The following is a 144,179-nucleotide window of genomic DNA, read 5'->3' as shown; positions in this document are numbered from 1 at the left end:
AATCTTGCAGAGAACAAGAACAAGTTCCCATGTTTTCAAGCTCTTCTCATTGTTACTTTTTGTTACAAGGCTAAATCTTCTTTCCTTAATGCTGTGTCTGTTCTACAAAGACCAAATCCTTGGCGTGGCAAACATCCTTAGGAATAAAGTCACTGCTAGTAATTTCCTTTGAGTTCTGAAATGCCCACGTCATTTTCGGAGATGAAATGGCTCCTTACAGGCATCTTTTTCTGTGGAATGTCATGGAAGGGACCTGATACCTCTCTGTTGGGAAAGGTCTATTATTCACTTTATTGTCCTGAGTTTTTCTGTCATTTTCCTGTCCTCTGAATCCTTGAACCAAGTAAGTATAGTACAGTGCTGCTTTGCATGGAGATCATCTCCTGGCATTATGGTGAACTTTGCTTGAAGGACAAATGCCTTAGAAACACTGGGATATGTTTTTGCACAATGAAATTGTACAATATGTAATTTTTACGGGGTCAGTGCATCAGAAATGTGTGAAATATAAAGAAGAAGTAGGGTTAAACCCTGGTGACACTGGTGGACAGAGTACTTGAGACTTCCTTTCTAGAGGGCAAAGCTAGTTTCTGTTATGCTGAATCATGACAATAAGAGCTGAATATTATTCTACATTACCAAATGATTAATCTCTGATGTTTCCATTCCAGGGCATTTATTGCCAAACTACAGGAAGTGGTTGTATGAGGAAATGTTTTATAATAAAGGTGACATCAATAATTTTACATACTTCGCTAAGCAAGACCTTTCTTGACCATCCAGAATGTTAGGGAAGGAAAAATTGTATTGTATTTAAGGGAGTCCTGAGAGGTATCAGCACAGAAATCTCTTAAAAAACTACAGTTCTCATGTTTGACAGGGGTCAAGCATTGTGCCCGCTATAGATGAGCCATTTGGAGCCAGATTGTCAATCCAAACGCAAGCTGCACCATTTCCTGTTTATGCCTGAGCACAGTTACACATCCTGACTTGCTCGCCTTCAGCTGCAGGTTTTTCCGCACTCCCTAGGAGATTTCTTCCTTAAAATGGCTTGTTATTTATCATTTAAATAAGCCATTGGAATTTTGTTAATTCCTGTTTTACTTAGCACATGCAAAATGGTATCATTATCTAAAGGAAGGTAATGTTAAGATAGTAAGAGTTACCGATGCTACTAATTAAATGACCTTTGCAAAACAAGATCTGATCAGACTATGCCTGAATGTAGAGAACTGATGCCAAGTTTACTGCTTCACAGAGGCCTGGCCTATTGTATATCTGACCTGAGGTTATCAGCAATTAAAACCTGGTCTAGTAATTTAAAAATAAGCTTTTTGTATATTACACATTTACATTTTTTCGTCTGTCACAAGGTTAATTAAATGTGCTTGCACCATTAGGAACATTCTTAGCAGAGTGGTTTGCTTGCTATATTTATGAAGTTCCTCCTTGGACAGAGATAGTTAGGATGTTTGTGTTATTCAGCAACGCTACTCCTAAGTAGTTATCTTTTTTTTTTTATTTTGAAATCCTCCCCTCTAATAAAGGGAGCTGCAAACCAAACATACCTGACAGTTCCCTGTGCTTTGTCCTTTGCTTTTAAATTGTAGCACAATGAGAAATAATTCTGATTACAGCCAGGTTACCCCTGTCAGATTTTTCTGTGTTGGTTAGGCCACGCCCTTCTTTAAAGCTAAAGTTTTACTGAATTTAATGGGCTTTCTTATAGGTAGCAAAGAGCTTCCATTGATTACCTACATGCCTGGCTTAAAAGCTAAAAGAGAGTACTTACTGAGGAAGGAGATTACTAATTAAGCCTTGCTTCCAAGCAAGCGTGGGTGCTATTTGATGAAATGACTGACAATGGACTACATATTCCTCCCTCCACCTCTTTTGTTTCCTTACTGTAATTACAAATTAGATCTTTAATTCATGTTACACTGATTTATATAAAAACACCAGGCTGAAGTTGGAAGGGATTTGGTTGATCTAGTACTAGACTTTCCTATGAAATAACTGATATATGGTGTGAACAGAGTAAGTATATAATAAAAAGTCAGTGTATATTGAACTAGCATAACTGAAAGGGGAAAAAAAAGACATTTTGCAACTTTTCTGCAAATTAGGAGTTGTATTTTCACTGTACTCCATAGGAATAGGATTGGACATGATCTTCATCTGGGGTCAATTGGTCTAGTTTTAAACATAATGACCCTTTTGCCTTTTACACTATCGAAGAATAAAATCTGTGAGATACTGATAAAGAATGACAAAAGTAGCTAAACATCTATGATGAAAATTAAGAAGTTTCTCCTTTCATCACTTATCCCTAGTTTGCGAATAACTCCATTAAACTTGATAGTGTTATCTTTGCTTATGAATATGGTTGATACTGGTATGGTATCCAAATACTTGCAAAACGATGAATGGGTTTTTACTTAGTGATACCACTATGAGGCAGAAAAATCTCATTGTCCTCGTTTTACAGACTGAAACCGAACAACTTCATGTAGTGATTTGTGTAACAGTGTAAGACTGTTTGAGACATGTCTGAAGCCTTTGTTTTTTCCAGTCCCAACTCTGAGGTGGGCTCAGCTACTCATCACACAAAATGCAGTACCAAAGATTCACACCTGACACCTGTGTTCTGCTTTGTCTTCATTCAAAACTCCCTCCCTCCCCAACAAAAAGAAAACCCAAAGCAAAAAAAAAGCCCAAACAACTGCCCCAAGCCACAAGTCAGCTTTGGAAAAGTCATTACAGAAAATGTAATTCATATACACAAGAGAATAAATTCCTTTTCTCCCAAAGGATGATTATATTTAATGATAGAGTAGAGCTGAGGTTTGGAAATTTGGTTTTAATAGATGTTAAACTAATCATTAAAAGCAATCAAGTTGATTCCCTCTGTTATTTGAAGTCAAAGAGGTGGTCAGACTCTCTTTCCAGACATTCCCTGTTGTCTTGATAAATTTTGATAATAATGGCTGATGAGAATATTTATATCCTTAGTAAAGTGAGTATTGTTTGACTGTAATTTTCTATTTTTATCATAATTTGTTTGCTTCTTATATTATAGATATACTTGATCTAATTTACAGAAAATAACATTTAAAATCTTTTTTCCTCTACTGTACTTTCAGTACCTGCAAGATCATGAAAACACTGCAGTCCCCGAGTTAACTTTAGAATGGTTAAGCAGCAATTCCCTTGATGACCATGTTCACATTGTGAGATGCATCAACACACATGTTTTGGCTATCAGGCCAAAAAAATATCCCATTTAGGGCTTTTCCCCATAGTAATCAAGGCTGAAGACAGCAAAACAGCATTCCCCTCAGAGGATGCAGCAACAAAATGAACTCAACATTTGTTAAGGACTAAGCCCTGGCACTTGTTCCTTTTTTGCAATATATTGCAGTGTGACTTGTTTCCTATAGTGAAGGCAGGCAAAGTAAAAAGTACGAGACTGCAGATTAAATTAGCAAAAGTGTATTGTTGTGCATAAAGCTCCTTAGGTTCAGACTTGTTGCTGGTAGAAGAAGGTGGCCTATTGACCCTTGTGCACTCTAGCTGGGTAAATCTACAAGTCTTTGCTAAGGCGTGCTTGCAGCTTGAAACGTCTCAGGCTCTAATTAAATGCAGAACACATGTAAATAGCCTTTCCAGATGTTTTAGTTAATGTAACTAATATCAATCTGAGCCTAATGCCTTCCTCTATTAAGGAGGTGAAAGAGCTGGTGTAAAATATTTGTGTCTTTGAAACTTTAAAACATGATATTTGTTTTCCTCTTATGATTTTCACTATTTTTTTCTTCTATAGCAAAATCCATTTTTGCCTAGGAGAAGCATATCAACTGCCTTCTCCTGGAAAAAAAAAAGGCTGGCATAAAAGCAAATAGCCTGTGGATTTGGCAAGATGATAAGCAGAAAGATTGTCATTAGTTGCAAAAGATTTCTCTTCCATTTGCAGCAGAATATTGCATTATGTCCCTAGTTGAAAAATGTGAATAGTAAGCTCACTTTTATGCACCTTGGGATGGCGTGCTGGAGACAACTCAAATTTTTCCTTCAGAAAACAAACAAACAAAACCCAAGACAAACAAAACAAGCTACATTCACAGTTTTGCTTTAAAATATCACAGGCATGTTTTTACTACAGACCTAGTTTTACCAGCCTCTTTTTTGTAGAATTCTCATCTGCTGTGATTATTTGATAAAGGCTGATTTTGTCAGGTTGCTTTGCCTTTGTTTATTTTATTTTTTTTTATTTTTTTCCAGAATCCTTAACCTTTCAGTATATTTTTAAATTATTGCAAAAATTCCCCTTCCTTCTCCTGTGGCGAGCAGGAAGCCAGCAGGATACCAATACTGCTTACTCACGGAAATTAAACCCAAAACAATAGGTAAGAAAAATAAAGAAATAGAACAAACAAGAGGCGCTATCTTTTCTGTTAAAGCTTAATGTGTTGCACATTGGTTATTCAATATACTGGAGCTTAAAGTATTGAAACTTCCTTGGGGGAGTTTCTGCAGGATTTGGCTCCTAGTTATTTCAGTATCTGCAAATGAAATACGGTGTTAGAAGACTAACAGTCTTCTAGGTGTGCCCATAAAAAAGGTTAAAAAGCAGTAAGCCAGCAACAGTAGCCTTGCAGCCCAAAGTACACCTTCAAAGTGTGATGGTTTATATGAAGAGGCGGTCTATTTATTATTTCATTTTTTGCATATCCCTGCAGATACCAGCATTTACTGGACTCGCCAGGCAGACATAGGTGATGTAGCATTGCCCGGACGTGTGTGTTCATCGTACCCTTAATATGTGAGGTATCTCTTACTCGGCTAGCAAGTCTTTCCTGAAGTGCTCTAGCTGTCCTGTGGTCTTGCTCCTAAGCCCACGGTGTGTGCCAGGGGAGGACTTTCCTTTGAGCGCACCAGCCCAGGCAAGGGCACCAACAGCTCCTTGTGACCCTGCCAGGGCTGTTAAAAATGACTTAAGTGAAAAAGAAAAGGGTAACGTGTGCTTCAGTATTCTTTCCTCTTTCTCCTAGTGATGCTAGGAGTAAAATTATGTGATCAACTTGCTGTTGTCTATTTCCCCTTGAATCAAAATATAGTTCCTTGGGGTGTTTATTTGAAACATCTTTTGATGCAATTACTTAATTTGCATTTATGTAACTTTTAACCCACCCCTCCTTCAAAAACATTGATTGCAAGTTCCCAGTCTTTTTTTCCCCCCAAAGTTGAATATCTTTTATTTTCTTAGATCTTTGAGTTCATCCTTACTATAGACATGCAGTCGGAAACTTGTATCCAATTCAACATCTTCACTATAGACTTTGGGATGAATAGACTTCTTCATTTGCTGCTGACACGTGTGTGAAGAACAGCTCATAACATGATTGAACTCCATTGATTTTTCATAAAAGTTTAATAAGATGATACAGGTCAAAAGCTTTGCAAAATGTGCAATAAATTCCTGTGGTGAACTGAACAAGTCTTAGTGGAGAGAGCTGACATCAAAGGGATTTAAATACACGTTGAGTTATGTAGAGGTTAACGAGGACTTGGAATATTTTGTTAATAATTTTGAACATTGGACTTCAGATTAGGAGATTTATAACATTGCATGTCTCTCCTTCTTTATGTTTTGTTTTTGTTTACAGGCAACTGGCACGTAACTGCTTTAGCAGGTAACAGATCTCAGAAGAATATTTGAATCACTGTCCCTCAAAGGAAACCCAGGTTTTACATGTGAGTAAATGGTTTTTGGTTTTGACCATTTTCCCCTGAACTAGTTGACTAACTGCAGGAATGCACTCAAATCAAGTGAGGATCCAGCTGTGCTACATTTTTTAGCCAAGTCTAGGGCACAGCTGTCTAATAATTTTCCTGAGATGGTTGCAGTGCGAGTTAGATGGCGTTTAAAAATTAGCTGGGCAAAACATAGAAGCAGTGGTACATCAGTTACAGATGTCCTCTGGGCTTAGAATACAGAAAACTCCTCTGCAGAAAGCCTCAGTAGCTCCTGCAAGAGCTTGAAAGTTGTCCCCAGGCCCTATCTGTCCTCTGTGACTGTCTGGGAGCTCTGAGCACCGGTGAGGGAAGCCTCGTGTGGCACATCGCTGCTGCCATGCTCGTGGCTGCGGGCCAGAGTTGTGGGCTGAAGACTGGCCAGGTCGGTTGAGGAGTCCCTCAGGACATGAATTTTTCATGATCAGCAAAACCTTTTTATGGCTTAACTTTGTTCCCTGAGCTTGCAGGCTGCAGAGGAACAGGATGTTTATTGTATGTGCAGCGATCATTCCCACTGAAGAGGGCTTAAGAGGGGTGGGCATAATTCCTTTCTGGGGACTGTGTAACCCTAAACTGCCACAGCATTGTGCGGGTCCTGGAAACCTCCAGTGGGAAAAGGGCTGGGAAGTCTGTGCCTAACTGTCCTTACTTCACTTTTCAGCAGCAGAAGGCATATTCTGCTTTCATAGAACCATAGAATCACAGAATCACAGAATCACTAGGTTGGAAAGGACCCGCTGGATCATCGAGTCCAACCATTCCTATCAAATACTAAACCATGCCCCTCAGCACCTCATCCATCCATCTTTTAAACACCTCCAGGGAAGGTGACTCAACCACCTCCCTGGGCAGAGTGTTCCAGTGCCCAATGACTCTTTCCGTGAAAAGTCTTTTCCTGATGTCCAGCCTAAACCTCCCCTGGCGGAGCTTGAAGCCATTGCATCTCGTCCTGTCCCTTGTTGCTTGGGAGAAGAGCCCAGCTCCCTCCACTCCACAACCTCCTTTCAGGCAGTCGTAGAGAGCAATGAGGTCTCCCCTCAGCCTCCTCTTCTCCAGGCTAAACAACCCCAGCTCTCTCAGCCGTTCCTCATAAGGCCTGTTCTCCAGCCCCTTCACCAGCTTTGTTGCACTTCTCTGGAGTCGCTCCAGAGCCTCAACATCCTTCTTGTGGTGAGAGGCCTGTTTTTGCTCTCCGCTCTGAACTCCAAAACTTGGCGCGGCTCTTCTCAGATGGAGGGAACAGTACAAGGATGCGAAATCTGAGTGTGGTCCCCAAACCTGCTGCTGAAACACCTCAGGACCAATTAATTCCTTTTGCCTCTCTTTAGCTTGATTATTTCCTTTGCAAAAAAAAAAAAAAAAAAAAATCCACCCCAAACCATCATCACTCCTACCTTTAAAGACTTGAACTGCCTTCGATGGGCTTTGAGCTAGGAGTGCCATGAGTTAAGAAGATTTAGATAAATTCCATTCTTGCCTGCAGTGGGATATTGGTTCCATACAGCTTTTCAGGAAAGTTTGCTGCATTTCTTGTGAATGCACTAAGAATACAATTTAATGCAGGCAAAGCGCCTCCTTAGCTAATCCTCAGGGTACATTTTCAAATAATGTTTCAGATATAGGATATTGTAAAAGTAATCTCATTAGATGTTTTTATGTCACGTGTACTATATAGATGACTTCATGAAAAGGTGTAGAATTTTCTTTTGAATTGGGAATCACAAAATATAGTTTGTGGAGAGCATTAATAAACACTGGCCACAGGTTTTGTAGCATGGGCCAGTATTGTACTTTCATATGGATCTAACACACTGAGAAAGGAGCTTTGTGCTTCCTTGATATTGGGGCAGTATGAAAGGGGAAAATTCAGTACATAAATCTAAAACCCTCTGGAAAACATTCTTTATAGCTCCAATAAAGTTCTCTAGATAGTTCAGTGTTTGCTGTTGACATCAAAGACACCTGAATATTCCTTAATGTACTGAAATGTCCCAGAGGGTCACCAGTAAGAATTGTGCATTTTCTGGTAAGACACACAGTTTTTAAAGGTTCCTCTCTTACTTTTTATTTCCCTTTTACCATGTAGTTTATACCCTCAGTTGTTTGTCAGGGTGTGGGGCACTTGCCTGTGAAGTGACAGGCACCTTCCTCTGTTCATGCCCTGCGTGGAATTTCCTTCTGCCACCAGGCTTTGAGCTTGCAGTTAGGTGCTCCTGGGCTCCTGCTATGCTTCTTCTGTGATGGTCTTGATGCTTCCTGAGGTTGGGTAGGAAAGAAAGATTAAAAGATTTGTTTGTCCCTCAGAACAGAGGCAAGCAAATATCAAAATACCTGAAAGTTTCTAAGACTTTATCTGTGAATTTCAGATGCAACGTTTGCTATTACTGATGCTTTTAAGAGCTCCCTGTTCATGCTCTATTTTCTACTTCTGCTAAAGGAGTGGTAGCAACAGAGAATCACAGATCTGAAATCTTCCATTGTTGATGCTGCTTGGGTTTAATTTTTTCTGAAAGATTTTTTGGAAGGTATTTTCTTCTCATTTTCCTTCAGTTCGCTTTAACTTGTGAGGATTTTTTTTTAATTTATTCTTTATGTTTTCTATTTGTATCCAGATTATATTTTTGTTTTCTCTTCTCTGTCTTTATTTTTCTACAGGTACTTTGTTTTAACTTTTGCACTTTCTCTTCTGTTATGTTCCAGCATACATTCTGGCTTTGACCTTCAAACATTTGCAAAATATCCCTTCCCAGAATACTCATGCATCCATAGCCTGATGTACTTTGTGGACATACGGATTCATTGGTTAGACTGTTTTTTCCATAGTTTTGGCAGTCATGCAAGCAAACATCCAGAGGAGACCTACCTATTCTGTGTGAGCATTGGAATGCAATTCTTTTATATCAGAGAAATTAAAGGGTGATTTATTTGCGCAGACACTGCCTGATTTGTGCAGGGATTGGTGTTACTGCCTACACTGACTAAGGTCTTGTTATAGAAAGGCAGGTGATGCAGATGAGCAGCTGAAGTTTTTCTTAAAGGAAATGAAACAGGGTGGAAGACCTCGCATTATAAGACAGTCCGTCCATCCCCCCTGATATTTCTTCAAATAAACTCTGTTAGTAATTAAGTGTATAGCTCACTAGTCTATATTCTATGTTGCTGTCATGAAATGAGTAACTAAAAGATTAAATTTTAATTTCATAAAGGTTCTCCATAGCCTGCCAGCAGAGGAGAGAAATGAGTGGGTAGCGTGGGGTGTGTGAGTAATACAAGGGGTATTGGTCTGACAGTTTTGGTGCTAGCTGCAAATGTGAGCAGGGTGTCTAAAAGTAGGGAATTTCTTGGAAATTAATTCCATCTCTTCTCCATCAACCCTTTTTGAGGAAGGTTGTCTTTAAGAAACCTTTTCTTTAACAGAGTCTTTGTTGGCCTTTTTAAGGAGGAGCTGGTTGTGTGTGGCACTTCAGTGTGACTGCAGAGTGGATGACCAGTTCCCCTTCCCCCAGCTCTGAGAGTGGGAGCTCAGGACAGAGGCAATCACACACCAGCACTCCCCTCCTCCCCAGCTATTTGCACCCTGGCACAATAGTCCATAGTGTGCAGCAGAGTGTATTAGGTGGTGTACTGTGAAATAGCTTCTTGGGAATATCAGTAGATAACTATAATTTTCTGTCCCTAGTGAACACTGTGATTTCTGAGAAATTAAAAAAATAATAACTCATATAATGTATATAAGTTGAAAAACCCACAAAACTTATATTGAGAGCTTTCTGGCTCTTGCTATGTTTTGGAGTAATACATTGTCTAAGATACGGCACTGCTATGATGTATTAAACTAATATATCATAAGAGTGTCATAGCTCTGATGATGTATTAATGTAATACATCGTTAAGGTGCCATTGCTCTTATGATGCATTACTCAAAACACTACCAACTGGTTGTGTTAGCACACAAGCATCTATGTGTATGAAGTGGTGTTTCTATACCTAAAACTAAAGTAAAACCTGAAAAAATCTTGCAAGTCCAAGAACAAGTTAGGAAGATCTGAAAACCAGAGGTTTCTGAAGAGAAGGCTGAACTGGGTGAGACCAAAACTGAGGTTGGGGCTGTGTGCTTGCAAAATACCTGTCTGAAAGCTGTACAGAAAATAGAGGGTGGGGAGGAGAAACTGCCTTTATTGGGTCCAGTAGCAAGTTTTCATTCCCTTTGAAAGAGTATTGTGGCACGTGCTACAATACACTAACAAGTTCAGCATTTTCCCAAATTGTGTTGACATGGCTTTTTTCCAAGGTACTTCTGTTTTAATTTGCCTTACTCCTTGCAAGTTGCTGTAATGCTTTTCTGGGAAGATTATATTAAACAGGTTTTATGCAGACATAAAAGCTCTTTTACCTTGGCTTTTATTAGTTAATTTTGTGTTGTGTATGTCAACAAATAATGGTTTCAGAAAGGAAAGTAGGGAAGGTTCTGGTAAACAGTGACTGTCTTTCAAAAAGGTTTGTTTTTGCCACATTTCCAGGCACATCCAGTTTTGGACAAGCTTTGGAGAAGCATTATAAAGCAAACTGAAAAAGAGCTGGATATCAAACTTGAACAAAAGGTATTGCAAAAGTTTTTAAATACTAGTCACAGTTTTAAAATACTGATGATGATGATCTTAAATACTCATCTCTTTGTTTTCTAACAAATAGGCATTGGTGTTAAATGTGTGTTTGTCCTTTGAACTTTCTATGTCTTGCCTTCTTTGAGATCACTGTAATGGAGTGGATGTTATGGCTGTTATTGACTGTGTGTTTCTCCTTGAACAGACTGTGTTTATTATGTGGTTTTGTTGAAAATCCAGCTCAGAGGTACTCTGGTCTTGCAATGATATTTATATACTAAATTTAAATATCGGTGTTTAATCTAATTAATGTCTTTTTTTTTTTTGCCAGTCATAGAGCTAGGTGCAAAGCTTGTCCATTATTGATGGTTTCTTTTTCCTATATTATATTTAGAAAACTTTTGCATTTCTCAGGTTTCATCCCAAGGAATATTTGTGTTACTTCACTCACTTTTTCCCATCACAGTATCTTGTCCACTAGGTGGCATTAACATTGTTAGTGTAAGTGGGCAGGAGGTGGATGGTGCTCAGTCCTCCTTCCTTCAATGGTCCCTTCCTTCCTGCCATTCCAAAAACCTGTCCAGTTGACAAAATCCTCAAGCACCCAGAGGTAAGACCAAGTGCTGAATTTTCAGGAGGTCTTCACTGATCTCTGCACAGTTGTTGCAGAAGCGTTGACCCCATCTTCATGGCAGATCCTTGTGACAGGACAGCTTTTGATTGACCGTTCACAGTCTGACAGTTGAGATTCCACCTGCAGCAGCCCCAGACAAAACTCATGGAAGACGCTGGTGCATGGACTTGCCAGCTACTGTGTTATAATGTATTCACAGTGCTTAACAGACTGCTTTTTGTCTTTCTTTTTTTTAGTATTAGTGGGTATTCCGTGTATCTCTCATTATAAGAAGCAATTAAAAATTAAGAGGAAAGTTATACTTAAGATACACTTACGACTTTTTTTCATCCGTCACACTTTTGATATTTTTGACATTGGGATTGCAGCCGTGTGCTCCACCCTCAGGACTAGGATTGTGCTCTGGCCAGTACAAAGGCCTCATTCCCTCCTGCCTTAGGCAGAAATAGAACTTATATTCCATTTTGTTCATAGCAGAAACACATCCTTGTGTGTATTGATGTTGGGAAGATATAGATGTTTTCTGCTAACCTGTGCAATACCAGATTGTTCTTTTGGGTGAAAGTCCTAGGAGAGGTTTTACTGCTAGGTTTGTCCCACTGTTACTGATAAAGAGGAGGGAGAAAAAAACCCTCACAAACAATCAACCCCCCAAATTTTCCCAACGTTTTCTTCAGTCATGATGACTTCTGTGTCTTGTTGGCTTTAACAGCAAGTCACATAATGTAGCAGCAGTAGCTGTGATAGGTCACAGGCAATTCAACAGTCTGCCATATTTGGTGAGAAGCAGCAGTTTGTACACCTAACAGATGTTGCCTTTTTTAGTCTCTGCAGGCTTGGGAGGGTGTGCTGCTGCACGTGTGTTGTTTCTGTTTCAGAGACTGATGTCAACTGTTATCAAGTTGACTGCCTCTTGGACTGAGATGACAGCCTGCATGATGTGGGAACTCGGCATCTCCACAGTAATGCCCTAGGCCTTCTTTAAACATCCCTTCCAAGCCAACCCATTCTATAATAAAAGTTTGCTTCCAGTGACTGATTCTGTTTCTTTTGGGATGGCTGTGTAATAAAGGGCTACGAAAGCCATTTGTGCTTGGTGATACAGAGGGAGATCAGCAGTAGAACCACAATCCCCTTCTCCCAGAAATGTGTTGATTAAAATCTTCTAGATGGGTTCCTCCCTTAAAATTGCATTATTTATGACATCTATATATCATAAGTAGTAAATGAATTGTTTACGAAACAATGATTGTGTTCCTCCAATACAGCAGTGTGTTTAACACAAGTAGCTGTAGTTTTTGACTGGGGAGTCATTTATAACCTGCTCTTAAATGCAATTATTTTAATGACACTTTAGTGACATGACACCAGACTTGCAGCAGATGGATAAACAGATTCTCAAAATACTATTTTTGTTTTGTTATCATTATCTGGTATTTGCTGGTGAAAATTAAGGCAGGAGGTGGCATAAGAATGAAAATAACAGCTTGAAAATCTGAGAGGAAACAAAACAGCTGAACTGTTTCTTATGGGTAGTAGAAGAGAAGTATGAGAGCAGTGCCATCTCTTGTTTGCTATTCCTTTATGAAGCATTAAACTTTTCAAATGCCTTTTATGGCAGTAGCTAGGTACTTGGCCAGGTCAGGGCTTTGTCATGCTAGTGATAAACACTAGCTTCCTGCACAAGTGATGAAATTTGATAGGGTTTTTGTTTTAAAGAAAAACTATCATAGACATCATACCAGTGATATTATCAGAGAGCAGTACCTCTCCATTGTAGACATGCTGTATTTCAACCTCTGAACACGAAAACATTCACTGCTAAGACAAGATGGTAGAAAAACTCGTGGAAATGGTTTGATGTTGCATGTTGCTTCTCAGCTCTTCATGTAATTACGATGTGTGACATCAGCCAGAGCTGTAGTGTGAGTGCACTGTTCTCAATTTTTGAAATTTGTTATTTTGAAGAAAAAAACCCCAAACAATTGAGCTATAAGAGCTATGCTCTGTTGCTTTACCCTTTACTAAATTGTATGCCACCAGCTACAGCTTGATTCAGTCCATATGGGTATATTTGAAGTGTCAAGTCTCCTTCTGAAACTGAGATTCCTTTTGGAGGGAGCTGTGAAGGTTAAGCACGTGGGGACCTTCCCCTGGATTTCTGTAGCTTGCTCAGTTATTAACGGCTTAGTTAATCAGGTAATCCTTAGTAATGTCAAAGAAGAAAGAAGACGCATCTTTACCTTTACCTGAACTAGGAGGTCCAAAGCAGAATTTTTGTAGGGATATATTTCCAGATCTGTCACCTCTTTCCAAGAAAAGTTGGAAATTGCATTACAGGACCTTGTCTCTTCTCCTACAGCTGGATTTAGTTACTACATTTTCAACAAATCTGCTTTCAAAAATTGTAAAAAAATCCATTACCTTTCACTCTGGTTTCACAGGCTTAATGTTTCTCAGGAACCAGATGAAATGTCTGCTTCGCGGTGACTTCCTTCCCACCCATGGCTCCTGGCTGCAGCTGAGGGTAGTCCTGCTCTACTCACTGTCCCCACCAGCACTTGCAAGGGACGGCCAGACAATGTCCTGAGGGGCCATTTCAGAGCAGAGGAGGTGGGGCAGAGGGAAGAGTCTGGTGGCCTCTTTGACTTGGAGATAGGCCTGTAGTAATGAAGTCACTAGTCAGCAGCTGCACTGGGGTTTGCACATTGGCCAGCTAATATCAAATCTTCTAGTGTTGCCTACACTCCATTTAGAGCATGAAAATCAAGCCAAAGTGATGTTGCTGGCCACTAAGTTACGCCTGATCTAGGCTTGAGTGTTTATGGTACAGATAGGAGGAGAATGAACAGGATGAAGGTTAGAGGAGCACAAACAAGAAGCACAAACTTCTGGGAGTTTTATAGGAGATATTGTCTTGCTTTTGGAAAGAAAGTATATAACTGGTGTGTTTCAATGATTTTATCTGACTCCACTGCAAGGTTGCAGTGGATTTGGAGAGCAAATTATTAAAAATCAGTGAAACACTCAGCACTTTCATCATAACACTATGAAGTGGCATCACAGCAAGTTTTGTAACATAACTTTATCGATGTCAGTGCTGGTTATACATGCCAATGACCTAAGTACTAAGTACTGTTGCAGCTTTGACAGCGGCAGTGTATGGTCTTTCTGAGCATGTCTTAAGTTATTATGCATGTTACTAGAAACTGCCATGTATCCCTCTTTAAAAAGAGAGGCTGGTCTTGGAAATCAGAAGAGTTTATTTTTTATCTATTGGCTTCACAAGGGGTTCCTTATAACTATAGCCACTAACCCAATGAGCCAAGTACCTCCATCAAATGTTTCACTTAATGATGTCTTTTATTACAGTTCAGCAACCCAATAGACTGAGTATCTGCATGGTGAGCTAAGTGTCTCCGATAGCTCAGCAGTAAAACTTTCTGTGCATGAAGTGCTGTTAAAATGCTCTCCCATGACTGGAGTAGACTTTTTTTTTTTTTTTTTTGGTAGCTTAGAAGAAATTACACAGTCGCAAAACAGATCAGCAGAATCAATGGCCACAAACCTGTGTGTAATAATCAAAGACCAGTATGCTTAAGAGAGGAGTTTTGCAGTGTGTTGATATCACCAAGCATCTTGACATCAGGAAAAAATTTTTCATGGAAAGGGGCATTGGTCGCTGGCACAGGCTGCCCAGGGAGGTGGTTGAGTCACCTTCCCTGGAGGTGTTTAAGGGACAGGTGGACGAGGTGCTGAGGGGCACGGTTTAGTGATTGATGGGAATGGTTGGACTCGATCATCCGGTGGGTCTTTTCCAGTGTAGTGATTCTGTGATTCTGTGATCTTTGTGTTCCAAACTTCAACAGCAAATATAGAATGAGACCCATTCTTAAACCAACTGCTAAGTTTTACATATGGAGGTGTTTGTTCTCTTAAATGCAATTCTACCTGGGCTGTGCCTCTCTCCCTCTTCTCTTTTCTTGTTTTTTTTTTTTTTTTCAATGACTCCATGCAATATTTCTCCCTTCTGGCTCCTACAGAAAAACATACGTTTGGATTTATTAGCTTGTGGAATTTTGCAGTGCCTTAAAGTGACCAGAAAGCAAATAAAGGATGTTATGTGTATGGCCTGTGGAAATAACCTTTTGTGTAATGAAATGAATTGACTACCATAAGTAATTTTCAGCTACTCTCTCTGCTTTAATTGTAATGAACTACTTTGTTTGTGATTCTGTTGTAGCTTTGTATGGCTTCTCATAAAGCCTTGCCTTTTAATTTTTCCATTCTATCTTATCTCTGGAACAGGTCTGCCAACTACGTTTTAACAGCTCAGCCTGTAAATGGAGGAAGTTTCCCCTCAACACCATCTCGTTGCTTGTACCTGTCCCATACGTGTCACGTAAGTGCTGGGCTGAAGCACAGAGATCCTTCTGTAGTTTCCAGGGTATGTGATGCCTAAATGAATGAGGCAAGGCAAAGGTCTAAACCTTAAGATCTTATTTCTGGGGAAGTTCAAATCCTTAAGAGCAGTTTTGTAATGCAAGCTCAGTTTCTTGGAAAAGGCCCCACTTAGTTTTACGTTAATAAAAGATGTGTATTTGGATTTGTGTCAGAAACAGAAATTCAGAGAATTTGAAAAACCTTTGAAGACTGTTACAGCTGTAATTGGTGTGTTTTGTCTTGGGTGGAGAATTTGAAAGGTTTATTTCGAGAATATACACTCTTAAGGGCAGGAACTGTTACTCATTTGTGTTTGGAAAGCAACACCAACACATTCTGGATAACAATAATACTACAAAAGGCTGAAAGAACAATTAAAGAGTGGAAATAATGACCTAAGGGAGGAACACTTAACTTAGCATGCTGATGACTGACTGCACATTGTGTGTTTGGGGAAATCAGAGATGAGAGAGAAACTGATAGAGTTGTTAGGGAGGCTAATACTCTCAGAAGAAATGTGTTGAAATCTCTGCTTACATTTGTTTGAAATGATATCAAATAACTTGTAGAAAAATCCTTTGAAACGGAAAGAGGGAATTTGTCCTCATTTGTGTTTCCTCCCGGGACAGCTTGCCTCGTTCTTCAGTTCTTTCTCTTTCCTTCCTTAGTACCTTGGGACAGGAGGAGTCTGTCAATAAAACACCATCCCCACTGCCAGGCTTTATTTGTGAAAGCCAGGAGATGTGTGAGAAGCTGCCTTCTGCCTGGTAAATCCACCCTCTGGAGGCTGCATCCCTGGAGCAGCCTAGGTGCCCTCGAGGCAGCCAGTCTCCCTCTGGCATTCATACGCCAGTAACACTTCATGGCATGGTAGCACTTGTCAACTGTCCTGTTTCTTACAGTTTTTAAATTTTATTGGGACAAATAATCGTATTTCTGGAAGAGTGTTGGATGTAGGTCAGCCTTGGCTATCTGTCACAGGTGGGAAGATAAAGGCAGTGCATCCTGGGGATTTTCCAGATTTACAGGGGAGTTTGTGACTGAAGAGAACTAGGGATTCTTGGGTTTGTCTGCTCTGGATCTCCAAGAGGCATCTCTCATACCAGCTGGACTACAGACCTGAGCCTCAAATACCTCATGACTGAAAGACCTATTAAAATAGAACAGACTTTTTTTTCTTTTAAAAAGAAAAACGTGGAGTGAGATGTTTTACTCTTTTATCTGTCCCCTGGAACATATCAAATATGTCTGTATGCACACTTTTTTCTGAAATAATTGTTTAAACTACAAACAAATGATAATTTTCTTCCTGGCTACATTAGTTTGTGTTGTATTACTTCTGGCTTTCATGAGAAGGCATTAAAACAAAGCAGAACAACTACAAAGCAAGTACCAGGAAGAAAACAGGGTTTTTCTAGTGTCCTTGGCCTCAGCTTTATCACCCTAAAGTGATCACTTCCTCTCTGGAGCTTTTTTCCCCTCTTTTGTGTATATTATTTCTGTGTGTGGTTGTTCACATGAATTCAACCTCCAAACAGTGCCAAAATGTAAATTTAACAAATTTGGTAAGAGGTAACTCATGGTGAAGCTTATAGCATCTGTACAGCGATCCTTTAATAAAACTATTACAGTCTAAATATTTGAAAAAATCCGTTATTAAAATTCTGCTGTTTTCTTCATAACACACACACTCAATGCACAATGATTCTGCATAATCAATTACTTTCAAGTACATAAATGTGGGAACATTGTTCTAGGGCTTCAGATATCCTCACTAAACTCAGCCCTATCTATTTGCAGGCTGGCAGCCCCTGACACTGTCACTCAGGGAGTTGCTCCATCCTGAACAAACTGTTGCTGAGACACTGCTGATGCTGCTCAGCCAGATTATCTCAGGGCCCTAGCACACCAGGTGAGGTATCAGCCAGCATTTCTGACAGCAAGGAAAGGTGTCTTACATCTGTCACCCCAGAAACTAAAGTGTCGGTTTGTTTTATTTCCAGTTTTCTTTTTCCCCTGCAGGATGCCCGAAGGGTGAAGTTGTGTCAAAGCTGGGTATATAAAAAAACAAGGAAAAGAAAAAAAGGAGAAATTTTATTTGCTTTACCCTTTTCGGCAAAGACTATTTTCTTGGTCATGTTGAATATTGCGAAGCGTGGTTTTGGAGCAAAAAAAGGTTAGTCTTAAAATAATTTAATCTTAGCACTGATGTAGCTCCTCTGTTTAGATTCCACTGTTAATATTTATGTGCTGTTCTTGAACTAAAATTCTTGGATGTTTCCTATTTTCCCTTTGAAAACAATGTTTGGTAAGAATTGTTGATTATTGAGGTCTGTAGGGCTGGTCATTGCAAGCCAAGACACAGCGGGCTGACTGGTGACCTTGTCTTGCTTTTGGCTGGGGTTTCTTCAGCCTGGTCTGACCCGGTCCAGCAGCTGCTTTCCTGTTTTGACATTTGTGGTCAGGCTGCACCTCGAATGCCGTATTCAGTTTTGGGTCCCTGTCATGCCCTGAATCCATGAGCTACACACTTATGTCCGGGCCTTCTTTCGACCTGCACAGTTGAAGAAGATGGTTCATTTATCTGTGCGGCAATCCGGAGGCCGACAAGGTCACTCTCCAGGTGAAAATCAAAAGCAAAATTTATTCTATCTTTGACCAAAATAAACAGACCAAAAGCTCAGGTGCACAGCCAAGATATGGTGGTGCAACTTCCCAAAGCTGAAGAAAACAGATTTCAATCTGTTCAGATCACATTCTGATCCCTGGACACAGCCAAGGTCACTTGGATTTGATTCGATACACACTGATTCCAGTCAAGAAAACACAGAAAAGTAAATTATATATGTATTTATATCTATCTTTATATGTATCTTTATATATATGGGTACTCAGCAGTTCCTTGGGAACATGTGGTCATTGCAGCAGCAGCTTCTTCCAGGCTGTGTGGTGCAGGCGCGTGGAGTGATAGTCACGCACCGTGTGGCTCTTTGCGAGTTCTTTTATAAAGCCAGTCTGTTCACATCAGCACAGGATGGGTGGTCTTGCCACGTGTGTACAGAAGCTCCTTCAGGAGGGTCCAGCCAGGGCAGTCAGGTGGGTGAGAGGAGGGGCGGACGGGGCAGCACCTGCTGCTGCATCTTCTCCCCCAACAGCAGCCGGCTCAGGACCTTGAGCTTGGCTAGGTGAGGGGTCAGGTGAGGAAGTTACTCCTGCACCTCCCTTCCCATTGAATCCATGGGATAGATGAGGCCCTCAGACAATGCAAATACTTAAGGTAGACAAAACATTAAAGTTGGCCTTTACAGCCCCTCACTACAAGAAAGACACTAAGGTCCTTGAGCACATCCAAAGAAGAGCAACAAAGCTGGTGCAGGGGCTGAAGAGCAAACCTTATGACAAGTGGCTGAGGGAACTAGGATTGTTTAGCCTAGAGAAAAGGAGGCATGAATTGGAATGTTGGAATCTGAGTGGTACATAGGGAGTGGAAAGGCAGCAAGAGGCTCACATGAAGAATGAGAGCTGTGACTGGGAATAAGTGGGGAGGATCAGCTGGGTTTTCCATAATGTTAGATGAGCAGAGGAGGGAGACTAACATAAAGAAAGAAATAAAAATTGAGAGATGTGTGCAGCCTCACCCTCTCAGGGTCAGTGCCTCTCAGCTTCTGTCTCTCAGGTTCTGTATGCAAAGATATGAAGAACCTGAGAGAAGGTTGCAACTGCAAATCCAAGAGTCGTAGGACTCATAAGACAGTCTTCTGTAGGAAAAGTAGGACATTGCTGTAGAATACTTCAACTGAATTTGCTAAGTGAAAAACAGTTTGACATAGTCTGTAAGGAAGCTGTAGTGTTTGATTTTAAATAAAACCATACTCCAATAATCAACTTCCGCTTTAACAGCATGAGCTGAATGAATTGATTAAACATATTCAATCAATTATTCCATGCTGGTTTTTATTTGAAATTTATATTCATTGTAAAATTAACCTATGCTTATTAAATGAAAACTAAACCCAATATCACTTACTGTAGCAGGTCCCTAAAATACATAAATAATAATTTATTCAGGCCTTGTTAATACTTCAAAGCAATGGTAACAATCTGACATTTTTCATTTATTTTTTTCCTTTAGATTAAAAGTGAATCAAGATTAAATATTTATGAAACATAAATATCCTCATGTCTTTTCCATGTCTATGTGCCTCCTTTTTATTATATTTTCTTTTGGAGCTATACCTCCCCTCTAATCTCTCTTGCTTTCTGCTGTAGTTTATAGACTGATCATAATAGATATTTACAATATTCCATATTTCTTAGCTTGGAATTCAAATGCAGGCTGTCCTACAGGCCTTCTCTTAAAGTCCAGCTGCAGTGTGCTGCTTTGCTATAGGAAGCAGAGAGCTTTGAAGATCTTCCTTTCTACGATGCGTGTAGGTTGACATCAAGTTGTAAAGACTAGGAGAGCTATAGCGATACAGTACAAGATATAAACACCACTGTATTGATTAGAAGGTTCTGACTCACTTTTCTCTTATTCTGCATCAATGCTTTTCTACTTTCATGAGTGGAAGGTCACCACTGCGAAACAAGAATCGAGCCATGAGGATGACTGTCCCTCAGGGAGCAGTGCCTCAAGAATATTTTGCACAGGAACAGAAGCACTGGATGTTTGAATGTGCTTTTGGAAATCCCATAGGTGCCATGTGGCGTGTGTGCATGTGCCTGTAGGCATGCCAGCAGCTACTGAATAGCTGCCAGCACTTTCTGTTATACAAACAGTGACTTGTTTGGGGTCCTTCCCACATATACACTTTATTTCCTCCAGTGTGGAGTTCCTCTTTTAGTATATAATTGCACCTGACAGCCTGGATTGGTGGTATCCAGCAAACATTCAGCAGCATCAGTCACAGGATGATTGATGTGAGTGCTGCACAGGGAGGCTCTTGCTCTGTGAAGGTTTTGGTTTGCAGTAGCATGATAAACAATCGGTGTTACTGGAAGCATACTAACATCCTGCATTTCAAACAGAGAGTCATTTCCCCCTTTTACAGGGAATTTACTGATCCTGAAGCACAAGAAGAGCAAGGTGTGAGTGGATGAAATTGTGACTTTAACACTAGGTTTTTCTGCTGTCTATTTCACTCAGTGTTTTACTACTAACTAATGTTAAAAGCTATAACCCTTACCAAGGTCGGGCACCAGTGATCTGAGCAGGACACTACAGATGAGCCAACATTTATCCAGACAGCACCAGAAGTCTGCATTCCACCAGCATCTTGCTTTACCTTGCACCTGAGTTATCCTCTTGGGTGTGTGCAGGACATGCATAGTAGAACCTGCCATGAGCACAGATAAGCTAGGACTAAAGGAAGATACAGTGAATAGGAAAAATGTGTCAGGACTTTCTCAGGGCAATGGTGAGAACTCACCTAGTGTTGCAAGTGCAAGCTTGGTTGCCAAGCTTCAATGTTGTCAATAAATTGGAGATGGTTTTGTTCTGTGGAGGAGCAAAATTAAAGGGTTTAGTAAGTACATCTGCTGAAGAGAAGCTTTGTTTTGTCCCACTGATGTGTGCTGGACCACAGTGCATCTATCAAGTAACTTCTAGTATTCTCTTTCCAGCTTAGGTCAACTGACATCAGGGTAGGCATGTCTGTGGTCCATTTGAGGGCCAGGCCCTCTTCTGCCTTTATTGTTTAGCAAAGGTTTTTCATATTGTTGGCCATGGACCATGGAAAATGAATCTTTCCAGACTTACATGCAACTAAAATTGCCGGACGTGTTTGGACTCATGCCAGTATCACAGGGTTATATAGTTCTAGGATCTGATGCTCCTAAAAATTTATCAATAACTTTCTTGGCTTGTCATTAATTTATTGCTCTTTGTCTGCCATTCCAAATTCTAGTGTGCAGCAGATGCATCTATATAGAATTTCCCTAGAAAACAACATTAACTATACTGGAGAAGGTAAAACTATTTTTAGCACTTTTGTGATGTATCTAAATTATGGGCTTCAAATTAGGGGTTAATAAAACATATTGTTTGGTATTCCAGGAAATAGTCAAGATCACTAAGTATTGTACTGGTTTGACCTATGTTACATTGAACTCACCCTTTCCACGTTTCCAATAAAAACATTCAGCAAATTGTTCCAGAACTAGTGTCAGACTCAAGTTAAAAATAAATCCCCTCATAATCTAAATGTGTAGTGTACATGCTAAATATATCACCCAAAAATATCTCGTAAGGAAAGCTATCTAAAATATATCAACCCTGAAATCTCCTCTTGGTTTTACACAAAATCATTGTTTTCAGTTATGATTCCTAAAAGTCAGAACAATCCTTCCTCGCTTGTAAGCTGTCTAATCTCATTTATTTGACCCTGGTTTTATTGCAACACTGATCTGCTTTGTTTTGTTCAAGTGCAGGATTTGTAAATAACTAATTATAGTCCTGCTTTTTCCCCTTGAAGCATTAACATTTGGCACCTTGGAGAACAGCTCCTTTTCAACTGCCAGACAGTTTGGGGCTGGGGGCTGGTGGACTTGGTCTCAGAACAGTAGGGTACTGCGGACAAGCTCTGGTGGACCAGTTCACCTCCTGCCCTCGAAATGGTGATCAGATGAGCCAGAAGGCAATGTTAGGAAAATATTTTTCTCTAGTAGCAGTAACATCTGCCTTCTTGGCAGCCTTCACTGGCAGTTGTGTTGGAAGCTGTGGGTTTGCCCCTGGCCGTGCGCGTATTTACACTGCTGAGAGGTTAGCCTGAGCTCCACTGGATCCTGTTACCTGATTTTCTTTTGTTCTGTCATTTTCCCTCTCTGATGCTTTGGCTGTTTAACTCTTTATGAGTGACATGTAAAGCAAATTTAAGTGTGCAGAATGAGATGAAAGGTATTACCTTGAAAGTATTAACCAGTAAATTCCTTTTTGATTAGGAATTCAGCTTTTCTGATCTGTTTAGCTCTATTTATTTTGCTCCAACCTAGGCAATTTCACCATCGCCGGCTGAGCTTTTGAAGCTGTGGCTCTCCACATTTGTGTACCTCAAATTCCCTTTGCCACCCCTATTTCTTCTGCATTTTACTCTCATGAGTAACTGATTTTTAACTGGTGCTTCGGTTCAGTGGAATGATGTTGTTAAAAAGACAATTATAAAGTAATCAGCATGGGCATATCAATATTTATTGAAATACTGAAAAAAAATTCCATTGTTGATGAGAAACTCCTGGCAAGAGCTGACATGACAATATGTATTTCACTGATACAGTAAGAGAACTTCAACTTCAACAAGTAACTCACTGCACATTCTAAGAGTTGCATGGATTTAAATCCAAGGCAGCTGCAGAACATCCGTAATACAAATAGTCAGACTTTACAGATTGTCTGTTTACAAACACAGAACAACTATAATAAACCAGCCAAAGCCAAACTCTTTGAATTTTAGTCTGCTTTTACTAATATGTCCTGTAATCAATAAGGCAGTCAGAAGTAAATGTCTAGTTAACAATTAACATGAAGGGTTTTTTTGGTGATTGTTTTGTTTTAATTTGTTCCTGTACTTTGGACAATCTGTTGGGATTCTTGGAACCACATATGTGGGCAAATATATGTTAGTTTATCTGAAACTGTTTGCATTAAACTCTATGAAAAATTGTTATTTTTTTCTATGTCATTACTTTAATTCTTTCATCCTGTATGCAGATAATGGTGCTGTGAAGAGAGTTAGCAACAGTTCGTTAGGCTTTTTTCTCAATATTTAGTGAGATTCATTGTAATATTTCATCAGGGAGAAAGAGAAAATACGGAATGCAAACACATGCAATATGCTTTGTTTTTCTTTCAAAAAAAGAAAGAATGACCATATTTATCTTGTACACATGAGGATACGCATTTCACAGCCACTGTCAACTGCCACCTGCATCCTACTTTCTGTTACTTTAGTTTGAGGGAGCATGTTGTTACTCGAATAAAGCTTTCATGCCTGCTTTGTGGGATGCCTGAGGGAGGTGTGCTTGGTTTGCTTTTGGTCCGTACAATAGTACGTGTTCTGTGATATAAGACAAGCATCTAGGAGTTGCAGACACTAGGCTTTGCTGTTTGTACCCTATGCATGGTCAGAATATTAGAGCTGCTTAATAGAGGTGATTAAAATAGTGTGCTTTGCACTAATGCAGATGTAATAACTGATGTCTTTGGTATACAATGTATGAATGGTTCAAAAAAAAGTAAGAGAAATGCACCTTTTCAAGTTCACATGAAACAGAAAAAGCTATAACTCACATAATTTACAATAGATTTAAATAAACTACATTTAGGATTATGAAGATTTACAGATATTTAATCAAGTGAATGATTTTAATTTGTAAAGACCCTTGTGTGTCCCTGAACTATGTTCCACTAACTTGAAGACATGCTACAGTAAACACATATATTTGGCTTCTTCATTCTGGCTATATCTTATATAAAGATGAAACCAAAGAACAATAAATTAGCATCATAATTGTCTACAGTGGAAACTATCATATACAATATAAATAAACTATTAAAAGCCAGCAATCTTCATGAAAAAAAAAAACTAAAGGATTAGGATTTTATACAGTTTCTACAAATGATTGTGCAGCCAATAATCTCAAAAATTAAAGTAAAAATGAAATACCCCTATTGATTTTAGTGTCTCACGACATACAGTAATTAAGTACTGGTAAAATAATTACCAATTTAAAAGAAATAATAAGGAAATCACTGCTCTGCAATCTTATCACAGTTTTTTCCCCACAGGACCTAAAGAATGTAAACACTATGGTTTTGTTAATGTTAGAGACTAATACTTTATTTTAAATGTATGTTGATCCACATCTGCACAGTTACCTTTAAGGGTAATGAAATAAGGCAAGACTCATAACTGCGGCACTACATGTTAATACTGATATCTTCATTTGGAAAGAGAGAGTATTGTTTGTTCTCTAATATTTGTTCTGCAGCAGACTTTGGCCTACATAGACATAGCAGTATCGCTCTTCTTTCTCTGTGTAAATGATGTGTATTACCTAACTTTAAAAAGAAAAAGTTTCATTAGGTATTGGATTTTTGAACTGAAATTTAGTTTCTTAATTACTGACAATTTTGAAGATAATTTCTTAATAAGATCCATGGCATCACCAGGTCATAAAATTAATTTGCCTATTCTTGCATCACAAAATGCATTTTTTAAATTTTATGTTTATTTTTTTGACATCAGTATTTGGTATCCTAGATTTTTTTTTTTGGTCAAAGAAGCTATTGTTTGTAATGGCTAAAATATCTCTATTTCCTTTATTTCAAAATGGTCATGAATATATATAGCAGAGCCACATTTTAGCCACTGCACTAGTTAAGTATATAGTTGAATTGGCTAATTCATTCTGGCATATATATCTTAGCTATTTAGTAGATCTCCGATAACACTAGTAGAAGAGGGATACTGCCTGATAGAACAACATGAACACGTGACAAAACAAACTTCAGAACACAGTAAAAATGCCAAGCTAACTGGATAACAGACTCTCCATATTAGCGATTTGCAGGCTCGAGAGACTGACAGTCAAACCCAGCCTCTCAGGATTTGGTGGCGATACTACACTGCATGTGGCCTACACCAGCTCTCTCTTACAGGTTGTTGAATGGATGCCACATCATTTATCACTGAAGAAGTAAGCGTTGGGTCCTTGGAAGGATGGGAGAAGATGCAATAGATGCAGTTTTGCACCTATTATAACTGTTTTAGACGTCCTGCTATACAGTGAAGGAATTTAGTGCACAGAAATTCCCCACTATCTTATCTTAATAATACAGATCAGGTTTTTTTTCTTCTAAGTTTCTTCATATTGGTAATCAGCAGAGTTAAATATACAAGTATCATTCTGTCCTTTTTCGTCTTGACATTGGTGATAGTATCCACTTGGTGCGTTCACTTCACTCCAGTATAGGGTCTTACATAGATTCCTTTGGGGATGTGTAGCATATGATTCACAGTTTGCAATACAAATACCCTGATACATCACTTATTTACTATTAGTATTTGATTATTATTCCATTTCACAAAGTCTTAAAACCATGTTTTAATTAGTGTTGCTTGGAGCAGTTCAGAATACATTTTTTTTTTTCCTTGAAAGCACAAGCTCTAACGGGTATAATTTATGCTCTTTTTGCATGCAGCATTTCAATGAGAAGGTTATTACATGGCACATCTCCATTCAGGTGTTTGTAGTAGAGGTATTCTTCAGCCTGCATACTGATGGCCCGGATTTCTGGTAGTCGCAGGAGAAGCTGCCCGTATTTGTCTGTTTGCTGTGGGTAATTACACATTGTGTAGTCCAGCAGAGCAGCGTTCACTTGTTCCTGAACACCTTCCACAAGCTGGAAGTTCTCAAGATTTTTGACATCTGAATGATAATAAAAAAAAAAAAAGAAAGTAACAATGATTCAGTTGCATTTTAATTCCTGTTTATGAAGGCAGTGTTTCACTAAATGGATGTATGTTTTTTCCTCCTGACAAAAGCATACTTTACAAGCTGCTGAATATTCAGTGAACCCTTTTGCCAGCTTTCCTGGGAAAATGATCACAAAAGAGCTTTAGTGGAGTGTCTTGTTGAAATTCTGCATATACCTCAAATCAATTAGACACCAATGGAGTCTGAGCAAGGTCAGCTCTTTTCAAAGCTTACAAAAAGAAAGGTTGAGGATTCCTAAAGTAGAAGACCATAATATATTGCTAGCAAATGAGTCCCAAGAGGAAGGCCTATCTTTAACCTAGTATGTTACACAATTCATATAATTCTGTATTAATTTTTCTGACCCAAGGTGAAATCTGTGTCCAGGGTATGATGTAGTTAATTCTAATAAAAAGTGACAGGGTTCTTGTTTCTGTTTGACATTTTCTAAATGATTCTGAAAGCCTCTGACTTGTCTAGCCTATGTTAATGAACCATCTGGTACACTCCAGTGACTGCCAAAATAATCTTCCCTACTAGAAACTCTCTAAAATATATATTTCACTGACTAATGATCTTTATAAAATGAAATCATTGTCCTTTGGGTGGCATACCAGCCAAGAATGGTGCCCTTTAATCTGAATATGGTTTCTGAGATTTTTTTTGGTATTGGACAACAGGGGCATTTACATCAATAAGGCAGGTACAGTTTGTTCACTCTCCCTCTGTTTGATTATCTTCTGTTCCTATGCAGCAAGTTCAAGCTCTGGAAATGCTGGTCAGAGGTAAATGCCAGTATATTAACTCCTCATTATTTGCCTCTCTGTGTAAAAATTACTCTGATGGCATAATCTCGTGACACGTCTGGAGAATGCAGAAGTTATTCCAAAGTTTGTAAATTAGAGCACTGCTATAATGTAGAATGAGTTAAGTGATCAAAATGATCAAAGATAACTTGTTTTGGTTTTTTTTTATCATTTATATCATCAGTAGAGTACTGTAACAGTTTCTTGTAATGCCAATGCGCAGTGATACCGAGCAGAGCTATGCTGCTGATTCACTTTGAACAAAGACAAATCTGATTTTCTATGGATGTTCTTGGAGCACAGGAGATGGGGAATTTGGCACAACTGGATTCATTGTAAATGCCAGCCTTTGATTGGAGGGGAAATGAGTGTTTTCCTTTGCAAAACAGGAACCCACATTGGTTTCCCAATCCATCAGCAGCCTAGGAAGTTGTGTAAAGGTGCAGTGAGACCCAATTTTCCTAGAATTGCTTTAGAAGGAGCAAATATTGATTCCTGCACATAACTGTGTGCTGGAACACAAGGGAAATTGTTGGAGGAGGCAAATATTTTTTTTCAGGACAAGAGGATAGAGGGGATGCCAAGGATCCCAATGGCAGCCCAGGGTGGCACGCTCAGCCTCTGGGGCTGGAGCTACAGGCTCCGAGCATGAGCCTCTCTGGAGTGAGCCGGCTGCTGACTGCACTTCAGGTTCGCTCTAGCACAAGCTGGGGTGAGTGTTTCCTGCTGTGATCATTACTGCCTGCCTCTTTCCTGTCCCAGTTTCACTGTGGAAATGAAACAAGTGGCTCCTAGATTTGTGCTGCTTGTTTGGGAGCTGGGGACATGACCTCTGTCTGAATTTTGCTGGCTGGCGTAAGAAACTCACTAGCAATATTTAAATTATGACAGCTGTCCAACAAGAACTGTCTGAACTTTGCATTATCCACGCTGAGGAGAACCGGAAACTTCAAAGCTGCTATGCCTAGTCTCTTAGCTATTCAAACTCTTTATTCAAAGTCTTTTTGCCAGTGTCTCTGGAGATCTGTGAATAATCATGTTTTCATGTATTATGATGGATATTTTCTCTACACAAACTATAGATGTTTATTATTTTACATACCTATATAAACCACCAAGGTATTTTGTAGTGAGTGCAACCTGGTTTAAAAAATTGGATGTTCTAGGAACATTTTTATAAAGTTAAGAAAGGAATAGAATCAACTATCACAATTATTTAAAATAGGTTGCTTTCAGATGCAAAATGCATCATGAATGAATTGCTAGAACACAAGACATTCCCAGAGGAAAAGGGGACCATACTGGAGATTAAACAGTTAAACAGCAATATTAAATGTATAATGGCTTCAGAATCAGTACTTTTTTTCCTTGCTTAAAATAACTATATAGTAGGAAGTTTTAAAAACTATTAGCTGATTCAATGCCCCCTTTAAATTCAAAGGGCATCTTTCTGTTGCTGCCTTTTTAAAACCATACTGTGAGATTAAATTGTGCTGATTTCTTGGATCACCAGGTCCATTCTAATTTTTGCTACATAAATGCTACTGCCTGGAATATATATTTATTGGCAACATTACAAAACCATTTTTTATAAAGCTCAAGAAGAAACAACACCTGAGAGTTGCAGCAAATTTTCTGTATTTTCCTGCCAAAGTGGCAAATTCAATGTATGTTTTATAGAGATGCATTCTGTCTTCAGCTGGATTCATATCACACTGTTAGACAAAAGGAGGCATAATATCTTATCTATATTACCCCCATGTACAAGATCGGTGGCTTTTGGCAGTAGGTGTACCTGTGCATTCTATAGGTGTTTCTATATGCTTGTCAAGTACATGGCCTGGCTACATTGGATGCAAGTTGCAGAACTACAGGGGAAAGGTTTGTGTTGTTTTTTTTCTGATCTCAGTGGACAGTTCTTTAAATACTTATATGTGGCAACATAAGCACTGAAGTCAGATGTAAAAACAAGTCCAATTAACATAAACAGTAAACAAAAAGTAGTTCTGGGGCTTCTACACCATATTCAGCCTGAGGAAATACTTTTAATGTATTTCCTCTGCACAAACTCTTGATATTCGTGGTGAGGCTCGGTGCTTGTAAACAAGATGTTATTGGTTAAGGAGTAAAAACATGTAGAATTTTCCTGACTGTTTCTATGTTGAATTAGATACTCAATAGTCCAAATGATTACAGTTTAGGACATCATTAAACAATTCATCTGTGTGTAGATCTTTCCAGGACTGCAATCATAATAGAGAGGATGTAGAAGCAACCTGATGTCCAGCTAAGTACTTCATGAATGAGTCTTCGTGAAGTAACAGAGATTTTTGGACATGAGTTTTGATAAGTGTTCTTATCTCATGCACATTAAAAATAAATGCTTCAATAAAGCAAATGAGACAAGCTGAACAGAGAGTCAAAGGATGTAGGCAGAGACCACTATGTACAACTCCATTGTCATGTCTCAAGCTCTCCTATGTTTCATATTTTGTTAAAGAAGAGGTTTCCCAAATGCATAGTTGCAATAAAAATCACAGATATTTTTGAAAGAGAATTACAAACTCTTGCTCTAATTAAGATTAATAACAACAAAAGAAAATATGTGAATATTAAGTTATTTCCAGTAGCTCCAAATTCTGCAGGTAGAACAAGAAATGCTATTCAGTTTTCACATCTGGTATTTAGCTGACAGTGATACAAATGTTATTAAGTAATTACTTTGGTTTTTAAGTGGAGAGTTTTCCTGTGCTTTGAGTTTGTTTTTGTTCTCAGTATTTATTATACAACTCTGACTAAAGATATGTTATTTAGTTTTCCAAGTATCTCCTTTTTGATAAAGGTTCTTTGAATGCTAATGAGTTAACTTGGTGAAACATCAAGCAGATTAGGTGTAAGTCTGCTGAAGGCAGTGGTGTACGACTAGTGTGAAATCTCCTACTCTTGTGTACAGCACAACAGTCTTTTATGCCTTCTTATAATTCTTCAGTCCTGTTTGCTTTTAAGAACCGGAATGTCTCTTATCAATCTTTACATCGGTTAGTAACAATTTAAAGTACACATGTTTAAGCTTAATGCAAGAAATCATTTTCCGAGGTTTAGACACTTGTAAATTAAATGAGTAGGAATAGGTCTCCCCCCTTCCACCCACACACCCTTTAAATCCTAGCAGCTAGAAAAAGTGTTTTGTATTGCTACAGTAAGTATCAGTCTCTTATCTCTTCCACTTTATTCACTCAGGGACTAATTACCAACTTTTTACATGAAACAGCCTTACTGTGAGCTCACAGTGGGGCACACATCTTTTTCTATCCTTATTGGAAAGTAAACCCTTAGGTCTTCTGGAATATATTATATGTTTTACAAGAAATAGCAATTGCTTTTCTGTCAAACAAAGAATTTTTGTTCTCTATAGCTTATTTTTGACGATTAAGACAAAAACAGTATTATAGTGTGTCAGGATCTGCTCTGCAGTCACAGTAAAGATCTGCCAGTATTCCCAGAAATACCCCCGTTTTGATTATTTTCTACATCTGCTATAAAGCTGTGCATTAAGCTGAAACTGCATATAACATTCAGCCCGAGGAGAACACTTTTGCATATTTTCCCCAAAAATGGGTCTGGTCTTTAGAGGGGCAAGATATTTAGGTTTCAGAGAGATTTTCTCCCTCTCATATTCCAAACATGAAATACTGAGAATTTGGTGGTGTACTAATCTGTAGAGAGCTTCCTTTGGTCTGGGAATTTTGAAATGAAAAATGAAAGAGAATGAGAGATTTAAATTCGAAAAACAACTCCTTAGGAGCAGCGTAAATATTTCCCAAAGAAAGCCAGTTAAATTTTACTGCTCTCATCTTATCAGACACCCTTTCCATGTGAAGCGAAGAAGAGGTGTGTGCATAGGGAGCTCAGCTGCCTATCTGTTTTTTACACCATTACAAGTCCTGGTACTGCAAGAATGAAATAAGGTTGTGTTTAGGCTCCTCTGCGGGGAGAAATGTCTCACTTTCAAAAGGCTGGAAACAGTTTTAAACACAATTCTAGTAACAGGACTCAACACCATCCCAAGGTCCTTACCCTGATGGCCTGACGAGCCTCTTCATTTAAGGACTTTATTAAAACTCAATTGTCACCAAAGCTGAGCAGCAATTTGGAATGACTCTCAAAGGTAAAATGTGATATATTCCAAAGTCTAGTGAAAGTATTTTGGTCAGAACGGCCTTCAGGCTCACTCACTAAGAGATCTGTCTGTTCTTTCCAGCCAGCCTGCTTTGCCTAATAAGCAGCATTGCCTTTGCTGAGAAACATGCTGCAACACGCTGTTTATCAGGGAAAGATACAGCGTGCTTCCTCAGCCTGAAGTCAGGATTCCTGTCAGAGGTTTTGTGTGAGGCCAATTCTCATTTGACCTTGCAGATGGAATACGTTAATTCTGATTAAGGTTTTTCCCTCAGAGAGTTCAAATAGGGGGATTACCCAGAACAGAGGTGACGTTACCAGACCTTCCTCTATTTAAAACAGCTTTTTCCTATTCTTTTCCCCCATTTTCTGCTAGTCCTGTGAATCCTGAAGGTTACAGGACTTAAAACACAGGTAGATTTTTGATACGATAAAAACTTTTTTGAGGGCAAGAATAGTAATGGTTGATAAAGTGCCAATCTCTGAAAATTACCCACAATTCTCCTTCATTGAAACTAATGGTAACAACAGTGCTTCCATATAGCACATCTGTCATGCACACAGATGTATGCCATTCTATAGCTAAGCCTCCTTGACAGACAAAATGCTATAATATAGGAAGATTTATGGTAAGTATAAGCTCCTTACTGCAAAATTCTCCTCAATTTTATTACAGCAGAGTTGTGCTGAATATTATTTACTTAGAAGGCATGGGAAACAATTTTTGATGGATGTGTGTTTGTTAATCAGTGGTAAGGAAGTCTCAAACTTTGAAAAACCTTTACATTATAACAACAGAAATAACTGTTTATTAGGGCCATAAAATAATTTTCATTTTCAATTGAACGTAACATCAGATAGTGGGCACATTTTTTTGAAAACCTTGATTAAATTCTTCAACAGCACTGTATTTCATTCATACCTAAGTATGAGGCAAAATGATATGTATTTTTAAAGTGAGAATAAGATGTTTTTGAGAAAACAAGCTGTGATTCTTAGTCTAAACCTCATTCCCTCAGTATTCAATCTTGATGGACCTTTTGTTTGTTTCAGAACAATTCAGACTCAACTAAAACATATTTTGGTGGTGTTTATAGTGGTAGACTTCTTTCTAGTGTTATATAAAATATTGAAGCACGTCTTTCTATTCCAAAAAGATTGTAAAATGACAGAGTCTTACTGAGAATATAATCTCCTGATGTCTATTGAGAATTGTGCTTATTGACTGTTGTAAAGAACTTTACAATTGCTTTTGCTGCTGTTAGTGCTGCAATGGAAAGGGAAATACGGAAAACACACTGAATTCCTCTCCTTGCACAACTGTGAAATTATTTTGCTACGTTTCAGTTGTTTCTTTTCTTGCAGTCCCAGTAAAGGCAAAGGGCAAAGCCTAACTTGATCTCTTGAACCTTTATGACTGCTGTAATTACTGAGTCATCACTCAGGAAAAATAAAACAGCTTGACTTTTAAGAGCTTGGGCTGGATTTACTGACTTTAAAGTTAAACAAACAAACAAAATCTCCACCTGCTTCTCATCCCGGCACCCCAGGAATCAACATCCTTATTACTGTCAAATGAGTAATATGCAATATGGCGATCATTGAAAAACAATAAAACATCATCCTACCAGGCCCCTTTTGGAGGAAGAGTTTCTCACAAGTCCTGCCCTGAAGTTCGCAGCTAGCTACACCCCTAAATACAAAGACCAGTGTTTGTCTCTGAGACTCATGAGGGAGAGGCGTGGCCAGGTGCAGCCACACAGCCAGGGGTGTACACAGCCCCTTGGGATAGCTGGTTGATGAAACTATGGCCCACCCCAGAAGATGCCAGGACAGACCACAGGCACCGAGTCCCAAGCAGTAGTTGTGCTGTGGGTGCTTCGTCTTAGCCATGCCTAAACTCCAGTACTCTTTCACTTTCTAAAGCTTCCTCCATGCCTGGAGTTATGTCTCTGCTGATGTCCCGAAGTTTCTCTGGCTTTGGAGGAGCAACGCAACATGTTGGTCCTCTCATGCTCATCTGGGACTGAGGACAGCCTGTAGGCATCTTAATCCATGCTTAGCATTCACTGATAAGATTATGTTCCGCATAAGAGAGTAGCTGCTGCTTTCTTTGAAGACCTGACAGAGGAACAGGAATTTTTGAATGACACTCTTGCTCTGTCGTGTCTTCAAGGAAATATCCCAGACAACTGGAGTCTCCCACCACACCAGAGGGTGGTCTTAGCTATTGTTAACTACAGGTTGTTCTTCATGAAGGCGTGCTCCAGTCTTTGAGTTGGAGCTTCACTGCTGCACTGAAAAAAAATAACACTCCATGTTCTAAGGACAAATTTATAGCCTGCTCTGATAGGCTGGTGGTGAAGGAACCTGCCTGACCTGATACGCGTTTCTGGTTCCTGCTTCCAGGTTTGTGCGTATACTTGACCTAGTGACTACTTAAGGTAAATGACAGATCAATGCTAGAAAAAATGTCTCAATGCAAGCCTCCTTTTTCCAGAGAAAAATTGTGTAACGACTATCTCTGTGGAGCTCTGGTCGTATTTGCATGTTGATAAACTGAGGCAGAAATGACTTAGTGAAGGTCTTGCAGCAATCTGAGAAAGAACATGAGTAAAATTTCATTTTTCCTAACTCCTCATCTAATCACAGGTTCATATTATATGTCTGGTCTAGAAATGTTTGTCTTCTGAATATTCAGTTGGAATAAGCATGAATAAGAAAAATAGTATGTTAATTATCATGCTATCAGCAGGCTTCAATACATATATGTTTAAATGCAGACAAATCTACAGCCATAGCACTAGTTTATAACACACTTACAGTTACCATAAAAAGGTATCACTTCTGATAAAAGCTGAAACTATGCTTCTGATAAGAGTTAAAAAAAATAGGATAAACAGTACATTTATTCAAGCAAATGGCTTCCCCAGTTAATTTCTGAAACGTCATTTTAATCTTCAATAGCCATGAACAATACAGGATTGTTGGTGTTTTAGGAACTGGCTGTCAATGTGTACAATTTGTAGGGTGTGAATAGTTTAAGATGTCATAAATATTTATGAAGTTCCTGGGAACGGTGATAGGGACATCATACAAAATCCTTGAAGTTATGAATTGAGGCAGAAAGGATGTTACATGCAACTTGCAATGATAGGCAGTATGGTATAAAGTAGAGAGTAGCAAGAAATAATCTATTATTTAGCTGAGAAGATGAATATTCAGGAAAAAAATGAAAATTTTTGGAAGATTTACTTTTATCTAGAAAATATTTGCTCTGTTTTCCTTAGACATTTGCAACTTTTCTGAATTGTTTTATTGAATTCATGAATAGCTTGCATATTATCTATCCTTTCTCTTTCTATCCCTCTCCTACTACTCAAGTACTGTTCAAAGTAGGAACAATGGACAAGATTAATCTCAGAGGTAATTCTGCCGCCACCTCTGGAACTACACCAAGGGGTGATATGGTTCTAAAAGAAGAAATATAAATGTTTTCTGGAAAAATATCGAATATAAATTTCTACTGAGGTTAAAACAGAGAAGTGCAGCTGCCGCTGAAACCTGTTTGAGAAGCAGGCTGTATCCTTTCATAAAGCCCATCTGTCTCTGCAGAGTACAAAAAATGCATGATCATAAAAAGCAGTACTCCTTAGGGGAAAAAATCTCTCTGTACTAATCTTGTAGTCACTTTACAAAACAGTTTTTAATCTCAAATTTGCATTTGATTTTCAGTCAGGAACTTTTGTGGTTTTTGCAAAGTTTTCTTATTCCATTAGAATAAGATATGAGGTACAGTTTGTTCAGGTGGCAAGTCCAGACTATGAATAAACCAACGTTATCATATGAAAGAGAATTAAACAGGCAGATCCAAGTGGGGATATATTAAGCCAAATTTAAGCTCCAGTAGTTGAATTTAGCCTGTACTAGATGTCTGGTTTGCCTCAGGATATATTCAGCTTTCCAGCTAATCGACTGAGGAAAACCGCCTCAGGTATGATAAAATTTACAAGACAGCTCAGTCGAATAGCTCTTGTTATAAATACTAGCTTAAAGGCATTCTTCTGGTCTTTGGGATCAGGACTGTATTTGCATTTAATTATTATATTTCAAACTTTTTTGAACTTGGTTAAAGATATTAGGCCAGCCAATTATATCATTATAGTGCTTTCCAGAGAAGAGTAGAACTTCATATCGCTTTTTAAATACTTGGTGGACTTTGTTTGGCTTTACCCTTTTGTTTAGATCCAACAATCCCACAGGAGCAATAAGTATTACAATACATTCTCTTTAAAAGAAGGAAATGCAGCATGCAAAGATGTTTTACTCATATGCTGATCTAAGAGGTACAACACTCTACTATCACCTTCTGTTAACATAACTGACAAATGTTTCAGAGTTTTAATTCTTTTGCAGTATTTTGAGACAAGGCTTGGTGTAAGACAGTCAATCAATCATCTTTTTCAGACATATTGATTTAAAAAAACTATTTTTCCTCTTTTCTGACACTTAAAAACACGATGTTACTAGTCATATACGGCAATGTTTGCACTAACAGGTTTTTTTCATTGAACTAAGTTGTATAAGTGAAAGTTTTGTAAGATACAAGAAGCAGAAATTGGTAAAAGAACTATTTTCTTACCTACTTGTTTCAAAATAGTATAAAGCAAAATGCATTCATTTAATTGCTCAGTGCTGAAAGCAATGCAGTAGAACTACAGTGGAAAATAATATGCAGCTCCTAACAGTCAAACATTTGAATTTTACAGTGATTATTTAGAAAAGCTAGACTCTGTTGTGGGTATTTACAGTTATTTACTACGTAAATGTAACTGCAAATACCCCACAATACCACTGATGGTACATTGAAGGTGTTGTTTCTAAGATAGTGTTTCAGTCCCATATCAAATTACTGTTAACAAAAAAATTGCTAGCTTAGATGAAAAGCGCTGATGAGTTTCATCTCATCATATACGTGTGTGTGTGTGTGTGTATCAGCCACCAGATCATTACCACGCCTGACCGCAACAGCCCATGCATTTGCTTAAACGCAACACACCATGTGCTGGTGTTCCTCACTGAATGACAGCTGAGACAGTGGCACTGAGACAGGGTTCTTGCACTGTCCCTCTGATCTTGAGGCCAGCCCAGGCTGCCTTACCCCCTGTTAGGAGGAAAAAACTCCAAACATTTCATTCTCCTGTACTCTCAGTCTAGCTTGCATGGACAGTAAACACAACTGAGGTAAGTAATTTTCTGCTGCAGTATTTCAAAGCATATTGTTTCTGACACTGTCTATTGATCTGAGTGGAGGTAGAAAATTTCATTTTTCACTGTGACATATGTCCGTGCTTAGTTGTGGAAACGGTCTGGCAAATGAGAGTGACAGAAGCCCAAGCAGGGACTTCTGCAACTACACTGGCACTGTGCAAGAGTCAGTGCTGGCACGCAGGAAACACTGGAAAGGGACTCACATGCATATCGGCCTTTGGACTCTCTTCCCAAAGACTTTGATGTGTATACAATTGTTCTTCAGCTGCATCACTTATGATTTTAAACAGACAGATATGAGAGCTAAAGAAAAGTCTACCTGAAAGTCCACCTGGCAACATGGCAGCTCATCGGTTAAACAGGTACAGTAGAGAAGAGTGGAAGAGAGGGAATACTCTTAGATTTCAGATATGAAGTTCTTAGAATGTTTTATTTCTCAGCTATCTCTGATTACTTGACAATAAACCCTGATCAGAAAGGACGGTAGGCTGTCAGATAGTGCCTCACTACCTCATTTTAGTATTTCAACTGCTTAGTAAGAGCAGTACAATAAGTCAGCTAAACTCCAGACTTGTGCCCCCTGCTCAGCTCAGACTCAAATGTTTGGTCAGATACGGATGAGGTGCTTCCATGGACAACATAGTCACAGGTGTAACATGGGGAGCAGAAATTAAGGAGCTCCAGGTTCCCATTTGTCTCTGGCTGGAGCTGCCCCTAACATGCCAATAAACTCATGTTCCCTGCACAAGCACAGAGATTTTTTGTCTCTCTGATGCCATGTGTCAGATGAAGGAAGCAAGTGCTCCTCTGTCAGTGGCTGTGGTGGTGACTGCAGAGGGGCTTGAGGCCATGAGGAGCCTCCTACAAACCAAGGTTTGTACTTTTTCTGCTCCGGCCATGCTTACCCCACCAGTAACATTCTCAGGATCCCATTGACACTCTGCCAAGTCCCTCAATGCTTTATTGAATTAGGCTGTGGGGTTTGCCTTTACTGCTTAGAATCTGGAAGGATTTTTAATTCTAGATCCACCTTCACGTAAATCAACACTCAATGGATTAAAGTTGATTTGAGCTTGATCTCACTGTACTCTTCAAAGCCATGGGTGTTTCCCCACCTATACATGTTTTTTTACAGCCAGGACTGTGAATTAGCATTTGGAATGAAATCACTATTTTGTTTTTCATTTAATAGTATAAGTTATATGAGATAATAGTATGAAACTTGTAAAAGGCATTGGGATTCCTTTAGTTTTCCTGAGTTATGTTCAGGCCAAGAAACAGTGCTTTCCTGTAACCTTGCAGCCACAGCAAACAGTGGGATATGCGTTTGGCAGGATACAGTTCATGTAAGTACACATGTGCATTCTCACGCTTTGGTCTCATGGAAATGCACAGGCTTTCAAATCGAAGGTAGTTAGCAACAAACAGTGCACTTATAGCTGTAAATCCTCAAAATGCCAAAGTAACTGCTAGCTCCTGCAGCAGAACTGCCTGTTCAGCCTACAGGGATTTCTACTCAATTGCTGGAGAAATGGCCTGAAATGCCAAATGCTCTGGTCACGTTCAAGGCAATACACTCACACATTTCCTGTTCTTGCCATTCTTCATTTACATTTCCTAATTGGAAGTTAATGAGTTCCCAGAGGCAAATAAATATATTTAAAACAAAAAATGCACTATATTTTCCAAACTGTGCCTCGAAAAGCAACTCAGTGCTTTTCTTAGTGCACAGTCCTCAGACCACTTTTGACTCTCCAGTAACACTGTAGCACCCTCTTTCACCTCTATTCTATCTGTGTTTAATACAGAGATTATTGGTCTGATCACTTTAGTCAAAGTCAGCTTACTTTGACTAGTAAGATCCAGACCAGTTCAACAAAGACTAACGCAGTTCTTGTGACTTCTGTCCAACCAAATCTAATGAGCTTACAGTTAAGCACAGCCCAGTGATACTTATTTATTTTTCTATTAATTTCCTGTGTCAGCTTCAGGTTTAAAAAAATTCACAGGTCCTGGCACAGGAAAGACAAATCAAGCCTGACACTTGGAAAAATATCGCATACGGAAAAAACTTGACATAGAATCAAGTGGTGTCAAAAATCCTAGGTATTTGGTGTTTCAAATTCAGACATTCTTCATTTAGACCAAAATTATAGACATTTATAGTGCACCTTACTGTTGGTGACTATTTAACAGCTAGGTGCTCTCACAGCATGGTACTCTTTATGTGCACAGTAATGAAAGTTCACTATTGATTTTTCTGTAGCTGCTTGTAACTATTATAGTTGATACATCAATAGAAAAGGAAAGCACAATGTTTCACAGGAGGCAGAAAATCAGAGAATACATGATGCTGTGACAGTAAATCATGGCATAATCTCAAGAATTGATAGATGGTTACTGCTAACTTGAAACCCATGGCTTTCTCTGAAAAGACTAGCCTATAATCGCCCAATATGTTCTAACAGACTGACTGCCTGTAATAGTGGTAAAGGACACAACACAATGCTTCATCTTCAGAATAATGGTTTCCACAAGCCAGGTTGTTGTGTTGTGGGACTTGTTTTGTATGTTACTGCAGAAGGAGGGAGAAAAAGTGGTTTAAATGCCATTTAGATTAATAGTTAAATGTGGTAAAAAGATTTTTTTTTTCTGAAAAGAGTACAGAAGGTTTTGGTTTTTAAAAAAAAAGAAGAGAAGTTGTCATTAATTTTTAACTTGCAAAAGTCTGCAGTAAGTTGAAAAGGAAACACAAAAGAGCTGATTATTCTTGAGATCAAACTATTCGAGCTGTTTTGTCAAGAAAGGCAAATGCAGAGAAAATACATTTACTATGGCTCTTTCCAGTTCCACAGCTTCCTGAAAGGGAGCCAAAGGCATGTATGTAATTGCAAGTTCTTTTAAGTATCTGCTTCTCACTGCTGTGTTTTTGAGGGGCACAATAATCTCAGAATAGTACACTATGCCTACTGAATTTTTAGCAGGGAAGTTGTTAATTGCTCTGTTCCTTCTTTACTCCCCGGCTCATCTCTGGTAGTTTTATCTATGGTTTTAATTAATTGTAAGGGTCTTATTTCCCGGTCTCAAAACAGAAAGGAAGAACCACAGGTAAGAGCTTGCAAGCTGGAGCATGGTGTGCAGTTTAGATGACACCACTCCCACAGCAACCTCTTAGCAATGTTCCTCTCTGAAAGAGTATTTTCAGCCTGCAGTGGTATTCACAAGCACTTCTTTAGAGGATGTGAGTCTGATATCCGTCTTTTTCAACTTAGCTGGTGACTCCGTTCTCCAAAGCCAAATGTTTAGCAGAAGAGAAGGAGCCAGGGAAAGGGAAAGGGCCTTCTCAAGCTACCACCCATCCAGTCTGCCCCAAACTAGGCTTGAGAAAAGACTGCATAATTTGCTCTGCTTTGGCTATGGTTTTTCCCCCAATGAAAGACTGGATAACATCATCTGTCTTGTCCTAAACAGTTCACTGATCTTGATTACAATTTTTGGTGTTGGGAGAGAGGAAAGATGCTGCTGCAGTGTCATTCTGCATTCAGATTTTGAAATCTTTCTCTTTCTTGAGATGACTTGCCTTCACCTGGCAAGAACAGGTGTTGTGCAATATGTTTACAATACACATCAAACTCTCCCAGTAGTGAAGATGATGTTAAATGTAGGACTTTCCAGATTAATCCTTGAATAACTTTGTGAGGAAGAACTCTTAAAATATACTTAGGAGGATGGCCATATGCAAATTAAACTTTTGGAAGCCACATGGACTGTTTTGGGGCTTACTCTTTCAGCTTGTCCCATGCCTGGTAGCTTGGCTCACGACCAGTGCAATACGGGGAACCTCTGCTCTGAGAGGTTCATCCAAAATTGGTAGCGGCTTTTCCAGAGCCTGAGGAGTTGCAATTTTCATCCCACTCCCCTTTCTTGCCAGCAGAAGCCATCAGGACACACTCCAAGTCACAAGCTTAGGAAGGTGTATTTTTGTACATTCCCTTCTGCCTCCTAATTCATGATCACATCTGCCTTCAAGGCTGAACCATAACGTTTGTTTCTGAATTTTCCTTCATTGTTTCTTCCCTGTTTGCTTCTATTTCCTCTTTCTCCACCTCTGGCTTGACTTTGATCACAGTTCCATGTTTTCTCTTTCCTTCCTTACATATTCCTCCCTATTTTCTTGACTCCTTTCCTATCTCAAGCCATCCAGTCTCTCTCTGTTTCCTTGATCCACATCACTGCTATCCCTTGTTTTCATCAACTGCTCCTGGTTCCTGCCCTGCCCTGAAGTCCTCTTCTCTGCCACTCTTCTCCCACCACTCTTGCAAATCCTTTCTTTCCCTCTGGCCTCCTGTTTAATTATCCTGCTACTTTGTTTCATTGTTTCTTTACGGTATTTTTCCTCTCTATTTAACTCCCTCAGAGAGAGCCCTTGCTTTCCTTTCCCTTCCAGCGTCCCATCTTGCACAAGCCGCAAAGGAATAGGAGAAAGAGAAGAATTTGGCATAGTCCACACTGCATCTCCAATAAATGGCTGAGAGTCATCCATATAAAGACTTTCAGGTAAGAGCCTCTACGATGTATGCTTTCAACAAGAAATACATGAGCAACAGTTTTTAGAGTATACATTCTAGTAAAAAAGAGTATTTAACAAGTTGCCTGTTACAACTACAAAGGGAATTTAGCCATTATACCCCTTTAGCATGTTCCTCATTCAGTGAAGCACATGTTCAAATGAAAACTATAGAATGGTCTAACTGGCTCCAAGATTAAGGATATTAATTCATTTATCAATATCTTAGTATATAGTCATTTATTCCCATGTTGTGCTGGGAAACTTGGTTAATAATAGTAGCCACTGATATTGAACACTTCTGCCACTAGCAGCTAAAATAATTCTATATAATCCTATACTTCCTCTGTTATGTATATAATACATTCAAACTTTCACCACAAACATACGAAAAATATATTGAAAATGGGACAGAAATTATAAAAGTATTCCAAAAGTAGAGACGTGTGTAAACGTGGGTTATGTGCAGGTAATTCCTCCCCCTTACAGCAGCTGTTTAAAAGCCATACTTACTAGAATTCTATAAACATACTAGAGACGAAAAAAGTGCAGAGCACACTGATTGGGTTCTTCTGAAATCCCCACTGTCTCCACATAAAGACAGCAGCACAGAATACAATTATTGCTTGGTATCCATGTTTCTAATTACTTGAGAGATTTGTATCTAACAAATATATGACCTAATTTTCCCTCAAACATCTAATCCTATTGTTATTCCAAAACCTTCTAAAATATGCATTTTAGAAAAAGACAACATGAAAATAAAAAGTACTTGCTGAAGACAGTTAATCATTTTTTCCATGGCTTGCAGCCGTCACACAAGCAGACAACATAAGCCAGTAATGATCAAATTGGATCAAATGCGTCCCTCTAAAAATGCCATTGTACTCAATAGTTATCTGTGAGATAAAGTCACCACTTTCATTGCACTTTCTGAAATAAAATCAGGGCAAATTAACAGTGATTTTTAAATTTCCTATACAATTTAGTGTAGTTCATTGAAAAAACTCAATCAGCTATGAAACAGGAGGCTGCCTCTGGAATTTCTGCAAGAAGTTTATAATTTGCAACTCCTACTGCCAGGACAGATGAATGATTAAAGATTTATTTAATAAAAAACCTGGTTTAATTCTTAAGTATATCTTCTAACTCCAGCATCTGTATTTTATTTGTATTGATATTCTGTGGATTTTTTCACAAAAATAATTGCTTGCAGATGTCATTAAGATAGATACCTGTACACTGCCCTAGTTTCTTTCATCTTGCCAGCACAATGTGGGGAACCTGCATGGGAGGCTGGACTAAAATCTGTCACCTCACTAAAAAAAATGTTGTCAGTAGCAAATGGTTGTTTACCTAAGTCATCACTCCATACATCATCATTTAACATCTGTAAGAAATGTAAAGACTGATTTTTAGTTGTTTGGCTTTGTGACGGGATTTCACAAATAAGGGTAAGGAAATATGTCTTTGCTTTTGTTTTTAAAGAAACCAGAAAAAAGCAGAGAAATCAAAGAACAGGGCAAAAGAAAATCCACTTTGTCATGCGTATGCTAAAATTCACTGCTAAAAATAGTCTCTCAAAAAATGAATTTTCAAATTTTTTGCAAAGTTTTAGACCTTAATATGGAAATAGAGCAAGAAACTACTTTTATGTTGAGTAATTTGTAAAGGAAAGGATTAAATTTTCTCAAAATCTATTAAAGATATTTTAAATCAGATTCCTTTTAGCAATGGCATTTGTTATCACATCTGTAGACATTTCAAACAATGCTGTTTCAATTTGGTTGTACCTTATAGTATCTTTAATACTCTGGATTTTACCACTATTTACAAAGATAGGTAACTATTGTTGTAATTTACCAGATAGGGTAGTTAGTTGCACTATCATTTATGAGACTTCAAAGTCACTAATGCAGTCAGAAGCAGAGACAAGAGGGTTGATTTCTCTGTTGGGCAATGCTGGCTCCATGAAAGGAGAATGTCCCTCACGAGATGATTCTGAAATGAGGTTTTGTCCATATTCATTTGCCTTACTTTCCCAGATGATTAAAGTGGAAAAGTGGAATAGCTCTTCTAGTGGCAGAGTGGAGCAGATTGGCTGCTTTGCCTGAGACCCAGAGAAGAGTTAAATGTTCCAGGAGCAGACAGGCTATTTAACTGTTCTCCTGGCCCTCATGATTTCTAATGAGAGTTTTATCCCTGGCTTCCAAGGCAAAGTGGGACATGCAGCAGTGAGGGACTATGTAAGACTGCTGACAACTGCTCGCACTAGAAGTTATCAAATCCGAACTCAGCAAACTAAGAAAAATTTGTAAAACCTGTGAAATTAGGAGACTTGTGATAAATTGATCCATGCCTATGAAAGTTACTTTCATTGATTTGAGGGCAAGAAAGGACCATCACAGTGGTCACTATAACCTCCTTCAGCTTTCTTCTCAGTGCAAGTCATAGTTCTTCATCCAGCAGTTGGTTGTCATGTCTATAACTTTTCAGCTGCATGACGATAATTTACAGAAATGGTCACCTTGGTTTTGGATTTCAAGAAACAGACCCTCCGTTATACCCATAGAAGAGATCTTACAAAAGACGGTGATCTTCGCCTTTAAATTTATCAATTTCTAATATAATTAATCCCAAACTAATATTGCATAGCTAATCCTGCAAATGTGTTTTCACTGACTTCTATGGGATGTGCACAGGAACCATTGTTTACTAGACTAAACTTTTAACAAATACCACGTTGCCTCATCATATTACATCTCAATTACTACAGCATTTCTTCCTTTGGCCTTGGCAAATGTTGCTGCTAAGATACTCTTCCAAGCTTATTCCTTCCCTACCTTTTTGCACCTTCCCTTTTCCCTGCTACATCAGACATAAACAGTGTTCACTTTCAAGGTCTTGTTGCTGTTCCTTCCTTACCTATCAATCAGTCATTCAGCATCACGTGGTCATCTCTGACTTGCATGCAATGCCATCTCCACTTCCTCTCACCACGTTTATCAGATCAAGTACTTTTCTGCTTTCCCCACTCTGTATCTCATGCTTTATATGCCAGATCTCTTTATCCACTTTCTTCATGTTCCCTATCCAAACTTTTTGCTGTGACATTTGAGAAAAGCCTGGGCTACAGGTGTGCTGGAATTGTGCCTGCCATCCTTGCCTTGTCCGTCAGTCAATGCCTGTTCATCATCACGTATGTAGATTGTACTCTTTGAAGGAACATTTTAAAATATCATCTGCCATTAAAATTTCTTAGTCGTAAAACTGAGAAATATTACTATTAATGTTTGTCACAGTGAAAGTATTACCCTAGTTACATGTCTCATTCTATACTCTCTGGTTTCATTCCCAGCCTACCTGCAAGTGAGACATTAATTTCACAAAGTCTGTTTGAAATACCATTAGTGCAGTCAAAAATAATCAGAAGTCAAAGGGGGCAAATATTTTGTCAGAAATTAGAGAGTGGAAAAATATACTTAAATAAATCTTGATTTTATCTATTAGTCAGCTGTCAGCTAATAATAAATTATATTCAGTCCTCCCTTGTTATATATACATATTGATTAGTTTTAAACTCTGAACTTCAGAATGAGTTATATCTGGTCATTGCTAAGCTGCTCTCTATGCTAAGAAAAAAAAATCCCCAACACCTATTATACTACATTTAATTAAGACGAGCATCAGCTTTATGTACCATTATTTGCTTCTGCCAAGTCTCTGTGGTATAAATATTGAGTAGTCATATCTCCTGAATACTAATCAATCCTTCCTGAACTCCAAATGATTACACAAACTTTAGAAAATGTTCTTTGCCAGTGTTATTCTCCACTGTTTCTATAGTTAAACATTCAGGCTGAGATACAAGCCTGGATTTGACAAGTGTGCAGCAAGTATTTTTCTAAATTGAAATGTAACATGGGGAAGACTGAAAGCCCTGGTTGAACACTAATCGTACAGGACCCCTTGGCTTCTCGCTTACTGGCGTAATCTTGTAAACACACTTGGGTAACAGAGTGGGCGAATGTAAGAAAATTGCCAGTGGATTTAATAAAACCACCTCACAATAACAGCCCAGTTATAAACATGCATTACAAATAACATATACATAAAACCCAGGTGTAAGAGTAGTTGTATATTTACAAACTACCAAAAGTAAAAACAGCTAGAGTGACCACTTTGAAGAAGACTGCATTAAATCCCAAGTACTGTTTGTCACTGTGAGTAAGATGTGAACACATTTGTGATGACAAGTCCTTGCCTGGGTAAGTGTTCCATTACTGGCTTGCCAAGCAAGACTGTCAGGCAATGCTTTTTGCTTCAAATTCACAGCACCTACTTCAGATCCTGGGAGTGAAAGTGCTTTGTGAAGACAAAGTAGAGTTATCTGTGTGTTCCTTGGTATCCAAAGAACTACTAGGACCATTTTACAGGATGAACAGAGCCCATGAAAACTACAAATGGATCACACCCACGCAATGAGGGCATAAGAATGGCCATACTGGCACTCTAGATCATCTAGACCAGTTTGTTCCATCTTTGACAGTGACCAGGAACAGATGCCATAAGGAGCAGTGTCAGAAGAAGAAAAGCATAGAGCAATACAGCTCAGGAGCACTTGCTCAGGCTCCAGCAGCTGCAGGTTAGCAACAGCCAGAAGTGGTGGGGTTTGTATTTCACAGCTTTCAATGGATTTTCCTTCTGTTAAGTTCTCCAAGTAACTTTGGTAACCACAAAAACTTTCAGCATCCTCTATATCTTGAGCAAGGAGTGCCAGAGCTGGAAACATGCTGTGTTGAAGAATGAATTCTTGTATTTTGAGCCAGTCACCTGCTATTTGTTTAGTTCTGATACTAAAATTTCAGAATGATGGGAGGAAAAAGCTTTTTGCCTAATTCTTGTTCTTAGGAAGTGCCCATGCTTGGTGTACTGTGCTTTGAAGAACTAGCGCAATCTTAGTAAACAGAGAGTGCAAAAAGCAGATCCATTTTTTCTTGAAAGTAGAGTGTGGTTATTGGGAAGGCTACAATAAAGATCTACATGCCAAAATTTGCTAGGTTATGTCTTTATGCCTGTATTACACATAGGTGACTACTATCCTGTATGAATTAGTTCATGTCTAATTTTCCAGTCTAGTTTCCTGTTTTCCTTTTGGTCTGGTAAAATCTTCTGCCTCACTAATTCCTTCACTGCATTTTCCCATTCTTTTTGTTTGTGTGTCCTTAAGCATCATAAATACTACCAAAATTTAATCAATATTCCTTGTTACCTAGTTGACGCTTATATTCCTATTTGCATACATGGTACCCTTAAATTAAACCCTCAATAAAACCTGTGAGAGTTAAAATATGCACAGGCACGTGTTTCATCATTGTTTGCTGCTGTGTTTTTTTGTCTTTTCTATGTATTTAGATTGCAAGCTCACTGGGGCAGAGATTCTGACTAGCATGTAAATCTAGTAGATAAACTATGTTTCATAAAGTATATTAAAAAACCCAATAGATAATTCAAAATGTTTGTTTGCTTTTTTTTCATCTGGGATGTTGCATACATGCATTGATGTGAGCTGCTGGAACCAGAGGAAACTGAGGCACAGACAGGCTTTGTATTTCTGCTCCTTGGATACATGTTTACAGGAAGATCCTCCTAGTCCTGTAAGTGCTGAGGGCAGAGTCAGCCTCAAAAATGCTTAATTTCTGCCTATTTCATCTGTGTGAAGATCTTAACAGGCAGGTTTCTTTTCCAAAAGTGGAACTGGTGGAGCCCAGTACCTCCAATACCTAGTCCCATCTCAGCCCTGACACTTCAGGGAGACTAAAAGCAAGGAAGGTTTAATTTGCTAATATTCCTCTTATTCAACAGAAACAGGAACGAAGTGCTCCAGATCCAGAAGCATTTCTGCTGATCCCTTAAGCAAGGCTGTGGTTTGTTTGAAAACTGAGTTATTTTTCTTTTGTTCAGGTGTTTTTTTTTGTTGTTTAAGCAAGAGCCCATTGTTTGCCATCCACAGCGATTAAATGTTTACTATTTCTACAGGGCCCTCTTGTCTCATGTTAAGTGAGATGTGAGATCAATAGTGGCTCTGCAATTATTTGTCCATTGATAAAGCCTTCATTCTTAAATGAAGTACATTTATCTGTGTCCTGGCAATGATAAGGGAGCAGTACCAGTCAGCTGCTGCCTAGTCTAGCATTTAGCTCCAGCAGACAAGTGCCTGGACATGGGTCAAATGATGTCTAACTTTCTTCCTATTGGCATTTCACTTTACAAACTGCTCTGATGGGAGGTTTGACAAATCATCCTTGCTGAGTTCAGATAATAAAAATCAGCAGGACAAATGGGAAGTTTTGGTAAAGAGAAAACAGTGGCTGATTTCAGGTTAAGTGACTAGTCTGTAAAGACACCGTATGGTAGAATGAAGAGATCTGCTGCATCAGAAGAAAGTACCCCATGTAAGCTACTCAGTTTGTTCTTCAAACATCATTTAAATGTAGTCTTTTAACAAATTTAATTGTTGCAAAATTGATCTGAAATTTCTGTTCTTTCTGAAGCAAATGAACAGTGAGACAAATTTTGGCCCCTGCAGAACCAATTCAAAAATTCTCTTTCACTTTAGTGAGGCCAAGATTTCACCCCAGTAGAGCATCTCAATCTGTTTCAGCCCCAGAATCAGAGCATTCAATAGCACATGTGGGGTCTTGGGTTTTTTTTTAATTTCTAATTTTGATTTTTGAAAAATAAAGAAGAGTGTTTTCAAACTAATGTCAAATTTGGTAATGAAAATTCAAATAGGCTGATAAATTGCCACATTTGAAGAGACAGACAATATAATACAGCTGTGAAAAACAAACAGCTTTACAAGGCAGCCTCATATCTGCACGGTTATAAAAAACACACAGCTTCTTCTCAATAAATTAATTCTGTGGATTATTGACTTTCTGTTGCCTTTGAGACATTTATTTTTCAACCAAGCACTACACTAAAGAACAATAGCATAAGGTTTTATTGGGTTGGTTAACACTGTGGCAGGAACATCCTTAAAAATGTCAAAAGGCTGGTATGCCTTGAAGTACTTCTTATTCCATTCAAAATTACAGGACCAGATTTTCAACAACAGCCAACTGAGGGTTTTGAATTTTTTTTTTATTAAGTGATATATCTTTGGCATTAAGACCTGTTTTCTGTTGAGAAGCCTAAGAGATGTAGCTGCGTGTCAAATGTACCTAGATATCCAGGTACAATAATTGCTCCCTGTTATTTATGTAGAGTTTGATGCTTAGCTATTTTTGACATCTCTGCTGTCAAACCAGTGTTATTAGGTACTTCAATGTCTTCAAAAACCTGACTCACTTTTAGGATGTGTGGTGTCTTATTAATTTCATCCAGACAATTCATTCATTCTTTTGGGCACAAACTAAAGTAAGTGGAAAGCTGGAAAGGATGTCTGTGTTTTCCATCTCAGTTTTGTCATAATTTTCACAAAATATTTGCCTCGGTCTTGTGTGTCGAGTGGTAACATCTTTACATTTTACTCTATAGGGAACAAAATCTAGCTTTGACTGTTAGCAAATAGAATTATGTAGTATGCTAAGAAAAGCAAGTAATCATTTTCAAAGGTGTTGAACCTTTCTCAGCTAGCTCACTTTTACATGCAAGTGATGTGGCTACAAGGCTCCTATTAGCAGCAGAATTAGGTTCTTTTATAGTAGGAGAAATAAGACAAAAAAATAACCTGGCTCTGTACAAGCTTGCAAAGTGTTCCTGCCCAACTTGTTCAGAAGCTGAGTGTGCTACCTGGCAGAATTAGAAGAGCTAACAGTGTAAGAATGATTCTTAAATGAACACAAAGTAGTAGAAGAGCTGATGAAGGCAATCAAACAAAAAGGCCACCTAAATGTGAGACTATTCCAAATGCACTTCACTTATTCAGCCGATTTAAAATATCTCTGAACTGAATTCTCTAAATATTTTATCAGATGAAAGCTACAGGCTCTTTAGATGTTTCTGTGCCACTGCCTAATGACTGAAAACCCTACTTATTAGGAATAAGGAAATCTGAAATCTTGCTATTCATCAGATTAATTCACAAAACATAATTTCTGCAACAGAGGGCTTGTTTTTCCTTCTTTGACTCTAAGACATTCAAAGCAAAGAAGCCTTGAATAGCTACCAGGGAAATCTATTATCTCTTCCTAGGATTCTTCATATCAGACAATTCTCTTAGTATCATGCTAATTTTTCATATAATTCTTATTTTTTTTACATATTTCTTGTCCTATACTTCTGAAGTACTGATCTTTTGTGCATCCTGTATTTAAAAACAACTTTGTCTAAAATTTTCCTAAGAAGGTTCAAATTCTATAAGCACCACATAGAGGAACATGTTTAAGACAGTAATTGATGATTTACAGTGCAACCAAACCAGTTCCTTTTAGTCTAATTGCAACTGTATTATATTAATTCGCTTGCAGAATTTTATTCCTTTGCAGAAGATTTTTTTTTAAATTGAACATTAAAGAAAAAAATTGGTAAATGTCACCACTGCTGATATTTCTTTCATTGTTGTGCTTGGCTCAACTCTTCACTCTCTTTACAGACAAAATACCTTTTGAGGAAGGTAGGAGTTCTGTCTATGGAGGTATGGCTGGATCTGACTTTATTTATGTTTTTAAGTCTCTCCTTTCAACTGTCTGCCAATAAATAAAAATTCACTTGGCCAAAGTTTATTTAGCCTGGCTTTATTAAGTCAACAAAGTGCAAACTTGAAAAATCTGTTCCTATGAAGTCAATAGGAATCTGTCTCCCTAAGTCTTTTTTTATTCCTGGCACCAGTGATTTTTCTTGACTGATTCATTGGAGGGCACTGGTTTAACTAATTTGTCTTGCACAGGTATCTTTCCCATTCTATGTCTCTTCAATAGTACTAAACTAGTTTTCCTTTAAAGATTACCTCCTAGCCGGACCTTTCGTAAAGCTATTATAAATAATTTGCACTTTAAGAGTTCCTTTCACTTCTTAAAAACTATGAGACACTTTTCTGATTTATGGATTATGATGTGACAACCATCATATGCAAAGAAGTCTGTTTATACTTACCACAGATGCCTTTGAAAAAGAGGGATATTTCAACCATAACCCCACTCCATCTGCTTTACATAACTATAATCAATATCATAGAAAATCATGGCAATCTACACTTTCCACTGTTCTCTAAAGTCTCTAACAGAATTTTACCCTTGTTCTGAAATATTCAGAAGTCACACACAGAAATACAGAAAGCTTGTAACAGTCCATTAAATTCCACAGGTTTTAGGAGTCATTTCCATAGAAATCCACTTTTAATCCTTATATATAATTTTCCTGCAAGTGATAATTAAAAAAACCCTCAGATTACTGTGAATCTTGTTATATATATTTAAAAAATGTCTTTTTCAGGGAAAATTAATAAAAGCAAATTTTTTTCAATGTTTTTATACAAAAAAATATAGGAACAGTGTTAAGCAAAGTATGAAAAGCAGAGAGTACCTACCTAAACTAAACAGCACCAGGAATTTGAGACATACGAATTCTCGTAGATCAAACTGCAGAGAACGAAGCTTTGCTACTAGTTCTTGTGCATGGCTCATAAGATTGTTGAGAGTGGCTCCAGCTTGGGATGCTATTACGGAAAAATCCACCTGTAAAAGAGAATTGTATTCCTGTTTGGTTGTCACAGCTGCAGAACCGCGTTATGATGTTTCAAGCAATCACATAAAACCGAGGTACTCCTGGATAAAAGAATTACTTTCAATTTAATAATGATATCAAGTCAGGATGATTTTATATAAAGCCCTATTTTAGGACAAAGATATGTATTGAAAATATTATTAAACCATATATCTTAATGGTATGTCACATGAGTGTGAAGGCTGGTTTGTCTGTATCAGCTTTCTTGGAAGCTTTATATATGGCAACTATTTATGATGTTGGTAGCTGTTCCCATATCAAATTGTTTTATTAATTTGGTGTATTTGTTCTCATTGCAATTGTATGATCCTGCAAACAAAGACTGATGAAGTGAGCTTTGTGCCTACACTGAGCGTATTGGTCCGGAGGGACATAACAGTATTCATGGGAAATGGTCCAGTGTCCATAACTTGGCCAGAAACATCTATTCAAGCTCAGAAATGTCGGTGTATTCCCACAGGAAACAAAGGTATTGTGTGGATGGTTTCTGTTCTCCTTAGCTACATAAAAACCTGGTATTTGCTGGAGTTGGTTCCAACAGACTCATTCTGGTGAGTCCTTCTTTGCTAGAAAAGGAGGAGCAAGCAGGTGCGTGACTCAGGCCAGCTGCACTTGCATTGTCCCAAGCAGCAACCACAGCGCACGAAATCGCTTTCTCTGGGGCACAGAAAAAAACCAGACTGCTCTGGGAAACTGCTGCCCTTGTTGTGATGCCCATTTTTTCTTAGGGAGGGCTGGCCTGTCTATGAGCTTTCTGAAGTGACGCTTGCGTGTCCCTTGTCCAGCAGAAAGCTGGAATTAATACACCATATTAAAAAGGGCAATATTCACAAGCAAAGTATACTTAAAGCCTTTCATAGCTGACAGAACACTGGGCAATCCTTGAGTCTTAGGTGATGTCCCCACTGCTTGCACACTGAAACTTTTTTATAGCTAATGCCCGTCCTGTTAAGAAGACTCTTCCATGCAATGACTGTAACGGCTTCTGCCATTCAGATGTACATTGTTAACTTTTGCATATCTTGATGGTGAGCTGTGGAAAAGTCCTGGGGTACCGCAGCCAGTGGGGGAACACCACGACGTGAAGGTGAAGTGCAGGGGCTGGGGCTGGTGGGAGCTGACTCTGAGACAGGGTGGGAGGCTGTGAGACTGGGCAGCTCCAGTGCAGTGACAGCAGCATAGAATCATAGAATCATAGAATCACCAGGTTGGAAGAGACCCACGGGATCATCGAGTCCAACCATTCCTATCAAACACTAAACCATGCCCCTCAGCACCTCGTCCACTCGCCCCTCAAACACATCCAGGGAAGGTGACTCAACCCCCTCCCTGGGCAGCCTGTTCAGTGCCCAATGACCCTTTCCGTGAAAATTTTTTTCCCAATGTTCAGCCTAAACTCTGCATGGAGCAGAGTGCAGCTGTTTTGCCTGAAATGCCTTCAGCTCAGCCCCATTTTCATTAGAGTGTGTTATATATCCTCTACCAGTGCCACTGTCCCATGAAAATGGCCAGGTGTGTTGCTTGCTCCTGTGTTGAGCTGCTGCTGGCCGACGGCTGAGACCTAAACAGGTTATTGACTCATTTAAAAAAAGTTCTGTTCTTGCCTGACTACTGTTATATTACCAACTCCTTTCTTTCTTAGGAGCTTCCATAACAACAGGGAAATTGCTAACCATACTTCACGTAAGCACATGAAAGTTAAGTCTGGCTCTAAACTAAGACTAAGTGCAATGGTAAGTGCACACTTTGGGTTAATGATTTGTTTAAAGGTATTGGTGCTCTAATTCCATCTTTAAGGTCTCCCACGGTAAGACAGCTAATGAAGAATGGCCAAGTATCATCAGAGGAAATAGACCAAACTGCAAAATTTTGTTTTTCCAGGAACTGATCCCTCAAAATTTATTTTTTAAAAAAAATCTAAGGAACATCTGCTTTGAATAATTTTTTTTAAATTTTAAAACGACTGAATTGATTTTGCTCGAGTATGAACAGCAGTAAAGCAAGAAAAAAAACAAAAGACTTTAAACCTGACAAAATTTCAGCCAGCAAAGACAGAGATGTCTGAAAGGAACTAAAAATAACTTCTTCTAGTGATGCACTTAATATAATCAATAGGTTGCTAACTTTTAATAAGATATTTTATTTATATGTAATTTTAGTGCTCTCAAGACAATGATTGAAGGCAACTGTGCAAGAAAAATGAAGTTACACTTTTTGTATGGATGTTAAGAAGAATACTGCTCCAGCCCTGCAAAGCATGTGAAGTTGAGCCTATGTTTCAATTAATTCAATGGATTATGCTTAATTGTCCTGTGAGGTAGGTTTTATTGCTGTCTTTTTACACCTGGGAGAACTGAAATAGTAACATTAAATGCTTACTCAAGGCTAAAGAAATCTGTGGCAAAATTGGGATCTGGTCTTTGGAAATCCCAGTCAAATCGTCTTTCATACTGCTTTCTTCTGTTATTTCTGTCTTTTTCTATATACACACTTATACATATTTCTTTATATATATATATATATAAAAATAACAAGAAAAAAAAAGTATCTTAAACACTTTAAATACTTTTCACCCAAGGAACAGTTTAGTATAGTGACATAATTTAACTACTTCATATTGAGAAAGTGGTCGCATATAATATCTACTTTCACAATTTAATTTCCCTTTCGTAATTTTTAAGGCTTGGGAGGGAGGTTGAAATCCCTCACTAAGGTTCCAGTTTGTGGGGGAAATATGCTATTCACTTCATAATAAGAAGTTAAGACGTCTGGATGTCAAGAATATCAGTGGCCCTAGTGCAGCGATTATGCCATAATGGAAAAACCCAGTAGATGCCTGATCTCCCACCATCCCTCTCCTGGAGAGATCTCAGCAACCTGCTACTCTTTCAGGTGCGTTTAATATTTGCAGCACCAGCAAATTTGTCTGGGAGGCAAGTCCTCATCTGCCACTCACCAAGAGCAGGCTGTATTAAATTTTTATATTTATTGACATTTCATTACCATAATTGACTGCAGTTGGTTCTCTAGTAGAAGGCACAGGGCTGCCTCCTAAGCAGGAGAATTGGTCCCTTGAGTAGGATTTGCAATTAAAAACAACGCAGGATGGATTTTTTTTTTTATTGTGTAAATATGATGAGTTGAATTTTCAGCTTTAACTAGAGAATACTGGGTGTGCAGGAGGCTTTTTTCAAGAGTGAGCAAAATTATGAGTCAGTGGAAAGATGACCCCCAAAGGTGTCAATCAGTTTATACAAAATCAACTGTGCATGAAAAAGCCTCAGTTAATGTCTATTCTGAAAATGTAGTCACATTAAAGAGTATGCTGTCCTGCATGCTTGGCCCTGTATACAGAAATTTATAGTAAAAGGTGTATTAATAACTTCCAATTCATGATTAAAAATGTTTTTAAAAGACAAACACTAAAACAATTTGAATCTTGAGCAAAATGCTTAATTGCATACTGAAATCTTATCATTTACTTTATACTATACCTTTAATTTCTTTTGGTAAAATCAAATCCACAACTAAAATAAATCATTCTTGCTTCCCAACTAATAGTATTACATTTCACAATTGGTTTTGATGTTGGAGATGGCAAGCTGACTGGCGTTTTTGGAAACAGAAGCTTTGGTGAAGCTTCCACATAGCCTAATTTGGGTGTAAAGTTACAGTTGCACAGACAAATATAAGTCTGAAATCTTAATGTACTAGTATACAGTGCTGTCTTGCATGATGAATATAGTAATGATGAAGAAGGAATGATTGAGGCTTAATTGGATTAGCTTGGTACCAAAGCAAAGTAGACAGAACAGTGCTGAATAAATTACACCTGTGCCTGTTCTTGACATTCTCGCACATAAACTGTCATGTTCAAAGTTAATATGGACATCAGTATGTATCATACTGCAAGCTGTGCTGTAGTATACCATTTGTGAACTGAAGTGTCTAAATGTAAAATCAGATACTCAGAACCTCTGCTTTGTTACCACCTAACTTTGTGCTTAAAGTTCTTGCAGCTCTACCTTCCACCAGCCCTTTGGGTGCCAAACTACCTCTGGGCATGGCTAAGACTTCCCAAGTCATTGCAGTGGTAAATAACTGTGTGTCCAGCTCATGATACAGCTCTTCTAAGATTTATGGACTGCGTGACTTTCATTTACCTAAGACAGCAAAAATACTAAAGGCAGGATTTCTTAACAGGACAGTGGCTGGAGGCACTGAGGTATGGGAGATCTGGGGATATCTCCAGTCTAAAAAGCGCATGAAATAAATAAGGCTTTAGCCTGGCAACCGGGACATATTTCCAAAAGTTCCTTCAGGCAAATCTGGCACATCTTGTGGGTATTTTCTGATCATGAGTGTTAGGCATAAAGAGGAGGACCTTCAGATTGGTTTGGAGTGGAAGGATTTCTTGGTGCTTAACTCTAGGAGGGAACTTCCAGCTGGGAATCTGAAGTATAAAAATGCACATTACATCCCTTGAACAGGCAGCACTCGTGTCATACCTCTCTCCTCAGCATTTTTCAAGCCAACTTCTTACAGTTACCTAGCTTGCTGATAACCATCCCTGCTCCCTGCATTGTAGAGGTGAGGGCTGAGTGGACAGGACTGCAGGCTCTGAGAGAGGGCAGAGCAGTACAGGTGCACTGGCAGCAAAGGGAAAGAATAATTATGATAGCGTTAGAAAAAGAGTCATAACTTAAATGGGACTGCAGAAAGACATAGCAATACTGCATATGTTTTCTAAGTCCTTTTCTTGGTAAAGTTGAGAGTGACTTCAAAGTCCAAATCCCTTTAATGTCAGTAAAAGCAGGTTGGGCTAGTGCTGAATGTTTATGAAAATTCCACTTCAAAATAATATATCACAGTAAAGTACTTGGAGTTCAGCAGCATTTAGATATTTACCTATCAAATAATTTCTCAACTGATAAACAGGGAGGTAAGAGAGATGGAAGTGACTAATTGTGCAGGTTTTTTTCTCATGTGAAGGTCTCATTTAACACAGTAAGATATTGTTCAACGCAGAACAAAAGACAAACCTTTTTTACAACATGAACCTATACGCTCAGCTAAATAAATGCTGAAGCTGAAGGCCAGAAAAGCAGGGAACACTTGTGGTGTTTTGCTTTGCAAGTGATTTTTCACGATAGTGAACGATTCTTGAAGCTGGTTTCATTGGGCACAGATAGAAACTTTCTCGTGAAGTCAGGTGGTGCCCTCTGGCATCAGCTCCTTTCTATGCCCACAAGATGGAACCTGCCATTTAATAGTGGAATCAGGTTCCTTCTTTCTTCTAAAGTTAAATTGTGTTTTATTTCTAGTATATTACATAGGGGTCATACGGCACATGGAAATGCTGTGTGGAACCATACTACCCCTCTTCAATGCTTCACCAAGCTTGAAACAGTCTCTGGAATATAGGATTAGAGTGATTTTGCTTGATGCTGTTAGCAGATACCAACTATCACTGAATCCCATTCCATTCAGCCACAACAGGAACTGTGCAAGTACAGAATAAAGGCTCTGCTGTCGCTGTATTCAGGACTTGTATAATGAACAAGTGTTTTGGCAAACTAAGGTAGTTTGGATTAGTGAAAGATTGATCTAGCACTTAATTTAGTAAGTTAGATGACTGTGTGTTTGGGACACAAGACAATGGAGACAGTGGGTGCCTAAGTGCAGCAAAGAGACTGTCCTGCTCCCCCCTGCTCTGCTCCATCTAACTGTGGCCACACAGCTGGCTGCTGCGGATGGGGGGGCTGCTCTCTCACCACTCCCTTCTCTGTGGCAAACTACACTGAAAGCCTGGGGAGCAGCCCATGATGTTCTTCCCTGAGTTTCCAAGTCCTGACCCTGCTGAGAGCTTGTGTGTTAGCTCTAGTGTATGGCTATGTGGGTGGATGAACCTTTGTTTCAGAAGGATGCATTCAGAACAATATGTAGTAAGCAAGTTAATTTACTATCACAAGATAATTTCTCTTCCACTGGTTCCTAAAATATGTATTTTAGGCAACTATGATGATTTTTAGACTAATTTTGAGCTTTTCATATAATTAATACTTCCATTAAAAACATTTAAAGCAATATTGGTGTTATGCTTTTAAGGAAACTAACAGGGAAAAACACTTCAAAGAAGCACCCACGTACAAAAATTGAGGAGGACTCAGTATGGACCAAACCAGCAGATATGCTTATATCAGGTTCGGATATATTAATTAAAATTTTGATGACTTATACAGTGTAAGGTACTTGTCATTTTAACATGATACACAGTAATAGAAGATAATGAATTAAGTTGCCAGTGGACCTTTCCCTTAGGATGATGTTATTGCGCTTGCTAATTAGCTATAGTATGCAAATAGTAGCACTCCAAGTACTGCATTTACTTTGTCTAACTTAGTTTCAGAAAAACAAGTACATCAAAGCTGGAACAACTCTATGCCTTGTACTTGGTCATGTATAGCTTCAGTCATAGTGGATCTGTTTATGGTATAAGACACATAATAATAAAATTATTATTAAGTTTCATGCAGATATGTATTTTAATCAGTAACATTAAATTCTCCACTCTAGTAATGTTGACTATTTTGTTTGCCAGATTATTAATATGAGGCTATTAAATTAATGTGCAGCACACAGCTAACCTAGAGGACAATAGAATCCATTTCTTTTCCAAAGTGGTGTAATGCACTTTGTGTTTTTTATATGGAAATGAGAAGATATGGAAACACTGCTGAGTTTCAGTATCCATAAACTTCATCAAAGACAGACCATCACTGGAATTTTTTTGTCAATTTTTAGATAACATCACAGGGGCTGTGCTTACTTGGACCACTTCTTCAGAAGCTTTTAACCCTGTAAGTTCATTTCACCTTATCACTCTCTTATCTTACACACATTTCTGCTCTACTATTTAAAATCCTTTCCCATCAATGGAAGGCTGGATGTGCTCACTTCGAATTCCACCAGCATCACTGCTCCAATAGGCAGTTGGGACAGACTGATATGGTGTTTTCTTCTTTGAGCTGGACCTCTGAACAACTTGTCTCTCGTGTTGGACAAGATTAAAATCAAATACAAGACTTTACATGAATTTATATGGAGAAATTAGCTCACTAGTATGGAAGTCTAGCAGCCGTGAAGAAATTCTGCCAGACTCCAGGCAAATAGCTTTTGTTCTCATTATGGGAACAATGTGTATAGAATACAAAAGGAATACATTTCTTAGAGTTAGAGTTAGAGTTAGAGTTAGAGTGTGAGAAATAAAATAGTTGAGGCATGCAAGGATTCATATTGGGTGTCCTCCTCATGACTTGTCGCTGAAACTGGGATTTTAGACATAAAACCATAGTGTTACGATTGTTGCATGGCAACATAGCAAAGCAAATGTAAATTGGGATCAATTTGTTCACAGGTGTGTCCATAGCTGTTTGGAAGGCTTAAAATGTTTAATGACTATTTGGACAAACCTGAATTGGGCACTTCATGATTAAAACTGAATTTTGATGTGTTTTACATAGTTTAACTGAAAACATCTAGTTCAGCCCCAAACAGCAGCTAGCATAATATCTTCATATGGCATGAGGCATGTTTAACAACTAGCACAGCCTTGTTTTCTTTTCCTTTCAGCAGAAACCGCTAGAGTGAGGAACTGTGCAAGCATGGATACAAGAGAACAAATACTACACTGAACAGCAAAATAATGATTGCTTGACCTCATTTGTACCCACCTTGAATTAAATCCTGTGTTTGTTTGCCTATGTAAGGACTTCTAGATTTGGCCCCCAGATAGCAATATCTCTTTTTTGCCAGCTACAGCTATGATGCCTCACTGACTGCAATCACAAATCTAATAGGGGAAAAAAAGTATATATATGTATTTGTGTGTATATATATTTTTTTGAAAGTTCATCTGCCTCTTCACCTTTTCTGTGGCAAGGTGATCTTTTCTTGAACTTGCAAGTCTGTTCCTTAGACAGATTCTTCAAAGGCCTGAGCAAATGCAGCTACGTTGGTACATCAGAAGCCTTCTTTGCAAGTGGGTAAATCTAACAGAGATTACATTGCCATGGAAAATTCTGCAGGACACACATTGCCACTTTTCAATAAGGTACAGCTGAAACATTGACAAAGTATCCCACCTAGGGATAGGTTCAAGCCACAAAATTCTGAACCCAAATTGAAGGTAAATTTTGGCTTGCTTTAAAATACATCACCACCAAGATCATGATAAACCCTCACACTCTTCTCTATGCTTTAGAATAGAAATCCAAGTGGAAAGATGTACTTGTGTGATGACTTCAACTAAATCAGTAATTTTGACAATCTCAAAAATATCTTAGGGTTAGGCATGTTTTTGGTTGACCTAATTCAGAAAGCTTTTACCAAACTCAGCAGAGGGAAAATTTGGCAACAAGTAGGTACAAACCAAATGAGCTGCTTGCGCCTGGGCAGCCAAGGCTTCAATTCATGTGTTGTGTGTTGACTGCTACATGAAAATGCATGAACAATGATATTCTGTACAGAGATCTAGTATCTGCCCTGTGTGTGCTGGATCTTGGAAGCTGGCAGTGTATTGCTAGTGTAGAAGATACAAAAGGAAAGTGATCAAGTTGGAGGAATTAAAGTTCTATAATTAGAAATGGACTGTTAAAATTACACGCCACATAGCAAACGTACAAAACTTGGCATGTGGGGAACATATTGACAATGATTTACAATTAACCACCGCATTGCAAATCACTCCTTAGCTGTTTTCTATTATGAAATCTGGAGAGTTGTAAAATGCATTTGTGCTACTTTATTTCCTTTTGAAATGGTAATTGCTACTGCTGAGGGGCAGTACTTAGTGCAGAAAATGAAGTGTGCAGCATAGGGAGGAACTTGTTTCTGAGGAACTGCTGAGGAATTGTAATGATCTGAAAAAAGTGCTTTCTTGAAACACATACACACAAAAGAACTTCATTTATGAAATGCCAACCAAATAAATAACAAAATAAAACAAAACACAGTCTTTTTTTTTGCAAGGACCAATGCTTACTACTTTGCTGCTGACTGCACTTTTTCCCCATCAAAGTGGGAACAGTGGATTGACACTGAGTAAAACTCATAAGCCAATGGCTTGATGGAAATGCAGATGTATGGAAATGCGATAGGAATGCCCTAAGGTGACGGGTTTTGAGCCAATGCATTTGAAAACTATTGAGTGTACTTCTAACTACTATCCCATTTTAGATACCTAGTAGAGAACTGACAGTGGTATGGCCCTGGGGAGCTGGATGAAGTTTGACTTTTGCGTCTGAGGAAAAGAGGCCCTGCAGCCTAAGTGGAGAAAGCAGGTATGTTCTAATTAAGTGGTGATAAGTTCCCCCTTACAGCTTCCCCCTTGATTGTGATTGTAAAACAGACTGTGTTTATGAGTGGCTTTTATGGAGGGATATATTAAGGAAAGTGAAGAGTGAGGCTTCTGAGGTCTTAAATTTGCTAAATTGTGACAATAATCATGATCTCTCAGGTAGTAAAGAAGGCTATCTAGCTCAGGTACTCAGTTTAAAGTTAGTATCTTTGAAAGCCAGATGATTGACCATAATTTTGTTAGTAATGCTTTGCTGGTAGCAGTAAATAAAACCATCTACAGCACTTTTCATCAGAAGAGTCACAGTGCTTTCCACACCTTAATCAATTAGTTTTTATGAAATGGTGCCACGGTTATTTCCCTTTCTTCACTGGAGGAATCAAAAAGATCAGGGCAGCAACCAAACAGTATGCCGCATCTAGTGCAATAGCAGCGACTCATAATGCCTGGGTCTAGAAGTGTGGCTTTCCAGAATTATTTTACAGTTAATACAGAGGAGACAGACACAAGTCATAATCATCCTTTCATAAATACACTTGAACTGGCATTGAGTCTTAGAATGACAATAGACTAGGCTGATGCTGCCAAAATGGTCCATCTTGATGCTTAGGAAAAGAAGAAGTTGCATTGGATAAGCTTGGCTAAACAAAGAACTCGCAACTCAGCTATGATGCAAAAAGGCACCTGGAGCCAAGAATGGCTCAGAGTAAGTAACGTAGAAGCACTGTCCAAGAATGCATGGATGATATTAAAAAACGCAGTGCTCAGCTAGGGCTGAGACTTGCAAGGGATGTTAAACTGCTAGTTGGGAGACAAGGAAAACATTGGATGGCTGCTGGATTTAGCTGGTGATTCAGTGGCAGCAAACAAAGACTGGGCTCAGGTGCTCAGTGCCACCTATGCCTCAGTCTTTACTAAAAAGGTCTTTCAGGCTTTGTGCTTTGCAGATGGGCATAAGGAGGAGAGCCCTAAACCCTAATCAGAACTAAGGAAAACCCGTCTCCCCGTGGCACTGGCCAGGCACTGATGCTGCCTGTGCAGGAAGGTTGAGCGGTTTCCATCCTAGAGGTTTTTGAAAGTCCACCTTGACAAAGGCTTGAAAAACCTGGTTTAAGCAGGAAATTGGTCTAGAGACTCCTTAAAATCCCTTCCAGCCTGAATTATTCTGTGATTTAAGATAATTCTAGATATTTAAAACCTTCTGCTTAGCTCACCCAGCTTTGTCCATCTAAACAAAGATTCTTAAATGAATAATATAATTTTAATAGATGATGGTTTTGCTTTTGAATAACATATTGCACACAGTTTGTGTACTGGTATAATAGTGTCATTTCTGCAATAGCTCAACTACCAATAGTCTTTCTGTGAGCACACATCACGCAGCCCAGCAAGAGCAGGCAGAGTCAAGTCAGCTGTGCCCACTCCTGAAAGCACTCTGGCTTTTAATCCGGGATGACAGTGACCAGAGGTGAAGGAAATCAAGACAGTGCAGTGACATTATGTGTAGATTTCAAAACCATTCCAGCTTCAAAGAGACTGGAGACTGCATGCTCAGCTCAGGTCTATCTCTCAACGAGAATGTGCTGCATATGTACAGTATGTTCTCCAGCCATTAGCAAACATGAAATGGGTAGGAGCCCATCCATAAAGGAAGGGACTGACTGTAGTGTTCTTGTTTGCTCTTCTTGTAATATGGCTTCTTTTTCTCCAAGCAGCGTAAGTGTGAAAAGGAATGTACAAAAGATGATGAGAGACTCTAGGGGTGCTTCCACCAACTTCAAAATGACAAACTCTGCCACAGGAAAGTGAAAAGAGGGTTGAAAAGAGGATGTATTAAACCTATTTGCCAAACCTGGGGAAAGAATGAATGTAACCAGTCCAATGTAGTCAGGTTTTAATTCAGTTGGAGATGATAATTCTGCCTAGAAATATACTACTTCCCAACTCAGCTGATGACTTGCAAGGAGTACATTTAACAAGCATCCTGCTACCTGTTGTCCAACAGTGACGAAATGCTCTGCTTTGCCTTGAGATCATGTACAGCTGGGCTGGTTTTTTGGGTATTTTTTCAAGAAAAGATAGAAGTGACTAATGAGGTAAAAGTTATTACTGTAGAAAAATGGAGACAATGGCTAGAATTTAAGGGTATTTAGATGTCTCTAATGATTTCAGTGGGACTTAGGCATGCAGTACCTTTGAAAACTAACTAATCACTTAACAAATGAGACACTAATTTAGCAGTTCTCTTAGGAATGGAAAACTGTCAATATACTTATAGCTTTATAACAAAGGAATAAGCAAGCATCCTGCGTGGTAAATAAAATAATTGCCAGTGCTGTCATCTGTGTATTGCAGATTATGAAATGGAAAGGGGATCAGCCATTTTCTCAATAGCACCAATACAGCTCAAGAGTAGTGCAACTAATTTTTGCTCATATAATTAGGTAGTACAACTTGATCTCACACAGGTCAGTGGTTTTCCACAAAGGTGCAGGAGTGAGTTTCACAGCTAGAATTTGTATTTTCCTACGCATTTTCTTGGACAAGTCAGTCCTTTCTCCCTTCTACCATTTACCATTTAATCATCAATGTAAACATTTATTTCTCCTTCTGATTCTATTAACACTTGTTCCTAGTGTTAAGAAATGACTACACTTTTAAAATTATAACCAAAGCTGTAAGCAGATTTCACAATATGGAGATACAAATGATGTATCTTAGAGAAAGGAGCTCTTTCCCATGTGTATATAAATTGAGGCAGTTCAGTTTGCAGCTACTTAAATACTGATGGGCTCTCGCTTGTTTCCACTCGAATCAGGAACATAATGTACAGGCACAGTTTGCTTCTCTTTGATACTGGCTTTTTTGTGGTTTTTTTTTTGTTTTTATTTTTCTGATAGAACCAGATTAAGAATTTTAGGAATAAGTTTCTGATTTTACTGTCAATTCTTTGGGCTTTGGAAAGTATGAGGGAGACAAAACTTTCCATTTCCTTTGGGTTTTCTCACAGTTTTCCCAGTATTCGTCAGATTATTGCTCTTGCATTTTGGGAGATCTATGCACTCTGAAACCTGAAAGAAAATTAATCCTTATAAAGCAGTGCAGAAAATGCATACCTTGAGACAGCTCTGAGACAATACATGCATTTATAGCCTAAGGACTGAATAATTTTCCTGGGATTAGATGTCTCAGCTGCCCAGTTTCTCACACATGTACATACATCTAAAAGTAAGATATTTCAGAGGTAGTAGCTGCAGGTTCTCTAGGTTTCTGATGCAGCTAGTGATTCTTTTGAGTAAACCACAATTCTGAAAGGAAAATAAGCTATAATTCTTTAGACCTAAAGCATCAGGTTTGGGAGTTTTGTTGTTGTTGCTGTCAGAAACCATTTTAGACCCAAGGAATAAGCTTCTTGAGAAACACTTCTCATCTTCTATTTTTCAATCACTGAAGTATACAAGTATATTTGAAAAGCAAAAGGCTTATGATTATATCTGCTTTTATAAATTTAACTGTAATCAGCAGACTAGGAACAGAGTGCACAAGTCATTTTATCTACATTATTTGCAGAGAATCTCTGAGAACATAGGAGTGCTTCTGACCTAGTTAAACTCCTGCTATTTTGGAAATGATTATTAAAAAGCCATCAATACTTCTCTGAGCCCACATACTCACTTGTTGCCCGGTAACCAGAAGGATGGAGCCTTCTTTCCCATGTACCACTTGCCGGTAAATGTGATCTAGAATTAAGAGTTCACTCCAGCAGTTCTGAAGCAACTTCATTTGGTCATCAACCTGTAAAGCAAACATGAATGTTGGTGGCATCACTCTGCGAGTAAGTCTTACATCACACTACAGAGTCAGTCCTTCTTCAAGCATCGGGTTAGCATCATGAGAAATGAGAACAGAAATGCTACCAAAATTATTCAATCACAAAATTGCTATTCTCAGCTGAATAAATAGGGCACTGCTGAAACTCTTATGCATGCAATGTATAGAATATTTACTACAGATTACATGCTATGAAAGCAAAACTATGGCATTGTTCAGCACAAGCAGTCTAGCTTAAGTTGTTGTGCAATGTAATTAGGGATGTACATATTACAGGACAACAAAGTATATCACTGAACTGACTCCTATTGCAACTGGATTGCATTCAGTTTTATTCATTTTAAAGACTGAAAAATAAGATATCCATGGAAATGGGAAGAAAAACTTCACAAATTACTGGAAGGCAGACTATGAATTTTAGTCATGGTAAGCATCAATATCCTCTGGATCTATTCTTACTTATCTTAATGATTTTTCTTAAAATCAAACAAAGTCTCTGATTTCAGACGTGTCCTGAAAGAGGAAGGAAGTAATGCTTGTTATTAATAGATTTTTGTAGTGTCACCAGTGAAAGTTACCTAGTATTGTCTCCATCTTTCCAGTCACCTGCCATAAAGCTCAGACTAGCATCTTAAACATTGAAGTCTTTGTTTGCCTCCTTCATTCATTTTACCTTCCCTTCTCCCCACTCACAGTTTCTCCCAACTTTTCTTGTCCCAGATCTTACCCCTTAGCTGCCTGTCTCAAATAATTGCCTGTTGCTGGTCTGTGCAAGCAAAAGAAATCTAGAGAGAAAGGGAGCAGATTAGCACAAAGCCAGTGGGGAGAACAGGGCAGAAGGACTGGTGTGCAACAGATCACATTCTCCCACACAGCGTGCACTTGGATCCTTGGTTCTTGCTCCTGCCTGCTCCATGACTGCAGCAGGTATCTGTGCTGGAGAAATGAACAACTCATTCTCTCTGTTATTGCCTTACCTAGAGGGTGATATAGTTTTCACGGAGTTTTGGTTTAGTATTTAAAAAAAAAAAAAAAAAATATCCTTCCCATCTTTGCTCTTTAGAAAAAAAGGAAAAAACCCCAAACCCCACAACCTAAATCTCTCCCAAGGAAAACTATATCCAAATATTTTAAGCTTGCAAAATCAAGCACTTCAGAATTGGTTAATGCTTCTACTAGGATTTTCTGTCCTATTCTTATTTTATCTTCAATCTACATTTGTAATATAACAGATTTTGATGCATAGACACAAAAGGGCTGAATTAGTATCGTGCAAACACTCTCAGTTCTGATATTTTAAATGTTTTGCATGCTTTGGTATTCCAGTACTAAAAATAATCTTTTATCACAGTTGCTATTTGGCTTACAGTCACAGTTAATACCTATATACACAGATAACTCCTTTAATCTATGTATCCATTGGCAATAGAGATGGAGGAAAGAAAGAGGTGTAGACTTTATAGATGGATATATTACTAAGTCAAAGTAAAGCTAGTGCTCTCAGAAACCCAGCCTTGCTCCATTCCTATGCTGTCTGTGACCATGATAATTCATTTCTCTTCAGACCACAGAGCAAGGCTGATTGTGTATGAAAGATCTCTTCCTCTGCCCACAACATGTATTTGACTACAAAAGCATTTCAACAAAGTGACTTGTTAGCTCAAGAGAGGACAGTAAACTACTGAAGTGATACATTCCCTAACAAAACTTGGGCCAGGTTTTAAACAAGGCATTATTTGAAGAAAATGTTTGAAATTTACAGATTCTAGTACTCTTGCTTTTTATGTAAAACTGTTTTGTGATGATTTTCTCTGTATAATGATGTGTTGCACAAATCAAATTATGCTAACATGATAATTTCATCCAAAATTAGCATTTCACACAAAGCTATCACAGCTTACATCAGAATGATAAAAACTGTGAGACAGTTTAAACATTCAGCATCCATGTCAAAACAACTAATACCGGAGTAAGAGGTCAAGCATTATATTGTATTATAAATGACATGTTTCCAGCTAACCCATCTGTCTTAGCCACAGGCTTTTGAAAACAAAGTACACTTTACAGGTCTGCCTTTCTGAAGGCCCCAACAGCAGCTAGTCTGCAATCAAAGCTTACCTCCCAAGCTTTATCATATCATTATCGAGCCAGTACTGTGAGAACAGTATGAGATGGCAAAATCACAAAAAAAATGTTTTGCACATAGTCTGTTCCCGCTGTTCTACAAGACTCATAAAACTTACAACAGTGAACATCTGCTAGCAGTTCACAAATTCTGCCCCTCCGTATTCACTGTAATTTAACCAGTGAAAGCCTATAAAATGGATAGCATAAAAAGCACAATACACATCCGAAACATAGTATTGCCTTCAGAAGACTATTGGATGCAGCTGTTTTCACCATTTTAAGAAAGCTGTCAGGGCAGCAGAATGCTTCCCTGTTTGCCCTAGTAACAAACAGAGATGACTTTAAGAAGGGTCCTTACTTTAAGGAGGGTCATTACTTAGATGTAGGGCAAGCGATCAATTCCAACCTACTTCTAAAAGGCATGTAAGTGAGGGAAAACACATACTTTATTAATGCATATGAAACGAAAAATAGAAAACAACATAGGTCACTGAACAAAAATTGTAACATCACTTCTTACGTCAGAATGAGCTGGGAAATGTTATGATGTGTGTAACATCAGCCAGAACACCAATAAATGAGTTGCACAAACACATGATCTGGCAAACTGAAAAAATCAGACTTTCACCCACAAAAGTATGTGCCTTAAACTGATCCTGAAGGCAAAGAGGTCTAAGGTTTGGTGACCAAAGCGGAGAGCAAGTTCCGAAGAGGAAGGTCCTCTGCAGAAAAAGCCCCTTGTGGACTTCAGTCTTCTGACTCCAAAGCCAAAGCATGCTATTTACAGGGTAAACAGGAGAAAAGATAAGATTCTGTCACCGAGATAACTTACTCCAGTCTGGGACTTCCCTATAATCACCATGATTTTCAATCATGGTATACACTGAATTAGAAAGAAGCTCATAAACTTGTACTACCAGCAACACTCTGGAGTTTGTCAGTTTTTGGAGATAGTTAAGAGTTATCAATATTTTAACAACAAAAAGAAAAAAGTGCCCTTTCCCCCAGTTACTGGAAATGCTTATAAATAAATCCTGAACCTCGTATGGCCAACAACTGACTGCTGCAAGAACACTCCCCAAGGCTGCAGCTGCTCCCTGCCGTAAAAGAACATTGATGCAAGCATAATGCAACCCATGTCTTACCTAAGCAAGTTGTCAATGGGATACCCATTTCATAGAATCATAGAATCATAGAATCATAGAATAACCAGGTTGGAAGAGACCCACTGGATCATCGAGTCCAACCATTCCTATCAAACACTAAACCATGCCCCTTAGCACCTCCTCCACCCATGCCTTAAACACCTCCAGGGAAGGTGAATCAACCACCTCCCTGGGCAGCCTGTGCCAGTGCCCAATGACCCTTTCTGTGAAAAATTTTTTCCTAATGTCCAGCCTAAACCTCCCCTGGTGGAGCTTGAGGCCATTTCCTCTTGTCCTGTCCCCTGTCACTTGGGAGAAGAGCCCAGCACCCTCCTCTCTACAACCTCCTTTCAGGGAGTTGTAGAGAGCAATGAGGTCTCCCCTCAGCCTCCTCTTCTCCAGGCTAAACAACCCCAGCTCTCTCAGCCATTCCTCATAAGGCCAGTTCTCCAGCCCCTTCACCAGGTATTTGACAGGTATGTAAGCCTTGAGCAAAAGCATGAATGAGCACTGTGCCCAGACAGTTGAATTTAGGTCCTCTTTGGCCAGTGGCACTCAGATGAGGACACATCAATGGGGACAGCATAACTGGAAATTGTTGCTAAATAAATGGCTTTTAAGGTAAGGTGTGGAGGAAGCCAAGGGAAGGTGTGTGTCTCAAAAGACATAGGACATAATTTCCAGCATGCAGGGTGGCACAGAAAAGAGAAATAATGGTAGGAGTATGAAAAGAGCAAAACATCACACTTGTAAAACTTGTGATAATTGACAAGGGAAGGGAGTGCTTACAAGGAGGCTTTAGAGGAAGAAAATGGGGAGGCAGTGTGGTGAGAGAAGACTAAGGGACATTGGATGTCAGGTAAAACCTTGAAGGTGAGGGTGATGAGATTGGATGAAATAAAGAGTTACAGGGTTTGTGTGACAGTAAGTGATGCTGCTGGAGCAGAGAAGGAAAAAGTACTTTGTGTTAGAGAAGCAGAGGATGGTGGTTGTTGCCAGCATAGACAGAAGTCCCAGAGGTGAAAGTGGGCATGTGCATTGTCTATTCTCTGAAATGGTAGGGATACAAAGGTGGAACAAAAGACAGCTTTCTGATAGTATTATTACATAGCAATAGGTAAATCCTATTTCCTATACTCAAATCCTACCTCCCTGTATTTACAATGAGGATGTGGAAGCATGTTGGAATTTGAAGTCATCCACATGCTTGTATGTTATGCTGTTTGGCCTACTTGTAGCATGTTCCCCAAGTCACACGCTGGAAGACAAATGGTCATTGCCACAACTACCCAGCTGCCTACTAACTACTAAGCTAGCCAGAATAAACTCATGTAAGTTCGTAATTTATTATGAAAAAACATCTCCCAGCATCTGGAATGCTGATAGTTAAAAGGGTAGACAGGTGACTGAGACAGTGCACAGTTTGCCCATGCAATATCCACTGATGCATATTTTGTGTACAGGCATCTGGCAGGATGCAATGCACTACATTCTGTCAAGGTTTTAAGATTGTGTCCTTCTTGTATTGACCAGGAAACATACTTTCAGTGACCTCCTGGTAGAAACGTGCTCAGTATCAGCTGGCAATATTTCAGTATTGTGACCTCTGTGAAAGAAACCTTTGGCAAACTTTTTTTCTCCCTTGTCCCAGGAGGGAATCACAACTTGCACAGTCTATTTGCTGCAGCTCTCGGGAAGGGCTGGCTGCAGCCTGCATGCTCCCCTTGTTGTCCAAGTCGTTGACTGTCTCACCTCTTTTCAGTAAAGCACCAGAGCAGAACTCCTGCATGGCTGGGTCAAGAGGAGTTCATGCATCTTTGGATAGGAATGGATGAAGGTGGGTCACTACACAATAGGAGTCTATGCCCTAAACATGAGAAGGTCACTGTGCTCCCTATATTGGCTTACGCTTCAATTTCACTACAAAACAGTGTTCCTCACTTAAAACTTAACAAAAAAAAAATCAGATTTGTGAAAAGAGAGATACAAAGAGGCGTGCCCCCTCCATCAAGCCCACTGAACTTTTCCCGGGGGATTAATAGAACCAGGGAGCCTGGTGGAACTGTGACACTTCTTTGTGGAATGATTCACATGGTGTTACTTATCTGCATGGTGAACTTCATACTGTCAAATATCTGCACACGTTTGAGCAAAGAGTTCCCTGGTGGCATGTCTGAGTTCCTCCACTGTGAGCTAGAATTATAAGGTGACTTTAAATCACTTGTCTGAGTTCTCTGCTTACAACATCTAGAAAAAAGGCATGCATGGGAAACATTTAGATGCAATTATTAGTTTTAATTTATCTTCACAACATGATGCAACACACAGAGGATATTTCCAGGAGTGGAGGAAATAGACTCTCAACTTGAAGTGTAAAGGTCTAATCCTGAGCACTGTCGTGACATACTGTCTCTTGGTGTGACAAAAATATAGGCTTGGGCTGGAGGGATAGAAATTCTTCAGTTTTCTACTAAACCCTCCCAGTCAGCTGGGCCCTGAGCTTTTGCTATGGGACTCAGTAGAAGTCTGTCAGGCTCTTTGAGGTCTCTGTTGACACTGCAATACACAATCACACATTATCAATTATAGTTAAAGGAAGGACTTATCTCAGAAATGCTGGTTACTCATCTGAAAAACTATTTGTGCTGATGTTATAGACAAGGAAGGCTAGTGCAACACAAGAGTAGTATTGTTGTAAAGTGCATGCTTCCCACAGCGCAGAACGTTAATCATTATAAACTTCTGTTTTCTCTGAAGAACACTGAAATTGCCAAGCAGTAAAGTGAAGAATAATGTGTATGCTTTGCTGAAATGCACCTTAATCTTATCAAAACCACACAGTGTCTTTCTTTTAGGAAACTGTTTCACTGTTTCACAATATTTAGCATACCGTAACCAACAACTACAGATTTATTACAATTTTTATTCTGAAGAAGTATTTTTACCCTGACACCTGATGAATTACCTGTTAAAAGTTTCAGGGTCGTGCTTTTTTTTTGTGTTGCTCTAAGTTACATATTCTCCTTATAATTATTGCTGCAGATTCAGTAAAACAATGCACTCACCTTTCACCCAGTCTACATCTCCCTTTCTGAGAAGTTGGAGAATCCTTTTTCATCTCTTTTCATTTGCATCAATTTGCACTATAGCTTTGGGCTTTTCTGCTACTAAAAATTTAAAAGGGCATCTAATGATTAAAATAAAAATATGATGATTGAAATTTATGCGATAAAACTGCGTTGGATTCAGCTGAATTGTTTTTACTTATTCTTCTAAAGGGGAATGCCAATATTGAAATAACATGAAGCATTCATCGCATAGTGCCACTTTTAAATTCTACGGCCATTGAATAGCCATTTCCTGGTGAATATGAAGTGATTAAACATCTGTCTGAATTGCTCAGCCTGAAGCATACAGGTTCAAGGGATGATTGAACTTTCTTTCAAATGTAGTTAGGAGATCACTCACAAGTCATTGCAGATATATAGCTTGAGTTGTTACTCCATTTTCTTATGCTATAGTGAAGCAAATCACCCCAAATCAAAGTTTGATAAGACAAGTGCACTCCAGAGGCTAATTTTCACTCCTGAATGTATACATGGTTTCTAGACTGTTAGGCATGTAGAGAAGAATTCATACTCTCCAGATGGGTTGCTGCTAACAGTGGGAAACCTCCTGTGCAAAGTTGCTATCAAAAAGCAGCACGTAACAGCCAATGCAGTTTTCAAAGTAAATGCATATAACTTCCAGAATCAGTGAATGCCCTAATAAAATGTAATTACTACCTATAACCTCAGCAATAAAATGCTACAAAGTTCATGACAAAATGATTTAATATTAACTATGATTGTTCCAGCTCTTTTCTAGAAACCTGTGTGTTGTATGAAATTTCTTGGTAGAGGCAGGAAGTGATCTTCACAAGCCCATGTTGGGTTAGATGACTGTCCTGCTGCCATCTAGCACTAGCATGAAGTGAGTATCTGACTGAGCTTGGAAGCCTTTTACATTTTTTGTTATTTAAAAATGAAAGGAAATACAGAAATAGCTTCAGTGTGTGCCCTATCCTCCTCATTTACAGTGTGTAAAGAGGCTGTTACAAATGTGCAGCTACACTTGGTGTATATGTATATGTATATGTATATAGAGTCATAGAATAACCAGGTTGGAAGAGACCCATTGGATCATCGAGTCCAACCATTCCTATCAAATATGAAGGAATTTCAGCTTCTTTTAGAGAAAAAGAACAGCAGAATAAACACGGTATTCATGGTACTGAAAACCTCTTTAAAAGACCTTGTGAGACAAGAGAAGAACTGTTGTAATAAAAAAAAAAAAAGGATTCAAAGGAAATATCTTGACTTGAGAATTAAAATTAGAGAGATTACTATCCAATTCCAGTATGGAACACGAAAAGAGGAGTTGGGCTATTTAAAATAAAATCCACTATCACTCCCCACTTTAACTGGTCTTTACATTATAGAAAAAAATAAATCACCTAGTTACCATGCTATAATCTTTTGAGCACTGAACTTCTACTATACTCAAGTACCAATTTTCCAACAATTTTCCAACTTTCCAACACAGCCAGTCTGAACCCACTCAGTTGCAGGAAGCAAAATTAGAACAGTTGAGCTAAAGCTAGGAAAAAAGTTCTGGTTTAATCCCCCGGTTTTTTCTACCTACTCAACTGAAAAAAGAAAGATTTGGAAACTGTAGTCAAAAGCAACAATGAAAATGCCAGCAGGTGAATAAACTGAGACATAACAATATGACTTGTGATGAGAGCAAAACAATACATCTCCCCCACCTCGCCAGTTTCCATGAGGAGAATGTCTAGGAAATATGTATATGTATATCTCTTACTTCAATAACTTCTGAATCCACCAGTGTCAGCTTATTTCAACAGGGAGTTTGTCTATCAAAAATTAAGTTCCTAGATGTCTTGTGTGAATCAGTATCAAGATAGAGGAAGGTTACTGCTGGCGCACCATGCTGAAAGAAAGGCTAATATCCTCACCTTTTATTCTACAGCAAAGAAGTAAGAGAGAGGAAGACGGAAGGATTAAAATGCTTCATTAAATCCCTGCTCATGGAACCATTAGTATTTGGAATATCGAGCCACTTTATAGCTTTTTAAAGGACATAGATAGGAACTTACAGCACAAAGCAACATTATTCTTTTGAAAATCCCTATGCTTTTACCCTACTGAAATATGAAGTGGTGAATATGTGTGTGTGGTGTTTTCTGCTTCACAAATGCTCACAGGGAGAGTGATGGCTTTGTATCAGCTTCTCCCAACGCATGCCCCTGAACAGCTATGTGAAAGAGGGGATCAAAGCAGCAGGGACCTGCCATTTTCCAGTTCAGTGCTAATCTCCCACTGAGTCAAAAGACTTTAATAAAAATCAGCCTTGAGCATCAGTTCACACTTATCCTGTTTATTTCCAGGAATATAACACAAGGTAAGTGAGTCCAGGGGCCTCAGGTTGCTGAGGGGAGTATGGGCAAGTAGATGGTGATCCTACTAAAGAATAAGACCTCTCTTCTTTTATGGATTTTTGGACTCCATTTAGAGAACATTTCCCTTTATTAAAGAGAAGGTATATGGCAAATTTCAGTTCTTCGAACATCAGATGAAAGAGCTGTTACAACAAACTTTGTGTGTGTTTATATATATATATACACATTGGCTCACATTTTATAGTGAGCCAATACTACCTATAATGCTCCTCTTTTCCTCCTTTTCCTCACATTTATCTCTGTGCAAACTGCATGAAAATGACTTACTGTTTTGCAGTCAGCATTATTTCTGATGAATTATAAATGTGTTTTTCTTAGGTTCTTTTTTAGTTTTCTTTTTTTAATCTGAAAATAAGAAAAGGATTTCTTTTTAGTCCCAACTGAAAATTTTGCTTACGATGCAGTGTTTCTTTCTGGTCAAAGTGAATGCAAAGATAAGGAAAGAGGAAAATTAATTCTTTTTCTCAGCATCTGTTTCACGGGGTGAAGAAGGAAGTGTCATCTTCAGGAATAGACCCATGGAACTGACCTTCAAAATCCTGCTCCTGTGAGTATCTCTGTTGATGTCAGTACAGCAGAAATTTATGCACAGTTGGGTTTAGAATTTAAAAAAAAATCAGATAATGCTATATAGTTTATGTAGCAATTTTAGTACTAAATCTGTTTTGTTCCCTTGAATTATTCTGAACATAAACCTGTTTTTGTTCTGATGTCAACAAACTAACTGCAAAAATGTGCTGGGCCATTTTTCTTAACTCTTCACTTGCATGAACATAAGTCTTTTGACTTCCACATAAACAAAAGAATTAGGCCCACTTGTTTCATCACTAGCTTTATGTGTCTGATCTGCTTTTTAGGATGCACAATGATGTCCTCTGGGGAATCAGAAGACAAGACTGAGTCTAGTAAATGTTATGGTAGTCTGGGTGAATTTATTCTCAATATATTGAATCAGCAGTTTCACTGCTGTATGCAGCATTAGACTAAGTTTCTGTGGTCTTCTCCATGTCACACATATTCTAGCACTATCAGAAAAGATTTCTACTACGTAATGTTCCTTTCCTATTGGGTAACTTATTGGATAAATTATGATTTGTTTCTTTTACAGCTGCCCCATTTTTCCAGCTGACACTTAGCTTCTAAGAGTCTATAGGAAAAATTTATCTCCTACATTTGTATCTCTCATTTGTAAAATTTCTTAGAAACAGCAACATTAAATTTCAACAGAGTCCAATTGAACACACAGGTGAGTTGTTAATTTTAAAGGCAAAGTCCTAGTATGAACTATATTTATTTTCCACAAAATAAATATTCTATTAAAACTCAATCAACTAAGCATGATATGGAAAATAGTTTTAACTTGTGGCACAAGAGACATACTGATTTCAGAAAGACTCTTTAATATGGTAACAGGCAGGCAGAGCAATCTCTCAACACACTTAGGGTCCTGTTCTTTCAAGTGCTGCATGCCCCAGAACACTTTTTTGCATGCATTGATACAAGTTACAAATTGGCTCTTGTTTAAATTACAGTATGTGGTTACCCTTCTGTTTAATAGGGTTTGTGTTTATTTCCAGTACAGCTATTCAAGGGGGTGTGGAGTATGGGAAAACGGCAAGCCATAAAAGAAGTATAACCTTACTCTTTTAACTGGTGACACCTACAAAGGTTGGTTTGTGTACACAGTGTGGGGCTGTATTCAAAGTTATACTAGTGGGAATATGCAAATAATCTTCTAATGTCATCACTAAAAAGGAGTTACTTTAACATTACAATAGTGTAAATGAGAGAATAATGATTTTTCAGCTAAGTGTTAATGATATCCACAGCTGGAAACTGACAAACCACACAAAGAATCCAATACATTGGATGCTCTGTACCATTTCTAGTTATCATCAAATCAGCTGCTTTGTATTTTAAATATTCTTTATCTTTTGATTTTGCAGAATTACAGTCTTTTTCAGGAATTAAAACACATTCAATTTTATTTTGCTTTTCATAGTCCTCTTAATACTTCTGACAAACACTCAGCTATGTAAGGGCATATATTTCCTTTTGCCCATACTTGAATCACTGAAACATACAGATCTGAACTCTCAAGACTGGGAGCCGCAGCGTGCTAAACAGAACAGAGTGTCACCTATAAAACACTTTTGGCAATATAGGCTGGTGTTATCATAAAACACCGCACTCACCATACAAATGTATTTCACTGTGTTTTCCTCTGTTTTGTAATAGAACACCTAAAATAAGCCACAGCAAAAACAGTAAGAAATCATGAGAAACCGTACCTTCAGGAAGGATGTGAAAGGAGATAGCACACTGATGAAGAAAAAATACAGAAAGGTTGTCGTGCATCCCAAGGGCTGCAGCAGTAGCATTTAGTCACTGAGGCACAGATTAAATGAGAAAGAAGACCCAATGACGGAGGAAGCGAAAGAAAATTCAGCGTTATGAATGGGGCTTGTCATGTGTTAAACCAGAATCCCTCTGACTTGATAGAAAAAGTTGCTTAAAAAAACCACCAAAGGAAGGGGAAGTCATACAAGACAGTTGTGGAGAAGTAGAGAGGACCCAATGAGCTACTGTACATAGGAGTGATACAAAAGTCTTAGTACTTCCCTTTACATCTTAAAAGCATTGCAGGAAGCTCTCAACATGCAGCTACTACCATCTAGCTAAATCCTTTCAATTTATGAGCATAATCTCAAAAAAAAAAGCTCCTTTCCTGACAAAGTCAAGTAAAAGAGCAGACAGAGCCATGCTATCCAAAATCACAGGAAGTGTTGACTGAATGAATGTTTAAGTATTAAGCAAGTGTGTATTAAAATGTTTTTTCCATTTATCCTTTCATTTGGCTTTGTTTCATTTATTCCCCCTTCCTGTTTCCTGTATTCTAATTTGGAAATCTCTGAAGTATCATTAAAATCAGGTTGTCACAACTCTGCCCAGGTCCCACACAGACATTAGCACTGCAGTTAGTATTAATATTAATGTTTTAAAATATCCTTGAAGAAACTGTTTTTATTTAAGCTGCTTGTTACATTGGTGAGAGTAACTTTTGTGGTACAAAACAAAGAATGAGCAGGTAAAAATGACTGTGAAATAGTCCAGCCAGCCTCTTACTTTCTCTGCTGGCACAGCTGGACACAGGTACCAAAATTTTGAGTCTTTAAATTGGATTTCTACATGTCTGTATGCAATAAAATATTAGCTGTGAGCTTAGGAAAAAAAAAAGAGACAGTCTGTGCATCTAATTTATTAGTTTTCTTCTCAGCTTATTTCTGAAAAGACAGACGAACAATAAAATCAGGTTACTCTGATTACTTCCCATTCACTTATTACTTGCCCGTTCACTGGCAGAAATTCAGTTAACTGGCAATAACTTGTAATAAAATGGCAACATTTTCTTCAAAAGATCACTTTTTTCCATAGTTTGTGGTCAAGTGTCTGGCAATCTACTACTAATCTGGGTCTGGGTAACTCTTACTTTGGTTTGTAATTAAGTTTAATATGAGTTTTATTTTTTAAGATTTAACATGACTAAAATATTACTTTGATACCCAAATGTAAGAAGATTTATTGATTAATCCCAACTTTTTATTTTTATTTATTGATTAGTCCCAACTTTATCTAAGGAAAGTGCACCACAACTCTCCCTCTATTTTTTTCTGAGGTACATTATAACTTTTAAAAATATTGCTACATAACTGCATACCAGGGCAATTTTTCTGGTACATAAAACAGCCTGAATGATTTAGAGATATAAAAGAATGCAAGATTATACAAATATTCAGTATCATTTCACTGACAGGTAATGGATTGAATCCTCTCTTTGCCTGTCGGTTTTTTTTTTTAACTAATCTGCCTGAGGGTCTGTTTCTTTCAGAACAGAAGGTCTTTAGGGAAGGGATTGCCCATTACTATGTTTTTGTGCAGTACCTGTTTATGTTACTGTAAATCTAATAGCAGAAAAGGGTTGCCTGACTGCATGGAACATACATGGATACTTCTCTGTAAATAAAATTATCTGTCTTTCAGTTTAACCTGCCAGCCCCCAATATAAACCTAGAATGTCCAGGTAAGTAATGCAACAAGACATTATTAGTGAAGCACACTATTTCCTTGCATCAATATAAGTGTCAGCTTAGCAACACCATGAGAATATTTTGCTCAATAAGTTCTGTAGTGTGGCATAACCATATAAGCTGATATCCTATGTAGCACCATCCTAGGTATGATACTATAGAGTTTCCCAAGCTTGAATGGTATATAAGAAATCATTTAATTATAAATATCATTGAGATTGATTCTATGATTCACGTGCAGTCAGAAATACAAAAACGCCTGGGCTTCAACAGAGGACTTCAGGGAGCCAGTCCATAGTTTCACCGCCTTGTATCTGTCAAGGCTCTGATATTGCACACATTTTTTAAGTACAGTCTAACATAACCCAACTTCTAAATTCAGCTTCTGGTGACAGCTCCTTTTGTATTTCCTCTTGCATGAACACACACAGCACCAAAATCCAATCTACTGTGTCAAATATATGCATTTTGCAAATATATGGCTATTTGATAAATGGAGTTGAATATGGGTTTTTTTAGGTTACTTTTAACAAATGAGACGTGCATAGTTTATCTTTTAGTTCACATGTTGCCTGAAAATTGCCTTTTTCTACAGTACAATGTGCATGTGAAGTTCCCTGAGATGTCTGAACTAGGTTCCCTGTACTTACCCAGAATATGCAATTAAAATGTAATTAATTTCTAGATATCATCAATATTCTGTCATTGCATAAGGGGAATGGACTAGATGACCCATGAAGTCTATTCCTATCCTCATATATATTATGATTACCTTATATTAGTAAAATTGCTTTTTAAGGTCACTTATATGGGGTGGTTCCCTTTACACAAATATTTGTTACATTTGGCCGTTCAAATGTCTGTCTTCATGCTCTCTTTAGAACGGGTTCAGTACAGGTAGAGCATCAAATGAAGCAAGGACCTGATATTTTGTTGTAAATAATTCATAAAACAATGTTATAATCCTTATTCCCCGTGAGGCATCGACATAACAAGACACCCAAATGAAGCAGCAAAAACATCCACTTCCCCTGCCATGGGTGTGCTCCTGACAGACTGCTCTGGGTGAGAAACCCATCAATCTCTTTTCACACATGAGCTAATCAATTCAAAGAGGGAAGTGCCAATGAGCTATTAGATCAATATGGTGAAGTATGGAGATTGATCTTATCCCAGAGTGACTACATTAACAGACTCGTCAGTGTGACCTCTGCCCTGCTGTGCACATTATACAGGACTGCAAGTCTGATATCTGAATGAGGACCTCAGGTCATTGCTTTTAATAATCTGCTTTGCTGAAAGAATTAAAAAGTAAATCTGCAAAGGGATGACTCATGAAAATAGTGTTTTCTTCTCTGGTCTTGGAAGGGTAGCAGAAATCATGCTAGCTTTTCACAACAACCAGCAACATCGACCGCCTCATGCAGAAATCTGCTCAGCTGTGCTTGGCTTAGACATCTGAGATAACATATACAAGAAAACCAACGATGTTTTGCTCTCCTGCCACAGAAATTAACAGAAGAAAGAGAACACAAAATTATAGCTGTGTCAAAATTGAATGAAGCACATGAATTAGTCTGATTGGTTTACGTGGACTGCCAAGACCAAAAGCTACGCTGGAGTCCTGGTCGTCTGGATTATTTAGCTGGTATAAGTGGGACTGCAGGAGCCGCCACTGCTGTGACTGTTACTCACAATGCATGTGGTTGTATACTGAGCACAGCATCAGCCAAGAAAAATGTGACCAATACTTGCACCAACTCAGGGCACAGCCAGAGGAGTCTCAAGTCTGTTCTCATTGAGGCCAAAGCCCAGTGAACAGAGGAGTTTGGCTTCAAAAGTATTCAGGAGCAATACACACACACATCCTATAAGACTACCCTGTCCTTTAATCAACCTGTGCTACTAAATGTCCAACTTTATGGGAAATCTGTAGAGGAAGTGACTGCAAGTAATACTAAAAGCAGCAATTTCAAGCCTCTCATTTTAGACTCGTGTTTTTGATACACAGTTTCAGAGATACTGGAAAACACATACATTTTGTTGTTTCAGAGCATGATATTCATATTGTTAATATTTTTGGACCCCTGAATAATCTCACTGCAATGAAATATTTATGTATAGAACACATTTTAATACTGTATTTTTATTATGCCAAACATTTTTATTGTTCATGGTATAATTAAATCAATGAATTAGAAGGTTACTAAAAAAGTATTAATGCATTTTTAATGGAACTGAATGATATAACTTTTTTTAGTCACTAAGAATAATGGCAGACCTATCAGCTTTATACAGATAAGAGCTTTGTGAGTTTATCTGAAAGCCCACATAATGGTTCTCATTTAGTTGTAACCTAGAAAAGCAGGCTTAGCAATCCTATTCAAGGTTTTAATTCATTGTTTATGTACATGATCTCTATTCCACCTTGCAATCAGATCACCTGTCTGATCATCAAAATATGAATCTGTTTAACAGATACATCTATTTCCAGTTGTAAACCACTTTTTGAAAACAACGCTATTTTAAAGTCTAAATGGAAGAACCAAGCTAGCCATACAATACCATCGGGAAATGTTTCTGAACTCTTAGGTAAATAGACAGGGGAACTGGTGAGAACTTTCTATGTTAATAGTAAGAATGTGGATGTTTCAATGCTCACACAGCTCGAATCCTTAATTAGCCCCCTAGCCTAAATTATAAATACTTTCCAGGTAGAAACTGCCATACTTAAAAATATCCCAATAGCAAATCCTTACATTAGTATAACACTGATTAGAATTTTAACACTGGGCAAAATATTATATATATTTTAAAGAAGAGTATTATAATATTTCTTCTCTCTTTAAGTAGAAACTTAGACAGAATATGCACAATACATACATGTATAGGTTACACAAGGTGCTGCATTAATGCTCAAGGACTTATGTGAATTTTATGAGACCACATAATTTGTTGTGGTGAACCACAATTAAATAAATCAAGGCCAAGTGTGGACAAATATTTTTTTCTACCACTAAGATGTGGGTTTAACATCTTGTTCTTTCCAAACAAATTAAAAAAACCCATTCTATAACAGAAGTGGTTTAGATTTAAAAGGTTTTTAGAATTCTGACATTATATTTGAATCTTTCAGCTTATAAAACAAGGAACTTAATACACATCCAGTAGTACATGCCTGAGAAGGACTTTGATTTGGGAAAGCACTTTACACATTTATTGAAGCATTTGTTCAGATCTTACTGATAGGAAGCAGATGCTTATATATTTTCACTAAAATGAAGGTGATTCTTCTGAACGGGGGTAAGGGAGAGTAAACTTATAGTATATACAGAACTAAAACACCTTTTCCATAAACAGTAATACTAATACCTTTTTTAAATTCAGTGTCTCACACTCAACAAGTGCTAGAAGTAAATGCTGCCTCCCAATGGAAATGTGAAGTTTATTTCCCAGTAAGATAATACACACAAATTCTAGTCCCGTTATTATATCAGGTGTTGGGCCTTTAACGTACTTGTAGTAAGAATCGAACAATTTTAATTCTAATTTCAGAATCAACCATTTTGTTTTATGAACTTCATATGACAGGCTCAAAATGCAACAGTTTCTGAAGTAAGGAGTATGGGTTTTTTCTCTTCAATGACAATTACTTGAAAATTGGTTGGGAAAACGAGGAAGCAAAAATGGATTAGTGGTAGAGTTCAAATTAGGTCATAAAGTTCATTACAAATACATGTTATCCTATAATTCTGCAATTTACCATTTAGGTCCACAAATCCTAACTGCATAACTCATAACTGCAATACCACTCTCATATGTGCTGTAAACAGATGCACCAGTCACAGAATCTATGCATCAGGGATATCTGCTAGTGGCTTCTATTTAGATGGTTTTAGGTTTCTGAGTACAAATAAATGAGACACATTATTTTATATTCAATGAAACATGTCACTAACTTCTGTGTAACACAGGAATGGCTGAATGGATTTTTTTTTTAAAAAACCCACCTTTCCAGTTTCCACTGTAAGCAAGCACTTACAGGCAGAGAACGCTCTCGAAGACTTTCAGAACAAGAAGATAATCTTCTGGGAAAGTTACAATAGATTGAAAATACATGTCTAGAATCGAAATGCTTCCTCAGCCTCGACAGAATAAATAATAAATGCTTTCTAGGTAACTACGCAGCTCTTTTGATAACATATATATTAATAAATTAAAAATGCCTGTAGATTGACAAGTGTTTTGTGGTCTTATACTGGAAAGCTAACGGCTAATTACGAAAGCCTGACTTGACTAATCAATTATTCAGATGAACATTAGGTGCCTATTATATGCGTAAACATGGGAATTATATTTCCCCTAAGTAACTTTCTAAAATAACAAACCCAAAACATGCAAATTTGAAATAGAAGAAATGGCACTATTATACACTTATTGCACATGCAGAACTCCCACTGAATTATTCAGGGAACACTGAACGGGGAGCCTCAGTCTTCTGACTCTAAGCAACACAGCAATAGCAGCACATGCCATGTTGTGTTTGTTATGCATGTAATATTGATTAGCTTGTTCTTGCTGATCATGTTGCAAATTCATTTCATGTTTAGGAGGAAGGGGAAAGAAGTATTCCTGGATTAATATTTGCAATATATTTTTATGCCTGTTGAAAGCAAGATTATCTGATAAATTAGTAAGACCATGGCTTTTGAGTGCAGGAAAAATAAGCCTTCGAAAAGGAGCACAAATGAGGTAATGAACTCTGTTTTGTGAAGGTTTATATTTGCTTCATTCCCCATCTCTTGTGAAGATTGGGAGAGTGCTAGTCTTATGGAATGTATTCACTGGTGTTTCATTTAATTTGCGAGGCACAAAACACAATAATCGTCCTTTGCATTTAGAAAAGATCATGTTCTTAAACAGAACACAACAGGGAAACCAGAAATAGATGTGACCAGACACCTGCTGACAAACAGTGACAAATCCCACTGACACTGCAGTGACCCCCAGTTAGTCAAGATTTAATTAAGGGGTATAATTAAGTCAGTGGAACAGAACACTAATGAGTGGCGTTTTTTTATATGGGTAATTACATGTAAGAATACAAAGTAAGCTAAGCCCCTAAATATATAATTAAAAAGAACAGTACAGAATGACAATCAGAGCTTTGAGTACTTTCTTTTTACTTTCTCTACAATAATGCCAGTTGAAACAACACAGCTCTGGTCAGGGATTTGTACACATGCTAACAAATACTATTGGCCCAATCCTACATGTGTCTAAGCATATTGGTAACATGACTTTGGTGGCACAGTGCACAGCAGTAAAGCTCGGCATGCATGGGTTTGCTGGGCTCTGTCTATTGTTGTGTTTGCCCATGTTTGTGCTGCGCAGGGGGTCACTTCAGCTCGTTTTCTAACAAATGACATTCTGTTGCTATTCTCTTACTAGTAACACATCCTCTAGCTTTTATTTATCAAGCGTTTTGATTACAAGGAAGGCATAACGTTACAAATTGTTCCTATGATTATCTGCATGTCGAGTGCATTATACCTTTAAAATCAAACAACGGAGATTTCTTATGGCAGTGGTATTTTATGCCTGATCCAGTTCTCTGGAATTTATCTTTGGAATCTTTAGTCAGTTGAATGAAATAGCTGAAATATCTTTGTCTATATGATATTTGCTTGTATTTCAAACAGGAAAGTATTGTAAAGTATATTTACTAGTCCAACATGTTAAAGTGGGGCGGAAAACATCATAATGAATAATGATGACAATGGTAGGGAAAAAACAACTTTCCTATGGTCTTGAAAATTTAAAAGAATGCCTGTGTAGTTTGGGGCCAGCCCTCTGCTGGGATTACTCTATCTCCTCCCAGCTGGTAGCCTGCAGTTCATGACAGCCTTTTATCTGCTATCAAAGCAACAAGTGGAAAAGCAGATCCTCCTGCATGCTAACACTCTGTTCGGTTCTCTCTGTAGAATTTCTCCTTCTAAATCTCTCCTTTTAACAAGTCCTCGGGTTTCCTTCCTACTGTTGCAGGAGATTCTAAATACGTCTCTCAAGTCTTTAGCTCACTTGTCTAACTTAAACTCTGCAAGACACTAAAGGAAGAGAGAATAATTGCATTACAACAGGACGTTTTCTACAGGAAGTGACTGAAATGCAGAATGAGCCTGATCTTGCTCACACTAGAAAGCTGAGAGTTTAGCGATTGCATTCAATGACAGCAAAACCAGATGCTAATTACTCAAACAACACAGTACCAGCATAACACTTCAATTACAATTTCAGACTGAGACATGAGCTGGGTTTAATTTTAAGTTACTAACCTACTAGTCTACTTATTTATGTAAGTACAAATGTTACTGTAACAAAAGTAAAGCAAATAAACTACATCGAAACTTATGATGTATACTCTGTGCTTACTTCATTTTTTTAATAGTCTAGGAAAAATAAAAAAGGTAGAACTGAGACATATTTAATTATAACTAATGGGAATACTTTCAAGCAAATTCTATCCACTGAAACTGAAGCTATTTGTTATTAAAACAGATCTAAATGAATATATGTTATAAAGTAAAAATATACATCCCATTTTCCTTAAAATATGCTGTCAGAGTATTGGATCTTAGAAATGCAGTCCTACAATTCTTACCACATGTATATTTTAAAAATAAATAGAACATCTTAACAAACTGTTACATTAAACCACAATATATGTTAAGGGGTTTTAACTATTTTTCACTCTGTAATCTGTAAACAGATTTTCCCATGATTTACAACAGCTCTGCAGTGACAGAAGATGCTGTGGGAACGCAAACATGGCAGGGAATCCAGGACGTGCTCTCTCTCCGAAACCAAGGCCTCTGTCACCAGGCTATTCCGTGCACGCCGAGGAGCTTCCTCGAGCTGGGCACATCTCCTGCCATCGCCCTGCCCAACCCTCAGTACAATCCTATCACACTTAGCAGAATTAGACCTCTGTATGTAATGCTACTCATGTAAGCCCGTTGGAGTTTTCCAATGCATGCGAAAGCATGATTTGGCTCCGGGTCTCCTGGTGCTTTGCTAAGATGTGAGCAGTAATGTCTCATTTTCACAAGGTGCCTGAGGTAATGGGTTGGGATAGGGCTCCAATAAATGCAATCTTAAGATACAGAGTCCCTATTTTTTTCCTGTGAGCTGAAGCATGTGTGAAAACCCTAACAAAGACAAAATGCAATGGCAAAAGAGGGGTTGTTTTCATCTTTCTGTGGGCATGTGCCAGTGTAAAATACGGGATTAGCCAGAATAAATTCCGCCTGGGCTGCAGACACACGTATGCATAAAGGCCCCCTGACATCTTCTTCTCCCCCACTTTTGCCCCCGCGAGGCCGCCCCTGCCTGGCCGCCTATGAATGAACAGAAGTGCCTTTCATCCCCCACTTGCCTGGCGCTTCAAAAGGAACTACGAAAATAGCAGCCACAGAAATCCAGCCGCCTGCCAAAAGCCCCGCACACGTCCCGTTCTCGCAGGCATGCGAAAGGTTGGAGAGCTCAGCAAAATTTTTATGTACGGGAGCAGGCCCAAGGAAAACTCACACGCCATAACCAATTGTGGACAGAGGATCATCTATCAGCAGACAAATGCAGGAACTCCAGAATGTCTCTCCTCAAATGAAATAATATATCTTTGAAAGCCAATGCCCGTTTTAGGCCTGAGGCCCATATATCAAGGCTGAGAGGCTTGTGGATACGCTCCAGGGCCATTAACCTTCCACCTGTTTCCCCTTGTCCTTCAGGATGAGACCCTGCCCTTGATTTTACTCCCTTCCCCTGTTCATCTTCCGACAGAGTGTAAATGTAAAGCAGAGGGCCTGCGAAATAATTCAAAGGCAATGGACCAGGGACATGGTTACAAATCTCTGCCACTGGCACTGTGACTTATGCAGGCAGTTTGTCACACATGAGCCAGGTGACCTCTGTGACATAACAGAGAAAAATATCGCCTGAGATCAAAAGATGAGATTCAGAGCTCTCTAACTAACTCTGGTGTACACAGCCACGCTGTGCGGTGGCCAAGAGTTGCCTCTTCCAATACCGCTCACTCGCTCCACTCGCCAGCGGCCAGGCCACGCTCCTGCTAATTTCTGTAATCTCTTTTTCTCTCATCTCTTCATAAATTCTTCCTGTAACCTAATCAACAAAATCTCCCTCCCTAAGAAGCCTCTCCTTTTTACAAAAAAATTTAAATTGACAAGGAGAGACAACAAAATGTTCATTCAGCAGACAAAAAATAACACATAAAAAGCAGTTTAATTAAAAATGGTGGAACAGTCACTTTTGCAAATATGTCCATTTTAATCCAGTAATTTTTGAAATGCTAAGTAATACTAAAACTTCGTATGAGCACATGCTGTCTCTGGTATTGCAATGAGAAGTTCTCAACACCTAAAACATTTATTGAGATTCAACTTTCATGACAGTTAATATAAGAGTAAAGTTAGTATTAAAAATTACATAATGCACCTAGGTAACACACATCTGTACTTACCTGTATTTTGCAAAGAGGTACAGTACAGACCAGAATATTAGTAATTTGAAATACAGCCTAATCAGATTGATTTTTTTTTTTTAATCTTGAATTCTTTTTTCAAGCTATGTGTTACATAGGAAGTTTCCCAGCTGTTTTGTGCATTCAGGACTTCTCTGCTGGATGCAGACAAAAGAATAAGGCCTAATGCAATGTTTCTCTTTCACTTTCCATAACCTAATGGTATGTCTGGTATGGACATTTAATTTTGTCTATTTCATAAATTAAAAAAAACCCCAAACTGTCACAGTATCTCTGGCATGATGATGAAATGAGAAATACAACTGTAGCTAGATCAGCCTAAATCCTGCTCTAATCCTAAATCACTTTGGCACTTGCCGACACCTAGTTGACGAAAAACTCAGTTTAACCCATGAATGTACATAAAAATACACACGTGCAGATGTACGCAACAATTCAGCACATTGCTTACAAGAGCGTTAAACATTATCTCATCAGCTATTTCATACTGTCTTATCACATGCTGACTCTGTACATTTTGCACTGAGTTCAAGTTCTCACCCCAAATCACCTGAAGGGGTAGTATTCCACTATGGAAATATATCTAAATCCACTAATTCTAAAACCATTAAAAAAGTTAAAGTCTGCATAGGACTTGAGGCTAAATCATGCACTAGTTATAAAGAAATGCATAGCTGAAAATCATTCCACATTTCCCATTGACTAAAGCCTGATATAGAACATTAAATACTTCTGTTGTAGAATGCTGAAACAGTAAACACAATAAATCCAAAATTAATATTACAGAAGCATTACCGTGATGTGTTACCACATCCATTCGTAAAAATAAGACAACAGTGCTAAGATCTTTTGCTCTTATTTGGGCCCTGTGATTACACGCACCTTTTCCTCTAATATCTCTAAAGAAAGCCTGCAGAGATACAATAGTCAGCAACTACATGTGAGTTTTGTCACTGGTTTCAGCAAAGTCCTATTCAGATCCCAGTTGTCTTCATTTTTGGAAATACCTAGAGTGTCAGTTTTTGTTGTACAATGTAGATGATAAATCCAACAGTTGAGTGGATAAATCCACTCAGATCTTTAGTTCTCTTTGACATTCTTACGGAACATATTAATTTGTATTTAGGCCTGATTTCAATTATGCTTTCTGCATCTGTTTTTTAAAAAAAAATATTTGATGTATCCCTGAAAAATGTAACATTCTATTTCAAGAATGCCTAGTGCAATCCATTGTCTTTTACAGTCAGCATGACCAAATGCATCTGCTTTTGTAATATGCACGAAATTTGGAAATCAAGGCTGGGCATCATACACTACTGTAACAGAGGATTTTGTTCGTTTGAATATTTGATCAGTTCTGAATGCTTATAGAATTTCCAAGACATAAGGAAACTACCTAAAAATGTTATTATATGGATAAAAATACTATTATATGAATATAATATAATCTTTATAAATACGCAGATACACATGAAATTATTTGTCCAATTTTCCTCCCATCATGTGCTTCTTGTGTAAATAGCTACTGAGTATCCAATATTTTATAAGATTAAAGGTTACAACACCCCAAATTTAAAGAAGATAATTAGGTTCTTGTTGGTTTTAATATAACATAATGTCTTGTCTTAAGGAAAAAGCCTTAAATTAATTGGTTGACATATTACACAGATGCTACAAGTCCAGCTAATTGTATTTTCGAGTACTTATGCCTCCCTGTTTCAGTCACTTAAATTAAGGAGTTTTAACATTTAAAAATAATAATTTGGGGCATGAATCATTCCTTGCATTCTTTTCCAGCTACAAACAATTTCTATTGGGAAAAGTGCCATATAGTATCGACAGTGACAACAAATTGTATTGTCCACTGAACATCTGTTTCCGACTCCCACACTGATATTGCAGGTTGGGTACTTCTGATTTAGTCTTCACAGGCTCCTGACCGCAGAGGAACTGGAAATTACTGGTACATTCAGCTTTTATTATTGGAACACAGGAAAACTTTATCGCCATGCTAGGAAGTTCTGTGTCTTTTGAAATATTGGAAAGAGAGTTATGTTAGCACAGAAAGCCAAATGGGATAGTTCCTATGAAGAAGAAGAAAGCAGCTCCTGTTCATTATGTCTGCCAGTATATGTGGGCATGCAAGTCTGAGACGAAAAATCTCAAAATGAAACAGTACTTTCGTTCTCAAGACGCAAGGTTTGGGAGCAAGGGGCTGGGGTGGTGGTTAATAAAACCAGTGGCACTGCAAAAAAAGGACCAAATGCTCCCAGTCTTGCTCAATATGTAACAATCTGTCCCTACACAAAATATCTCTAAAATATAAAGCAGATTCTATAGGGCAGAATAGGCTGAGGTTTAGTATGGGTTGAAGAATTTAGCCCTAGAGAATGTCAGTTTTGAAGAAAGAACTGATCTTTCCTAACTCATATTTATTGAACCAAGTTGCTATGATAGCAACTTACAGAGAAAGGCTGTGGTAACTAACTAAAATTATTATTGTCAAAAAACCCCAAAGACAATACTAAGCAATCTTTTAAATATGAATGGGAGTTTGTTAGAATGATCAATGTCATATTTTCCCCTCAGTTATGCCACTATATGTTGTTCAGCCTGGAGAAAAAAGTAAGTTCCGCTTTGGCAGAAACAGAGAAGAAATTAAAATGTATTCATGATAGGCACCATGTGCCAGTCTGATAAAACTCCAGCTCCTGATCTGTAAGTACACCAGCCAGTGTTGGGATAAAATATTGAAAGCTATCCTTTTTTACAGAGAAAGAGAGAGAGAGAGAGAAACTTCACTGAAACTCCTATTAACACTAATTAAAATTTCCAGCATGCAGGGGAATCAAAGACAAAACATGTGGAGCTCCCACTGAAGTCAAGAGGAGAAGAGTATGCCTTAAAGGAAAGGCATGCAAATTAAAAATAAATAGTGTTCAACATTACCAAATGAGCTAGACACATAAACACTGACATTGTGTAAACCTTCCTACTGGGAACACTCCCCCTCAAAGTTCATTCCTACTCAGGGGAGAGCACTGTCCTTGACCACAGTTGCAGGATGAGAAACTATCTTGTAAATGACGGGTCCGAAACAAAGTAAACTGATTTTGTATTTATGAGTAGCTTGCTTTCTATCTCCCTCTCTTCTCTCCATATGTAGATAGATAGAACATCAGTGATTGTGGAGCAGTTACAAAAGAAGCTGTGACTGTTTTATCCTGCAGTGACCTGGGTATGAGATATATATTAGTCTTGGCTCCCGCTTGCACCTCTCCCTAATTTAGACTCCTGCATCCCAGCAGCCTGTTTACTACATCCCTATCATCTCTCACAATTCTTTCTAATGTCAGGGTTGTTATGGCCTAAAACTACTGCATAGATAAATGGGAATAGAATCAGAGACTTTGGCAATTGTCACCTGTTAGTCTCCCTACCTGTTTTTTTGATATTACCTGAAGGAAAGCTTATAGTTAATTAACTACCTTTGTGGTTTTATTGTGATTTTTACTGAGCTCCAGGAGTAGCAAGATGGAAAGGAGACTGCTGGCCTATCTGACCCACCCACTTCGAACATTTTTCTCAAAGATTTCCACCTTTTCCCAAAAGGGTACACAAGGAGTTTAAGAGGTTGGCACTGAAACACAATGACTGTTGTTGAAGATCTCTGTGGGATAAGGCAGGGAAGCCCATAAACAACTGTAGTTGTTGCCTCCTATGCAGTGGCTGTGGTACTAACACTATTCCCAAGAAAGAGAAAGGAAAAGAAGAGGAAATTAACAAAAAGGGCATTTAAAAATAACATGTAGTAAATGAAATGTAAAACCTTGACACAAGGCAGCTTTACAGAAGGAAACAGGAAACTGGCAGATGCTGTGAGTGAAACTGGAAATACGATATTGAAGATCTTTACTTGCACTTCTTATTCGGACAAAACTCTCATTGTCTTCAGTAAAGTTTTTATTCTGATAAGCTGTACAAGACTGGGCCGATAAGTACAACCTGACCTATACTGAAAATTACTATATGCAAGACTGAATTGTTCAGCTTTCTATATAGGAGAGTAATCAGATGTAGGCACACGATTATTTCCTTGTACAGGGAATTCTGGCCAAGCATAGAGATGAGGACGGTTCTCAGCACTCTGTTACTCTTTTCTTCCTATACCTTGAAGAGGAACGAAGTAGATTAGGACATGACTAGACAGTCCTTTATCTACCGCCCCGAAAATGCTGGATTAGCCCTCAGACTAAGAAAGCAGCTGGTGCACATGGGCTGCAGCAAGCTGCTTTTCGAGTGGTGAGGGTTTATGACTCAGCACCACTAGTCACTGTGTTTGCTCATTACTCACAACATACTGCAAGACTGCAGTTAAGTATTCCCTAATAAATACCAAAAAGTATGCAGACGAAACAGACGGTGTTGGCTGTAGCACCAGAATAAGGATACAATTCTTTGTCACATCCAGTGTCACTTAGCCAGGGTGATGTTTCCTGTATTCAGCAAACATGCCAGTAAAAGAATTTCCTTGGCACACAAACAACATGGAAATGTCCTTTTAAAAATCAGTTAATACCAACAGAACTCATGAGCTAGCTGGAACCATTTCCTATGCTATGGAAAGAATACTCGAATAAGGTTAACCAAGACATTTCACCCTCCCAACCTCCCCCCTCCCCATCTATTTCTGGATGCCTTCTTTTGTTCACCCTTTGCTAATTATAGTGGCCTTGCTTAGGTGATATTTATAGTCTTAAAAGAGTTCCCTGAGTTTTAGAACACTTTATTCATGAATATTTCCTGTGTTTACCGTTGCCTTAACTAATTTTTTAAATTAAATTTACTTGATCCAAGATTTTATTTAGCAACAAATATCAAAGTAACTTTCCTTTCAACAAATGCAAGAGCTGTATTTAGAAGTGAAAAGCATTTTTCTATTTCTGAATTTCTGAAAATAGATTTTAGTCTCTTTCCCTCTCCAAGTGATGGTGATGACAGGTGATTCCAGAATCACACAACCCAAAATTTCTCTTTCAACAAAAACATGACTATTTGGGACTTTATTTTACTAACTCATCATACCTTTTTTGTCTGTAACGGTTGCTTTAATGACTGAGATGATTCCAACACAGTGTTAAATATTTGTTTGCCCAGACTGCCCTGATGTTTACCTAACCACCTATAACTGAACATCTACCAGTTAAAGCAGTGGAAAAAAGACATTGAGAATGTTCACCTAAAATTACAGCTTCGCTTTCCCATCAGCACTGTATTTTATCTCTTTCTTAGTTTTCTTTAATTCCTTCTTAAATATGCCCATTTATTTCATCTGTAGTTGCTCTACAAATGTTCCCATAGTGATGCCAACAGCAACAACTTTCAGTCCTTACTTCAAAACAGCAAAGAAAGAACATTTTGGGGAAAAATTTGGTGCATCTTTTTGAACTCTACTGAAAGCAGAAGGATTTGGGGAAACGCTAAAGCAAAGTGTGAGACTAACTGGCAGTTTGATTTCTCCTTTCCCTGGTAGCTGTCATCCGCTCATACGTGCACAGGCAGAAGTAAAGCCCTGTACTCCTGAGGAGGACAAACACAGGCAGCTGTGGTCCCAGTGCACTGGTGCCCAATGCCTGCGTACGCATCTCTCTTTTACACACAAGCAGTGCTGTCCAGCAGGATGGGTGGAGGGCAGAGCAGCCTCTTGCAGCTCACCCCTCATGGTGACACAGGGAAGCAAATGGCCCCTCCCTGGGGCTGCCAGAGCCCCTCAGCTCTGCTCTCATGCAGGTGGCACACACCCGGACCCTGGGTGTGGGCATGGACCCCAACACATGCACCACAGTGGGGTTTAATTACCATGCAGGTGCAGAAACGTGGGCAGCAGAGTGGCTGTCAAGGGAACAGTGCCCAGCCTCACTCATATCCCCTTTATACAGCATAGAGTCATCCTCATGTCAGGGAGAAGGAACATGTGAAAAAGACAAAGCCGTGGCCCTTCAGATAGTCGCTTTTTTAGGGTTTGCTCCCAGAGTTATTTGCTGATATCCTGTGCAGGTCCCAACTCCTCTTCCACACGCATGCATTGAGTGCTGGGGCTTTCATAGAATTGTAGAATCATAGAATCAACAGGTGGGAAGAGACCCACCGGATCAAGTCCAACCATTCCTATCAATCACTAAACCATGTCTCTCAGTGCCTCATCCACCCATCCCTTAAACACCTCCAGGGTAGGTGACTCAACCACCTCCCTGGGCAGCCTGTTCCAGTGCCCAATTACCCTTTCTGTGAAAAATTTTTTCCTAATGTTTAGGCTTTGTCCCTGGGGCCTGTGAGGGTGCTGGGGTGGGACCCTGCCAGCACCCCTGGGCCCACCCTGGCTCAGACGGAGGGCTGGGCTATGCCCTGCAACTGGGCTGTGCACCTGGCAGTTCATGGAGAGCAAGGGTTTCACATGAGTTTTATTACAGGGTGAGATAGAGCGCTGCGATTCAGTCAAAATTAACTCTGAACAAAACTGTGCTTTTTATTCAGATTTGAAATGAAACCTGGTAATTAATCATTTTCTTATTTTAAAAAAAAGCAAACAACAAAACCAAATCAGAAGTATTAAAGGCTGTCCTAAAGAGAGTACCCTTTCCATCCAGGTGTGGGAAAAGTTGGAGGGATTAAATAGCCACATCATATGTCACTTTACCAAAAGATCTGTACTGTGCTCCTCTAATAGAGTACCAGATTTTGGACATTGCCACTGTCTTCACATTGGCTGTGAAGTTCAAATGTTTCACATTAATTTGGATGTTTCTTCAGATACACTCAGTTTTAAACTAATTTTTGAAATATTATTTCCTCTTTTACTAAACCTCACCCTTTCTTGAGTTTACTATTTTTGGAGTTTATGGAAGATGGAGGGAATAACCTACTGAATTTTATTTCCAGCACATGAAATTTTTCTTTGTTTCCTTTCATAAGTAGTCTTGTAACTTATGAAATAGAGCAAACCATGATAACTTCAATGCATGACAAAAAAAAAGAAAAAAATCTGGACTAAGATTTGGCTAGCATAAAATGACGGTTCCCTGGCAATAGACAGATTGTTCTGTTTTAGAAGTCTGAAAATCTACCTGTCAATGCATACCGGACAAAGTCTGGAATTGGAGAGATACCAGATAGATTTTTAAATGAAGTCTTGACTTTACTCCTTCTGTTTGAAACCCCATTTTATAATAATTTTAAACTTGGAAATGGAAGGACATAAGTACTCTAGTACGTTCCTGTGCCTATATGGCTGTATAGTGCATCCAACCTACTCTGAGTGATCTTACAATTTACAACACAATTTGAAAGCTCTCAGCTTTAGGTCTTTTCTCCAATAATGGGTGTGATGACTGAATGTTGTGGAAAGCAACTTTTGATGCTACTACAGGTGGAACATAGTTCCTCACTCTCCAAGGTCTTTGTTTTGTTCAGCTATTGTGCTTTTACACGGCTGCCTTATGGTTGTATTGGCTGTTCCATCAAGATATGAATATTCAGATCTCTTTATCTTTCTTCATAAATCACAGTTTTCTCTGCTTTTCTTGTCATTTGTCAGCATTTTTCAGCTCTAGACCTGAGTATATGAGCTGTTCGCTCCACAGTGCTGTATTTACAAAGATCATCATCCCTTGATATGCAACAGCTTATCTCTACACATGAAAGTATAGAATAGCACCCATTTATATTACAGAGCTTCAACGGGGCTAATAGGAAGTTTATTAGTGACTTCAGCATAACTAGGATTTCATCCTTACTGTAAGGGATCCTGAAAGAAGAACATCCTTAAATATAAAAAGCCTTGATAGATTTATAGAGGCAAACTTTTACAGTAACTTGGAACCATACAAAACGAATATCATACAGGTCTCATATACAAGTGCTGGATCTGAATGATACAGGTATCATACAAAAGCTCTGGATCTGAATGAAACAAGTTCTCTCCCTGTAACAGGATTTACTGCCTGGTTGTAAGAGACGTCATAGTTTGCAGGTGGACACATGGCTTATTTTTGGGGCAGAAACTTGCAAAAAAAAGTTGAGTTTCTTTGCTTGTGAAGATCTGTCATTCTACCCATAAAACTGTGATTTTCTTAAGGAAAATCAGGAAACATAGCTATGATTTTCCAAGAGACAGGAGTTGTTTAGTTTTTAATGTGCAAAGCTGTCTCCATCATTTGGCAAGAAGGGCAAATCCTCACAGCACAAAGTAATAGTTAAAAAATGTGGTCTGGAAATACAATAGATAATGTTAGCATGGCTGAGCATTCACTGTTCGGTTTCTTTGCCAGTATGGCAGTCATTATTAGAATTCATTTTAATATCACTTTGGATTAGCCACAGCATGCAAGATCTGAAGAGCAACTTTTTCTCCACCTTGCCCTATAGCAATGTGATATACATTTGGTAATGCACCCAAGTAATCTTTCTGCTGTCACTGCTGACAATTGTCAAACTTACATTGGAAACTTACACTTTGAAGCAAAAAACTAAACTGTAATGTTAAAACTTCTGTTTTGTGTAACAAATGACTCCAGCTCACAGATGAACATGCAAGTGTGGCTCTTCCCTTCCATCAAGGTTGCAGTGTCTGCTTCAGGCCGTGTGCCAGGAGTGGCTGTAGCTATATAATTCCTCATGTCCATTCTACAGTCTGTTTTATCCCTGCTTGTCTGTAGCATGAGGATGGGCTAGAAACCTTACGGAACTGTTGTTTGCTCAAATCTTCTCTTAATAAGTGACAAAACAATTTTTGCTACGGTGAACTAGTGACTGCAGATCCACTCCAGTGTAGAAGAGGCAGTCTTTTCAAAAAATCATGTTTCTTAGTCTCAGCATGCTGCTAAACATTGGGTGTTAAATGGAAAAAATTACTAAACCCAGAGTGAGTGAACTACCTGAACCGAACTGAACTAGCATCCTGCTATCAGAGGTGATAACATCACTTGGCAGAGTAAAACTAAAGTATCCGCCTCTGACAGGAATGGGCAAAGGAGAATATAATTTTTCTTTTTATCCCAAGAAAAGGTGCTAGAGGCTTGTCACTGCATAAACTATACAGAAAGGCTTCAAAATGACATGCCTACATGCTGAAATACAGAATTTAGTCATATCCTTTGTTAAGAGGAGAGCCACAAAAAGATCATGAAGCTAACTTCTAACGCAGCGTTCTCCTACAAGGTTCAGCTAGGTGACAGGTATAATCCCATGCTGCATTAAACCCTGATTTCTCTGCTGAGGTTTATTTCTGTAGCAATGACTTTACTCTTTGTGAAATTAAAGTGATGGTTCTAAAGCAAATAATTATTTAGCTGTGTAAGAGAAATATTTTTCCCTTTCCCTAACATTTTTTAAATACCTGTGAAATATTTTTTCAGACCCAGATATACTTAAACCGCATTAAAAATCAATAGCCACACATGACAACATATTAATTAATCTGATTACTGATATTAAGAGAGATCCTGAACCTCAGTCGCTGGCAGCTTCCATGACTGAAAGAAGACTGCAGATGTTTTATTTCACTACCTATGTTGGTAACATTTCCCGTCCCCATAAATGCGTACTACAAAGTCCAAAAGTACTTCAAGTTATGAAATTGCCTTTGATTACTTAAATCTGAATAATGTATCAGCCTTTCATCAACCTGAAGAACGTTTAAGGTATTTCACTGCTAATATTTTTTTCTTGTTCTCTGTTAATTCCATTTAATGATGAAACATTTGTGTTGCCATGTAAAGTAGAAATTCTATAGCTAGGTCCTTTCAAGATGTGTGGTTAAACCATTGTTTCTCTGAAGGCCACATCTGCAGCTTGCATAATCATGGACAAATTCATACTTACAGCAAGAAATCTGTCCCAGAATTGATATAGTCTGACATCAATGAATAGCCAAAATTTGCAAACTCAGTGAATAGTTCTAGGATGAGCTGCTTCGACATAAAGTACACTGGCTCTTCCTGCAATCATTCACTAAATGGGTTTGTGCTCACGTAGTACTTTGACCTATGACATCCTCACTAAAATAGCCAAATAAGTCAAGGTAATATTTTTTGAGTCACAAGTCCTTTAGTGCTTTTTTTTAACTGCTAACGTTTAGTTAATTTTCTGATCTTCAGCCAGGAGAAAGTATCCTGAGGACTCAGGTCCTGTTTTCTTCCTGCCCCGAGCAGAAATGGCTTTCTTTTACGGGTTCAGGAGTACTTAGCTTTGGAAGTAGTTGTTGAATTTTCCCTGATGTGGGTTGATGAGGAAAGAGCAGTCCAGTGGAACTGTCTGCATCCTTTTTGGGGCCAGGTAACCTTTGGACTCTAGAAACTCTTGCAATATTTTGTCTTTAGCTTTGTACAAAGACCTTTCACCCGGCTAAGACAGCTGCCTACAAATCTAACATCCCCAGGGCATTTCTGAGTTTTCTTAGCTGAGGATGAGATGGATGTATCTTACTTTTATATTTACTGAGCTTTCAACAACTCCAGAATAGCAAACAAACTCCTTCTTCACTATTACTATTAGTATCATCATGAATCTACTGGAAGTTACCTCCATACTCTTATTTCATCTGTGTACAGACAGCAATACAGAAACATTTCTCATTAATGCATGATGTCAAACTCCAAAATTCATAGTGTAATTACTACTTACAAAGTATTCTGACTTCACAAGGCAGATAGGTAGGTTTGAGATTTTAGCAGGTGTTAAATTCAAAGTTAATCAGTTGCAACTGGCTGCTTTGGATCTATCTTAATGTTATTACTAATCCTGACTAGTTTCCTTCATTAGTATTTCCATTAATTTCTGATATCTGACATGAAGATGGGAGGATCTGCTCCTTAGCAAGTATGAACATTAGCTCTAATTTATGTATTTAAATTCATATACAGGTCAAATTCTGTAAAATACACACTGTAAGTAGTTTGGCCTAGTCAATATTTTTACATATAACACACTCCAAAAGAGATGTTGACAATTTGTAGAGCAACAAGTGAGAAGAAGATTGCGGTAAGTACAAGCCGATAAATGCTTCATGAATTAAAGTTTTAAAACAAGTGTTATCACTTGAGATTGCTTTTTAAAAAAACAGATTTTCAGCCAAATAGACAAAGAGAAGATTTACTAGTGTTTTTTTGTTAATATCTATAGGGTAAATGTGACCAAAACCATTGATGGATTGGGACATCATTTTCTGTCACGATCTCCTCCTTTTCAGTCACTCTTGAACTCTGCTAGCTACGTATCTCTAGGTGCAGCAGAAAAGAGAATGTTTGCCCTTTTAAATGAATTGAGGAGACAAATGCATAAGACCAAATTTAGAAAAAAGTGAAAGGATAAAGTAAACATGCAACTAAAAAAAAGTAACTCATAGACAGTTGTGCAAGGCACCACTTATCATGACAAGACCAGGATAAATTTCACACAAACCATCTTTGTACATTTTACTATTTAATCATTTGAGTAATTTAAAATTTTAGTTCCAGAGATCTGCTAATGCACCTGTCTTCTCTGACATACATTTTGAGATTCAGTAAGTTTAGACAAATAGGTATAACAGGAAAACATCTTCTCAAGCAAATATATGCAGAGAACAAAGCTGTTCTAAAAATCTAGTTGTATCTTTGTTATATTTGCCTTTTCTCTTCCTTCTGCATTTAAAATCTCTCTGTCATATCCATAGATTGTTGAGTTTTTTTCCCCCACAGGTATTCATGTTCTGTGGAGCCATCTAAAATATCTGCTTTTGCTACTTTGTTCAGAAGAAGCTGAAACCAAGGATGGATAGAAGAAAGCTGTGTTCAGGAAAGGTTTGGAAACTCTTTGTTTAATTCTGATCCTCTCCCCTCAGACAGTGTTACCTGGTGCTGCTAACAAAGTAGAGTCTGATCTAAATGTACTTTGAGCACTTCACTTTTTTGAAGTTGAGAAGTTTGAAGTTCTTAGCATTATGTGTAATTTGGTCCCTAGATGCTGGATGCGGATGGATTTCCAAGTGTGTGGTTATTGTTCTGGAATGCTGTGCAGTTTAGTTGACCTTGTCCAAAAAACACATTTGCATTTACCAGAAGGTATGAAACTGCCTGAAGATGTAAAGAGTACAAATATTAAGATGAAACCAGCATCTTCTAAAAATATGTGAAGTCAATTCACTAGCCAAAGGCTGTGGTGAATTTCTAGAATATATGCATTTCCAGAAGTCTGTATGTATGTGGTAGTGTATATGTACACCCAGGGCCAGAAGGAGTTGGTCAGCATTTCATAAAACAAATTTCTGCTTCTTTTGGGTCCACACTAGTAAATTTATGTTGGTTGAAGAATATCATCCAGGCTGAGGTTGAAGGTAGAAACCATCTCTAAATCTATTCCCAGCAGAGCATGTTGAATGCTTATAAAATCTGCCCATAGATTAAGCCATGGAACCATAAAAAGTAAATGTTGCTTGAATGCCTTTTCACATTCTCAGTGTAATCATAACTGAAATTTTAAGGTAGGTCATAACTTAAGAATTCTTACACTGAAGAGTACCCATGTCTCCAAGACTCAGTGATTTTTAACATGATTATTCTAGACTAATGTACTCCCCAGTGTATGGGTAGAAAGATCTGGTCTGTTGGAAATGTAACATGTTTGCAATTTTAAATTTTGAAAAATGGGTAGCATTGCTTATAGCTTACTATTAAATCATAAACAACATAGCAAGCAAATATGTAAACATCTTTTTCTCTCTTTAATTAAGTTCATTTCCCCCCGCTGAGTAAACTTCCTCCCTTCTTTCTCTTTATATGGACTGAGTTCTTAATGGTTCCTGAAATCATTCTCTTGAAAAATTAGAGAGAAGCTGGAGTTGCTTTGCATACAGCTTGGTTTTCTCGTAATTAGGCTTTATTTCATATGTCTGAATCATGATGGTTATAGCAGAAATGCTGCTGTGGCAAGGATCCTGACTGCAGCTTTTTAATGGGATCTCCCTTAATTCATGTAGATTCTAATCTCAGTGAACTTCTACAGTATTTGTTGTATTTGGATATTCTATTATTTTCCCTTAGCTTGACAGTAGTCAAGAAATTATGGAAGGCTGCAAAACTTTACAGATTTCAGCAGCAAACAGTTGTGGCAAAAACATCTCTCTATACCAAACAGAGATTGAATAACAGCAATATGATAGGGAAATTCAGATGTGATTTGAGTTCATCATCTTGAGGGTTGTCTGAGACAGATCTTTAATTCATTCCAGAGCAAATTTCTGTATCAAAAGAATGACTAAAACCTGTAGTTTCTCTCTATTGTCTGATCCCAAAATTCTGGCTCAAAAATACAGTTCTGACCACAAAAGAACACAAAATTACCCTAACAAAAATCTGAGAAATGTGAATGGTGGAATTTCTGGCCACCAGAGACCTGTGCATGAGGGCTTACTGGGTGAATTAAGAACCTAAAGATCATTGTAGCCAACCTAGATGAAAGGAATCTCCCACCTATCAGTGGTGATGAGAACCAAAAGGAGTCCTTAAGGTATCTTCTGACTCCTTGCTTTCTGTCCTGTGGGTACCCTGCTTAAGATTCAGCCTTCCTAGTTAGCTACACATATGAGAATGCACAAAATAACACCCCAGTGAGAAAGTGAATATTCCAAATATGAACTTATATAAAGAGTGTACAGAGATGAACAGAAATGGTGTTCTTCCGTATGTTAAATAAGGTAATGAAATAATTACATAAATGAATGTAGAATAGTGTAGCAGGTGTGCTTACAACTCTGAATACAAGCCAGACAGCGAGCAGTACTGACAGTGAAGGAGTAAAATTGATGCGAGGCGCTATGGAGGTAAGTAACAGTTGTGATAAATAGTAAAATACAGAAGAGCTGAACAGAAACTTGAATCTCTTTGCTACGTCTAATTACAGGCTCAGGTGGAAGACAACTGCAAGTTTCTCCTCATAATAGCCTGCCTACTTGAAACCAAATAAATTAAGAATGGGATGCTTGGGGGAGGGGAAAAAATAAACCATACTTTCTTGCCTGAAGTACAACATTGTAACAAATGGTATTTTTTCTTGATTGAATGTTAATACAATGTAAGATTGTTACCTACCTTAAGTTCTCTAAAAAAGATGCTACTCCTAGCCCACTCGACAATGGAGAAGAGGGTTTGGTCAGCCATTTTACACATAAGCCCAAATGTGTTGAGCTTTTCGTGTTTGCTTCTGTTGGCTTGCTCTTGCTGCAGGTATGCCATGATCTTAGCTTGGACTTGCGGCTCATCTGGCTCACATTTCAAGAGTTCCAATATCAGATGTGGAATACTTGCTGGTGAGCTTGTTTGATAACTATCCATGTATGAGTAGCCCATTATTGACTCTGGTGAACTAGTGTAAGGGTCAGGGTACTCGGACTTGATAGCACGGCTTGGAAAATGGCCATAGGTTTGGTAACCTTGCAAACTGCCATGAGGCGGCATTGTCATACTAATCGGAGAGGTTACAAAGGGACTTCTGTCATAGTCTGTAGGAGGCAAGGCAGTATGGTTCAGAGGTAGGCCTTTGGAGGCAGAATGGATGTTCTGGATTGCAGATGATATTGTCAGGTCGGTTGGCATTGCTTGGATCACCTGAGTCATGGCTTCCAGTTTAAGTCCATTTGCTCGAATAAGAGCTTTCTTCTGCTGCTTCAGTGCCCTGTCTCTCTTGTACATTGGTCCAAACTTGTTTCGACCGCCACGCATTCGGTCAGCTCGCACAGCTGTCAGGGCAGAAGAGGAAGTAAATAAAAATTAAAACTTGGAATCAAGATTCTTTAATGAAACATACATTGGGGCAGAGAAGACATGTACAAGTGTAACACTCCCCCCCTTTTCTTTTCCCAAATTCAAAGTAGCACTTTTATACCTAAAGAAGAAGATTAATTTTGACTTAAGTGTCACTTTTTTCCTGGTAATTTAAATATCATGTGCATATACTACTAACATAGATGGACTTCTCTTTACATTGACTAGGACACAGGGACAAGTGCAATGTTTGGTTACAGGATTTTCACACCCGCTATAGGTTCACGTGGAGAACTCGGTGTATATTTGGGTTTATGTCAAGCTACTATGTCATTAAGAAACAAGGGCTGATGTCCAGAATTTGTCTGAGACATGTTCAGAGGACCACATTGCCTCATTATAATCATTCCATTACTGCCTTTCACCACAACAAAACATCTGAAACATAAATTGAGCAAATGTTCAGTAGCCACAAAGGCGATTAGGATTTTCTTGGCAAAAAGGAAATACTTCCTTTTGATGATTCTGTTCAGGCTGGTGTAGAACTTTAAGAGATTTCTAGTTAGCTGAACAGCTCTACAAAAATGTTTAGCTGCAGTTGGAAAGTGCAGAGGGAAATCTGTCTGTCAGCTTGCTGCCTTCCACACAGAAGGTGGAAGTGAAACAGAAACTACCGACACTGTTCTGGCTTATAATATCTCTGGAATTAGAAATAATTAAAACAAATCCACCTCAACAGCTGCCCTGGAAGTCATACTGGTGGTCTCTGTCACAGCAGTGTCTGTCACCATGGTATATATGTAACGGACTAGTGAGGAGATCTCACCAAGCCCACCTTGCCCAATGGCAATTAGATTGAAAGAGGAACCTTTGACAGCCTGGTGACATGTTGAGACTGCTGAGATTGCTGGAGGTTAAGTTCTTGAGCTTTTTATCCTAGGGATTAGTGGAACATTAAAAATTTATTATGAATGCTAGGTATGCATAATACTGTATGTTGTCATAAGGACTTTAACGTTTAATGATTTTTTTGTTCCACAGTAAAAACTAGACTTTATAAACTAGACTTTAAGGCTATATATATTGCTATCAGGGAAATACACAAATAAATGTCAAAAGTGTTAAAAATTATGGAAGCACGTGCTCTTCCAATTTTCTAAACAAAAGAAAAGAACTTGTATGGATGTGAGGATAAGGAAGCTGAAGTACATTTTCTAGAGTATCTTTAAAACTACAGGCACTTTGCTTAAATTTGTAGTAAAAATGCCACTGCTAGTATTGTTGTTGAATGTTGATTTTCAGCAAAATTCAGGAAATTAAAATAATTAAATTGCCATGCTGGTAAATGTAACTAACTTTAAATCTGTACATATAGTATCCTCCTAGGTATTCTACAATTAAAAACTGTAAGCCAAACTGGATTAGCAAATGCTTTTGTATAACTCCTATAGATATTAAGGTGAAATGCATGTAATCACAGAAAAGAAAACTTCATCCTATATCGTCAGTAGTTGAGAAGAGTTAAAAGTAGGAGTACAAAAGCATATTTTATCCTTATTCTTAGTGTCAGCAATGAGAAAAGGATTCCAAACATCCTTTTATTGTCCTATCTGAATTTGGAAAAACATGCAGTGATTCAGGATGCTTAGTGCAGTGTGTAAGTGCTAGTTCGGTCTTGTGGGCAAATGGAATAGTATTGAATCCATCAAATGGCAGAAGGCTGATTTTTCTGTTTATCTTCAGTTATATCAACAGCTTTCCTTTGCCAGACTCAGGTGATTGGGTCTTATCCTTTAGAGTTCCCATAATGGTTTACAGTTTTCCTCCTTGGCTTGATTTTTCCTTGTTATGCCTCTAGAATGAATGCCATTTCAGTATAATTGTAAGAATAAAGAATTTAGGAGCTTGTCCTTGGTCAAGCACAATGTCATTTGCAGCAAAATCTGAATTTCAATATTTTATATATCAAAGTTAGAATGAACTATGCATGATTCTCAAATTCAAGTCAATAGTAATTTTGCATTCGGTTATCTCAAAGGGTATTGTACACTCTTCATTGTTCTCTGAACATAACAAAGTGAAATGAATCAAAAAGTATACTTCAAAACGCCTTATTCTGTTTCATTTGTAATAGCATCTCAGGTGTAGCATCACAAAAATATAGGACACAACTTTAGAGATTATTTGGTTCCTTAATCTCAAAGGCAAATCAGTGTGAGAGAAACCCTTGGTTTATGTTTCTTTCTTTTCTGCATTATTGTCAGAAGAATAGAAATTTAAAAAAAAGCTCAACCTTAGATAACATACAAATGAAATCAAATCATTCTCCATAGCAATGACTAATTTTTTTCTAATCTGGCCACTTCTTACATACTTTATGTTTAATCTTAAGTCTTTTTCAGAAGCTGCAAAACTATTCTATCTATATCTGTTCATTCACAAACTCTAAAATACTGAAATACCAAATTATATACATATATGAAAAATGTACTATGATATGGTTTTGACTAGCTATTGGTGATTTACAGTTTGCTCATTAGATTTTTTTTAAAAAGTCATGATTTAGTTGAGCATTCAAAGTCACCATTTACTCTAATTTCAAAACCATGATAAATATGTAGCACTTAAAATAAAATAGTATGTAATAACATGTAATCCTATAATTTCAAAAATTAATCTATTGTATACATGACAATATCAGCTAGACTATAACTCTTACCTTCCAATTTCATTCCAACACTTAGACATTTTTGAAATCGACAGTAAGGGCATCGTTTTCTCTGTGTTTTGTCAATCTGGCAATTCTGATTTTCTATACATGTGTACCTTTTGTTATTCTGGACTGTTCGCTTAAAGAATCCCTGTATGACAGATACAAAAGTTAGCCTGTTTTGATTGTACAGCGTACTTCAGCATTTCACTTTATGGAAATCATTGTAACGTATTTTTCAGACACCACTCAAGCACTCATGAAGTTATATAGTTTACTTCAAATTACAGTGAGAGGCACTCACAAGAAAACCACCAGATTCCAGACGAGGTTTTCTAGTGCTAGTGCTATGTTTTATAGACTTGTGTCAAAGCTTGGTAGGACTGTGCCACCAAGACTGGTAGCAGAAATAGTGAGTCTCATCAGTTCCTTTTGTATTCTTTAATCATTGAAAAATTACTAAAGTCTTCTTTTGCAAGCCATATTACAAGAAAGAAGCAGGGACACTGTTGTGAAGCTAACAGAAATACAGAGTATCTCTGGCTATTGCATATCCCGGTGGTGCATGCTAGACACTTTATAAGTGCTTGTTGTTCGCTTCTCATTGATTATCTTCTAATGAAAGTATAATGTGTTAAGTCAGTTTTTCTGTGCAATTAAGTATTTCAAAATGCATTATTCTGGCAAAGGTGTTTACAGAACATTATTTAAATAACCATAAAGAACTTTAAAAATATTTTACATAACAAATTGGACATGTAATAAATTAATAAATAAATAAAGTATTAAAACCCCTTAGTATAATGGAACCATGCAGATACACTTATGTTCCAATATGATAAGTAGCATTTACCAATATTTTATTCTCAAAATTACTGAATAATCTGAAACAAATCATTAGTTTCTTGACTTTATATGTCAAGTGAGCTCTGACATTTCTAGTTTGTATGAAAGAAGTGCATGGTCATTATAGTCACTGAAATTTACATTGTATTACTGAGGGATGCAAACATGTCAAGAAAGCTGCATTAGATTTTGCAAAGCTCATCTATATTGAGGAAACTTCTCCCACTTTATCCTCCAGGCACAGGAACATTCTGAATGTTTACAAATCAACTCAAATCAATATTTAGGACAGTTAGGAACGAAAGTTGTTCCAGAACTACATCGCTTCACAACAACAAACTACTTAAAAGCAACAACAGAACTACAATGTAAAACAGTCCAAGTTGTTTCCACTTGTGCAGATGAGATCTCTCCAAGAGGCTTTTAAATCCTAAAGCCTTTTGGTGGTTATTTTTTTATGTGAATATAACAAGAAACTTATCAGAAATAAGCCAAATTATTACACAACTGTTTTCTGTAATTATCATTTGTTTCTGCTTTTATTGGAAACTTTTTGCTGCACTTTTATTTGTAGGAATCAATTAATACAGAACCTTGCAGCTTTCACAGGTGAGAAGTCCATAATGGTACCCGGACACTTTATCTCCACAGACTGGACACAGTTCCTCAAGGTCTTCATCATAAGAGTAATTCACCATTTTAAACTGAGACACTGGGGAAAGGAGAAATAGCACATTCAATTAGAATTTACGTGAATAACTCAAATTCTCTGCAACTGTTCTCATCTAGAGAGAAAGCTCACTTAGACACACTGGGAAAAAAACAAACAAAAAAGTTACACTTTTCTTCAACAGCAAATCTGCGTGATGCTTAGCAAGCGGAACGAGAACCGTCAGCTCCTCGCTTTTACATTCTGAATATTTATATTTACAGAGCGTCCTCAGCCATAGTCGTCAGTGTATGGAATCAAACTAAATTAATTCATTTAAACCCGAAAACGATCAGGGGAAAGCGTTAAAAAAAAGCAGAACGAAAAGATGAAGCGTCACTTGTGTATTTAAATGAACTCCGTTCGTTTCCTTTAAAGTTCTCTTTCAACACCAGCCTGCAAATATTTACTCAGCCTAAACTTGCGTCTTACAGCCCCAGCGCTTCTGCGCCGCTAAAGGCGAGGAGCTCACGTGTAGGAGCGGCCGCGACCCGGTGCCGGTGCCGGAGCCCGCGGGGGGAGCCGCTCCGCGCCCCTGGGGCCGGCAGCTCGGGCTCTGCCCGGCTGGACCCGCGCTGCGGGGCGGCCCCGAGTTGCTGCCGCTCGGGGGGCGGCGGGAGGGGTGGGGGGGGGGCGTGAAACGAGCCGAACGGAGGCACCGAGCGTGGCCGCTGGAGCCGGGCTCCCTCCGCTTATTCCCCTCAAGGAGCTCCGGCGCGCACCGCGGGGCCGGTTCCCTTCTCCCCCCGCGCTGAGAAGCGCCCCGAGCGCGGCGAGACGGGGCCGCTCCGCCGGTGACCCCGCGGCGGGCACGGCCGGGGCTCGCGGGGCGGACACGGGGCGGCGGCGGCGGAGGGACCGGCCACCCGCTCCGCTCCCGCGGCCCCGGGGACAGAGCTCCCCGCCCTCCTCGCAGGAAAAACCGAGCGGAAAGCGGGGGCTTTCCGAGCGCCCGCTCCCCGGCGCGGAGCCTCCTCCGCGGGCGAGGAAAGCGCCGGGCGGGCCGCCCCCCGCACCACCGGGCGACCCCCGCCCCTCCTTCCCGAAAGGCTCCCGGGAGGAGAGGGGATAATTTCGAAAGAGCGGCCGGGACGGGATCCTCCGCCCGGGCCCCCGGGGCAGGGACCCTCCCGTCCTGGGGCGGGGGCTCCGCCGCAGCGCACCGGGAACGGCCCCGTCCCGCCCCGGCTCGGGCATCCCGCCGCCTCCCCGGGACCCGCCGCCACCTGCGCGCACGGCGGGCAGAGCCCCGGGCTTCGGGACGGCGCACGGGGAGCTCGACGGGGTTGCGAGCGTAACGCCCCCCGACACCACCTTGCTGGCGGCTTTCCGAGGGGGACACCGGGCTCCCCCGGATTCCCGACCGGCGGAGCGTCTGCACCCCGGGGGAGGCTCCTGCCAGCCGGGAGCTCGACGGTCCCCCCGGCCGGGCTCCGCTGCCGCCCCGGTCCCCGGTGCCCCCGGAGGCTGCCCCGCGAGGGCAGGGGCTCGGCGGGCGGCTCGTAGGCAGCAGCCGCAAACTTTTTTGTCAGGACGAAGGAGCGATTTGCACGGGGGAGGGGAGCGGGGGCCGAGCGTGATCGGAGAGGGAGCGCCGCGCGTTCTCCCCCTTACCTTGCATGTTTTCCGGCATCTGCCCCTGTTCTCCATTCGACCGGACGAGTCCCAGGGCCTCCGTCTCCACTTTGGGCAGCATGACAAGGCGGCTGCGGGCCGGGCTGGGGGCTCCGTGTCCGTCCGCGGCACCGGCACCTGGACACGGCAGCACAGATTTAGCTAGAGCGAGGGGCGCTCGGCGGCCGCTGCCTCCTCCTCTTCCCTGTCTTTGCTCCACGCCAGCTCTTGCCCTGCTGCGGCGGGAGCGCCGAGCGGCCCCGGCCGCCGGGAAGCGCCGCCGGGCGCCCGCGGCTGACGGAGCCGCGGAGCAGCGGTCAGGCTGCGGGAGGAGGGGGCGGAGAGGAGGAGGAGGAAGACCGAGGGGTGCCGGGGAGGAAGGAGAAACCCCGGTTCCCCACAGCGGCTCCGCCCGGGGCTCAGCGCGGCGGCCGCCCGGCGCCCCGATCCATGCGGAGCGGCGCGGTGCACGGGAGCGCTCTGCCGCCGCTGGTGCTGCCGGACAGGGTTCCCACCCCCGTCCCCCTCCTCCCTCCCTTCCTCCTCCCTCCTCCTCCTCCTCCTCCCCCTCTTCCCCCCGCCGCAAGTGCGGAGGTGCCGAGCCGGGACCTCTAGCCCCGAGCCCGCGGGGAGGCGCTCCCAGAGCCCGGGGGCTGCGGGGGCTCCGGCGAAGAGGTTGGGGGGGGGGTCCCGGCACCGCCCTTGCAGCCAATAAGGCAGAGGCGGGACTCGCGGCTCCCCCTCGCACCCCCCGCCGGAGCGCCCCGCGGGCCCGGCGCTTCCCCCTGCCCCGCTGGGAAAGGGGCTGCGGCTCCCCGGGGGCGGCGGTTGGCGGCGGCCCCCCCTGCGCCCGCAGGGCCCCAGCCCGAGAAAAGCGAGCGAGAGCCGCTCCCGAGCTCATCGCCCCCGGCCCGGCTTTACGGGTCTCCGTCCCCTAAACTTGTTGCGAAATCTGCCGGTGCCGGACGCATCGTTTGGCGAAAGCCGATGCCCGGGCCCCGCACCGCCTGGGCAAGAGCCTCCCCGGCCCCCGGTGCGGCGAGCGGCGCTCGTTTCGGAGTTTTGCCCGCTGTCCCCTGCGGCCCGGGGCTCTGTGCCCGGCCCTGCTGTCCCCCCGCTGTACCCCCGCTGCCCCCCGCGGCCCCTCGCGGGCTTGGCCGGGGTAGGATGCGCGGTATTCGCACCTTCGAAAACATTCGAACCCCCCGCCCGAGGGCTCGCCTGCCCGGACCCCTCTGGCAGTTCAGTCTCCGTTGTGTATATTAAGAGCTGAAAATATTTGCCGGTGGAAATGACTTCCGATGGAGAGCAAGGCGCGGAACTGTCACCAGCGCAGGCTGTAACGTTTTCCATCGGTTGGGAGAGAGTTCGTGAAAAGTGACCCTCGCTGTAACGTGTTAAGTACTTGCGATGGTCTCCAGGTGACCTCGGTGGGACAAGCCCTCGGCGCCCAGAAAGCGGACTCGGCCGGGCTCTTCCCTAGCCCGTTTAAACTTTTCATGTCAATTCACTGGGAGAAGAAACCTGTGCTTAAGTTGGCGCAGACCCCGGGCCGATTCACCACCACCACCGGGGTAGAAAACGTCTCTTTTTTTTCCTTCACTGTGCAGTGTTTGATATTTTGGGGGTGAACCCAACGCGCAGAGAGGCCCCGACCTCTCGGGCTCCTTCCATTCTCCCCTTTTCCCCATTCTCCCTCGGGCGGGAGAGCGAGCGGGAGAACGCTTGATCTGAGCTATGACAACATGTTATTTCTCGGCACAATTTCAGAATTTAGCAGTTCCCCCGCGAGCGAGCTTGAGGACAGCAACGTGGCGAGCTGCGGGAGCGGCCGCTCGACGGCTGAGGACCTCCCCGCGGGAATTCCCTGGGCTCTGGGCGGCGGCAGCTCGGGCTGAGCCCCTCGGGGGGTTGTTCCCGGGTGCGTGACATGCGAGCAGCCCCTCTCGCACCGCCCTGCGCCGGGGGGAGGCGGGCCGGGGGTCCCGCTGTGGCCCGACGGGCGGTCCCGGGGCGCCTTTGCCCCCTCGCAGCTCTTCCCCGCGGGAGAAGCGCGGCGGGAGCGCGGCTCTGCGGCGGGAGGCTCGGGGCGCGCCGGCGGGGCCCGGGGTCCCACCGCCCGACGGGCTCCGCCGCTGCCGCCGCCCCCGGGAAGTTACCCCCTTCCCGGGCGAAAGCCGGGGAAGGGCACCCCGAGTCCCGGCCCGGGCGGGCGGAACCGGCCCCAGCGCAGCCCCGGAGCGCCGCCCGCCCCCCGACGGCCCCGGCCCGGCCTCCCCCGGCCCGCACACCCCTCGGGAACGGCCCCGGGCGCTTCGCTCCGGCTTGTCCCGCCGGGAAAGGGCCCGAGGCGCCTTCAAAGCGTTTATGGCGAAGCCGCTCGGGCAGCCGCCGCTGAGGATGCGCTGCGGAGCGGCTATTACCCATCCTTCCGAAGTAACAGTTTAGGGCAGTACCTGTTACAAATGATACCTGGCCCCTTGTGGCTACGTTTAATTTAACATGGAGTTCCAGCTCTCGCGATTGCCTTGAGCAACCTTAATTACCCTTTCTTCTAATCTCTTCTCCGTTCCTTACTAAGTTCTTCAAACTTTTTTTAAATGTGATTTCTCTCCTGAGTTTGCCTGCCTTGTTCTGACTTTGCCTGAAGGTCTTGATTGACGCGTGTAATTATAATTATAAAAGATGATGGCTCGGGGAGCCTCCAGCAGCCTTGATTAGTACAAGGAGCGAGACCTGGAATATTTTATTCTTCCCTATTTAAATGTATGTACATTTACATTAAAAAAACCACCGTCTAATTTTAAATAATACGAAGCTTCTTCTACCTCTTTGTTTTCAAGGTAGAGGTTTCTGCGTGATGATGTTTCAAGGCGAGCTCCAATTTCTTACAGCATCAAGGAGGCCACGGAACCTGGGCAAATTTCAAAGCCTTTTAGACATTTCTAACTCTGAGGGTCTGCTCGATGAGCAACAGATTGTTCCATTGTAGCTCTGTGTCGGGAAGTGTCCCGGAGAAGGTTTGATTTCTCTTTCTAGCAAGCAAACTCTACAAAAAGAGAAGCTTTTTTGGGGTGGGGGCTGTTCAAGACAAACTTCACAGATGCAAATGAAATAAGTGAATAGATGGAGGACTGAAACTTTCCTCCTGGGAAATCTAAATCTAAAGCCGATCAAAAAGACCGAGAGGGGAGTATTTCAGGAAGCGAGAAATCTCTTTCTTGTCCGGCTGAGCATCCCGGGCTGCCGGCAGCTCCGAGCCGCTGCGGGTCTCGCCCCGGGGAACCGGCGGCTGCAGGCGGGGGGCGGCGGGACCCTCTGCCTCCTCTCCCTTTTCCCTCCTCTCCCTTCTCCCTCTCCTCTAATGTCTTTCCTCCTCAGCTTTTTGTCATTAACAGATCGCTCCTACGGGACGAAGGGGAGAGCACCTCGAAACTTTCTAAATCCCGCAGCCAACAGGCTCCTCTCACCACTTTGTCGAGGAAATAGTGCTTTGAATTCCTAGGGATTCATTTGCGCGGAGGCTGTTAGTGCCCCCAACTCAGGCTTTAGAAAGTAAACTGTCCCCTCTAGAGAACAGGGGGGAAGCCTGAAACCACAAAAAATATGCTTTTTTTCTTCTTTTTTTTCTGGTTGATTTTTTTGTTTTAGTCTGCTGTTAGGGAAACAGCACTTCAGGCTGAAATACTTTCTGTATAAAACGCGCACGGCAGAGGATCGCTTTCCAAAGCCTTTTTTCTGCAGCGGATCATTCGCCGTTGCCTCACGGAGATACCCGTCCCGTGCTCCGAAACCGAGAACCGTTTCCAAACAGTCAGTTATTGACCGAGGAGCTATTTTTACGGCGCGGCCACGCTGCCCGCCGCCCGCTGGAACGCGCCGCTGCCCTGGGAACACCGGGAAGCGGCGAGAGGAGAAGCCGCGGGAGGCTCCGGGGGCCGGGGCGAGCCGGGCCGGGCTGCCATCGCTTTTCTGTTATCGCTAACCGGGGCGCTCTGCTGGGCGAACCGGGAGGAGTGGGAGGGCCGAGGCCGCGGGGAGGTGCGAGAGCCGAGAGCCCTTCGGGAGGCGGCGGGGGGGGGCGCCCGGGACCGGCCGCACCAGCCGCCAACCGCAGATTTTTTTCCCACGGCGGCCGCTACCCGTCAGGACACCGAGAATTCCAGTTTGCGAGCAGGACCTCCGCTTCCACAAGGAAAACGCCTTCTAATCCCTCCCTGCTCGGACCTGTTGCCGCTCCCGGTGCCGGCTGTGCCCCCCGACGCACCGGGGAGCGGAGCGGAGCCCCCCAGCCCCCGCCCCACACCGGCCAGCAGCCGCTTTAGAATCACAGAATCATAGAATAACCAGGTTGGAAGAGACCCAGCGGATCATCGAGTCCAACCATCCAACTTTCCCCATATCTGCTTGTACAGCTATTTAAAAAAGCTGGAGCTTGGCGTGGAAATAGAACTCCGGATACATTTGTAAATAAAGCGAGGCTCCTGTCAGGGCTGAGCTGCGGTCCCTGTATCATAAGAGATAATTGATTTCTATCCTGTACAGACAGCCTTAAAAATGAAATTTCTTTTGCTGAGGCAACTGACCTTGATCTGTTGGTGGGGGAAAAAAAAGATGTTTTAGGTCTGCTTCTTCTCTTCCCCCTCCCCCCCATAATGTTTTGAATCTTGGAAAACTTTATTTAAAAATAATTTAGTAGCTGATCTTTATAATGAAAAGAGTTTCAGCTCGTATATGTATCTCATATAAGATTTCTCCACTCATAAGCGTAAACTAAACCATGAGAAGATAAATTATAAACTAGGCATAGTTTGTGCTCAGAAATCTTGATAAGGATTGTGTACATATGCATATCTTTTCATTGTATATAAGAATGTATTAATAAATACTAATATGTAAGGTAGCATATCTAGGTCATAGATATAATGTACTCATGTAATATGTGAGTAAACTCCACACATAAATAATTATCTGACATGAGAAGTTGTAACCGTTTTCTCCACAGTGTGGCCAAACACAACTCCTGCTGCAGATAATTTTTTCTCTTCACCCTATATAAAGACAAGTTTGAGAGTTGACCTTTAAATTACCCACACGGATGAGTGGCTGGAGAGGCGTTTTGTCAGTATTGGAGATTTCCCTCTGGAGACCACAGGCATCATCAGTGTTACTTGGCCTCATGTATTCAAATATTTTAAATCAGGCTAACTGGAAAAATTTGGTGTAAATTTAAATACCACCCCTTTTATAGATAGCTCGTTTGCAGTATAACAACAGGAGAAGTATTTAATGGGAAGAAAATTGATAAAAGTAAAGGATAAAAGCAAAAGCTCACTGCTATAAATAAATCACCTATGGTGCATGTCTTGCAGTCCTCACACAGCCCAAAATGCTCACTCCTGTGGAAGCTTTGCCTGCAATCCCAACCCAAACTTTTACTGGTAATATTTGCCGCCTTTGTTAATAATATGAAATGTTATTACATATGTTTAATAGTGATAACACAGAAAAATAAACCTTGCCAAACAGAAGAACATTAGTTATAAAATTCTAAACTGCCTGAGGACATACATTACAATTAAGATGGCAGTGAGTATTATACAAGCTGAAAAATTTCACAGCAAGAAACTACAAATAGATTAGTTTTCGTCTTATATAACCATTTTCCAAGTTAATGAAATAGTTATTTCTATTAAATAATCATAGCTAATGCTTATAAAAATTGCATAGTGTCCCTGAGGACACTAAGACAAGAAGCTGATTAGAGGAAAAATAAAACTAGGGAAGTAGCTTTGTATTCCCCCAGAATATGGTAATAGAAAAAAATCATGGCAGTTTCATAAAAATTTTCATGGGCCTATAGAGTTTTCTTCATTTGGAAGTTAGGATGTACTAAGATTTCATGAATTCCAGCTGCCTCTTTTGCTATATGACTATAAATCTAAAAGCAGACATCAACAATGGATGGTGCCCACCCACACTCTGTGTCCAGGCTTGCTGTGTTTGCTCTCCAAGGGATAGATTCACTACCATTTAAATCTGTGGAGTCTGATTTGTACTGGTGGGAGCAGGAGGAGGCCTTCCTTGCTGTAGGTCATTCATGCCGTGGCACATCACTGATTTGTACCAAAACCTAACATATTGCCAGAGGGGAGAATGCCCTGGGTGCCCTGACAAGGGCACCTCTCAGCCACTCCCATGGAAAGCAGGAAGCCCTCCTGGCTTGAGAAGATGGAGGGTGGAGGGCTACGGAGGCCATGACAGAGACACCTTCACAAACCCACTTGCTCTGCCTCTGGTTTTAAGCGAAAAGCCAAGGAGGTGCTGTGAAGAACCCCACCAAAGTGAAAGTTCAGGGATGGGATTTACTCTTAACAGCTCTTGGCTCTGCTGCTGATTGTACTTGCACCCTGCGAGGACAGCTTTTTCTTCCAAAGAATCACTCTCCAAAAGCAAATAAAACTTCTTCCTATTTGGTTCCCCCACCTCCAAGCAGAGGCCCGTAGGGTGGTGCCGGTTACATTTAACCCTTACAGGTACATGGTGACCAGCTTACAGTGCTGGGCTCTGATTATGCAGTGTCATGCAAGGGCAGAATCCTCTCCCGACCCAAAACACCCAGGATTTCGGACAATTTCACAGGATTTAGATCCGTTTTTTTCCGGGTCATGCTTTGCACATCTGTCCTGGTATGTCTGTGAAACAACACATGCGTGAGTGCGTTCGGGAGGTACAATAACAACAGTGCTCTGCCAACTTATGTCTTCCACCAACATGTTTCTCATATCCACATTTTAGGGAACCTGGATCTACCAGTCTTTTGGAAGTCAAGAAAATGGCGCTTAGGAAGCCTGAATGTGACAAATAGCTAGTGTCTTATTTTCCCTTCTCCTTGGCCTTTCACACTGAGAAACCTTATCTGAGATGTATTATTATTTTACTATTTCATGCTGAAGGCTGAGGAGAGAGGACCAGAGGCTCTTCCAGCATCTTTTCCTCCTTGGCAGCCAGAAAGACCAAAAGTCAGACCAAGGCCCAACAGAGCAAGGCCCAGCTATGAGGATGGACTCACATCCCTTTTCCATGTGTTTCTGGAGGCAGAGCTGTGTGAAGGAGCACCCCATACCCGTAGAGAAGCACCAGAGGGTCTCTGGCTTTGAATTCTCTGTGGCTTTGCTGGGATGAGCCCTCCTGGCCAAGTTCCTCTCTCCTGTGGAAGCTTTTCCTGCATCATTGCTGGCCAAAATCACAACCCAAACTTTTACTGATAATATTTCTACTGATATTACTGATATTTACTGATAATATCTTAATATATCTTAATATTACTGATAATATATTACTGATATTACTGATATTTACTGATAATACTTTTACTGAGCCCTCCTGGCCTGTTCCTGGTCACAGCTGTGTCCGACAGCCTGGATCCACCCTCTGCCTTCTGGCTTTTGCAGACAGGGTGTCCTGATGGTACTGCTGAAGGGTCCACGTCACTCCTTCCAAGGACAGACATCAGGAGCCCATCATAGTGTGGGGCTGGCACCAGGCACAGCCCTCCAGAAGAGCCCATGGGGAATTACTCCATTTACAGCCAAGCAATCCTTCATGCAGTGCTGGGCATAGTTCTTGTATGGGAGGTGTAGGGCAGGTGAAGAGGGTGAGGGAGGAGCCCCTGGGGTCCTGGGAAACAGCCAGGTCTGAGGTGGGAGCCCTTCCTGTGGGTATCCTTTCCTTCCCTATGAGAAGCAGCACCTCCACCCAGGACATCACGATCAAGTTTCAGCTGTGTTTGAGTCTATTTCCTGCAGCTGTTGCTGCACCCTTCATCCCCACCGCCCCAGACCCTCCCTTGATGACGAGGTGCCCATATCACATTCAACATCAGGGCAAGAACCTCCCCTACCATGTGATGATGCACTCTGGGGGCAAGAGGAGGAAAGAGAGCCAAAGCTCTCTTCTCTCATCCTTGTCATAAACTGCTGAGCCGAGACACAGCTTTGCGAAACCCCAAGCTGTGGAACCTGCGGTGCTTCTGGGCTGACTTGCAAGGAGCTTTCCTGCCAAAGAAAAGGCAGCTTGCTCCTAGTCTCTGGTGAGAGGCAGAATGACCAGAGATTGGAATTTTGAGGAGAGGGCAGGGAGGAGGTAGGGGGAGATCACAGCCAGTGGGCAGCTGGGCATGCAATGCCCCTTGTGCCTGCAAGCCAGAACAAGCTGTGCCTGCTGGCTTTCTGATGGGGAGCAGGTGCTGTTTCCATATGCTACCAAAAATATTTACTTCTTTGCTTCTCTGAAGTCTTAACTAGCTTTTTTTTATCCAGCTCACCCCCACTGAATGACAATATATCTGCATTTTAGCTACAGAAAAGAATCTGCATTTGACATGTATTACAAAGGAGGACCTGAAAACATTCCTGAGGTTTTCTTTAACAAGAATATTCAAGCTAGACGTAATTTAAATCTATTTTTGCAACTGTTTATACATGCACACGCACACACACACACAATTTGACAGTTATTAGCAAATGTAACCGATAAAGATACATAGATTAATATAATTAATCATCCAATTATATATTTGATAATCACATCTCTGAAGAAAAGTGTTGTTTACTGAATCAACGGTTGTTTTCTTACATTTTAACTTTGTATTATAAAGTTGTTGGGTTTTTTTGTCTAAATACACATGAAAATTAGTCAGTTTTGTTGGCTTGGCTAATTGTAACAATTTTTTTTTTCAGTTTGGACAGCATCAACTATAATATATTTTTTTCAGAGTCTTCAAAATGGTTAGAAAACTGTTACTTACCAACTGATGTAAGTCCATGTTTTATAGATTCTTGTATGATGGCTGTATGGGAACCAGAAGACATTATTAGGTGTAAGTATACAGCACCCTTGGGTGCAAGGTGTACAGCATTGAGTACAGAAGAGGTGCAGCTTGTAAACTTTTCTGGCCTTGAGACCCAGCTATAATAACCTTCAGTGAAAGTCGGCGTGATGAACAACAACAAAAAAAATTATCCAAGAATTCAGAAAGTAACAAGCATGTCTTTGAATGGACTCTGTACTCTTTCCAGCATTAGTGACCTGCTGTAAACCATGTATCCCATTTCATGATACTCTCTAATCAGAAGAATTGGAACTTGTGATAGGTTTGGCACCATCACGTGATTTTGTACAGCTTGATAAGAGGGCCCTGTTATAAAGTGACAGCAAAAGAGATAAGAACTCTTGGCAGATAATGACAGAGAAATGATTAACCTAGAGTGGAGAGGTGCTGTGAAGCCCAGAGAGTGGTAGGTTGTAAAGTTGTGGGGTCATAAGATCGTACTGAGTGGATGAAAAGCCATACCAATGCAAGTGTAATGACTATAAACTCAGACTTGTGACCTGTCTTCTTGATGTCCTCACCTCTTTGCACAGTGGAGAGCAAGCATGGTGTTTTTTGGCTTCTGTAAACAGTCTTTGGAAGGCAAAACAAGCAAGTATGAATTCCTTACAGAAAGCTTCTGAATGAGCTTGGGACTCTACACCCTGAGTAGCAGGACCGGCATATCTGTGGTGGTGATTTGTCAGACAAAACATTTTATTGCCCCCGTCCACAGGCTGGAGACTAGCTCCAGGTTGTAGCTGTTTAGTTGAAAGCGTACACTGTTTTCTCAGTAAAGAGCTTTGCAGCATGGTTAAACATTGATGTCCTAGGATTATGATACATAGACAGCATTGCACTTACTTTTAAGGCTGCGAGGTACAATACCTGTGCACAGCATGTCAAACAGCTGTCAAGTGTTTTGCTGTACAGAATATTTGGTGATTTTTCAGCTCAGCCATAAGTGGGTGAGGTTCTGCTTTCACACCCGCCAGAGGGAACGCAGAGGCACACTGGCTCCCTGGGTGACGCCGTGCCGCGCTTCCTGCAGCCTGAGCACAGCGTGGCTTCTCTTTGCATGGCAGTGCCACCGGCAGCCTTTGCAGCTCTAGCCCAGTAGATTGAGTCTGCATACACTTCGTGACATCAGAGTCAAGCCTGAATAATCAGATGATATTTGATATTTCAAGTCTCTTGAAAAATAGAAGTTATTCCACTGTGGGCTAGATCTGAAGCCTCTTGAAGTCAGCAGGAGTTTTTTTTCTCTTTAAATTTACAGAGGGCTGTAAAGCAGCATATACTTTTATATACTTTGTCATCATGGTTGACTGTGATGACAAAGTGGCAGACAGGTTAATTCATGCTCAAACTGAACTACTTTTCAGGCTTCTCCTGAACAGAATGAGAGCTAGAGAACAGGTCTGAAAATGAAGTAGATGTGGCGAACTGTGCAGTGACTTGGGCCTTACGGCCAAGAATCCCAAACTATCACTTGGTCTGTGCCCTCTTAGCAAGGATGGAAGACTGTAGAAGGAAGGCCTGATTTTTCAAATCCTTATTAAACAGCTGCCTGTGCATTTTAGAAGCTTTATTTACGGTTCTAGAGTGTATAAATCAGACACTTTTTCACCCAGTTTATAAGTTGCAGTCATAAATACTCATTTTGTCTATGGTACATGCAGCTACTGAAATAATACAGATTTGTCCATGAAAAACTTCCAGAAATCAGGTTTCTCTTCCTCTTTTCTAACACTTACAATAATACTTATAAAGGGAGCAAACTATACCAAGCTACCTCACAACAATGCTGTGAATTGTGTCTTGCAATGTGTATGAAATGATTTAAAAAGGAAAACATGTTATGTCAATGTATCTCCCTATTTATTGCAGGAAAAAAAATTATTTTACAAATCTGTTTAAGCAGATACTATGAGTGTGTTTTCAGGGTCACTGATATTTTTTATTTGTTTAGACTGAGTGAAAGCTGAAACCCAGGTTTTACAACAGATTTCATATAAACCTGAAGAATTTGATTATCTGTCTGTTCTAATTCATTTGGTCATTAAATAGATTTTCAATTCTAATAATAAAAAATGAAAACAGTAGTTTATTCCATCAGAAAAAGTATGTTTTTGGGGACAGGATAAAATAAATGAGAGATGCTGCAAATGATAGTGTGGTTAAAAACTTTCTACTGTGTCATAACAGACATTGCTGGAGCACTGTTGGCCCATATACAAGAGTTTCTATAAAGGAATCTGCTGTGTGTGGGGGAGAGAGATATTAAATCATTGGAAATATAAAAAAACTTCATGCTTTTGGCTTCAAATGCTGCCATTCCTTCCCTTTTTTTGCATTAGTATCAAATGTCAAGGTCACTGAAAAATGTTCTTTTTTTTCCTTTTTGATACTTTGTCTCCATGGATAAAGGAATGTATGCCAGGTGCGTAACCAGACAGACTTTCTTTGCCTTTCTTTATACCTAGTCCAGTGGGGGAAAAGAAACTCAAAGGGGAACTTCAAGATAATCTATATCAGCCCATGTTCCAGCAGCTCTATATATTTAGCAGTGATATGTTTGGGCCTTAGCTGAAAAAAGTCCATAAAAGTTTGAGTAATGAGACATTCAAGTTGTACTATTGAAGATAAGTACCTGAGTATATGGCTAAATACTTTCCTTGATCAGGGATTTTGAAAAGCAGCTTTTCACATGAAAATCCCTGTTAAAGCAGCCACTGACCTTTCTGAGAGCATCTATTTCTAACCACGGTGGAAGCATCATAAAATAATTTTTTATCTTACAAAACCACAAAATTGTGGAATCACTAGGTTGGAAAAGACCTCCAGGATCACTGAGTCCAACCATTCCTACCTGCCACTAAACCATGTCCCTGCACACCTCATCCACGCGCCTTTTAAACACCTCCAGGGAGGGTGACTCAACCACCTTCCTGGGCAGCCTCTGCCAGTGCCCAGTGACCCTTTCTGTGAAAAAAAAATTTCTGATGTCTAGCCTGGTGGAGCTTGAGGCCATTGCCCCCTGTCCTATTCCCTGTCACTTGGGAGAAGAGGCCAGGTCCCTCCTCTCCACAACCTCCTTTCAGGTAGTTGTAGAGAGCAATAAGGTCTCCCCTCAGCCTCCGCTTCTCAAGGCTAAACAACCCCAGTTTCCTCAGCTGCTCCGCATAAGACTTGTTCTCCAGCCCCTTCACTAGCTTCTTGCTGGGTTTTTTTTTGTTTGTTTTTTTTTTGTTTGTTTTTTTTTTTTTTTAGCTCTTTTCATCCTGAAAGGGTGAGACAAGGCTTTAGAAAGGTAATTTTATTATTTTACACAAGTTTTTCTATCTCAGAGCTTTCAGGAATATAATTAATTGGAAAACACTTAGTTGCCTTTTATTTGCCAGTTCTTGTATGATGAAATTGTTCCCTGTTTGTCCCTCAGACACATGTCCCTCAAAGAAAGCATACCTGATTTCAAAAGCTTGGCAACAATCCCTCCTTTTACTCTTGCACATCAAAGTGTTTTGCAACTGTTTACCACAAAATTAGAGTCAGAATGAGTTTCTCCTCTTGTGGGCATTTTCACAAGTGGCATTTCATTTTGGCATGTAAGGTTGTCAAGGAACAAGCCCTGGAAATGGACTAGTGAATGAACAGTGACCTTTTCAAAAAGTTTTAATCCCTGGCTCACATATGTTGGTGCAAATTTAGTGAGGTCAGTCAGGGCTTTGTCATTTTCCTGTAACGTTTGGGATGTTGGTCTTCTGAACCCAGTATGCTTCTTGTCTTCTATGCCATCTCAAAGTAATGCTGCCTTTACTATCAATACATTCCAGAAAAGGTAAGTGTTTGGCACAGCACACATCAAATGAGGGGCATTATCCTTGCTCTACTGCAAATCCAGGGCAAATGTGGCATTGACCCTGGTGTGGTGCGTATCGGGGGTGAGCTGTCTGCTCCTGAGACTTGTTTGGAAGGTTTCAGATGGAGGTTTGCTTAGGTGGAAAGAGATTTACAAATTCTGCTCTTTGATCTGGAAACTGATCTTTTAAAACTTTTCTTCATTTCAGTAATTCCAATATTCCTCCTGATCTATCACAGGCATTTAAAATTCTTTTGGATGCTTCAGTGTATTTTCTCCACGTTCATGAATTTTATATTATTTCACATGTGCAAGACCAAGGCATTAAAAACACAGTTTTATGCCTTTTCCCCAGCAGCTCTGTAAAAGAAATTAGGAGAATCTGATATATCTTGTTGATCTTCACCTTTTGGGTTTTTCAGTGAAGTAATTAGAGTACTGAAATGTAAAGTTCTAATTTGTTAAGTTATTTCCATCAGTTGATTCTCAGTTCCTGTTTGGTTTTATGGTACGACTGCACTATGAAATGTCTTGTTAGTTTTGTTTTCTTATATATAGATGCATATTACATGTTTATTACCTCAGTAAAAGAATGTAGCAACATTAAAGTACATTTCAGCATATGCTACTCTTTATTGTGATTTTCAGCATATTCCAAAGCACCTCTGGTGGGCAGAGGCATGTTAAGTTCTTTGTGGGTGTCCAAAATCCGAGCTGTTTTCCAATTACATTAATCAGAAAATTTTAGTCTTTTGTATGTTTCTGTTCTCTGTTTCGATGATCACAATTTAATAGAAACCATATTTAGAGATGAATAATGAATAGTAGGAGTTATAAAATTGCTTCCTGTGACTTTTCCCAAATAACTACTTACAAAAAATTATTTCAGTATTTCTGCTAATAAATTCATCTCTAGAAGAGGAGGTAAATGCAGACACTTGTAAGTATTTTCTTAGGTTAAATGAGTAACTTGGAACCCTTCAGGTCTGCTGATGAGGAAACTCAGTGCTGTGCGGAAGGAAGCATATAGTTGTGGCTCACTGAAATCCTCTTTTGGTCTTAAATGAAGGAGTAGCCTAAGCTTTGGTGGGATACAGGTTTAGTGCTAGCTCTCTGCACTGGAGAAATAAACTTTTTCTTGATGTGAGAAGAGCTGTCTAGGCAAGTTTTATCTTCCTGTCTGTCTATCTATTTAAGAAGCTTCAATTTTAGTTTCTTGCATGCCTCCTTGTCTTCAATAATCTAAATTGCTAGCATACAAAGAGAAATGATGTTTATTAATTAATTACTCATGGAACCTTTTTAAAGCTTATCTAGGAGATATTTACTAGAAATAAGAGCAGAGTGTTGGTGAGAAAAGAACAGATTTCTGCGAAACAGGCAGGGGGAAATTACTTCCACTTACGTAGCAGTAACAGGTGTTGTGAACTCATCCATCATCTCACATAGCACTCAGGAGCAGAAAACAGTCTCTTCTTAGTGCACTATTACTAAAATACCAGGAATATATTACTTTGGAAGGAGAAGGAGAGAAAGACTCTTAAAGCAGATCTTAAATGGAACTTAAAACCTTTTGAAGTTGGTAGATTCTGTTTTTTTTCAAGATACATCTGCAGGGATGACACAGTTACCACTCCTGCCTCCTCAACAATTCCCCATCCGCAACACACGCAGGGTGGAAGTGCCAGGTCTTACCTCAGGAAGACAAATCCTGAAAGACCCTGACTGCTCCAGTGGGTTTCAGACTAATTTCTACCCTGGAAGGAAGCTGCATGTGCACTACACCTCACTCCAAGCAGCTTTGCTTGAGACCATGGAGTAAGTGGGAGATGAATGATAATGGATGGAGAAAGACTGGCAAAAGAAAGCAGTTCAGAGTAGCATTTCATGTCTAAGCAGAGGAGGTCTCCTTGCTGAAACCCATTTATTGAACCAGGAACCAAAGGATGTCTGGAGGCTGATGAACTGCAGAACAGGACATAACACACACTCCATGGGGCACATCCCAGCCGGAGGGAGGAGGAATCAAGGTTTAGTGCTCAAGCGATGGGTCAGATCTGGTGCAGAGGAGTGCTTCCACGTCTTTGCACTTCTTTTCCCCAAGTGAAGAATTTGTTCCAATTTCAAAGCCAACTTTCCTTGGGAGGGACACTGTACAGGAAAGAAAAGTGAAGTAGAGGTCATTCAGAAATAAAGATTTCTGATCATTTTATTAATAACTGTGAGAAATGTAGCACCTGGCAGGAGAGATAAGTGGATTTTCCTAAGCTGTGTTATAGGTAGGTAAATATTGCTCTGGTTTATGGCACTAATAATTAAACAGAACACTAGTCTTTCTCTTGGCAATTTAAAATTTAAGGTGGTTGTTTTCTGGGGGCATATGCTGAAATCTGAAAACCAGTAACTACTATAGATGTAAGCTTCACAATAAATTATCATAAATATTCCATCCAATAGATAAATTTCATAAGCATATACAGAACTAAAGAAACACTTTTTTTTTTTTTCATTGTCTTCCAAGTCATCTAGGTACCACTTTTGGTAAATATTGCTGTTCTTAAAACACAGAACAAGTAGACTTAAGATCTGAGAAATACTTAATTCCTTCAGGAGCATAGTCTCCCTAGTGCAGTTACATGAATAATAGATTAGTATAACATTAATTAATATTTTTATATCTTTTTGTACAATGTCCCCACAATTTGTCAGAGAGTGTACTTATTCTGTAAAGTTAGACCACAGGAAAAAAATGCAGATGATCCTGGGATCTCTGTGCCTCTATTTCTGGGAAGAGCAGGAGGACCTGGGGCTTCTGAGGAGCCCTGACTTTCAGGGAGCAGCTTTAAATCAAACTGCTCATGCATCTGCAGGGGCATGCAAATCTTTAGCTACTCTTCAGACATCCTGTTTGTATAGTGCCTAAACCAAGATCACAAGGAAATCTCAACATTTGTTCAGGCACATTTATTAACTGTAAACTCTCATTATTGTAATCCTAAAACTGTTACCCTTGCTTTCCTCTGGTCACCACTGCCTACCCTCCCATTAGACAAAACTGTTTTTCTATAGCCCAGACAATGTTGTGTACAATTAAGAGGAAGACCTGATCATGAACTCTGAAAAATACTGTATTTCAAATACATTTATTATATAAAGGGCCAGGACATGTGTAATGTGCAGCTCAAGCCATTTTCTGAAAAATAACCCCTGTACCTTGTGTTACCATTAACTCACTGCCATGCTTGACACTTGTGCATCCGTTGATGGGAGGTGAACAATATGACTGAACAATAGCTATTGATTTTTCATTTCATATTAACAGCGTGGCAAATTCTGAATCTGGTAGTGAGCATAGGATGCCAGTGCAGACATTCTTATTTGGCTGTAGAAGCAGCATTGTCTTTCCTTTCCTGGATCCTGACTTTGTATCTCAAGACACTGTACAGAATTCTCTCATTAAGGCATCAGAGTTTCACAGACTATAAGTAATACACATTTTGGGATGAGCTTCAGTCTTGGAGCAAATGCCCATTAAGCTTAAAATAAATAAATGCACTGGATCAATTATTTACCCAAAGCACACTGAGACAAATGACAAACACTGAATGACAGAAGAGGGATGGAATGGGGTGGAAGTTCTTTCTGATTCGAGATCAGTGCTCAGGCAAATGTAGAGAGACATGGTTCTGTTGATGGAGATTCCAACAAGGTCTATCACTTTACAAAAAGAAAAAATGAGCTAGAATCCTTTTTTAAATTATCCTGGTAGTCGAGAGCTAATTTAATCAAATCACTGACACTGTAGGTTCATAAAATGTTGGGAAGGGACAAAAGCTGAGACTTGATTGTTTTGAAGTTTCAAAAGTTTGGAAAATGTTCTGTAATTTTGCAACAGAGATGATGATTTCGGCAGGATGTCAAGCATTTTGGTATCACTTCTCCTATAGTATCAGCCAACTTAAGAAACTAGCAACATTCAAGTGATATTGTTGTAGCTTAAAATGTTTCCACAACATGAACAAAAGCACATTTTGCTACTTCAGGCACAAACATTTTACTCTCCTGCTTCTTCATTCTGTTACTGTCTGATCTTATGCCCCCGCCCTTTTGTCTTCAGGTCTCTTTTTTCTCTTTGCCTGGTCCTTCACTGTCTTCTATTGTGGACAGCTTTCCTCTGGCTGCTGCTTCCCATATATGTCTGAAAACTTATATTGGCATGTATACTGAGTATCTTCTAAAATGCAGATGGTGAGGACATTCACAATTTAGGCTTTTATGCTGCTTGCTGATGTTACTAGAAATTTTTCCTTTATATAAAAAAATGGTATAGAAAATATTGTGTATATGCAACGCTAAAACAGCAGGCAACACTAGCAGCCTAAGGCTGTACTCTTGCACTGTAGTCTTTAGGAGAATAAGGATTGCATTAACCTTTGATCTTGTTCTATATTTCTTCACCTGCTCTGATAGCGTTTGCCTCAGTTGCAGCATGGCATTTGGATTTGTTCTGCTGGAAAGTCGCAATCCACAATGCTGTTTTGGTTCCTAAGTCCCTCTGAGTACACTGGAGGCTGGAGGCTGTTTGGGACCCCATTCCTGATCTAGTCTATGCTGAAAGCAGCTGCATAGGCTTAACCTGTCTTGCAGGGAGCTTTCTTTGAGCAGAATGGTTTGTGGAATGGAAGCCCTAATGATTCTGCCATATAAAAAGGCTCTGCTCTGTTTTTTGTTGTTGGTGTTTGCTTGTCTCTTAAAAAAACAACAAACACCCCACTCCAAACCACAAACCAAACCAAAAAGCCCCAACAACCTCCCCCCAAAGCACACCTACCCCCCAAAAAACCCACCAACCTCAAACCAACAAAAATAAGCCAACCCACAAAAAACCCCAACCTCAAATACCACAGAAAATGCTAAAAAATTTAGCTCTGGCCCTTTATAGTAGATTTTAATGACTTGAAGCTAATCCTGATCTTATTGAAAAAGGTTGTTTGCTGAGAAAGGCTTCAGCTCAGCCAGGCATGTCATTATGTGTAACTGCGTGATACATAGGAGATGACTGTGGTGATAACATCAGAAGTGAATACACATTTATCATATCTGCTAGGGGTATGTTGGACTGAGTCCTATGTAATCTTTACAAGAAGGTATCATCTCTTTTCTGTGAAGCATTTTCCATGCCTTGATGGCTATAAAACCAACTATAATCCTACTCAGTATATTACAGTTTGGTCAGCCTGCCCAAAATCTAAGCATCCCAGAATTTCCAAGGCTATGTTTTTAACTCTGCCAAACCATCTTTGAGACGAGATGACTAGAAAATACAGGTTAAACGTGTTAAAATGAAACCTTCAAGAAACCTGAGCCTTCAACACAAGAGCTTTGTGCACACAGGGGAACTCTGAGACCTGGCAGTTTCACAGGTTGGACCTATAAGCCTCCAGCTTTCTGTTTATGGAAGATAAAAAGAACCATCTTTAAAGCAGATAGACCAAAGAGGCTGCATAGCAAATGTGTTGATCCTCACTTTATCTTGTTTGATTTCATTACCAACAATGTTGAAAGCTGTTTGCAGTGTATGGCACTTGGTACATCTTCTTAAGCTTCAATTGCTTTTATACCATTGTTCTGAGAAGCCATTTAGAGAATTTTGAATCACTGTGATGATATGATTCAATCCTAGAGTCGCTCCAAAGCACAAAGGCCCTATTGTCCTACCAGGTTACTGAAGTGTTGTAAAGGAGTGTTTGCTACTTGAAGTTTTCAGAATGGTTGATCACATTTCATGCATGTGTCACAAGAGAATCCTTAATAAAGTTCATAACTTGGAGATGAAGCTTTTTTGGCACCCTTCCCGCAAAGTGAGAACGTGGCTTCAGATACGGCACCACTAATACAGTTTACGTTTCTTCACAGCAAGTGTTACATTTCCAGGACCATACACTTGCATAATAAATGGGAACACAGGTTCACTAGTAACCAGCTAGGTTTCACTACACAAATCCTTATGGCTCTCACAGAAACTTGCACCAGTTTTACAGAGGTGTGATGTTCAATTAGGGTTGAATTATTGGCAGATGTGTTTCTATTGACATTTTAGTAGAAAACAAACGAATTGTTGCCATTCCCACCAATCCAATGGAGATGTCTCCGAACGTGGAATTGAACTGATTTATCAAAGTTTACCAAGTGCTTTAGCAACATCAACAGCTTCAGCGGTCCATCCTAAACTGTGTTTAAATGAGACAGCAATAATAACAGAAAAGGAAATTCACTGAAATATAACACACCTTTTCAGAATAAGAACAACATTTTAGAGGCTAATAGAACTGCTTTGGCTGACTTGCAGTTTCTGCTGGATTTATAAGTGTCCTGTTATTTCCCCTTTTAAAATGGGATGAAATGTTATTACCTGAAATTCAGCAAATCTCTTCTTAGGGTGAAATTGTGGTGGTGGATGGAAGAAGACAAAGCCCTTTCCTTTCCTTAGAAATATTACCATCAGCAGGGCACAACTCCACCTCACGCTTCCTGGATGAATGTGTAGAGAGATTCCTTGAGGACGCAGCATTATTCCCACTATGTCAACTGTGTTTTTGAAGGCAATTACATCATGTTCTATGGACTCTTATAGTTCTTATTCGTAATTTTCTGTGGACTGTTTTTTTTTACTTTGCGTAACTTTATTTCTGCTTCTTTGTGGTTATCAAGTGAATTAAAGCAAATATTTATTGATGTTCAGCAAAACCAATTCTGTGAGACAATGCCTTTTTCATTAATATTAGCAGTTTCTGTACAAAAAGGATTCAGCTCTGGTAATAGGGAGGAACTATACTGTAGTGGGGTTTCCTGTACATCTGTGCTAAAGTGGACCACAAATCATTCTAGTGAGGGAATAGCAACATATGAAGCTATTAGAGGCAACCTGCAGTATGGAGTAGAAAAATGTTCAGATGAATGCATAAAAATCCTGTTGTCGTGGTGGGATTTTTGTTGAAAGAAACTATTTTATAATCCAAGCCATCATGAGGGGCTGCCCTACCAGGATGAGTACAAAGAGAAGGCAGAGTAGTCTGTTGATTTGTCTTTATTATGTGGTATATACAACATGCACTGGAATTAATTTCAAAAGTGTCAAAAATGCATCTTTAGTTGTGTGACAGGATTTGTTTTACTGGAAAACGACCAATATGAGGCATAATTAGAAGTGTATAACAAGCACGAGGTGGTTAGAAGACTTTTGGTGAGCTTTAAGCAGCATTTGATATCACAGTTTAAAAGGATGTTTTTATCTCATAAAATATTAGTAGCATTACAGCTGAGATCTACTGTGTTTTAATGTCATGTTATTGTTATGAGTCCCTTCTCTGTGTACAGGACTGTGCAACATCAGTTAATCACTCTTCAGGTGGTGTGATTCAAAAGAGCTTTGTTAAAGTCAGTGTTGAGCTATGCTGACTCACACTTGAAAATATAGTCCAAGGTTTATAATGCACATTGAAATAAGAGATAACAAGTACCAGACAAAGGCAAAATAATATATCAGTGAGATAAATTCAAGAAAACTGTCCTCAGTTTTCACCAATGAAAAAACACAAAAATCTGAAAGAAAGCTTTAGGCACATTATAACTTTAACGTGCAATGGCTTCTGGTTTTCTCATATTGGTTCAGTATTTTGTTATACATACTAAAATATCCTGCTTAATTCAACGTCATCCCTCCATCCCAGATTAACAACAGTCACATTGGTCCTCTGGAACTACAGTTGCTAGATCTTGGGCATGGACAGAATTTTCTAAGGAATAGACCAAGGCAAAAGAATTTTAGAAGTATTTCAGTTTAAAAGGGAGGAACTTTGACATGCTATACGTATTTTCAAAATGCTGAGTCAGAAAAGCGTGCTTTATCATGTTTGGTTTTGCTAGGGCAGGGAGGTGGGGGATGCACTTCACACTGCAAACATGATTGATGTTTCTGTGTGCTATTGTGATACAAATAATTGCAAATAGGAATGTGTCTCAGGGACACACTTGGTAGGCTTGGTCGGTCTTGAGGCCTGGCTTTTCTTCCTGCTTTCGCTCCAGCAGAGTATCTGGGAATTTACTTTGGTTTGGGATCCTTAACCAGGGAGCTTGGGAGCCAAATCAGGAACTAGGTCTATTTGAACTGGCAGGCAGTGAATGGCTGGTGCTGACCACCATGTTGTGAAGCTTTAAGGTGCCATTAGTTTTGAAAAAGTACTTACTGTTAGTGTTCCTGAAACACTAACTTTTTGAGACATAGAGGTCTGTCCTTTTGAATATTCTTGAATAAAGCATAAGGTAATCCCTCTTGCAGGCATTATGCATGTGCTTCCCATAGTGAAAAATGTGTGTCCTTGGGCCTGGTGGGACAAATTCTTCTCTTGGTTACATGAGAGAAAATGCAGAGTAAAGTCATAGCTGTTGCTGAATTCTCCAGTGCTCAGTGATGCAAATGACAGCTGAATTCATCCCACTGCCTATATCTGATATTTTGCATAGAAATGCTCACTGTGCTGAAATGCACTCACATTTGCAAGAATGTGCCTGTGTAGTTTACATTTCCAATTTTAATTTTTGAGCTATGCGTAAGAGACTCCAGGGAACAGTGTGTACTGTCAGCAGAAGTTATCTTTTTGATGAATCAGGCACATTGTTTGTACCCCTGCATTTGATAGACGTGTTGTAATAAGGTCCTGAACTGCTTACTGTGTCTTTATGTACCTTCCCTCTCAGCAGTTGTAACTATTGTGCTGCTTGACCTATATTAATGGTACTACAAACAACAAGTTTAACCATTAACTTGTGAGCCCTGTTTAAATGGATTTTGTGGAGAGATGAGAACTGATGATTTAAGGAGGTGGAAATTAAAAAGAGGACAATCTAATGTGAACTTTTCCAGTGCTTACTGATCTGCTGTGGAGGGCGGGAAGGCGGTCGAAGACCCAAGAATAAAACCCAACATCAGATTATTTTGGTCTGAATAACTGGTACTATTCAGGGTATGGAAAAGTGCTATCTTAGATGTTTTGTTCATTAAATAACTTGCACATTTTATCTATTTGGTTATTGGAGGGAGGTTTGCTTGCTGTCTTGTCTATGCCCCCACCTACTCTGTAAGGAGAATAGGCTGAGAGGGCTACACTGCAGGAGGGTCAATGTCGCCTGCTACTGCTGCCTGGGAAAAGACAGGCTGGTTCTCGGTAATTTGTGAGGAGATAGTGAAAGGCAGGTGGAGTCCAAGTGAAAGGAGCCAGTGTCAGACTCGTGCTTGAGGTATAGAAAGTGCAGTCTGATTTAGGTTGATTAGCTGGACTCCAAAGCAGGAACCTAAGTTCTGCACACAGAACTTGAATTTTAGATGATTTAATAAAAGCCAATACTCTAATTTCTCATATATATGACTACATCACCCCAGAAGAAGCAACTGTGATCCATGGTAACTGCCTGATATGTGCACAAAGCCAGCCACAAATGTGTGATGGTTCAATAGCTGCTGTGATATGATCCTTCATGGAAAAGTGATTCTCTGTCCCTAAGTTTATCGACATCAGTGATTTTTGACTGAGGCCCTTAAAGGCTGGGCATGCAAAAGTCAAATGGGGGAGGAGAGGGGAGGAAAATGTTATGCTCTGGGATGTCCTGCCAAAACCTCTGTCTTCTTAGATAAAGCTGCTTCATCTCATGCATGCAGGCATTTAAATTTGCTACTGTTTTCCTTTGGTGGTTAACTGTCTGCTGGGATTTCACCATTCTGGCTTTACAAGGCATACGTAGGTGTCTTGTGCAATCAAACAGCAATCAAATAGCATGAGTCTGGAACTGACGGTGCCAGAAATATATGCTTTAACTACAAGTAGCAGCTGATATTAGGTGCAAATACGTGCAAATGTATGTGGTTCATTCCCTGCAGCTGAGGTGTTTGAATAGCCGATTTTACTCTAAGCGCCACAAAACATGCTTTAGAAATGTGTGGTGCTTGTGTGTTGGTCCTTATTCTGATGTAGTTAAAACAATGTGAGTAGAACTTTATCTATTTTGTCACAAAGACAGATTTTTTTGGTTGAAACAGGTAAAATGACACAAATCTTTGTCATACCTGGTCTCAAGAGTGGTTGACTGAGTAATACTATTTGAGCCTTGATTGAAGATTGCAATCAGCTCAGTAAACATTTAATTAAACCGCAAAAACTTTTATAATAGGAAGGGAAGCAGTAAGCAAGACTATCAACAATTTAGTGATGTGTAAGCCCTTAGGCGGGAAGGGGGAAAAGCCCATGATTCTGACTGCCAGACCTCTCTAAGCAGTAGCTTCCTTGTTTTTCTTGGATTCCTAAAGAAAAAGAGACACAGTCACCCTTACAAGGAAATGATCTCAATTAGAGTCAGCCGGAAAAGAAAAACCCAGAAACATTGGGGAAAGCTTATGAGAGCAAACAAAAATGCAACAATGTCAACAGTATGTGTCTTGCCTCTTGGTTTCTGCAGTTACAATTTTTTCTCCTCTGAAGCCAGTAAATCCCAAAACTTCCATTTAAGCAAGTTAAACTAATAAAAGTCTTGTGTACAGATGATTCCTACGGTCTACTTCTGCTTACATTAGTCTGTTATTCCTGAAATCCTACAGAAGTGAATTTATCTGAGGGAAATCTGGTTTTAAGTTTGTCAATGCATGGAACAGCTTTACTTTCATTAATCTGGATTAGCAGGCACAGTTTTGCTTCACCCAGGGCAGACCATCTTGGCATGGCTTCCCTTCCCTTCCCTTCCCTTCCCTTCCCTTCCCTTCCCTTCCCTTCCCTTCCCTTCCCTTCCCTTCCCTTCCCTTCCCTTCCCTTCCCTTCCCTTCCCTTCCCTTCCCTTCCCTTCCCTTCCCTTCCCTTCCCTTCCCTTCCCTTCCCTTCCCTTCCCTTCCCTTCCCTTCCCTTCCCTTCCCTTCCCTTCCCTTCCCTTCCCTTCCCTTCCCTTCCCTTCCCTTCCCTTCCCTTCCCTTCCCTTCCCTTCCCTTCCCTTCCCTTCCCTTCCCTTCCCTTCCCTTCCCTTCCCTTCCCTTCCCTTCCCTTCCCTTCCCTTCCCTTCCCTTCCCTTCCCTTCCCTTCCCTTCCCTTCCCTTCCCTTCCCTTCCCTTCCCTTCCCTTCCCTTCCCTTCCCTTCCCTTCCCTTCCCTTCCCTTCCCTTCCCTTCCCTTCCCTTCCCTTCCCTTCCCTTCCCTTCCCTTCCCTTCCCTTCCCTTCCCTTCCCTTCCCTTCCCTTCCCTTCCCTTCCCTGTTCAAAATGAGGTCACAGCACAGTGATTTTGTTCTGAACATTAACTTTTGTTCACCCAGCTGTGCTGGCTGGCACCCATGCAAGGAAATTTAGCATTTCCCACTGTATTGGTACAACTGTATGATTTTTATTTTGCTCTGAGCCTAATGGGTACGTTCCGGCTTGTAATCATGAGAGGGCCTGGCAGATGAGCTTTTGAGATGCTTGTTCACAACTCTGGTGAGCAGTTCCCTGCAGTTCTGTGTTCAAACTATCTTGCAAGTCTTTAGATTTTTCTCCTACTGGTGGCTCTAGGTGGGAAGGGCTGTTTACTTAATGGTTTATAGCACTGTGTTTAGGTGTTCACATGTGAGCCTGTTGGGAAGGAAAGGGAAAACCTGAAGTTTAATACACTGACCTTTTTTTAGCCATTTTTCAGGTATGTGAGAAATGAGAGATTTAGTCACAGAATGTGACCTGTACAATTATGGAAAACACAGGTTAAATTGAAGTAGCAGGTTTAACTTCATGTCTTGTTACAGCCTGCAAAACAGTTGTCTGCCAAGAATGGTCTGTGGCCCAGTGACAATAAACTGGCACAGCAGAGGACAATTCATTTACTTTTTGCTCGTTTAGTCAGTCTCTATCCTGCAGCAGCTGTCATGATAGGACAACATCTTTTAGTATCTTGATGCTTTCTGTGCTAAAAGGTTAGTGTGAGCTGTCTTGAGAGAATTTTGTCTCATATCACAGCCATAAACCTTATCTCAGTAAATAGAATAAAGCTGGCTAATGATCACCAATTTTATGTTCTTTTCTTTCAGAGGACAGGTTTGAAAAGGTAGTAATTTCTTTCAACAATACAAAATGCATCTTAGAGAAAACAGTCTTCATTACATATCAGTAAAGATAAGTAGCCTTTATTTTAGGCTACTTATCACCTGTATTCTCATGTAAAGAGCGTAAGTACAGTGTGCTTAGCAAGCTCGATGGATGGATCTGTTTCTGAGCATTTATATCTCAAGCCCATGCAGACCTCCTATGGAAGTTAATGGAAGTTTGGCATGTATTAGGATTGTGTGATTTCATTTTTTATTGAAGACATTTCAGAGAAAACAAACTCATTAAAACCATTGGGGAGAAACGGAAACACCTTTTGTTCATTATGTGGCTCTTCTGAAATGGAGGGCTTGCCAGCTGGAGGCACCATATATATGTACAAGGTTGCAGCTGAGAGGGCAATCTAAATTCCTTAAAACCAGCTAGATCATATTTATTGCAAATTGTGTGGAACGTAAGGCACAGGAGCCGGGAAAGCTGTTGTGAAATGTGAAGAAAAGGATCATGTTTGCAAACAAATACATAATAAGTAGTAGGACAAAGTGAGCATTATATCCGAATCTTGTGAGACACCTTGGGATCCCCACGTGCATGTCAAGCACAGGCAGCTAGAAAAACACTGTACCGGATCAGAGTGGTTCTATCTGTGTCCCAAAGACTGAGACATAATATAAAATATTCACTGAAAATCAAGACTTTCTCCGGTTTAGTATATTTGGACTTTTAATGGCATTTGAATTGACACACAGAAGCAGATCTTTTACCCTGAGAAGCTTTTTTTCTTAGCCTTACTTAATTGCTTTATCTCAGAACTTCTCAATGCTTGCTTTCCCCCTCTTATCACTTGCTCCTGCAAAGTCTCTTTTTACATAAGCTTCAGCTATGCTATTCACTCCAGTGATCTTTGACAGTTATTCCAAAGGATGCACTATTTTCTATACGAAATAGTTTTGCCCCATTTCCTCATGCTTGTGTCTCCTACCTGATGAACTCTACAGTACTACACACAGGTTATCAAAAACTGTTCTATTAAATTATGCATTGACCATCAGTATATGTTTGCAATGTGTCTGTTTAATGGCAAAATATTACAGATGCCACATAGTGTAAGGGCTACAGCTCAGTAAAATGTGCATTGTTATGATCTGAAAAGCTGAACTAATCAGGATCTGGAATTCTGTGTAAACTGACAAGTTTGGATAGACCAGCCTTAGGAGCTAACAGACTATAAAATGTGCCTTGTTCAGAATGTCATCGCCTGTCTTTATGTGGGAAAAAACCTTGGACTCAGTAGGAAGTTTACTTCCGCGAGAGTTACAGGGCTGGAGCAGCAGCCCTGTACAGTGCTGGATGCAACACTATAGAACTTCAGCTGTGCCAAACTATATAGTTTGGAATGATTTGAACATTCGTATAACTGTTTATATTTGAAGAAAGTTTTAGTGATTTTCTTCACAAAGCCATCACCTTTATCAACATCATATGAAAGTTATGCTGAAAGCAGACAATGAATCTTATATGACCGAATATGGCAAACCTCTGAGAAATATAATTAAACTGTTCTTGGTAGTAGATTAATGAAGAGGCTCATAAGAAAGAAACCCATTTATTTACAAGCTGCATCAGGGCATAGAGGTGTATGCCTGCCTCTGCTGTCCTATCGGTTGTTTTTTGTTGTATAGAACTAGCATCCAGGCATCAAAAACAATCTGTGTTCCTATTCTGCTAGCTCTTAGCAAGTACAGTGAATATTAGTATGAGCATCCTCAGATATTTTTATGATCTGAGGATGTGAAGGTAAAAGCAAGTGTTATACAGTGTTAGGTTTTGGATGGGGTATGAAATGATTAAGTACTTCACCAAGCTCAAATGAGAATGAGATGGGAAGCTGACTTAATTCTTTTGATTACAGTCTGATGTCTTCATCTGCAAGACCACTACAGATGTAAGACTCCAAGAGAACTTTTTCTTCAGAAAATGACTATTTTAGTAACAGATAGAACACTGTTTCATAGCTCAGGTCTTTCTTTGCCTTTAAAATAAGATTCTCACAAGATGGCATAATTTTTGTCACAAACAGTTATTTTGTCACAGCTGGTCTACTTGGTACATTTGGTCCAAAAACTTCTGGTTTTGGCCATCCACTGGCTTACTTCCTGGCCATTCCTGTATTCCAATAAAATATATAGTACTCCCCTATCACCCTCCAACAGCTAACACTGTGAGACAATATTTTAAGGATGAGGTTAAGAAATTAAATTAAATTATGGTAGTGTGGTGGATATATTTTGGACACTGAGGACACTTGTTGATTCTGCACTGGAGTAGTGTAGATCCTGAGAGTCTCTATTTTATATATTGGCAGATTATGTTGACGTATTCTGGTCAGGCTTCCCTGGGCCAGAGCTACTCATGACTTTGTTCCCTAAGTTGACAGCTGTGCTATCTGTTTTACAGTCATGTTCAGGGAAGGGTTAGTGCAGTGTACCTTAATGTGGGAAGCAAGGATCAAGCCTCATGTAGTTCTTCTGCCTGAGAACTCTTCTCCTGCCGCATTCTAGCCATAAAGAGTTTCCTATTTGGGGAACTGCAGCTAGACCAAGGGTTTGAGGACTGAGGATTTGGGTTTTACTCAAATCTCAAAAAGGTCATAGTTTCTGTGACGTTGCATTGCACCAGTGTTCTGAAACCATTGCATAATCCAGAACTATCAGAAAAAATCTTCCTGAAGACACGTGAGAAAACTAAAAATACAATTTATAATGAAGAAGTTTCCCTGGTGGTCCAGATATTTGGGATGTGATAGAAGTCTCCATAAAGCTTACTTGCTTTCTGGCAAACAGTATTTTTACTACTTCCACCCAAAAGTCTCCTCATGACCACAGTCAGGCCAGCCTAGAGTTACCCTCTCATGACCCTCACTTAAAAAAAGTGACAAAAGACTTACTGGTTCTTTTCATAATGTTTTTAATATTTTATTCTTTGGGGAGTAGCCTGGACATGTTGTGTATAATGAAATGATCCAAATGGCTCTTCACAACAGCTGTGGTAAATGTACAAGTGATTTTGCTGCTTTGAAAACAGGAAAAAATCCTCTTGTGTTGCATCATTCTGGCTGGGAAGTGCTCACAGTTATTGTGACAGGACTGTATTTTGAGCAATTGCTGGCAATTTGTTTTTTAGCACACAAAGAAAGTAATAAATCTGTCACCCTGAAAAATCAGGTTGTGACCTAAAGGAAGGAGCAAATTGTGGCTTTAGGTAAAAAAGAGTGACCTGTCTATGTGGGTCATTTATCATTATAACAAAATTGCTGGTGCTCTCCTAGCTGACCAGGAAGAAAGGCTGTGGTAAGCAGAATCGAGGGATGCAAGCATTCGAATATTTTTAACTGATCAATATTTTCATGATTTTCAAGCAGCCAAAAACGTGCCATCATGCAGAGTAAGTGCACTGTGCATCTCTTCTAAGAAAGAGAACAAGGGAGAATGGGTTTAATTTGGCAATTAAAAATTGAATGCATTTTAGTTTGGGCATGAATAGTTTAATTCAAAACTCTTTCTTGGTACAGATGCCCATAGTAGTCTGTACATTTGGACAGTAGCACAGAAAATGGGTGTCAAACTAAACTCCCAAGAAGGTTGAAAACAATAAGTAATCAACAACAACAATCTCTTCAAGGTACTGCTAGCATTGCTATCTCATACTGCATCTGGCACATGCAGAGGGTCTCAGAACTCACTTGGAATATATGGTTTCATTGTTTGAAAATAACTGTCCCTGACTGCTTTTGATTAAAAAAGAAACAATCCCACAAACTTTTTCTTACCCCCGCCACAACTTACTCTGCATTACCCTGTATGTAACAGTTCTACATCTACTTTATAAAAAAAGGAATAGCAGAACAATTTCAGTGCCACAACGGAGACTGGCAGAGATTGCATCCCTTGCAAAGGATATGCTCAATGAGTTCAAGTCTGACTTGCATAGGACATCAGCTGAACATGTTTGAAATAAAAGATTGAAAAGATGAGTTCTTTTTATGTCATTATTCTAAAGCATCATATCTCTCCCAGATGTAAAAATAATCCCGTTTAATTCTGGAAAATATTTTCCTGCTATTCAGTCTCTCCTAGCTGTGAATTTTTACCTTAGTCTGTTTATATAGAGTTCACAAAGGCATAATGAAAGGAGAGTGGGGCAGGGAGAAACCCAACACCATTTCTTGTACAGTAATTTTCATGCCTATTGCTGATTTCCACTGATTGCCTTAGAGCAGGAGTGTCTTATCAGACCAGAACATCCAATGCTAAACCCCAATTCTAATGTGTTTAGAAAAGCATTTAAGATTCAGGCTATCACCTATTGTTAGGCATTACCAGTTTTATACTGTATTAGGAATGCTTAACCAAGCTATTTTAGTACAATTTATGAGGGCATTTTAATATATCAAAGCTGTTAAAGTACTGTACACATTCAATGCATCGTAAAGACATTAAGATAAAAATCATGTAGAAGGTAAAACAGTAATTTATAATATGAACTCTCTTTTTAATGCACATTGATAATACTCTGTTCATTGTAGCCCTATTAAGGCAATCTCTTTAGCATTATTTTAAGCATAAATATAAATTCCATTGATTTATTCAGACTTGACTACACGATAGTGCCAAACTCTGGTGTAATTCTGTGCCAAAGTGCCCTGCCAGATCTTACCTCTGCAGAGGGCTAGGCTGGACTGAAAACACTTAACTGATGTTCCATGACTTATGTACTAAAAAGATTAGGCTTTTTCTTCAACAATTCCTCAATTTGAGGAATTAACAAAGCTACCCTGGAAAAAACTGTTCTGAACTTGTCATTAGATAGCAATACTTTCATTTCACTCTTTACTGAGAATGCTGAAATTGATTTTTATCCTGATATATGATTTTTTTATCCTACTTCTAATTAAAAAGGAAATGAAAAAGTTCTGTCACCAATGTGTCTCAAACATATTTTGTTCAATTTTGGCTTTAAGATTTAGTACTAAATTTTTTTTGCGCTTTTGCCTTTGTTCCTAGGAATGTTTTGGTTTTTTTTTCATATTTGATACACTCCCATAAAATAAACTAGATTTCTCTCCATGTCAGTTTTGCATTCGGTGAAAAACTGTATTAATCCTTCTCTAAAACTCAGCACCAGAAAAAAAAATACACATAGTAATAAGTCATTAACTAAAGTCAGGTTTCCAGAAAAGTTTTCACTTATTCTTTTTAAGTACTATATTATGTTTTCCTTTTTCCTTCTTTCATTAAAATTGTTATCAAAGATAAGTTTCAAAAGGGATCTTCCAACATTTTTGTTACAAATCCTAAATTTTGAATGTAGAAAATTAAATTATGGAAAATTATGGAAAATCCTAGCTGAAATTTAACAGGTAGTAGAAATGTGAATACCCTTTTCTAAATCTGGTCCTTCCATTTGTATCTGATTCAGCAAGTGGTTACAGATCAGTAAAGAGGTGAACCTGTAGGTTAGATTCCTTAAGTAAATGCAACAGCATAAATATGTGGGCTTACTCTGGTGGTTTTTTTTTTTTTTTTTGATATCTTCAGACTTAATATCACCCTAAAAAGTGTGAGTATAGATTTTGCATGTGTTTCAACAAGATCATGTTTTCCCTTGAGGTTTGGGATCTTGCTCCTGGGAATGAAGGGTCTGGTCTCTCACTTGGCAAAAGCAAGGGGAGGCTTTCCTTATCTCTCACAGTTTACACTTCATTCCAACTGAAAAGAAACTATGTGGTGCAGTAACAGACTGCAATGAAAATTGCTACTTGTGAAAATATGTAAGCAAGAAGCCAAAAGTAAAAACATTTGCTCTAGAACAAAAATCAAGCTGTTTTGTGACAGAATAGAAGCATGGAGTCCTGCAAAAGTGTTTCTTTACTTGTTTTACTCCCCTTGGCAGAAATAACTTGACTCTTTTTCCTTACCCCTCCAGATGCCTAATAGTAGCTGCTTTGCTCCCTCCTTTGATACTGGCTTCATTATCTTTCATATTTTCATCACTTTTTCAAATAAAATTTTATTGAATTAGCTTCTATTTAAAAATAAGAAATTACTGTAGGAAGACCAACATCCCCCGTCCCCTGGAAACATATCTAAAACTATGGCATAAAGCCATTCCTGTGCTTAAACAATAGTTTTTCTTACTAATACCTTAATATTTAATTTTCAATCACTTCAGAAGAAACTGTATGTGGCAAAATTCCGAATTATAACAGGAGAGTAATGCACAAGTACAAAATAAATGCGTGAAAAAGGCTTCTGTGTTTGTAAGGTATTTCACTATAAATACAGCTGTTTTCTGTAACTTTTAGAATGGATTTGAGGAAGGTTTAACTGGAAACGTCACATGAGACCCTCTCAGCAATACTAATACTGTTCTGTCCATGAGGTGCAGTTTGTATTCATTTCAGTAAAGATCTATTGTACTTTTGTCTGCTTCAAGTATTCCCTTAAGAATGAAGTTTACATTTTAGTAAGTGGCAAGATATTGAATTTGCCATGAGGATATAGGAAGCTCTAGGCAGAAACTGAAAGAGATAAATCTTTGCATGCTGCAACTTTGAACATTTCTAATTTTTATAAGAGTATAAAACTCGATGCTGAAGCCTCTTTTCAGTTAACAGAGTATAATGCATGTTTTGCCTTGCTCATCCCTGAGAATTATAGCTGGGATTGAGGAGGTAATACAGGATTTATGAAAGGAAAGAGCATGCACAAGTTTGATGTATAATCCAGGGTCAAAACTATTTGGACCTTAAATTATTATCAAACGTGTGGATAATCTTTCCTTCACAATATATATTGAAGTTAATACTATTAAATACCTATAAAACTATCGATCAGACACTTTTTTCTCATTTAGATAAAATGTCATGGGTTCTGATTTCTCAAGTTCTGTTAGTATGGAAACCACTTGATGATGTCTGCAATACCGCACTTGTTTTGCTTATACTTATTAATCCATTTCTAGATTGCAATGAGTTTTTCTTCCATCTCTTTTTTACCTTGTAGGAGCCACAGCTGTTGCTAACCAGTTCCATTTTACCATACTATTTTTTAAGAATTTTCTGATTCAGATATGAAGTATTATCAGGACAAAGGTGGCAGGTTTTGTCTGGCCAACTTATTTTCTTGCTATTTTTAGAAACAAATGTGCTTGTATTGTGCACCATAGACTGGCACTTAGAAGAGGTTGGGGTAAGCAGCTAATCAATCATATCTGGATAATAGACATCAGTGATATTGCTTTGCAAGGTTTTACCCTCTTTGATTTATACTAGGGTATTGTTTTTTATGGGACTTTTAGAATATTTGTCACTGAATAATGTTTTTATGACCAACCACAAACACAAAGCCATTATTTCTTTTAAAGCCATTGATCAACAGTTTGATTAAATTTGTACATATTCTGAGGGCATTCAGACTGGATGCCATCAAGTACAATGAACAGGAGTTGCTTCTAAAGCAATAGTAGTACTGGACTTCTATTGAGCGTCACCTAGTAGAGTCATTTACAGTAAGGGGAGGTAAAAGTACAACCAAGTCAAAGTGGCAGCATTTAGCAGGCAGTCCGTGATCCCTTTATGCTGATCTAAAAGTCTGCATAAACTTTGCACTATAGAGACTTGAGCCATTGTCCGTTAAGTATCAAGAATTACTTTTTAGCCTGCTTTATTAGTTTGGCAGTGTTTAAAATCTTTACTATAACTGAGTTGCAATGTAACTAAAAGGTTTAAAAACTGTTGCAAAAATAAAGAAATATGCACCCACAGCTGATATATTGGTACTTGGCTATATTCATATAGTGATATTCTTGCTTGTAAGCAGTTACAGTGTGCACTGTGTTCGAGTATAACAGCAGATATTAATATGCTGATGAACAACTGAGTACTTCATCTAGTTTTAGGTCCCCCAGTACAGGAATGAATGGATTAAACCGCAGTCAGTTTAGTAGAGCCCATCAAGCTCCTTGAGGGCTGGAGCAGAGGGCCCATGAAGAGAGGCTGAGGGTCCAGGGCTTGCTCAGCCTGGAGGGATGGGGGATGTTGGTGGAACCTAACACTAGAAGGTGGAGTTGGGCTCTCATTGAGGTGCATGGCAGGAAAACAAAAGACTGGTCATAAATTGAATCAGGAGGTTTGGTGTGGATAAAAAGAAAAAAGTCACTAGGAGCATAATGAAGCAGTGGAACAGTTTTTTAGAGGAAGCTGTGCGATCAGACTCGGAAAACCCCTGAGAAACCTGGTCTGGATTCAGTGCTGAAGCTGCTTTGAGTGGGAGGCTGGACAGAGGTGCTATGAGATCCCTTCCAGCTGGAATGATTCTATGACTTTATTTTTTCCTGAGAGAAGTAGCTATTGAGATTTTTGGAACTGTCCAGGGGATCTGAATCCTCCAGAGGATTTTTCAGATGCATGCAAAAGGGTTTGGAGCCTAACTGGGCTGCCTTTCAGATGCAAATAGATACTGAGGGCTACGCCCTTGGGAATCTGTTCTTACCTCTAGCCTCATTTATCTGAAGGGCTTTAGTGATTCTAGTAAACTCATTAAAATATCCCCAGAGCAAATGCTCTGCCATTTGATGGCAGTGTAGAACATAAAGTGACCAATGAGGCAACTGCAGTGAAAGCTGTCAATATTTGTACAAAAGTCACACTTTTGGGTAAATGATCAGGGCAAAATGCACACGGGCACAAGGAAGATGTGATCAAGTTCCCCTTAACTGCACTTTGGACTGACGAGACTGAACTACACTGATAAGATAAACCAGAGACATTACAACTGAAGCAATGAAGGTGGCTTAGCGTGTAGATTACAGTCAAAATTAAATGCCATTTTAACTGTATCCTTGAGGAAAACCACAATGTGAAGAGAACTACATGTTCCTGAGTGCTATGCAGAGGAAGCATCACAATGAAAAATCTAATCTGACTGTTTGTAAACTACTGTTTTGTCTTCAGTCTACAAGTGAACAAACTATTCTGATGTCCTTCTGTTCTTTGCTTTGGTCACGCTGGTCCTAATGTACTAGGGCTTGGTTTGGCTCCAAAGCATCCTTCCTGACCAACACATTTTTATTAACAGCCAACATAATTCTGATATTTTGTTAAAAAGGACTGATAATGTTCAGCAAAATAGATTGTGCTTGGTTTTACAAGATGCTGACTACAAAATATTTGCAGCAGGGTATGGCTGGTCAGGGTAGAGGAGAGGAACAGCATCCTGATTTCCCAAAGAAGAGTCTATCAGTAATGCTGCATACTTCCTTTTCTAAACCTTTACATTTTAACACATGAATTAGTATTTCCTCCTGCTGTCTCAGACTGCATATCCCTGTGCTTAGAACTCTGAAGTCCAAGAGCCATACTGGGATAGAACTTTCTAAATAAGCTTGTCTTCTGCTGTAGAAATGCTTGTCCTGATTTTCCATTTTTTCCTCATTTGTTTGTTAAGCTACATGGGAGGGAGGTTATACAGAAAGCAACCAGATGACTCTTGTTCTGGGGCTATGGAAATAAACGCAATAACTATTCTGAAATAAAGGATTGCAAAGAAACAATATCAGAATATAGCGAAGACCAATGCTGACAATCTTACCTCTATTAGCTGGATCTCAGCAGCTCTACATCGGTATGATGAGATGTGCCTATTCAGGTTGGCAGCAAAATTTTAACTGGCATAGTATGGGAGATACAATAACTAGAACTACTATTGCAGTTTAACTTCCTCCAAATGACTCAAGGCAGCCCATAAGGAGAAACCACCATCAGGACCTCCTAGACCCTCCCCAAAACATCTCCCCCAAACCAAACCAAAAATTCTCACCCCTTTCCCCCCCCCCAAAAAAAAAGAAAAAAAACCCACCCAATCCCAGATATGAAAACCATTACAAAAATAAAAGCACTAGAATAGCAGCCTGTATTAATGTGATACATGTCACTACAGAGGGCACATCATAAATGGAATAAAATGCAGGAAAGGGCATAAGTCCATTTCTAATCTCTTGCTTCATGGCAATGATTAGTAATTGATACCTTCTAATGCATCTTTGAGCCCTAAGCGGGATCTGATTTTCAGTGGAACAGCATGAACCTGAGCCAGCAGTGTGCCCAGGTGGCCAAGAAGGCCAATGGCATGTTGGCTTGGATCAGAAATGGCGTGACCAGCAGGTCCAGGGAGGTTATTCTCCCTCTGTACTCGGCACTGGGGAGACCGCTCCTTGAATACTGTGTTCAGTTCTGGGCCCCTCACCACAAGAAGGATGTTGAGGCTCTGGAGCGAGTCCAGAGAAAAGCAACAAAGCTCGTGAAGGGGCTGGAGAACAGGCCTTATGAGGAACGGCTGAGAGAGCTGGGGTTGTTTAGCCTGGAGAAGAGGAGACCGAGGGAAGACCTCATTGCTCGCTATAACTACCTGAAAGGAGGTTGTGGAGAGGAGGGTGCTGGGGACAGGACAAGAGGAAATGGCCTCAAGCTCTGCCAGGGAAGATTTAGGCTGGACATTAGGAAAAAATTTTTCACAGAAAGGGTCATTGGGCACTGGAACGGGCTACCCAGGGAGGTGGTTGAGTCACCTTCCCTGGAGGCGTTTAAGGGACAGGTGGACGAGGTGCTAAGGGGCATGGTTTAGTGATTGATAGGAATGGTTGGACTCGATGATCCGGTGGGTCTCTTCCAACCTGGTTATTCTATGATTTTATGATTCTATATGGTGATCAAGGATGCCCAGAATTTTTGGATGGATACAGATCATCAGTGCCTAACATTTACCAAAGGCTATGTACTTCAATATTTAATCTCCTGGCACTCTTTATCTCAGTATTACTATTGTCCTGCCTACATTTCTGTGCCCTTCCCACAGACTTTGAGTGCTCTTATTCCAGAATAAGTATATCCACATCAAGTTCTATCTCAGAACAACCGTTGTGGTACATTTTCAAGGGGCAGTCCTCCTGTGTCTAGCTTTGGGATCAATTTTTCAAGAACAGATATGTTTCCAGCCTTCCTTCCTGGCACATGGTATTCTTGCTGAAGGCTCAACTTTCATCATTCTTTGACTCACTGTTTTGTCTTGCATTTGTGTGGCCGTGTATGCTGCTAATTCATGTGTTGTAGCTTTCTTCAGTGGAAGTCTAGAACTTCTGGATTATTTTGGCTGCCATGTTTCATAGCATCTCTGGTTTGAGAGGATACAAGGAGAAGTGTCTGGGTGATCATGTAGTGTTTTCTAGTTTTGGATTAATTAAAATCCTGTTGCAGAGCATATGATTGTGGTGGGCTGGGGTAAACCAAATGAACAGCAAAAGTATTCCAACTCATAAGCACCCACAGAGATCAAGTAGAGCTCACCACTTACATAAATAATATCTATAGGAATTTCTTGGCCTCCTAAAACATACTTTTTACCTAGTTATCCCTGTGAACCCTTGAATTCATGTACATCTTTTGTCAGTCTGGCTTTATAGATTGGTTAGTACAATAGTGAGTCATATAATGTGAGAGGACCTGGCAAATTGTTAATTAAATATGTCTGGTTTTGGTCTACTATAAAGTATTTAAATAAACTCCCTCTCTGTTGATACATGTGAACTAGTGTGTACAAATGGCTTCCTATAACATTTTCTAGATTTTTGTCTCAAAAGAGGCATTTATGAGCAGTCAGATAAGGAGACAGTGTACATAACAGTAGCTGTTCTTCAGAAGTTGTTTGCCAGAGATGCAAGATAACATATGTCTCTAAATGTAAGAGTGGATGCTGAGACAAGTTTCCATAGTGAATAGTTTGCTGTACAGTTGTTTACTTAGCAGAAAACTCTTCTCAGCAGACCAGCAGCAGGGATCAGAATCAACTTATTCAAGGACAGCTCATCTTAATGAACTATTAATTAATTACATACCTAGAATAATTTATACCTTAATAGCATTACACATACCTAAAGAGCAAGTATTCCTAAGGGTAAAGGATGACAAACCTGACTACTACAAAACTTTCTATACTATTATTGCTGGTGGAATGATACTGGCCTCAGTATCATGACATTATCTTTGTGTTTGTCTCTTACAAACACAAAAACGAAATGTAGTGGGGTACAACTGCTGCTGAATGTTCTGCTATCCTTTTCAACAGTTCTGTGGATGCCAAGTGTCTCATTACTAGAGTGACAAGGAGTTGAGTGTCATTAGGTGGCATAGTTTCTACAAAAGACTTGCTAGGCTTTGATATGATCTATAGTATTAAAATCAAAATAAATGCACAAAGCAAATGCAAAAATCTAGGTTTGCACCAATAAGAAATGAAGAATGAAATCTAAAGAGACATGTAGAAGTGGTCAGGATATTTCTTTCTTTCAGTGACCTGGGAAACTGTCTGACTGTTGTACAGGAAAGTGGTGATATGGACGATATATTCATCACAGACAGAGGTAAGCAATTCTAAGAAAGAGGGGAATGTGTGATTTTAAGGTATTTGCTATATTATTTTTAAAAGAAAGTGTGTGCAACTCTTCTAGTACCTGTGAAGGCTGCATTGTTTTTGAATGCTTGTATACTACTCTAAGTGTAGCTGTAACAGGTAAAATGGACTTTAATGAAAAAATATTATTTCAGCCTTAAGGAGTTTAAACTTTTCTGACATATCATGTAAATATAGCAGTTAAATTTTAAGGTACAGTAAAGACTCATTCATGAGTAGCCGAAGATTTAGACCTGTAAACCTACACTGTATTTTAGGAATCATCATTTATTCCAAATCAGGAAAGAAATCTTTGTTATGACTGATTTAAGTTAGATAGAAAAATAATCTTTCTTGATTGATATTTATTCTCAGTCTAGTAAAATAGGAACAGTTATCATACTGAGTTCCTAATAGCTGTGGCTTCTGGGTCATGTCACATATGGTGTAATAGGGTGTGAAGTGTTTTGATGACTTGTTGAAGATAGTACAGTGACCCTATGGCAGAGACAAAAATAAAACCCGAGTACTGGTTCCTGATCCACTGACCTATTCCTGAAAATATTGCGGCTTTAGTGTCAATAAGCAAGCACATGGAAGATGTACAAACTTTTGACAACATATTTAAAGACAAAAAGTGACATTGCCAGGTAGAGTGTCTCCTGTTTCCCTTTTTAGCCCCAGCTCCAAGACCTTTTCCTCCTGTGCTTTTAAGTTTATTTTTATGACTGTGATAGAAGTTAGCCCACTTTGGATACTCATGGAAGAATTTTTCAGACAGGGACAGTCTTCTGTATCCAGAGCAACCTACTACGCGTAGGGAGTGCGGACTACAATGAAAGTCATGTAATCCCTGTCAGGCAACGTGATGCACACCTTAGAGCCAAAATGGAAATAATAGCACTGCATTGACTAACCCTGGTGTGCAGTCTCTGAGCTCTGTTATAGACCTAGAAGGCTTCTCCAGTTTTTAAGATAACAGGTAATTTTGGAGGCAATCAAGCCTATAGTATTACTGTTTACTAACA

General features: G+C 39.6%; 1 protein-coding gene across 3 annotated transcripts; it reads right to left on the bottom strand.

Annotated features, from left to right (window-relative positions):
- Positions 1 to 22,636: 22,636 nt before the first annotated feature.
- On the bottom strand, positions 22,637 to 114,933 carry NR5A2 (nuclear receptor subfamily 5 group A member 2). Of its 3 annotated transcripts, none has more exons than XM_069862537.1 (8): positions 114,616 to 114,933; positions 105,807 to 105,944; positions 104,077 to 104,195; positions 102,647 to 102,788; positions 99,256 to 99,902; positions 63,536 to 63,655; positions 50,306 to 50,453; positions 22,637 to 25,902 (listed from the first exon to the last, which is right to left on the bottom strand). In XM_069862537.1, exons 1-8 carry the CDS (start codon positions 114,677 to 114,679, stop codon positions 25,655 to 25,657), a joined length of 1,626 nt encoding a protein of 541 aa, XP_069718638.1. In that variant the 5' UTR covers positions 114,680 to 114,933; the 3' UTR covers positions 22,637 to 25,654. The 3 variants fall into 3 exon arrangements, with proteins under 3 accessions (XP_069718638.1, XP_069718640.1, XP_069718639.1); XM_069862539.1 differs by lacking the exon at positions 114,616 to 114,933 and adding an exon at positions 106,416 to 106,434; XM_069862538.1 differs by lacking the exon at positions 114,616 to 114,933 and having other exon boundaries at positions 105,807 to 106,312.
- Between the last annotated feature and the right edge of the window lie 29,246 nt (positions 114,934 to 144,179).

This window comes from Phaenicophaeus curvirostris, chromosome 8, assembly GCF_032191515.1.
Source record: "Phaenicophaeus curvirostris isolate KB17595 chromosome 8, BPBGC_Pcur_1.0, whole genome shotgun sequence".
Taxonomy (NCBI): domain Eukaryota; kingdom Metazoa; phylum Chordata; class Aves; order Cuculiformes; family Cuculidae; genus Phaenicophaeus; species Phaenicophaeus curvirostris.
This window is presented reverse-complemented; position numbering and strand designations above follow the sequence as displayed.

Excerpts from the sequence above, each read along its gene's own strand:
- NR5A2 (XM_069862537.1), bottom strand. The coding sequence starts at position 114,679 with ATGTCTTCTGGTTCCCATACAGCCATCATACAAGAATCTATAAAACAT. Across the intron at positions 102,789-104,076 it reads TCACCTGTGAAAGCTGCAAG|GGATTCTTTAAGCGAACAGT; the intron begins GTTCTGTATTAA and ends TCTGTCATACAG. Across the intron at positions 50,454-63,535 it reads TTCTGGTTACCGGGCAACAA|GTGGATTTTTCCGTAATAGC; the intron begins GTGAGTATGTGG and ends TCTCTTTTACAG.